This window comes from Cibotium barometz, chromosome 24, assembly GCF_041138505.1.
Source record: "Cibotium barometz isolate CiBa-2024 chromosome 24, ASM4113850v1, whole genome shotgun sequence".
In the NCBI taxonomy this organism is placed as follows: Eukaryota; Viridiplantae; Streptophyta; class Polypodiopsida; order Cyatheales; family Cibotiaceae; genus Cibotium; species Cibotium barometz.
In genome coordinates this window covers 39,746,304-39,890,482 of record NC_141069.1, presented here as the reverse complement: position 1 = coordinate 39,890,482, position 144,179 = coordinate 39,746,304, and the positions used below count along the sequence as shown (strand labels likewise).

General features: G+C 42.6%; 1 protein-coding gene across 4 annotated transcripts; it reads right to left on the bottom strand.

Moving 5' to 3' along the window:
* Nucleotides 1-37,047: 37,047 nt before the first annotated feature.
* ASHH1 (SET domain group 26) lies at nt 37,048-87,804 on the bottom strand. Of its 4 annotated transcripts, none has more exons than XM_086818605.1 (11): nt 87,633-87,804; nt 71,141-71,202; nt 50,794-50,855; nt 50,480-50,636; nt 50,314-50,400; nt 49,709-49,793; nt 49,268-49,361; nt 46,936-47,134; nt 38,648-38,682; nt 37,873-38,425; nt 37,048-37,567 (listed from the first exon to the last, which is right to left on the bottom strand). In XM_086818605.1, the coding sequence occupies exons 1-11, from the start codon at nt 87,706-87,708 to the stop codon at nt 37,343-37,345; spliced, it is 1,635 nt and encodes a 544-aa protein (XP_086674731.1). In that variant the 5' UTR covers nt 87,709-87,804; the 3' UTR covers nt 37,048-37,342. The 4 variants fall into 4 exon arrangements, with proteins under 4 accessions (XP_086674731.1, XP_086674733.1, XP_086674732.1 ...); XM_086818607.1 differs by having other exon boundaries at nt 87,623-87,788; XM_086818606.1 differs by having other exon boundaries at nt 50,480-50,647; nt 87,623-87,762.
* Between the last annotated feature and the right edge of the window lie 56,375 nt (nt 87,805-144,179).

Here is a 144,179-nt window from a genome sequence, read left to right as displayed (position 1 = left end):
CATGTTTCCTACTATATATGCGACCAAGTCTAAGCTTGACCGCAAATAACTAGATTAGGGTACTAAAATGCCTCTAACTCCCATTGCCAATGCTGGAACTCAAGACTCCTTTGACTACGTCTGACTTGCTAATAGTACTAGACTACCATGCATAATCATATTGTGGGCATCAAAAGAAAATTCATGATCATTCATCGTATCTTGGTTGACGATACACTTTGGCCTAGTGCAACTCAACAGACTTTAGCCTAGTGCAACTCAACAAACAATGGCATCCACACACCGAAAAAATCTCCTGACAATCCTCGTATCACATCTTGGGTAGCATGAGGCTGCACTCTCACACAAATGCTGAGAACACCACTCGACCACCTAGCGTGCATCTATAAACCGCTCTGAATCATGTCACAACTGGTGACATAGCAAAGCATGTTTCACACACGCACCTGCACTGTCATGCTCGCCCTTCCAGCCTCAAAGTAGCTCCAAATCATTTGTTTCCTAGACTGCACATGCAACCTGTAAACCCAACTGTCTACCATCTCTAGTCTTGTAAGTAATCCACGTGATAAGCAACTAGTCTCCACTCAAGGGAGATTATGGTAAAGGGCAGCATCCGTGCATTCACATAAGAGAGTGGGTGAACTCATGAGTGTACTACAAGGCAACTCTATATGCCCAGAAAGAGAACAAAACACATCATAAAAAATCCAGATCTCAACATGGTCAGCGACATAAACATGTGTCATGTTCTCATGAGTACCTCAAAAACCAAGGGTTACACACCTCAAATGACCTTTGTCCAATTTTAAGGTCTGGAAATGATGCCACAAATTGGGAATACAACTCAGTTTGGGTCATCTCAAGAAAGCAAGCGCGGTGCTCAATGAACACACCTCTTATGCGAAGCTCTCTTGGAATCTGGTGAGGCACGACAATTCTCCTCCCAAAACCGTTCTATTAAGGCTCTAGTGGTTTCATCAACTAGGCAATCATGCCTAGGTGCACAACCACTACTCACCCACAATGCTCCAACATTGTTGGCATCCAAACTTTGCCTTCTACTAGAGCCAACACTAAGTGTGTGTGGTGCTATGGAAAGCATGTGAGATGTGAGACTCACCTTACCCCCCATTTGGGAGCTAATTATAGCTGTCACAATAGCCCTTCGAGTAGCCAAAGCATCTTCACTATTGCTCTTCTTGATAACAGCATAGGATTGACACTCACTTGTAAGCACTGCCATGCCAGTTCTTCTCTCTCTTCAACCTCCAATAGAAGATAACACCCTACACTCTACCATGTTGGGATGTTTGATCAAAGCATTGAGCATAGATGATTGTGAGGGTGTTATATCTTTGAAATAGGCTTCAAAGATCACATTGGCATGCCAATGCACTGAGGATTTTGATAGCTCTTTCTTATCCACACTTTGGGCACTTTGTGGAAGAGGGGTGCATTCCTATGGAGGGGTGCATTCCTATGGAGGAGAAGGGGGGAGAGGTGCATTCCTATGGAGGAGGAGGGGGGAGAGGTTTTGTGGAGGAGGAGGGGGTGGTTCATGTGGAGGAAAAGGGATGGGCTCATTTGGAGCTAGAAGCAGGAGTTCATGTGGACTATCTAAAATAGCAAATAGGGGAAGAGGAGGGGAGTGCTGAGCTCACCAATAGTAGTTGTTGCGTGTTGGTGTGATCTCCACTCCCTCTTTCTCTCACAAGCTATCCTTTTCCTCTCCTCTTCAAGAGCATGTTGGGCAGAGGGCGGTGTCTAGTCCTAACACGCTTTCAGTTCCTACAACTTTGAGAACCCATTCTTTAAGGAAGCTACTAGATAAAAATATATGAGGGCTCAACCTAAGTTGTGAGTTGATGAGATAATCCTAAAGACGTGTAGTTATATAGGAAAAATGACTTACCCACTTAAGATTTATATGGGTACAAATTCATTTTATCTAAATAGGATTGCTTAAGATAATTGGATAAACATATGGATATTATTAGCCTAATTTTAAAAATATAAAAATTATATTATAAAAAACAAGATATATAAAGCTTCTTATAAAAAGAATAATCCATTATTATAATATCACATCAATTATTTAATTATTTAATTATTTAATTATTTTATATTTATATTAAAAAATATTCATTTATGTTACACAATATTATATCTAAAAATATCTCTATAATGTAAATATATATTGAAAAAGTGATAAGATATTTTTAAAATTATAAAATTTTATATTAATTTAATAAATTAACTTTTTAAATTATTATTTATCAAAATTAATTTTTAGAATTCTTTTATACTTTTAAATTTTATATTATATTTTTTAATTAAAAAATAAAATTTTCCATTTCATTTTTAAAAATTTATATTACTTTTTTCATGCATGAAATAAAATCAACCATTAGGTAGTTAGGTAAATAAAATATCATTTTAATACTATATAAATATTTTTAAAATAAGGATGTATGTATATATGGGGCCATGGAAAAGGGAGGTGATGATGTATATCATGCATGCCACGTGGCAACTTGAGTGGTGCCACGTGACACCATGTGAGCTGACATGGCAATTCCACATGGGAATTCATGGGTTGACATGTAGATCGATGTTCTAGACATGTGTATGACATGCCCTTAGTTGATGTGGCATGTTATGGCATGCAAAGGTGGCATTGATGATGTGGAAAGTCAATTAGGTTGACCAAGCTAACATGGACGATGGAGGTAGCAAGGTGAGGTGGCTTAGTGCTCATGTGGATCCTCTACAAGCTAATGTGGACATAAGTTGGCATGTACATGTAAGATGTGTATCCACCCCAAGACTCACACATGGCATCATCTCTAGGCTTGGTAGATAACCAACCCTAGATTTCCAAAGCTAACTAGGCTTGGTTTTAGACTTAAAAGAGGAGAGCGGACACAAAACTGAGACCTTCACTTATGATGATTGAAAATGGAGCTTTCCTTACTCAAATTGAGTTTTAAAAAAATTCATGGATTCATCATAATAAGTACTTCAATCCCCATATAGTTTTTATCTATCGATATTTAATTTTGTTTTTTTTGTAATTAAATTAAAAACGAGCTACATGGCTTTTAACAGTTAGAACAAATTTTACAAATGAGATCTACAAAAATCCAACCATTGGAATTGACATTATATTAACCTTTTCCCATGCTTTGGCCACATGGTTGTTGAGATTATGGTTGATATGCCACCACAATGGATGATAGGCTATGTGACCACCAGATTTTCTATAATACCATTCTATTGCAGAGTGTACCTACATGTAAATTGTCTCTTGATTCTCTACTTTCCCAAAATTAGCATTCTTGATTCTCTTGGACATTCTTTGTGGAAAAATGCATTTTCAGGCTAAAACGAGGGTGCCCGCCGCCGCTGACACAAAACTAGGCACCCTCATCTTACAACAACCATCCTCACCAACCCTGTCTGTATATTCCATTTTGGATTAACAAACATGATCCTCCAATTGAGGACGTTAATAAGTGTCATGAAACAGCACTATAAAAGTTGTACATGATGAGATATTGGCCACCCAAGGCCTAGTTAAGTAAGTTTTGGGCGCCCAAGTGTGAATAAGGGCCAAATATATATAAGGCATTTTCTCATAATAAACAGACACAATCCCATTAGGGCCAAAAACGGCTAGAAAAGGGCTGTTTGTTAATCTAAGGATTAAGAAATTATCCAATTGTGAATTGACACGTATACAAAAGTATGGCATTCTTGTCTCCTCCAAATGTCTTCTTAACGGTTCTATTTTAGTGGCGAACGGCTAAAACGGCTAAATTTAGACGTTTACGATTGCTAACATTAAAGTTTGGGTCCAAAATAGTGACATCTTGTTCCATTTTTTATTTCAAAAAATCAAGCATGAAGATACGAAATCCTCTTTTCAGGCCTTGAAAACAACGCTATTAATGACAAAACACCAAATTTTTCAGACGTCTACTTTCCACCTTCCCTTCATTTTGGCATATGGTTTATTCTCCTTTCTTTGCACTTTCAAAAGATTCACTATTCAAAAGATTCACTATTCAAAAGATTTACTATTTTTCTCTTATCTGTGAGCTTCTATGGCGTCCTCACGTCGTTCTTCTCATAATATAACTTCTTGTGATTTTCATAACACGAGAGAAGATGGTGTTTGGAAACCCATGTCTTTTCGTGTGAATGATTGGGTAACAATGCTTCCCTCTTGCAAAGGTGCCCACAGGGTGAAAAGAACCAAGCGAAATGAAGTGAAATCCCATTGGAAAGGTCGTGTTCTTGCATTCAAAGTGACCGACAATGGCTGGCTTGCAAAAGTTCAACATGTCTACATGGCCAAAGACATGGTGTTGAACTTGGATGAACATCCAATTCTCCATTCTTACTGTAATTCAACAAACCTTTATCTATTTGATACAACACAATATTTCTCTTTCTGATATATTTGTTGTTTGTTTCATTTCAGTTATCTTTCCGTCAACAGCTGTGGAGTGGCAGCCTGTTGAGAGCTTAAGTGGCACATTCAAAGCAATTCACAAGGGGATTGCAGATGTCATGTACGCAGACAAACCACCTTCATTTTACAAATCAGTGGATTTATTTGTGTATTTTGCAGAATACAGGGTTCCATCAAGAGAAGGTGTTCATGGAGAATTGTATGACATACCTATTCCCACAATAATGTCACTAGAATGGGAAGTTCCTGATCCAAATACCATAACAAGCTTCAAATCCAAAATCAAAGATGATATTCTTAAAGCAATGTCTCCTGGAAGGATTTCAAGAAGGATTAAACTTCAATGGTTCTTGCCTATACATGTCTTTGTGTCATGTTTCAAAACAATGGAATTGGAGAGGACAAGAACGATGTGGCTTAATAGAAGACTATCTCTGACTGATCTGGACACTGTACTTGGAGAAAGAAGGATGGAGTACCAAGGAAACTTTTCATATGGGGGACAATATCAGTTGTAGAGTAAGCCCAAATTCTTTGTCCATCTCATACCAACTGTGTCGCCAATCCCTAGTCTTGGGCTATGACTATAGGAGATGGAAAAGCAAGCTTGGTAGTTGGGTCCCTTTGGATTCTGAAGAGACTTCCTATGTCTCTGGATTCTTTGGAGATTAAGGGTTCTCCCCAGGTATGTGACTCGCATTCATCCAATGGATGGACTCACCCCACGCATTTTCCTTAAACATTCTGGACATTGTGTTTGCTTGGGATCCCTCTTCTATTTCTTTTGGAATTAGAGTAGGTACATCTAATTCCCTTTCCCTGGTTGGTTCGTTTCGTGGATAAATTGTATCCCTGACCCGATTAGCCCTTAGCTTGGCTTCATGAAGCCGTTGGCATTCTTCGACTAAGGCCATGGCATCTTCGAGCTTTCTTATTTCCTCATCGGCATTGGGGGTATTCATTGACTCCCTTAGGAGTTGTTGGTTGCTCCCTTTGCTCCTCTAGGTCCAGCCCTTTGTGGTTGATCCTTTGATCCCCCTCTTCTCTCGATTGGGTGGATCCGGTGTCGATTGTATCTTCTTCGGATCCATCTTGGATTGTGACCCTTGGGTCACCCTTACCCACTTTTTCACTCTTCTCTTGCGGCCAGTTTTGGAAATAGTTGCATTTGCTTGGTTCTTTCCCTTGTCTCCTAATTGAGCTTGGTCTCTTGTCAAGACATTGAGTGGTGTGATATTTCCAGGTTACACACTAATGGTTCGGATGGCGGCCTAATTGGTAGTAGAAGTCAAACCACTTGCGCGGTATGGACAATCCTTGATCAAATGATCAATACCACATTTAGTTCAAGTGAGTACTGGCATGTCCTTGGGTGTTGCAGTCACTTGTTGGGGTTGGTGTGTATGAACCATATTCTTTTTTGGGCACTCGGCAATATGCGGCCCTCTACAGCCAAAACATTGTAGCAGTCCTCTTCTCAAGTTTGAGTTCATGTCCTTGCCCTTCCACTATATTGTGGTTTGAAACACAGGTACTGGCGTGTTATTCTGTAGGACGTAGAAGTCAAGCGTGACCTCCGTTGTTTCCTCATAGTACTCAATGTAGCTTCATCTGGGAGGGTTGGGATTCTACAGCAGTGCCTAGTTCTCTAACCATTCCTCGGCTCATATTCGTCGCGCCATATTTAGCAGATCTGTCCTTGTGGCTGCATTAAGGTCAATGGTTGGATCCATCCTTGGTCTTTGAGGAATTTCTCCCCCCCTTCCTAGACCTTGTCCTCTTCCTATATTGGCTCTTCTAGGTATCTCTGGTCCATGGGATGGTCCTGCCACCACTGTACCTTGGAGTGGCTCATCATTAGTAGGAATGTAGGATGATTGATCATCTGCTCAATATCTTTTTTGGTGTACAGATGGTCCTCCACTTTGCTCGCCACTCTTGCTAGGTCATCCTCTTCTTCTATGGTTGTACACCCTTCCTCAGCTTTGGGCACCTCCTCATTTATGGGTTCCAAGTTTGGAATTTCTCCCTCACTTCTTCCCATGACCAATTCCGGTTCCTTTTATTACAACGTGATTGGAGTAGGTTTAAACTTCCCATTTCCTTTTTCTCAGCTCTACCCCTTCGAGTATCAAGCTCTTGTTTCCTTAAGCTTAACTCTTGTTTCCTTAAGCTCAACTCTTGTAGCTGTCATTCTACCTCGCTCCTTCTCAGATCTAACTCTACTTCCTCTAAGGTGGGGAAGAATACTTGATCTGTCTTGGCCGCACTTTCCATGTCCTGGCTTATTGGGGGGGTGCCAGTGTTCGACAGCCTAGAATTTGACGTTTAAATGGGCACTTCTTGTCGTGGACCGAGTCCAGCATTGGTTAACGGACCCATGCCCATAGATTGTGCTTCTTCATCACATGACTAGTTTGGAGACCAAAAAATCCCCGGGCGATATCAATGATACCACTGTCCTCTTCCCCAAACCCAGAGTACCTCAGCGCTTCTTCCATGGATTCTTCACTACTAGTTTCAACTGTGGTTAGGGTCACTCAGGTCTGTGCTTGTTAAATGACGTGAACCCACACTTTTTGATAGGAAGATCTTGGGTTATTCGATGCACTATCGTCACGTGTAAGATCGTCTCTGATGAGCTTTCCAGATCTTAAGTGGATGTATACATGATTTGATAAGCTACTTTGTTGACCCTGTTTAATTTTGATCCGATTTTATCGCTCTGTTTTTTAGGCTATGAGATTGCTGAGAATAGTTTACGGCATGAAGTGTTAGAAAAAACGGTTCACGTCGTGAACATTTTTCTGCACTCACATGTTCAAAATGTTTTGCTTTTAGGGTCAGAACCCCTCGTCCTTGTTATAGGCGTCCCTCCCTTATCGACATTTGTGGCCTAGCCTTATTGTTTGTTAGATTGGACTAAACCATAAGTTTGGAGGAAAAGTTCACGTCGTGAACAAAAAAGGGTTTACGTCGTGAAGGTTTTCTAATTAGCTCATGTCGTGAACAAAATGGTTCACGCCGTGAAGAGTTCTGAAAATGTTCACGATGTGAACATTTTTCTGAGCTTTCACGATTCTAAATCTTGTCAAACTTTGTGGTGTCATAGGTGTCAGGATAAAGTTACCTATTTTTGGCAAGGCAATCCCGTGATTTGCAGCGTTAATTGGCAGCGCTGATGTCGAGAGTGATTCACAGCATGAACATTTTCCTACAGTTTCACATGGAAGCTTCCCGTGTCGAATGTTATGATTTTGGGTGTAAAATACTTATCCAATGGATCCCAAAATGATTGTGCTATGCTTAAGGAGTGGAATACAAGTTCACTGTACAATCAATGGCTCCTTATGTTTTTTATTTTTATGAATTTTTGGAAAAGAAGAAAACAGAACACCGACCTGTTCATTCATGTTGATGCTTCCAATGATACAAATATCAAAATTAACAAGAAAAAATAGTGAAGCTCTATTCTAAGACCACTCCACCACACACATACACAACAACACAACCGATTTCACACGATTTCTTACTTCCACACAAATCTTATCCATTCATTTTCTACACAATGCACTACCAGAATGCAAGGGCAATCATGAATCTCATGCAATGGGAGCTAAAACTCCAAGAGGAAGGAAGAAACAAAGGTGTTTCCTCGGTAGCGGTGCCAAAAATGTTATGGGCTACCACAGCTCCAAGAGGGAACTCAATGCATTCACCTAAAGGATGAGCAATAGATCACAACTATCGTAGGGAACTTACCAATGCTTCGAACTTGAGTCCCTTGAGGCCTCCAAGCTCACTTGTTCAGCTCCACCTCCACGCTGTCACCGTAGATTCGCTCGCATCGTCACACAAGGCAATCACTCTCTCTCACTCTCCCACATAAGCATGAATCATATAAGAATAGAAGAGGAACAATGCTAGAATGCTCTCTCTCTCTTAATCTCTCTCAAAAGACACAAGGAAGAGCTCTCTATAGCGCAAAGGGCATTAGGGCCAAAAACGTCTCAAAATGGGATGTGTAAGGAATTTCGCTAACTTGCTAATTAGTAGAATGTTGACGGTCAAAACGGCTCCAAATTTAGCCGTTTTGGGTATTTAAAGCATATCTATCTAATTGAATACGTATCTAAGTGCATATTTTAAAATCTAAAAAAAAAAGATCGTTTTCATGCTACTCTTTAATGGCTCGTCTCGAAATTTGTCCTCTTTTAGTGACTACGCGGCAAAATGACCATTCTCTCCAAACACGCTCTTATCCATTCTCCAAAAAAATTTCACTCCTTTGCTTCTCTAAAAATTTCACAAGCTACATCTCATTCTCATTCTTCTGTGTCTCTCATGATCTAATAGCTCTGCTTATATTTTTTGCTCGGTTAGTAATGAGTGATACATCTAATCGTAAGTTTCATTTGAACATCAAGCTCAACCAAGAGTATGCAACTACACGAAGTGTCTACCAAAGATCCCTTTCATGTGCAAATGAAGCTCAACATCTTCGCAACGAAGGAAAGAAGCATATTGACCTATGGACAGATGGAAGTCTATATCTTTCGGATCCCAAAACAGGAAGGTATCCTTCTTTTCACACACCACATGATTTGATTAGATTTGTTGGTGATGGGGAGGATGGCTTACTTGGTTATAGTTCAAGACTATCTCAATCACATATTAATTATGCAGAATATACTACATATCTTCAAAATACTTCATCTTTGAATGCAACAAAAATTTTAGAACTTGAAAACAAAATAGTGTCTTTGAAACAAGAAAATGATCAATTGAAAACCTTAAAAGAAACTCCAATAGGATTAAGACCACGAGTAAAACGAATGCGGGATGTAGTTAACTTAACAGAGAGATCTGGACAAAGAAACTCCAATAGGATTAAGAGCACGAGTAAAACGAATGCGGAGAGAGATCTGGACAAAGAAAAAAAAGGTTAAAACTTGTAAGAGATCATGTTACTAACCTTCTAGGATTTGACATGTCTAATGCTCAGGAAAGGGTAAGATTTTTGAATGAGCTTATGAATAGGTCGGATATCTTGAAACTTTTAGAACTTCCTGAAAATCAAACTCAAAAAAATCTGGTCTTTCAACATCTATTAAAAGATATGGACTTATTAGTCCAGTCTTCCCAAATGCAAGAAGTTTGTGACACAGTGGGAGTGAGTAGAAAGGGATACAGAGCCATCTCTAAAACCTGGTTCAAGGTCCTTAAGTATTACAAAATCAAAGCTTTTGGGTTGCCTAGACCTCACAATGTTGGAAAATATAGAACTCTGTTAAATGAGGAAATTTCTAAACATTTCGGAGAGTATTTCCATATTGAGGGAACAATGCCATATGAGAGACAAAAAAAAAATCATCTTTTGAATACAACGTTTATAATAATATTTGGATGAACATTAGAAAAGTCCAATCTTTTATGGTGAGATATTACAACATAAGAGAAATAGATTGTGAAGGAAAACTTGTATTTATTTTAAAATTAGATGAAGCTCAAATCCAAAAATGTCAAAAAATGGAAAGAATATCTATATCCCTAATGAATAAAGCATTGGACTATAGTCAAGGTAAGCTTGATTCTCCATACCACAAAACTCAATCAAAAATGGAGCTATGGTGGATTGGATCAGCTCAGGTACCAGTAGAGAGTCATGAAACATTAAAGTGGCTCTTCTCAAAAACAGACATTCCTTCAGTTATTCAGAGCCAAAATACAGGTGAACACCTTCATGTTGACGACATAGGTGATTTCATTGTGGAATGGCATTTGAGTGCCGACCTCAAGGTGTTGAAGTGTATGTTTGGTGTATGTGGAGGAGCAAATACCAAATATCCATGTCTTTATTGCATGGCAAGCACAGGGACAAAAGAATGGCTTGCAGAAAATGAGATTGGAAAACCACCATCCAGAAATAATGTGAATGTTGTCGATTATCCAACTTCTATTAAAATATGGGATCCAATTCTACCAATACATTTGAAAAATGTGCATATATGTACACTGCATGCAGAGATAAGAATCTTGGACAAATTGCTCAGACTTCATCTGGACTATGCATATTCTATTAAGCCGACTAAACTTGCAGATGAGTGCATAGAAAAGTGCGAAGCCTTGCTCTCTCAAATGGGTTTTCATGGTGGGGAAGTGCATCTTAAAAAAGATCCTGTTCTTTCTGGAGGTACAGGTGATGTTCTGCAAGATGTTTCAATGGGAGGAGCAAAAGCGAGAAGATTTTTGAGCAACCATGACACCAAACAAGTCAACGCAATGTGGAACTGTTGGAAACAGCTATGTGTCATCACCACAAATGTCAAAAGTAGACCAGATGTAGCCAACAAACGTATGGAAGTTTGGAAAAAACTCGACAATTTTTTCAAAGTCCTTAGACGACAAGTTGGTTCAAATACTTATGCAGATGATTTCAAAAACGCAATAAAGCTTTTGATCAAAGCTATCATGGGGAGAAAAAGACATAACTTATTACTTGGTGAGTATTCAGACTTATCAAAACAGTTATAAATTGGTGTGTCCAGACTTATTACTTGTAATTTCTTAAATGTACTAACAAAAATTATATTTGTAGCATATTCTTTACTTGCATGGACCATATTTTGCTACAGAAGGACCACTTGCAACATGGAATACACAAGGAATGGAAAAGTCTCATTATCAAGCGAGAACTTCCTTTTTTAGATGTACCCGAAGTGGAGGAGGTGGACAAAGAAGAAGCAATGCACTAAACGAATTATTCAATTGGTTCTACAGGAGGCAATTACAAAGGATGAGATCAAAGACCCAGCAATCTGAAACTACACCAACACCTCAAGAAAGAGACTAATGATTACTAACACATTTGTACCTCTAACAAAAAATTTTGCTGAAATAAAATCGGTCCTTGCAAAATATTGTGTACATTAGTATTTGATTCTCTTGGGACTACTTGGCATGTCACCTCTGTATCTCAAAAATTTTCTCCTTCTATAACCTCCAAGAAGATTGATATCTGACACCTCAGCTGCAGCTGCATAGCTAGAGTAGCAAAGAAAGTATCCTGCTCTTGAGGCATTGAAACCTGCAGCATATCCAAAGATTCTAAGAGCAGCAGCTCTCTCCAGAAGCAAAACCTTGTTAGCATTTATTTGAAGGGGAGTATATCCCATGAACCTTGACAACACCTTCAAGGCAAATATTGGCAACTCAGCATCTTCAGAGAAGTTCATGTGGAATGCACAGAACACAGCCTTATCCAATGTAGGCAAGTAGTGCATGAGAGCAGATGAAGGCCTTCTTGACCTAGTTTCTGTAGATTTCACTCTGCTGCCTCTAGCTCTTCCCAGAAAATCATCCTTATCAAGCAATTCAATCTGCAAGACAAAAACCTCAATTAAAAAAAATTACAATCACAATAACATTTAACAAAAGATTAAATGGAAGCTACCTTCTGCAACTCATCCTCAATTACTACTTTGTCTTTCATCAAGTTGCATGAGCCAACCCTTTCCACTTTATCAGAATCTGCCTGAAGCTTGAAATCTCTGCCAAAAGACTCAATACCTAACTCAATAAGCCTGTTCTCAAAATCCTCATCACTCAAGGAAGGTTTCCCCTCTTCCATTTTTTTAAGGCACAAGGCAAGTGCATCATTAGCAGGGATAAATGAGTTGTCAGATGTTTGCAAATCAAGTGCCAAAAACTCTTCCTTTGGCTCTACTTCTGTATCAATAAAGTCCTTGGCCACTTCACAAGCTTCTGAAATTGCTGCAATACAGTAGTCTTCTTTGATATTGAAGAGACATTGAAGATAGGAAAGAGGAATAAAATCTTTCTCATTGATATAAAAGAAAGGAAGGTTTGGAAGAGTAACAGAGGATTCAGATATGCTTGCTTCCTCTGAAGGCTCTTCAGTAATAGTGGAAGCTCTAAATTCTGCAACATCAAGATTGGCACTTTCTCTCTCCTCAGCTTGAACATCAATTTCTTCCTCTTCTAAAACTTCACATTTCTCTAACTTTGAAACTGTGGTGACATTTAAGTTTTCTTCCTCATTCTCTGCATCAATTTCTGGTTGTTGCTCTTTATCCTGTATTTCTGCTTTCAAAAATAGGAAGAAAAGAAAGGAGACATCCTTGGGGACAAGGTTGCAATGCTTTTTATGGATTGGACAAGAAATAAATGAAGGGCATGTGAAAGAGGTTCTATTTGAAAATCTACTGAACCTCTTTGTTACTTTAGCTTTCTCCACAGATAGCTGTGTAAAATCTGTAAGGTGACAAAAATCATGGTCTCCGATACGAAAACAATGAGCTTGAATTGACATTTCAAATTGCTTGTACTCATCTTCAAGAATGTCCTTTAGCTTCAACAAAACATCTGAAAGAGAAAACCTTGGATTGAAAATCTCCACTGCATCAACGTATATCTTCATATCATGACCATCTTGCAAAATAGCATTCAAGAGTTTCTCACTTGGGCTTTCTTCAACAAGTTCATGTCGACCCGCAACACCTTTACTCATTGAGATATTTGAGAAAAATACCTGAAAAATTCTGATGAGCCAGACTGAAGTGAAAATGAAAGGTCCAAAAAAATTGGAATGCCTCTATCGCTTGGTGCGGGCTTTGACAATTCCAAGGTCTCGAAATAAATTTCGAGTTTTGCAAAATAGGGCTAGGAAGAGAATACGGTGCACAGCTTGATCTGACGCAAATAAGTGGTCCAAAACTGGGGAAAAAAATTGAAAGTGAGTTTTGAAAAATATATGTTGCGTGATTAAAAGACATTAAATAGTGACCGTTTATGCCACGTGGCAATAATGATTACATGCCACGTGTACCCAACGGTACTTTGTACGACATATCCAAGGTATAAAAAGTTAATATCGTTGAAAATATTCATATTTTTCTCCGACACTGTATCAAGCGAAAGCAGGCTACCTTTCATTTCCCAAACCTACTTTTCCCATATCAAGCGATTTCAAAATTCCCTGCCCGAATCAAGCGATTACGCTCATCCGAGATCCTTGGATTCTCCTCATCGCTTCGTTCGGGACTTCTAGTTTTCTTTATTTCCTGCCCGAATCAAGCGATTACACTGATCCGATTCTCTTGGATTCTCCTCATCGCTTCGTTCGGGACTTCTACTTTTTTTTAATTTCGTGCCCGAATCAAGCGATTATCACTTTCCATAATCTTTGGATTCGCTCTATCGCTTCGTTCGGGCTACCTCATTTCTTTGTCCTATTATACAAATCGCTTCATCTGGTCTCTTTTTTAAGCTTCAATGGCAAGGACAAAGCAGACTGCAAGGAAAGTCTACCCACCATTGGAGACTGAAAAAGCTGAAGACAAGCCAGGACCTTCCGAACAAGAAAAGCCTCTTCCAAAGCCTCGTGCAAGGGCGACAGCAAGAAAGAGATTGAATTATCAGGTGAAGTCCTTAAGAGAGGTAAGAGCAGCACAGAAATCTACAAGTCTTCTCATCTCTCGACTGCCATTTACTCGGGTTGTCAGGGACATATTAGAAAGGTTAGTTGGCAAAATGAGAAACACATATCTTCAGAAAGTTCGATGGGAGACCCAGGCCCTCATGTGTCTTCAAGAGGTTGCTGAAGATTTTTTAATCGACTTTATGAATGATGGCTACATTGCTGCTGCATTTGCTCATAGGATCACTCTTATGAGCAAAGATTTTGTGCTGGTGTCCAGACTTAGATATAAGTTTGACAAAGCTTTGGAGCCTATTCCAAGTCAAGATATGAGAGCTTTTGAAATTCTTAATATCCCTCCAGCAAGGCAACCCAAGCAATCTATTGTTATTGAAGATATTTCTCATCCTTATGATACAAGAAAAGCTCAGGATATCAAAGAAGAAGTTGAAAAAGAGAGAGAGCAGGAGAAAATTTCAGAGGATGCCATTCTTTCTCAGCAAGCTGAAATTCTCCATTCATCCAATTCAGAGCTTTATCAGAATGTGACAGGTCAAATGATAGTAGATGTGTCCATGCCTGGAGAGGATGAGGTGTATTGTGACATTGCCCCTGAGGACACAAGCATGCTTGTGAATCCTAATATTGAGATATCTGACACAGTCCTCTTCATCTGTCTGAGGTTTGTGTGGATTTGCTTTTGTTTTCTTGATGAATTTCTCAGAAACCATATTTTGTTGACATGTTTTGTTTGTGTCTCCAGATGTCTTATGAGGGATCTTCATGAATCAATGGCTGTGCAAGTGACAATTCTTGATCCCCTTGTTACACAGTGCCTTTTCAATAGGCAAGGGGATCTTGCAAGTTTTCTCAAAAACTTTGATATGCTTACCTGCAATTACATTGTGTACCCTTATGTTGAAGTGTAAGACTCATACTCAATTACCTTTTGCCTATTATAGACATGACAGTATTCATAACTAATTTCAGTACTCATATTATCACAGAGGCCATTGGAGTCTTATTATCATCAATCTATTGGATAGAGATGTGATCTTTATGAACTCTTTGGCATCCATCCATGGGAGAAGTAAAATGTAAGAATCAACTTTTCCATGTGTTGACCCTCAAATTTCTTGCATGATTTCAATTATTTGGTTGACCCTCAAAATTTTATGTTTGCAGTGCTGCCAAACTTATCTTGAGTTTTCTAGCTTCTACCTATGTAGACTACAAACTTGAAGATTTTAAGTACTTCAATCAGGAAGTTCCCTTGCAGAAAGACTCAACATCTTGTGGATGGATGGTTCTTGCTAATGCTTGGAGATTTCTTGAGTCAAGATTTAGAATGACAACACTTCCTGTAAGTTCATGAATGAAAACAATTGATTGATTTAGTGAATACATTTAGTGACCTGTTTTCTTACTTTCTTATTTTCTTTTGTCTTAGTTGCATGAGTATCCAGATTCTTGGGTAAGTTGGGTAAGGGAGAAGGCAGTGTCCATGGTTTTGAGCAGATCCATCAATCCATATGATCCTGATTCTCCCTTTCCACCTAATAAAGGAGCCAAGGATACAACTTCAAAGAAAAGGAAAAGGGAGAAGAAGGAAAGCAAAGACAAGGATGACTCATTCAAGAAGGAAAAGACCTCTGCCAAAGAGAAGAAGAAGAGAAAGAAGAGCCCTTCCAAGAGCAGATCTTCCAAGGGGAAAAAGAGCCATTCTAAAGAGAAGAGCCATTCTAAAGTAAAGATCCCTCAGGCTACAGAGAAGATCCCTACCCCTCCTGTTAAAGAGAAGAGCCCTAGCCCACTTGCTAAAGAGAAGACCCCTAGCCCTCCTGCCAAAGAGACGAGCTCTTCACCAGCTCAAGGGAAGACACCTATCAAAGAGAAGATCCCTAGTCCTCCTACCAAAGAGAAGAGCTCTTCTCCAGCTCAAGAGAAGACACCTATCAAAGAGAAGACCCCTGTCAAAGAGAGGAGTGCTGCTAAAGGTCTTCCTTTTCACTCACCAGTGAAATTTAAAATTCAGAAGCGTCGTTTGTCCAACAAAGGTAGTAAGAGGGCAAATGTTGGCTCTCCATTAAATTTCTTGTTCATGTTCCCCAAGAAGACTGCCAAGTCTCCAAGGCCAACCTCCAAAGAACCTTCTCCAAAACCAGACCCCACTGCCAAATCTCCCTCGCCAACACGTGAAGGTCTCAAAGAGGAGCCCAACTTACCACCATTAGGGGAATTCACTCTAAAGTCTTCCTCTCCAACACCTCAAGTGCTGAAAACTCCAGAACTTGAACCTCAATCAGCAAAATTTGATCGAAGCAAACAGAAGAGAGAAAGATTCTCTAAAGATGCAGGGTCATCTCATGCCAAAAGGAAAGTTGATTTTGTAGAGTGATTCCACATATTGGATTTTGTTTTGTTCATTTTGTCCATATGAACACACCCTTTTTGGGACAATTTTCTGTACTTAAATTCAGTATCAATAATTTGATATTCAACTGTTAAACCTTGTTTTGTGTCGCGAACAATTTGTTAACCAATTTTGTGAAGAAGTCAAGACGAAATCTAGCAGAATATATTGATTACATTATTGGAGATATCCTTTTCAACTATACAAACTTGCCCTTGCAAGTGGCTCAAATACAACTTTTTTTGGGGGGAGACATGTGATGCATGAGGTTACACTCTCCATCCTTGTACGGATAACAATATCATCTACTTTGAATCTATATTCACGTGATATTTCATCCAGAAACTCAAGCGACTCTCTAACATGTTGTAGTCGCCAGTTTGATGTTACTATGAGTTTCCTGGGATCTATGAATGGATGGACTATGATGTTAAATTCAAACTCTGGACAAGTACTGGCCACGCCTGTAAAAAAATACCGTTAGGGTAACTGTTATGCAATTCACCAACCTTATGGACAGACATAAAAGAATGGGTAGAAGGCGGACTAAAGCCAGCCGATACTATAGATGAGGTTCTGCCACCTTTGGCAGAAAGAACCTTAAGACACACAAGGAAAAGCCAAGTCGTTTAAGATACCAGTTAATCAACTGGGGCATTATTACGAAAGTGGCAATACAAATGCTACAATCCTGATTCATCATCATAACGGGTACCAGGCAGCACTGGCTATCCTCGGGGCGGGGGTTAGCATCATCACAAAACGTTGCTAGGAGAACTGGGGAAAACCCTATCTAAAAAAAGCAAATGGCTGATGGAACATCTTCAAGGCCCATTGGACTTCTAGAGAATGTGAAACTCAAACTATTTACGTTTCGCTACCATCATACATTTGTGGTCATGGAATTCTTGCACCAACCTGATTCATATGACATAATATTGGGGAGACTCTTCATGAGGAAATGTAAATTGGTACATGATTGGGCATTAGATCACGTGTATGTACGTAGGGATTCACAAATTTTAAAGATAGATATGAGAACATGGAATGATTGGGCATTAGATCACATGTATGTACGTAGGGATTCACAAATTTTAAAGATAGATCTGAGAACATGGAAAGCACGCCCCATGGAAGGGCAATTGTTTGGTAATGATTTGGTCACAACAGAATGGACCACATCTGTACAAATATGCCAGCCCTCTCGGTGGGAAATTCCAAGGAAGAAGAGGAAACAGAAATGTATGTGTCACTTCCTTCTTCGGACTTTAGTGAAAACTGGATGCATGTGTTAGCTGCCATAGATGTGATGCAACCTAGGGGGACCCAGTATGTGGAATAATCTAGAGCTGTCCTCATGACCTTTGTCTGTATGATTAATTGGCAGACCATTGATGAAGCATCAGAAGAGAAGACATCGAGTATAGAAGGAACCATAGCACAAGGCCATACCAATGCTCAACGCCTCAGAAGGTGGCGAAAACAGAAACGATAAATTGCCCGACAAAATGCCCTATTACCAAAGAAAACCCATGGATGCCTAGTGGCTGAGATACCTTGAAACCACTAAGGTACACGATGAGTTTTCTAAGGATTGGGGTGAGGCATTGAGTAAGATATCACTAGAGGGAAGACACAAGGAAAAAGTCACCCTTCAAGAGCTCGAAACACCTAAGCTTACAAAAGCTAGGCATAAAAAATGCAATAAAGCCTTGGCGCAAAAGTGGAATGTGAGGCTAGAAAGATGATGACTAAATCCAAAAGTGAAAACTAAGACAAACCAGACTTGCTCTTAGTACCCGACCACTTCAAAACCTATACTGTTGATGACGAGCGGAAAGTGGTCCGATTGACAGCAACAAGGGAGGGTTAAGGAGGATGGGTTGTCCACATCATACGATGGCCCAGTAGAAGTCAAGGAAGTTGATATTAGGGAACCAAGGGAGAAAGCTTGACCCATATACATTGCTAAGGACTTGACTTCGGGTGAAGAAGATGAGCTCATTGCTCTCCTTAAGGAATTTAAGGACTGTTTTCCTAGAATTACAAGCAGATGAAGGGGGTACCACCTTTCCAATCATGGAAGGAGCAAGGCCAACCAAGCAGAAACCATACCAGATGAATCCTAAGTATGCGGCAATTGTAATGGAGGAAATAAACAAGCTCATTGTTGCTGTGGATTTCATCTATGAAATCGAACATACGGATTGGTGGTCATCACCAATCATAATAGTGCCCAAAAAAAATAGAAAACTTAGGGTATGTGTTGATCTTAAAAAGGTCAACGCAGCTATTAGGAAAGACCATTATCCACTATCCTATACGGAACATGTTTTGGAAAGAGTGGCTGGTGAAGAAGCTTACAGCTTCTTGGATGGATTCTATGGTTACAATCAAGTGTCCATAGCACCAGAGGACCAGCATAAGATAGCTTTCAATTCAATGTGGGGGACATGCATACAAGGTTATGCCCTTCGGTCTCACCAATGCCCCAGCAACATTTCAACGGTTGATGTGCACAACCTTCAAGGACTACTTATAGAAGTGGTTGAAGGTATTCATTGATGATCTGTGTGCACACTTTCGATGGGCAGACCATCTAGCCTGCTTAAGGAAAGTGTTCGAGCGATGTCGATTATATCGTATATCCCTGAACCCTTTAAAGTGTTAGTTTTAGGTTAAACATGGTGTGATATTGGGACACATTGTCTCAAAGAATGGTATATCCAACACGGATGATAGCAAGGTCAAGTTGATATTGGAGCTGCCACCGCCTACCAATTACAAAGGTGTGCAAAGATTTATGGACCATGTGGGGTATAACCGCCGCTTCATAATTTTCTATGCTAAAATAGCCATACCATTGTACAAGCTACTTATTGTCTTCGAATGGACTGAGGAATGCCAGGAAGCATATGATCGACTAAAGCAAGCATTGGCTAGCGTGCCAATTCTACAACCCCCAAATTGGGATCTCATATTTCACATGCATATTGATGCATCAAATTTTGCTATTGGTGGCGTACTAGCCCAGCCTAGTGACTTCAAATTGTACTATCCAGTTTGCTTTGCTATAGTCGTCAGTCAAATGATGTAGAGGAGAACTACACTACCATAGAGAGGGAAGAATTGGACATGGTTAACACCATCAAGAAGTATCAACATTACCTATTGGCCAACAAATTCATATTCTTCGTGGACCATCAAGCCTTACTATACCTAGTGAATAAGCTAGCCGATCATATGTCAAGAACTCCAAATGGGGAACTAGAAACTGGTGTTGAAGATGATCTCCCTAATGCTTGTTTGTTCAAATTGGACATGGTACCCAAATGGAGCGAGGAAATCTCAGATTATCTAGCTCATGGTTTTCTACAAGAAATACCTTTGAACAAAGATAAAATGCAACGACTTATCAAGCTTGCTGCACCGTATCAACTAATTGCAGGAAAACTATATAAGCTAGGAAAAGATAATGTGCTAAGAAGAGAGAAGGTGAGTTCGTCACAATATTGGATGAAACTCATTCAGGGATAGCAGGTGGACATTTTACTAGAGAGATCACGGCTCGTAAAGTGCTTCAAGCACGACTATGGTGGCCTACGTTATTTGGAGACACCATAGAATTTGTCAAAAGGTGCGAAGAATGTCAGTGTTAAGAAGACGTGTGAGAGAAGGTGAGTTCGTCACAATATTGGATGAAACTCATTCAGGGATAGCTGGTGGACATTTTACTAGAGAGATCACGGCTCGTAAAGTGCTCAAGCACGACTATGGTGGCCTACGTTATTTGGAGACACCATAGAATTTGTCAAAAGGTGCGAAGAATGTCAGTGTTTTGCTATCCCACAACAAACGGATAACATGCCACTCACCCCTATTATTGTAAGACAACCATTCGAAAAATGGGGAGTATATTTTGTTGGGCCTATTATTCTAGCAGCACATCCATCCCAAGCCCGATATATGATCGTGGCCCCACGGAATATTTCACAAAATGGGCAGAAGCCAGAGCCTCAAAGAGAGCTGATGCACGAACAAAAAATTCTTATACGAGCAAACTATCTCGAGGTTCGGCTGCCCATTAGAATTAGTTAGTGATTGTGGCTCACATTTTATTAATGAGATGATTGATCATTTACTTGCGGGATTCATCGAAAATCATCACCTTATTATCCACAGGCCAATGGTCAAGCAGAGAGTACAAACAAAATTTTATGTACTATCTTGGCAAAAACCTTGGAAGCAAGTCGAACATACTGGGAACATAAGATGACAGAGCAGCCCTATGGGCATATCGAATATCATATAAGGTAGTGACATAATACACTCCCTTCCGTCTAGCTTATGGTGTTGAGACAATAATGTCTATGGAATACCTAGTCCCGAGCTTAAGGGTTGCAGTACAAGAACGCCTGATGGAGAATGCATTAGCTGAAAGGCTAATTGACTTAGAGAAGCTTGATGAGACTAGGATAATAGAATCACATGGACTCATAGTCGAGAAACTACGCAGGAAACATTGGTTCAACAAAAATTTAAAAATGGGAAACCTTGTCCTCATGTATAGTGTAGGAAGCACCAGGAAAAATAAACTCAAATACCAAGGCCTGGGACCATTCCGAGTGTCCAAGATCACACCTTAGGGGTCAGTTCAAATTGAGACAATTGATAGCATACAGATGGAGGGTTACATCAATGGAACTCAAAAAATATTTTCGACCACTGACCCAAGAGATGCTCTTGTAAGAACATCTCTTAAAACAACAGAAACAGCTCGCAAAGGAAAAAATCCAGCAAGCTCAAGAAGAAGCTAATGTCAGGGAGGCCAAAGCTAAACAATTACTCCAGAAGAGACTGATACATGTCATCATGGCTCCTTGACTCTCTTGGACAAAGAGGAACTAAACATTGAGAGCTAGCACGACTCAAGGTGGGACTTACTACAGCTAAAGGCCATGCAATGAGCATTGCATTAATAGATACAGGATCAAGTCATAACTTGATCTCGTATGAAACCTAGGTAGCATTAGATAGACCATGCCTTGAACCCACTGATGCGCAAGTACACAATGTGCACTTAATAACTATGAGAGATGAGGGATTTTCAAGTGTTAACATTTCCATTAGAAATAATTCCTTGGTTTGGGAAGGTGTTTGTCATGCCTACAAGTTCCATGGAAGAGGAAATGATTCTAGGATTATTCTAGATCTACGCCAGCAAGTGCAATATACAATGGGAAGATAGGACAGTGTTGTTGAGCGAGGGCGACAAGGTCATGTCCATACCCTTATGGAGCTTGACAAACAGAGGGAAACAAATCATGAATGATGAAAAAACGACACCGAATACAATGACATCACCTTATAAAATAGAACAAGCATCAGTCCCATGAAACTCGCACAAACAATACCCAAAACATGAGGGTACACAACAGAAGTGGGTGCCCAAGATTCAATTTAAAAACCAACCCCACAAGAAAGACATCAGGAATAATATAGGGATAGCAAGAAAAATCTGCAAAAAAATCAAAAGTCAGACTTTGCTTACACAAACAGATTATTAGGACTCCAAGCATCCCAATAGACCTCAAGGGTTCCATAAGAAATGGGTCCGAAAAGACTTACTGCGAGTACAAGGATACTACCAAGGCAATACGAAACTATGGGTACCCAAACCCCACTCAATGGCCAATACCACAAGCAATTCAAGTCATCACACAAAAGAGAGACTAGTAAAAGCATATAGCATCAACTCCGAACCCAAGTGGGAACCTCGCCAACCTTTGTGTGGAGGAAAAAGACAACTCAGCAAAATGGGTTGCGAATTGCCAAAACAATGACAATAGCCACTCCGGTCACAGAACCAAACAGTGAACCTAAAGGTAGAAACAAAGAAGTTCAGCAAAGGGACACAGGTAGAAGCCCTCCACCACAGGACACAATAACAACATTGTTCAGTTGGGTGGAAGGAAGAATTAAAAACTCCCACATAGAACTACGACTGCATCAACAAATACCCAAAAGTGCCCAGGTGTCACCTTGGTTCTCATGGCAGTAAAGGAACCTCACCGGTTCACGAAACCTAACTGTTTCACGGAACCTCACCGGTTCACAAAACCTAACTTCACAAAACCTAGCTTCACAAAACCTAACTTCACGGAACCTCAATAGTTCACGGAACCTCACCGGTTCACGAAACCTAACTGTTTCACGGAACCTCACCAGTTCACGAAACCTAACTTCACAAAACCTAACTGTTTCACGGAACCTCACCAGTTCACAAAACCTAACTTCACGAAACCCACTTCACAGCCTGCATGTTCACAAAACCACTCAGACCCTACACCTTCACGCCGCAGCTTTCACCTGTCTATTAACACACCTTATGATTACTCCTACACTAACACAATTCTCATTTCAACTAACTGGTTACCCATTAACTCCAAAAAAAAAGAGGAAATGTTATCAACTCCACCAGTCGGAAGACTGATGTGCTGTTCATGTACAGATGTCAGCCTCAAAGTCGGAAGCGATCGAGACCCTAGCTACCACTCAAGCCAGCACCATTGGATCCCCATCAAATCAGAAAAAGAAGCCAGTGCAGGTCCCAAAGTTGAATTTTTTGCGCCCTTATGCCCAAGCCTTCCATGGGGCCATCATCAGCCAAAGAAGCCCTCACGGCCCATGGAAAGGTAGTCCTACATTATCATAGCCTAGAATTCCTCCAAATTCTGGAAAAGGGTGAAGTCAAAGCAAAGCTGGAAAAGATAGGCTTGGGGAGAACGGCACAAATACTCCCAAGAAGTATCGACATAGAACTCTGCATACATCAAGACCTACGAAAATGGCACCAAACGGGGGAACTATCACAAAGGCTGACGGCACTACAGAGCAACTCCTAATCACAGAAGAGCTCATACGAGATGCTCCGCATCTCTCGCCAGCAGTCAAGGTCCACGCCCATGCATTTGACAAAATGTCTCTAGACGCAATGCTCAAGAAAAGTTCTTACAAGTCCAAGGGGACCGAGTACGAGAACATCCGTGATGAGACAGAAAAAGCTTGCAAGGCCATGTCATTAATGATGTAGGTCAAGCCCGTGGACTAATATAACAAGGTGCCTTTGAACATAATTGCTAAGGTACATGAGGATAAAGAGGAGTACTGGGCCTACTATGTCCATAGAGAGATGGAGAACTACTTGAAGGCCCACCAATCCAAGATTTGTAACCCATACCTACACACCCAAGTTCTTAACCACGTAGCAAAAAGGCCTCTCCCATAGCCCAAACTAGTGGAGTACTTGCAACTGGCACTACTGCCAAAACAGCCAACACTAGCTGAAGATATGCAAGAGGGGCAAGCTGTCTTGATGGAGACCCAAACAATAATGAAGGAAAACAAGAAGGGGAGAAAGAAGAAGACAGATAAGAAAATGAGGGGGGTAATCCCAGATGTACCTACCGAATTGCAAAGATTAGAGGCAGAAGTGGAATAGGAAATCCGAACATACCAAGAAGCATTGCAAGAGACCACCATCAGCCAAGCCACACAGGAGCCCATGCAGCAAGTTACTCCCCCGACAAGCCCGGCTCAACTGATATTCACGGATCTATCCCCACTCAAAGATTTAGCTCTTCCAAACATGGCAACAGAGACAACGCCCGAACAAGAAGCACCAGTACAGGCTGAGGAAACACAAGGCAATGAGGCAGCAACACGGCTCAAGTACATGCTCCAACCACAATCATAACGCTACCCTTTGGTCCAAGCAGATTAACGATGTATGCACACAAGTGCAAACCTTAAAAGACCACTTGGCAGCACGTGAAGCTACACATAAAGATGTCATCATGAAAAGCTTGAAGGCACAGAGGGGCAAGAGAACATGTATAAAGCCCTGGAAAGCAATAATTGTACAAAGAATCAAGGAAAATGTGGACCTCAAGGCAAGGTTAGAACAAGCTAAGGAGCAGCTTCAGAAGGAGGTCACCCACACCAATGAGCTCACTACACTTCATGCCCACCAAGTACAGGAGCTTCAAACCAATGCCAAGGCCAAAGAAGAAGAATGCAAAGCTATATCCAATAGCTAACCTCACATCTAAAGGTAGCGGAGGAGATGGAAACTCACTTACAGCAAGAGAGAGAACAAACAAACAGGGCCCATGCAGAAAAAATAAGAACACTTAACTACAAGCCAGGTTGAAGTGCAAAGGAAAGAATTGGCCCACCAAGAAGCAATGGCACAACCTACACAGCAACTACAAGACATTCAGAGGCTGGCTGCAAAAGGCTCCAACAAATCACCGAAGCTCAAGAAAGAGAAGCAACAGCCAGGCATGCCCAAGAGGACGCAACCAGAAGATTTGAGGAGTTAGATGTTGCAAGGATGGTTTGGGAAACTACAATTTCAAACCTCCTCAGCAACACTAACTCTCACTTACAAGAGTTAGAACGTCGGTTGGCGATCCAAGACAGAAGTCAGTGACCGGAGCCTAACGATGACCTATGCCTATTCCTTGAGCGTGCCTCAGAGTTGGGTCAGTCCAGTAACTCCTCGGCCCCTCCTCAAACTCTAACTTTGTTTTTGTCTACATTAATCCTCTCTTTACTTCAGTACAATATAAATCTATCTGAAGACATAGGCCTAGGTGAACTAACCCTAATTAAACAAAATACTGAACGAGATGCTAACCCTACAATAATAATGGGAATTTTGCGGAAGGGACATAGTATTAACTAATCTACAAGACATTTTCTTTTACCCTTTACATCCTATAGTGTTAAACCTTCGTAGTTGGTGTCGGGTCCTCCAAAATTTTAAAATTCCCGAGACACCGACCAACTATGAGGTGGTAGCACATAGTTACCAGTGGATTATAAGTCATGGGTGGCTCGAAGTATATAATACTCACCAACATCTAAACTTATGTGAGTCTACTTTGTATCATCCTTTCCGCATTCTAAAGTTATACTCTAATATCTACAAGCACTTAGAAGCCATGTTAACATATGTATATTACAATTTTAATGCTACCCACATTGAATATCCTACTGTCAATCCCGAGGAAATCCCTGACTTACAAGAATTTATAAAGTCTCACAAGCCTAGCCACCCACCCCCTAGCATAGTTCAAGGTCAAGAAGAATCCTCTTCCTCATATTCAAAGTCAACTTACCCTATCTATTCTAATGTCGCTATAGTAAGCTACTTAACCCCTTTCCTAATACGCCACCTACTAACACATCTCAAGCTGACTGCATTTTCTCAACCTTCATTCCTCAACGGTGTGACAATGGTGGCATAGCTGCCTCTTGTGTGTACAGGGTGTGCCTTCCTCCACCCGCGGAAGCAGTGAGCTGATCATGAAGGTGATGATTCTTATTTCCAGCAGGTCAGCTAACTGGGGGTTTGCCAACTTTGTGTGCCTTGCCACATTTGCCCATAATGTGCCTTATCGAGCAGCCAAAGGAATTAATTCTTCTAAATCAAGGCATGGAGCTCGTAGAGGGTATGGTTTATTGTGCTGCTTTGTTGGTGTGATCTCTCGGAGTAGGCTTCTAGCATGATCCGTCAAGTTGGCTCAAATGGAATGATTTGCATGGAGGCGTGAGAGCCGGGAGACATGAGCTTACATATATAAATCTAAAGACATGATTCTATACATAAGCCTAGAGGCATGAGCCTAGATATGAGCCTAGGAAAAAAAAAGGTTCAAAAATTCAAAAAACTCAAACTCTATATTAAAAGACAGTTTTTAGAGCTTGAGCAAAAACAATTATTTTTAATTCATTTTTCGGCCTACTTCAAGAGGAAATAGACATCATTTCACTAAAGTGAAACCCTTTCATGCAAACTCAATGAGGACTTATTGTTGGAAACGACAATACACAATTGATTGTAGTGTATCAAACCATACCTCATCAAACCCACCTAGCCTTTGATCCCAACAAACAACCAGCATTGTAAGACTCCTTTGGATCCACCTTCAGCAGCGAGGAGTTTTGGGACAAGATGAGCTGATTAAACATACATGTGAGTGTGGGAATAGTGGAACCCCTTGAAACAAGAGCCACCACCCCATAGTCCTCCAAACCCTAGTAGATTCACCAACTAGATCTTTAAATAACACCATCAACATCGTGTGAAGAGGGCATTAAATCACCCTATCTTTGGGAAAATCTCTAGTGAAGGAGTAAGAGCATGACCAGGAACCTCAAGGTTCGCTCCCATTGGAAGTGCTTTAACTATGTTGAGACACGCCATAATGTTTCAACCATTTGGTGCCAATCCCAAACTAGGTTTTTCCCAAGCTTCTAGCCACAACCAATTAGCCCAGAAGCTACAGTTATGGCAATAGGGACATGTCTCCTTTTTTTCACCATTAGGGACAAGCATTCCATAGGACACCCTCCCTACAACAAGCACACATAGTGCAAGCATGAGCTCCACCTTCTCAAGGAGCCCATTATAGTAGAAGCAAACATGTGGATTCATAAGAGAAATCACATAATGTGTCATTCAGCCATGATGCCAAGCTTGCAACCTCAAAGCTAGGCTAATGTCGAACAAGTTTCATTGGAAACAGCATAACCTAACCCCATGGGGCAAGAAGATCCAAACCCTTAAATAGAGGGTTTTGGTAGGCAAATAGTAGGCAAGAAAAGTCAATGAAGGGGCCTAGATTCATGGGTTGTGGAAGCTAGAATCATGGGAGCCCATTTAGGAGATGGATTAAGTGAATGATTAATCAAAGCATGGAGCTAATGACATTGCACTTAGGCCTACTTAAGAGACAACTACATCCAATACAAATTCCAACCCCACCTAATCCGTCCATGGAGCTCAAGATCTCATCAATGTAGAGGCCAAAAAAGAGTGTGCGATAGAGGGAAACCCTATTTCACCCCAATAGTGAGGGCAAAATCTCATGTGATGTTCCTCCTACTAGTGCTCTCACTCGTCTCTGTGACAGACTCACAGAGAGCGATGATGCTCCTATGTCAGATGGGACTCCTATCTCCTACAGAGATGGTGGAGGAGGTGGGCTTGAGGTACAGTATCAAAAGCTTTCCAAAAATCCACAAAGCACCAGTAAATCCTCTGATGTCGTTCTCTACCCTCCTCAATGGCACGGAGGGGTGAAGATGTGTTCAAGGGTAGAGTAGCTCCTCAGAAAGCCTGCCTATTTTAAGGCTCTACATCCCTAACTCTCTGTAAATGAACTGAGCTCCTTCTTTAGCAACAATCCATATAATTTTGCCAATGTGTGGCCAATCATGATTGTCCTATAATTATTAGGATCAAGTGGATTGGGGTGATGGTGCCAATGCTGGTGGACCAAGAGGGTGGAAATCCTTGACGAAGGGCTCTATTGAACATGCAGGCTAGTAGAGGCGACTAGGTACCATCGGCATGTGAGATGTACTCATCGACAATGAGTCCCTCATGATCTTGGGCTCACCCATTATGTAGTCTATGAATGTCCTTGAGGACCATGCCCTTTGTGAAGAAGCTGGAGGTGGTGGGGCGAGAATCTAGTGGTGGGGGTAGAGGTGGCTGATAGGGGATATGATAGAGGGAGCATCCATAGAAGCATCATGTGTACGAGCAGGTGATAGGTGTGGGGGGACGATGTTCTCAGAGTTTCCTCCAGGCCTCTTTACAGTTCAGCCCTAAGAAAAGTCAGTATAACTCATCTTATTTCCCAACGTAGGTGAGCTGTTGAGAAATCCATTGCGCTTGGCACTTCGTGATTTGCATAATTCGTACCTCATTCTTAAAACGAGAGCATGTGTCTTGGCATTCGTCATCATACCAACAGTTTTGGGGCATGGAACTACAAGGTGGCTTAGTGGTAGACCGTCATGTGCAAATGAAAGAAGTGGTGGAAGATGTGGATTATGGTGGTGAGTTGTGATATGAGGGTGGGTAGGGGGACATCAGGTTCCACTATCACAGATCTAATTTTCTAGGAAAATAGAATTTAAAGAAGACCTGCAAGAATTGATTTGATTTAAATAATTTGTCAAGACCTGCAAGAATTGATTTGATTTAAAGAAGACCTACAAGAATTGATTTAAATAATTCGTCAAACACCACATGCTCAACATATTCAATAATTGAGAGAAAAACAAATAAAAATACTTAGCTCACAAAGCAATGACTCCAAGATTGGGTGCAATCATCCCCCCTCGTGTGTATTGTGTATGGCCTATTTTTTCCCCCACATGAGTATTTATGAGATACTTTATTCCAATTTAGGCCATAGCCTCCAACAATATAAAAAAGGTGACAGTATCTTATCTTCAAAAATAGAGTGTCCATAAATTGCGGCTTGGGTTTAAATCATATCACGCTTTACAAAAATATTAAAGATCAAGTCTATTCTTGATAAACTAAGGTTTTTCAAATAAATCAAAATGTGCACAAGCTAGCACATGTATATTCAAAGCTTGTTTACAAAAATGGTGTGCCAAGCAATAAATTTGTGCAACTTCTCTTCAATCCTTGGAATCCTCTTCACCTATAAAATAACCAACAATAAATTGGTGAAACAAATATTCCATAAGCATACAAACCATAACCACACACATGTTTGCCAAGCGTAAGTAACCTAGGAAAATCACCCCTACATAATAAGAACCAACTGAAACAAACATTGGAGACCTCAAACATATGTCAATATCCACCAAATGTATTAATATTTATAATGTCATCACCCATGATATTAACATAAGTTGGCTTGACACAAAGATAATCTAAGCATCCCCGAATTATATAAGAGGGTAGAATAATATTTTTAAGAGGGCTTAAAATATATTCCCATAACATTATTAACAAAGCTTTAAGCCATAAAGCTTTATAATCTTTATAGTATAAAGCTTTAAAAATGTCCCTTCTCCTTTGTGGCGCTTCTCGACAATATCCTGAGAAGAGAGGACATATTTATAAGTTAAAAGCTTAAAGCTTTATAAGTTTACAAAAGCTTAAGTAAGCTTTAAAAGCCTATAAAGCCTATCCTCAAAGCATTCAAGAGAACTCACTGCTCTCCCACAAAGGTAACAATTCAAAAAAATTAGAAAAATAAATAAAAATCTGTAAAAAAAATTCGAAGAAGAAGCCCACTTTTCTTTGAAAGCCTCTTACTCTTAAAATTTTCGGCATCAAGAAAATTTTGACTTTCTCAAAATTCTTGGAGGACAGAATCAAGGCCAACCATTATATAACGAATTTAGGAGCTAAATTCTCCGTCTTCATTTATTTGCAATGGCTACTTTACCCATACCACCCATGGTGCAAGAACAAATCTTAGCACTTCAAGAACAAATTGTGAGTGAACAAGAAGTCCGACGTAAATTAGAGCGTCAAGCGAAGCGTTCCAAACGCAAACGTGATTCTTCCAACTCAGATGAGGAGAAAAGTGATCATGTTAGACACATTGTTAAAGCTACCTTGTGTGCTCAAAATTCTCGAAAAGACTCACGAATCAGCCGAAAGACATTCACTTTCCAAAATTATGATGGCAAGAAGAAGGACGCACAAGTTCTTATTGCATGGATTAGCCAACTATAACTATTTCTCTCATGAAAGTTCTCAAAATTTGATAAAATTAAATGTGCTTGTGATCACTTGATCAAAAGTGTTGCCTCTTATGGTGGAACGTGATTAAGCAAGGTAAACATCGACCTTCAGTGTGGAAAGAGCTCTAGAAGCTCTTAAAGAAACATTTTCTACCATCACAGTACAAAGCTAAAAGTACAAAGCTAAAGCACGTCCAACGATGGGACACTTTACGCCAGATTGATACAGAGAATGTCCAAGATTATATTGACAAATTTTGGGATATTCTTTTACAAGTTCAAGTAATTGAAAAAGTCAAGGAAAAGGAACAACGTAGAAAATTCATTTGCTGGACTTAAGTCTACCACCATTAGGGTTGACATCAACATGTTTCATCCACATGACCTTAGCACTATTATGGACCTTACTTTAAATTCAAAACGTAAAACATCTATATCTAGAGATTTCAAGATGTAGGATAAATATTTTACAAAGTTTACTAAATCTTACTTCCCTTCTAGTACTTTTGATAAATCCAAGATGCAAAAGGGTAAAGATATGGCTATAGGAGATACTCGAAAGGACAACAACAACAAACCTTCGAATGGTCAACCAAAGAATCGAATCTTCAGATGTTACAAATGTCACAAGGAAGGACACCTCGCAAAGAACTTCCTTGACAAAAAGAAGAATTCCACACACCGATGGCTCGACTCAACGTTATTACAGAAGACGATGAATTCAAGCAAGAGGGTAACTCTGATCCCGACTATTCAGATAAAGGTAAGTTTTCAATTCATGCTCTATTAAGAATTCAAGGCAAAATTAAAGGAAACTCAATTTTATATTGCATGATGATGGTAGTTCGCATGATTTCATTTCTGAAAAAGCATTGAAAGCACTTAGCCTAGATGCATCGTACTCTAGTTACAAAGTAAAAGCTACATTTCAAGGTACTAAGTACAACTGCACAAAGGAGGTTAAGGATTTAGAATTACAAATAGGTTTACTAAAAGAAAAGAGAACATTCCTAGTGGCACCTTTACAAGGTGTCGATGTCATCTTAGGTATGCCATGGAGACATGAGCATAATCCCCAGATTGACTATGATACCCATACCATGTGGTTAATAAAAGGTGACCAAGAAATTTGTCTTCAATGTCATACCAAAGGTGAATTAGGCCTATTTTTTACTCATACTCAAGCAAAAAGAGCTGTATAAAAAAAGGAGAAGATATTTTTTATTTTTGTCAACCAACTTACTGCTCAGGATGACCCCAAATCAAATGTGTCTCATGACCCTTTCATCTCTAAGTTCCCTAATTGCTTCATAGATGTTTTACCACCTAGCTTACCAAGACCTCGTCCAGAAGACCATAGAATTAAGATAATCCCTGGTAACTCACCACCATGTAAAGCTCCTTATAGAGTCAACATGCTTGAGCAAAAGGAGATCCAAAGGCAAGTCGAAGAACTATTAACTAAAGAATTAATTAGACCCAGTAGTTCCCCATCTGGTGCTCCAACTCTTCTCATTAAAAAGAAGAATGGAACATATCGATTGTGTATCGATTATCATGCACTAAACAAGATTACTGTTAAGAATTGATATCCGATACCTCGAGTGGATGACTTGCTAGATAAGCTTAAAGGAGCCCAAGTCTTTAGCAATATCGACCTAAAGTCCGGTCATCATCAGATTCGTATTTATGGACGAAGGAGATATCTTCAAGACGGCCTTTAGAACCCAAACTGGTCATTATGAGTTTTTAGTTATGTCATTCGGTTTGACTAATGCTCCCACTACTTTTAACAGAATGATTAATGTAATATTTTTGAAATATCAAAATTTTGTTGTAGTGTTTTTCGATGATATCATAGTTTTCAGTAAGAATCGTCAAAAGAGCATGAACAACATTTAGAAAAAGTGTTTTCACTTCTTCAAGAGAATCAACTCTATGTCAATTATAAAAAGAGCAAATTCTTTCACGAAGAAATTGAATATCTAGGATACATAGTTTCTGCTGATGGTATTCGAGTAGATCCCAAAAAGATCGAAAGAAATGCTAATTGGCCTCGACCACGTGATATTCATCATCACGAACTCCAATCTTTTCTTGGACTATGTAGCTACTACTACAGGAAGTTTGTTAGAAATTTTGCATACATTGCACATCCTTTGACTGAACTTCTTAAGAAAGCTAGACATTTCGATTGGACTAGTAGACAGGATCATTTCTTTGCTGAACTTAAGAAAGCATTGACCCATGCACCAATTCTTACACCACCAGATTTTCAATGACCATTCTTTATTATAGTTTACTAATGCAAGTGGGCAAGGCTTTGGTGTTGTTCTTATGCAAGATGAACATCCCATTGCTTATGAAAGTCATGAGCTTAAACGAGCAGAAATAAATTATATTACATATGACAAAGAGTTAGCTGAGGTTGTTCATGCTTTAATACTTTGGAAACATTATTAACTGGGATCTGAATTCTTAATCAAGACAGACCATCAAAGCATTCATCATTTATTGACCCAACCATTGATCTCTAATCGACATATCAAATGGGCTTCATTTATCCAAAGTTTTCAGCCCATGATTCAATATCAACCAAACAAAGAAAATGTTGTGGCAGATGCTTTAAGTAGACATCCTAGTGTACACAACATTTCTGTTATTAAAAGTCATTAAGTCCTATGAGAGAATCCTATGATACAAGCCCAAATTTTTCTCAAGTTTGGATTAAACTTAGAGACAATAATTGAAACCCATTGGTGATTATTCATACCATGATGGTCATATTTTCTTTTAAAAGAGATTGTGTTTTACACAACCTTTCAGATAATTCATACTGGAGAAAATACATCAACCACCATATATAGGTCATCGAGGTGTGTCAACTACTCTATAATTGGTCTCTCTAGAGAATTCTTTTGGCCTTCTATTAAACAAGATGTAGCAAAATTTGTGGCTGAATGTTCTGTTTGTTAAAAAATTAAAAGCTACAAAGGTAAAACCCAAGGACTCCTTACTCCTCTAACAATTTCTAATGATACTTAAGAACAAATATCCATGGACTTCATCACAAGCCTACTACATCGTCATAATGATATGATTTGGACTATAGTTGACTGTTTAAGTAAACAAGCATATTTCTTACCTTGTAAGGAAACTTTGACTTCTCAACAAGCCACGAATATGTTTATCAAACAAATCTTTGTACATCATAGACTGCCAAAAGTCATTGTTTCTGACAGAGACTCAAGATTTTGTAGTACCTTTTGGATCACGCTATTCTCCAACTTAGGTACTAAAGTGGATTTTTTCACAGCTTTCCATCCAAAAATAAATGGACAAACTGAGGTTACTAATAGTACTATCTTGGATCTACTCAGAGCCTATGTTACCCAACAACCTAATTCATGGGATAAGACATTCATCTTCTCCAATTTGCTTACAATAATACTCCTCATTCAGCTATTGGTCAAGCACCTTTTGAAACTGTCTATGGAAAATCTTTGCCTATTCCAGCAACTAGAGTTTCTCACAAAATCGAAGCTGCTGATCAATTCACTATAGATTTTAGTAGCCTTTTAAATGATGTAAAACATTCTATTGCTCATGCTCAAGAAAAATATATTAAGAAAGCAAACCATAAACATAAATCCATATCTTTTGAACTTGGAGATTATGTACTTTTGAAAATTGAAAAGCGTCGACTTAAGAGTGTTGAAAAATTTCCAGCTAATAAGCTTGCTCCAAGATTTTATAGACCTTTTACGGTGATTCACAAAATTAATGATGCTACATATAAACTTGAATTACCTTCTCATTGGCAAATTCATAATTCATTTCATGTTAGCTTGTTAAAACCTTTCAAAGGACCACTTTCCACTCATCCAGTATATAAAGAACCATATTGAAGGTGAGAAAGAAGTTTTACTCCCAGACACTATCATTGATCATCAGATTACATCAACTCAAACTAGTAACCAATATAGCAAAATTTAGTGACTTTTCAAAATCATCCTTGTGAAGATGCAAGATGGGTGCCTGAGAAATATTTTCGTACCTTCCCTAAGATCCTTAATTCTTTTCAACAAACCAGCAATTGAGAGCAATTGCCAACTCAAGCAAGAGAGAATGTTATGAGAATATATTTTAAGCCCTCTTAAAAATATTATTCTACCCTTTTATTAAATAATTCGGGGACGCTTGGATTATCTTTGCATGAAGCCAAATTATGTTAATGTCATGGGTGATGCTATTATAAATATTAATACGTTTGGTGGATATTGACGTATGTTTGGGGTCTCCAATGTTTGTTTCAGTTGGTTCGTATGTAGGGATGATTCCTGGGTTACTTACGCCTCGCAAACGTGCGTGTGGCTATGGTTTGTATGCTTATGGAATATTTATTTCACCAATTTATTGTTGGTTATTTTATAGGTGAAGAGGATTCCGAGGACTGAAGAGAAGTTGCACAAATTTATTACTTAGCACATCATTTTTATAAACAAGCTTTGTATATACATGTGCTAGCTTGTGCACATTTTGATTTATTTGGAAATCCTTAGTTTAGACGTGATCTTTAATATTTTTGTAAAGCATGATATGCTTTAAACCCAAGCCTCAATTTATGGACACTCTATTTTTAAAAATGAGAGAGTGTCGTGCAAGAAAAGCATCTTTTTGAAGATGAGAGTGTCGTGCAAGAAAAGCATCTTTTTGTATTTTTGGAGGCTATGGCCTAAATTGAAATAAAGTATCTCGTAAATACTCGTGTGGAAAAAAATAGGCCATACACACATGAGGGGAGATGATTGCACCCAATCTTGGAGTCGTGCTTTGTGAGCTAAGTATTTTTATTTTTTTTCTCTCAATTATTGAATATGTTGAGCATGTGGTGTTTGATGAATTATTTGAATTAAATCAAGTCTTCTTTAAATTCTATCTTCCTAGAAAATAAGATCTGTGACATCCACATCCTAGAGTTGGCGATAGATGTGGTTGGAGTAAACAAGGTCAAGCTCGTGATCAAAATGGAGCTGGGTGTAATGTGAGATGGGGGGATGGAGACGGAGGGACGAGTGGTGTGCAGGTAAGTCAAAGAGAGGTAGGCATGGTCAGCTTCAAAAGGGAGTGGCGGAATGGAGAAGTCAAGGAGAAGGTGTGCCAAAGCCAGAGATCCCATATGGTAGTCCATGGTGTTAGTACACTTGAGTGAGGGAAGGTGGTGAGGACATTGTAGGGCCATTAGGACATCCTGTTGTAGATAACAAGACTATGTGTAGCTCCCAGCTCTAAGAAATATCTCCCATACACCGTGATCTCCTCACGATCCTATGATGATCTCTACAGCCCCATGTTAGTGATGTCCAGCTGCTATAGTCTCATAGTGACATCTAGATTGAGTAGTGGGACATGTGCTGACTCCCCGTCTTGGCGTTGAAGTCCTCCAGCAAGAGGACTTTACCCCCAGCTATGAGAACTCCATAATATCCCCATATAATATGATGAATGGCCATGTTGTGCACTGTAAGGGGAGTGGCATGATGCAAAATAATACACAGTAATGTGGATGACTCTATCACTACTAATACCCAAAGATACCGTGCATCCTCGTCCTTCTAGATGATGCTGAGAATCTGCCACAAATGGGATCTAAAAAGGACAACTACCCCTCCTGAGCCACATACTCCTCCTCATGTGCGGGTTTTGCCTCGAAAAGCTATACCTAGCTCTGTATGGTAAGCCCCTCTCAAGGCTCTGATGAGTCTCTGTAAGATTGGTAAGGCCATAGACTGCCTAAAGGAGAGGAAAAGCCCAGGTGTTGATATCTTGTTGTCTCTCTTACTATCTGTGTGACAGGAGGCTATCTCTTTTGGGACGTTGCCCCTCTCAATCAATGAGGGTTGGATAAAACTTATCCATAAGAAAGGGGAGAAGAATGATTTGAGCAATTGGAGGCCTATTACCATGTTAAACTCTGCATACAAAATATTTGCCAAGGCCTAAGCTCTGAGGCTATCCATTCAGTTGAAGAATTGGATCAGACAAGAGCAAAAGGGATTTATCAAAGGAAGGTACATTTTGGATGCCATTATCACTCTGTGGGAGGGCATGTGCTCATTATAAAAAGAAAGCAAACAATTTTTAATAAGTGTTTAAACTTTAAAAATTGAGGTGGTGAAAGAATTTTTGCAACTTTGAGGTGAGGACATACTATTAATTAAAGGATCTCGAATAAAAGTATGAGAGGCCAAATCAAAAGGTCTATAATTAAGAAAGGTCTAAAGTTAAGGTAAACCTTTGCGATAGTAAGTGACCTTGATATCATGATCTTTTAAGGTAATGAAATTTTAGAAAAATTGAGAGGTTTTCTTTTTCTTGAGGATTATTTTTTGTTTATTTTATTTTGTATATTAGTGCCGAAATGGACAAACACCATGCCTCATGGCATGCAGGAGGAGGAGGCAAGTATTGAACCCAAGCCCTCGCGGTGTAGGTTAAGAGCCTTCACCGCTGCGCTATCTCCGCCACCTCAAAAAAAAAAAATGAGAAGTTTCCATACAAGCAATAAAAACTATTATAAAGCGAAGCCATTCAAGGCTAAACCTTCAATGCAAATGTTTTTTTTTTTTGAAGGAAAAAGCAAAAGCATGTAAAAACTGAGTTATATCAAGTAGTAAATGTTTAAATCCATAAATTACTTGATTCGACGTAATTAATCACATACACCCTCAAATATTCTTGCATCATACACGCACACATTTAGATTACACGTGTGCGTGTGCACACATGCTCGCACACACAAACGTCTTGCAAATGTTAATTCTAGTCTAGAAAAAACAACATTTTCGTAGCTTTTAGAAGCGAGAAAAACTTATTTTTAAAAACTACAAGATTTCAAACAAACTCTTAAGAAAATCTAATATAAAATATAGAGCCATGACATGTACCTTCCATTAATGGAAAACAACTTTTTTCACTTATCCTCAAACTCAATGGCAGTATAGCATTTTTTAAACCAATTTAAAAATTACAAATTTACTTGCTTATATTATTGTTTATTCCATGGGTAGATAATTCCATGGGTACATAACATGCTAGCCAAGCACACTAAGTAGTTTCACATCCTTAAGATTGTATTTGGTTTTTCCAATTTCTTTGAAGTTACAAGACTCTTGTTAATTAATCTCTCTCGCAGCAATCCACTTTGGCAACAAAACCCACGACACAATTTGTCGACCGATGAGCAAGAATTTGGAAGGATATGATCTTCAAAAGAGAGATTTTCAAATTGTGCCCTATCTGATTGAAAACAAATTTGCAACAAGATGAATGATGCTAATGTTGCTACATTCCAAATGGGAAAAGAATCGATGCCATTCATTGACACAACTGATATTTCTAAAGCACACATCAAAAAGCCTTAACTTGGGAGCTGTTCCCTCCTAGGTGAGATGCAAGATAGGCTTTTTATGGCCGTATAATTGAAGTCGAAAACCGCTGTCAACTGCTTGCATGTCAGGGCAATCCACTCTTCTGCTACTGCAATGGGGAGATTGTCGGGCCCGTCTTTTCCGAGGTCTTCCACAGCTGGTCGCAGTGCATCATGTAGTCTATTTAGTTCTGATGAAGCTGCTGCTTCAGCTTCCTACAAAAATAAATAAAAAATATAAAAAATGCTGAAAATTAGAGAACATGTAGCCTCTTCAAATGTATACATGTATGTACAACACACACACATGCCTACCTGCCCTCAGGCTGCATGTATACATGTATATACAACACACGCACATGCCTACCTGCCCACGCCTGTGGGCGCCCCCCCCCCCAATATATATATATATATATATATATATATATATATATATATATATATAATAAAAAAACAAAAACCCAAAGCCACCCACAGCGCACACATGCATACTACAGCTGGCCCTTTCATAAATTGCATACCTCTGCAGCTAGAAGCTCTTCACAAGCTGTTTTTGATGACAAATATTGACAGACGGTTTGTGCTTTGACACCGCTGGCAACCACATTATTCAAATACTGGCTCGAATACAGCCTGGACCTTTTGTGGGATAGACCGAACTTCTCTGTCACCACATGCTTTCTTGCGTCCAGTGAAGCTGCAGCCTGTTTTCTCTTTCTGTTTTCGTTGTCTTCACCTTTTCCATCCGTATCAATCCACCCATGTTCCTCCTTCTCAACAGGTGTGTCGCCTTGTCTTGCTGTCACTTCTTTCTGTTGCAAAACCAAATGCACAGCAACGTCCTGGCTACTGTCTTCTTCCTTGATGTTCATAGATGAGGTTTCCGCTTTGTATGCATGCTCAAACAATGGGTCTTCTGCATTGTCTTCGAGTCCTGACTGAGAGGGCGGTGTACTTTCAGTGCTTTTTGGGCCTGATTTCTTCAATTTGTTACACACTTGAGCTCGCTTGAAAAAACTAGAGAGAGGTTCGTCATCTTCAGAGTCATACAAAGGAACATTCTCCACAGAAAATCTGAAAAACCACAATCAACCCATTTAAATTTACAACCGTTTAGTACACAATATCTGCTAGTAAGACAACCCTGCATGTGCAAGTGCTGTCCAAATGATGCTTTTTGCTATCATATTCTAAAGGCCTTTCATCCCTCTAAACTTGAGAGCAGCCTTAGTTACAGAAAGATATATGAGACCATGGGAGAAAATTACCAGATATAAACATAATACTGAAGCTTACCTGTCATCATTATCATCCCATACATATGAATCTTCCTGCAAACCACCAAAAACTGAATCAGCAACATGCTCAACTGTCTTAAAATTCCTTTAGAGAAGAAAGGAGACAGTAGTTCAGTACCGTAAAAACATCATAAAAATTTTCATTGCATACCGCGCGCTTGCACGTGCATGTGCATGTACTACATACATAAATAGATACATACATAACAGGCATGCATACATACATGCTTACATCAAATGCATACATACATACATCACATGACATGACAAGCATGCATATATATATATATATATATATTTTTTTTCCGAGAAAAGATCCTTTCATTAGTTATGTAAAAAAAACGCCCGTAGGGCTACAAAAGAGATCTCTCCTGCTCCTAACAGAGAGAAGAGCAGTGAATACATCATGGCAGCCCGGGAGACTCTCCCTAGGTGCTGCAAAATACAAGCATCAGTCTAAAGGACTGAGTGGCTAAATCATACAATGGGGGGGGGGAAGAGCCAAACAGGTGGCCTGTAGTGCCAGCGGGGGGATCCCGTGTGCAGGGTGTAGAACGGGCCGCAGCGCCAAGTGGTATGAAAGGCCTGGCGCCGTAAAATCGCCTCATCCGAGTCTCCCCGGATGCGGTCGTACTGTCCTCGCAGGGTGTGGATCAACTCCTGCCAAATCCCCCGAACAGTCTCTGCTGGTGGCTCTAATCTCCCCTCAAAGGCCGTGAAGCACCGGGCCCTCCAGGTGAACCAGATGGTGAGGCTGCTGAGGAGCTCCCATCGTAAATCCCTCTCCTGTGTCCAGCTGTCGGACGAGAAATCCGGTGCCGGAACCAGGCGAGGCTGGCCCCTAATAAATCTGATGGCCTGACTGCCCTGCTCCATCTCATAGCCCATAGCAGGCCCTGACGAAGTCGACCAAGCAGCGGCACCCCACGTAAACATACCCTCTGGAGAGAGGGGGGCTAGAATACGCAGCATCCGCAGCCAAATCTGCTGTGCCTGAGGGCAGTCCCAAAGGCAATGTCTCTGTGTCTCCATAGGGTGGCCGCATCGGACGCAGGCCGCCGGAAGACCGCTATAAACAAGCCAAGTGCCAACTGCTGAGCCCCTGTGGGCGACCAGCCACTGAAAAGCCGAGATCCTGCAGGCCTGTCGACTAGCCCAGAGTCGAGCCCAGAAATCCTCCAGGAACTCCTGTGATAGTCCCTGCAATCGCCAATGTCCCGCTGCCGCTGGAGAAACCGTCCTCCTCGCCGTCAAAATATGTCGTCCCAGCCGAACAGTATACTGGAAAAATGTGATCTCTGTGGCCTCAAGGGATGCATAAGGATCATGCCACTCGTACTCTCCGGGGTCCCACTGTAGCCGGGCCAAGGGGCGCGCTGCATATGCCCATATACGCCAATCCGGGAGCACGTCAGCAGGGTCGGGGTCAATATGCCACTTCCGAGAAGCGGCAGCCACTACCCGAATCCTCTGAAAGGTACACTCTGCAACCAAAGGCGACTCCACCTCCACTCTCTGGAGTCGGCCCTCATCCTGAATCTCATAATAGAGGCATCTGCCATCCTCAGTGCTAGCTCTGACAGCAATCAGGATCTCCAACTGTGTGAAGGCACCCATCCACCGTGGGGCCACTGGCTCGAGAGGTGTGAACCACTCCTCTGAAAGTGCCTCCTGAATATCATCCCTCATAATCAACCCCCCTCTGAAGTGACTCAGCCTCTCCACCTGGGTCTCCTCTGGTAGACTGCAGAAAGCCTGCCAGTCTCCAAAACTACGAGCTGGGCCTGCCGCTAAAGGTCCCCAGGCTAGACGAGGCCGAGAACCCAGCATATGACCCTGCTCTGTACGAACCGCTGGGCTCCAGATGAGCGGCTGCCTGGCCCGCTCCTCCACACAAGACGGAGGCCGCTGAGAGAGCCCCGGTCTCAGCAGCTCCCAAGCTCTCAGGATACTCAAAGCAAATCTGTCCTCCCATCCTCTACTGAGGCCTGTCCTCCTCATCTCTATGAATATCCAGCGAATCTCTGGTGCCCAAGTACCCCCTGCAGGAGGCGCCCGGGCCTGCAATCGCTGCAAGAGGAGCTCTTTCCAAGGCTCAGCGCCTGGAAGCAACCCCCGAACAATAAGCTTCCCTAATAAGGCTCTACTCTGATCGACTGGATCTATAATGCCCAAACCGCCCTGAGCCAGCGGGAGTGTAATAACTGCCCATGCAACCTTTGCCCGAGCTGGCTGACCGTCCCGCCCAGACCACAGAAAGTTCCTGATCAGCCTCTGTACCTGGCTGATGCAAGAGCTCGAAAAAATCCAGCAAGACGTAATGTACCACATAGTCGCTAACAACACCTGATTTGCCACCACCACCCTCCCAGCCAAGGATAGTCGAGCTGTACTCCAATACAATAGCTTCTTCCGAATGCTCAGAAGAAGCGGGGCAATCTGCTACTCAGGTGACAAATCGAGGCCAATCTGGCATCCCAAATACCGCACTGCTGTGCCGGGAGGAATCCATCTAAAACCGGGGTCCGGACTCCATGCCGGAGTGGGAGCACTACTGATCCAAAAGGCCACTGTCTTGCGCCAATTGATCAATGCTCCCGAAGCTGCACTAAAAACCTGGAGCGACTGCTCTGCCCGAATAAGATTGGCCTCTTGGCCATGCAAAAATAAGCCCGTGTCGTCTGCAAACTCAGCATCAAGCAAATCCTCCCCCCGGACTGGGAGCTGAAGTCCTCTCAAACCAACCTCCTCTGCCGTCAAATACATACTCATAGCCTCCGCAAAGAAGAGAAAAAGGAAAGGGGCGAGAGGACACCCCTGACGGACTGATCTGGTCAGCTCAAAACTCGGCCCCCGACCTCCTGCAATCAGCACCTGGCTGCGAGCTGTGGAATACAAAGCTGCCACCCCTCTGATCCATCCTGGCTCAAAGCCCAAGCGTAGCATAGTGCCCTCTAAGAATCCCCAATCAACTCTATCGTATGCCTTCTCAAAATCGAGAAGCATCACAACCAAGTCCTCGCCAAGAAACCTAGCTCGGGCCGTCGCCTCCCAGAAAGTAAAGATGTTGTCAAGGATACTGCGCTCCTTGACAAATCCTGTCTGAGTAGCATGAATCAACTCCCCCAGGAAGGGCTGGATCCTCAAACTCAAGGCCTTTGCCAAGACCTTGTATACAGTATTGAGGATCGTAATAGGCCTCCAATGCCGAATGTCATCCGATACTCCCTCCCCCTTGGGGATAAGATAGATCAAGCCCTCTGAAAAGCTCTGCGGCATCACCCCAATGTCCAATACATGCTGAAAGCCCCTGCGGAGGCCTGGCCCCAAAAGGTCCCAATAGCGCATAAAAAAGGCCGGCGTCAGTCCGTCCTCCCCTGGGCAACTATGTCGCGGCAGGACCCTCAAGGCCTCGGCAAGCTCAATCTCTGACAGAGGCGCACCTAGAACTGTGCGCATATGGTCTGTGACCCTCCTCTGCACATGGGCCCACACAGTCTGTCTGCATACATCTCGATCCTCAGTGGCTGGCTCCGCTGAAAGCAAGTCACGATAAAAAGCTGTGGCAATGGCTCTGATCTCCCCGAGCTCAGTAGCTATCGATCCATCCGGTCTAGCAAGCTGGCGAACCCCTGCTCGCGCATGACGGGGTCCAGTGATCTCAAAAAACTCCCCAGTCACTCTATCACCAAGCTGCGTCCACTGAGAGGCCTGACGACGATAGTAAAACTCATGTCTCTGCTCCTCTGCCTCTCTAACCTCCTGGCGTGCCTGGCTCAGCTGGGACGCCACCCACTCACATGCAGGCTGCTGCTCCTGAAGGCGCTGTAGCGAAGCAAGGCTGCGTCTCAGCCGTTGCTCCCGCTCGCGAATCTCTCCCAGTCGTGTCAAAGCTGCAGCGTGTAGAAAAGAGCTAAGATCAATGAGTCCCTGGGCACACTGGCCCGCTGCATCGTGGTCAGAGCACTGACTATCATGCCAGATCCTCTCAATGTCCTCAGCGAGACTGGGGTCTGCAAGTACCCTCTCTGGGATCCTCAACTGCAAGCTGGGCTCCCGTGTCCCCTCCTCCAAAGTCAGTATAACTGGCGCATGATCTGAGAATGAGGTGCCAGCAAGAATGCCGACGGAGCCCCCTCGCTCCCCCAACCAATCGCCCACATAAAAGCGATCAATCCGAGATAGATTAGTCCCTCCCTGCCGGCGATCCGACCGAGAGAAACTAAGACTGTCCTGAGACCGGGAGAAAGCCCCATGCTGCCATGCATCAGTGATCCTCAGCGTCATACAAAACCGGTCCCAAGCTGCAAGCTCCGTGCCGTGCACTGTAACATGACTGCCTCCCACCCTATCTGCCGGGTCCTCAAGCATGTTGAAGTCTCCCCCAACACACCAATGTGCGGCCTCTGGCAATGCATCTGTAACCTGAGTCCAGAACTCTGCTCTGGCACTAGCATGATTGGGCGCATAGATGTTGAGCACACCCAATAGCTCATCATGCATCCTCAGAATGACATACTGTGCTCTACCAGGCACAATGATCCCTCGGTCCACAATGGCCTGCCGCCATGCATCTGCAATAACCATGCATACTCCTCCCTGTCCACCCAACGGACCAAACCCTGCAGACCAGAAAGTGTCCCATCTACCAGGCATCACTGAACCATATCTCCGGATCCTGCTCTCACCCAAGTGGTGCTCCTGCATCATCAGAATGTCAATGCTGCCACCAACCAGACATCTCTGTAGCTCCTGCCTCAAGCAGCCTCGATAGCGTATAAAGTGTGCTCCGCCAAGGCCCTGTACATTCCATGAGATGATCCTCATGGATGTCCTACTGAGGTGGATGCTGTCTCAGCCGTACGGCGGGCCTTCGCAAGCGGCTTGGATGGAGAGTAGTCCCCATCCGAACGGCTGCGAGTCTGCCCACCCGGTGTACTGCAAGAATCCCGGATCAGGCGCCAGTGGCTGTGACCCATGGCGACTGCCTCCTGCTCTGACATAGTAACCTCGTGAATGCTCACATATCCTGGGTCGCGCGCCAAATCTGCAACTATGCGCACGACCAAATGCCGAATCCCGGATGTATCCACACCCCCGGGATCCAAGACAAAATGAGCCAACTCCCAAAGTCGGCCTAGCACATCTGTAACCTCCAAATCGCTCATGTGGTGAGAAAACTCAACTGCCTGAGTCTTCAACGTGCTGAGAGCGAGCTCTAGAGTCCACTCCCGGTCACAAGGTCCACATAGAGGAAACGAGAAGGCCACTGCTGAGTCTAGTGCCTCCTCCCCGCGGGCCGGAGGTATCACTACATGCACTCGGATGGGTGCTGGCTCATGGGGGCCCTCTGCTCCAAAAAGCCGTGTGAAGGTATAATCAAACGCCGCCGAGCGCTGTCGAATGCCGAGGCGACTCAGCCGACTACGAATAGATGAAATCCGTGAGGCCCTAATCGGCATAGGTCTCCTCTGTGATGCTCGAGCGAGGTCAGTGCTCAGCGCCCTCCGGACTGCAGGTGAGCGCCAGGGAGCTGCCAGGACCTCCCGGGAAGGCGAGGCGGGAGGAGGGGGAGGAGGGGGAGGCGAAGGAGGCGGAGAGGGAGTCGCTGCCGAGACCGGAGCGGAGGCGGGAGGAGGCGATGGTGGAAGCGAGGCGGTGGGAGGGGATGGGTGTGGGGGAGGTGAAGGAGGGGGAGCTGGCATCTCCTGGTCCTCGGTCGCTGCATGGGTCTCCTCCTGAAGGGGAGTAAATCTGTTCCTCACGGGAACCCAGTGAGGCTGAGACTGTGGCTGCTGCTGCAGCGGTACCTGAGCGTGCTGCTGTGGCTGTCTCCCTCGACGGCGCCCCTGTCCAGGCTGCCACTCCGAGGTCTCTGTGGCCTGAGCAGGTGTCCCTGAGGCATCCTGCCGAGCCGAATCTGTGGGCGGGCCATCCGTGGCCTGCTGCTGTGGTGAGGGCCGAGGTCTCCTGCGAGGGCAGGCCTTGGCCAAATGACCGACCTGTCTGCAAATGAAGCACTGGTTCGGGAGCCCCGAAAACTCCACTCTCTGATCTATCCACCCCCCCCCTATCCTAGGTAGCTGAATGACCTTAGGAAGGGAGGAGATGTCAGATACTAACACTCTGACCGAAGGTAGCCCAGCTGCTCTGGCCACCACTGAAGCTGCTGAGGGGCCCGTCTCAAGAACCGAGCCCACCAGTGCTCCAAGCCTGGAGAGGAGCGGAAGATACTCCCGGCGGAGACCAGGGAAACAAACTGTAATATGGAAGAGGCGCTCTCCCTGCTCCGCCGCAGCTGGGTCAAATCCATGCTGCCAAGGCCTGAAGAAAGCCCGAGCGCCCCTGATATCCAGAGGACTCATGGCAAGGACCTTGGCAACGCTCTGGGCGGCCTCGAACTCGATCTGATAATGTCCCCGGCCCAAGAGCTGTACATCAAGGATCTTGCCCACATCTGCAAGAAGGCGAGCCTGAAGTAGATCCCTGATCTCCCCTCTGCTGGGGCGAGTGCCGACTATACGGCAGATGGTGGAGTGAGCCTGAAGGCGTTCCACCTCTGCGGTGAGGCTCGCTTCCTCTTCCGGCGAAAGAGAAAGCCTGATGGGGAGGACCTCGGTGGCGGGCGAGGGGGCTGCGGAAGAGTCCCTCTGAGACGAGGCGGGAGGAGTCTCCATCAGAGTCTGAAGCTCAAGCGAAGGCGAGGCGAAAGCGAAAAACCTGCAAGAAGCGGGATGCACACCAAGAGGCGGAAGGACTGAAGACAAAGAGGGAAAAAAAACAAAAACCCCCAAGGGATGGGAAGCAACACGACAATGGAGGGAAGGGGGGGGCGGCGAAAAGAGGAGAGGCCCAGTGGGGGGGGGCGGCGAAAAACGCGAGAAGGTGGGAGGCGGGGCGCTGCTGAAAGGAGGCGGCGAGAGCAGGCGAAGAGGGGGGGGGGCGACCAGGCGGCAGCGGGGGGGGGGGAATGGCGAACAGGCGGCAGCGGGGGGGTGAAGGCGGCAGCGGGGGGGTGAAGGCGAACAGGCGGCAGCGGGGGGGGGTGGCGAAATGGCGAAGAGGGGGCGCAGCGGTGAGGAAGGAGGGGGGGGCGGCGCAGCAGCGAGGAAAGAGAGGGGGGGCGCAGCGGCGAGCAGAGGGAAGCAAGCGGGGGGCGGAAGGAAAACAAGCGCGAGGAGGGGGGGGAGCGAGGGTGCGCAGCGCAGAGCAGGGTGAGGCGGGGAGCTTCAGCGAGCAAGCGAATCGTCTTCCTTTGACCAGCATGCATATATATTATACAACACAACATGCATATATAGCCGAGCATGCATACATAGTATACACACATGCATGTATATTAGTATATATGCATGAATACATACAAACAAACATAAAAATATGCCTTAAGATAATATGGTAGGACAAAACCTTCCAACTCTACAAACATACATACATGCTTACATCAAATGCATACATACATACATCACATGACATGACAAGCATGCATATATATTATACAACACAACATGCATATATAGCAAAGCATGCATACATAGTATACACACATGCATGTATATTAGTATATATGCATGAATACATACAAACAAACATAAAAATATGCCTTAAGATAATATGGTAGGACAAAACCTTCCAACTCTACAAACGGCATTAGCGAACGACCAATTAGTGAGAGCAGATGGTGATGACTACAAATCTTCATGTAGTGAAAGCATGGAGGACAGCGTAAGAAAATATATAGGAGAGTTGATGCAGGTTTATGCTTGTCTAAAAGAAAAGATGCTTTTATTTCTCGCACTTTAAAGTGAGTGTTTTGTTGATCCTCTGATAAAACGGAGAAGAAGGCAGACAAAAACATCGTGGCAAAAACACACTTGCTCAACACCATGCTTTGGGCTTTGCAAATTAAGTGAACGTGGTATGAAATAGTACAGCTGACTAATGATGGGAGATTTCATAGTCCAGAACCTGCCCGTCTGTTGATGTGCAGGGGATAGACTGTAAAAAGCCTAAGCCACATGCCTCATCAGCGTTCTACCTGAATGATATCGCAACTAGCAGGAGCCCGAGTACTTGTTCAGGGTGGCACATACCAATTCTAGCTGTTTCTCATGTATAGTTAAGCTGAGAAACTTTACATAAATGCACACAACCCCTTGGTGTTCTAGATATAAGCACACAAACCCCTCCACACACATTGTGGTTGAGTACACTGAGAGTTCGCACACAATGAAGCTGATACTAATTGTGCATTCAGATACCTTGCAAAGGCCGAAATGAGAATACCTGAAAACCTCTTGACTTTGCTCCCAAAAAGCCTACACAGGACCCAGCTCCACAGCGGCATCGGACCTTTGCACCCCCATACCACTCGAAATTGTAATTGTATGTTAATTCTGTCCCAGCTTTGATGCCCTCTTTTGCAAAGATTCCCACTCTTACTTCTCCAAGCACCGTCCACTTTCGAGTTTCACAATTCGGCTCACTACAAAGTCAAAACAGAAGAAACATGTAAGAATGAACATGGTCCAAAACAGAGCGCTGCCCTGACAGAGAGAGACAGAGAGACAGAGAGAGAATCTTTTTGACAATGCAAGGTGGAGCACTGGAGACCCTCAATTTGGTTATATATACCGTCATAAGGCCCTCAATTTGGTTAGTTGGGAACCATTCGGATGTATTTGTATGCTCTCTCCTCTTATATTTTTCTTAGAAGTTAATTGCACCAAAGTAAATGATTAGCAAGCCTTAATCAGAGGACTTCTGCCACATGTGCAACATTGGTATTAGAGCTTAGACTTTGATAAGGCTATGCAAGATAGGTTTAGAAATTTGTTTTCTAGTGGATGTTTTGTTAGAAGCTCTGGGAGAATCTGTTCGGAACGGGAGCATCAATGCTTTTATGAGATTGAGGACATGAGATCGGAGTTGGAAGCTGACCAGCAGCAGTGGTGATGCAAAGCCGGGAGAGAGAAAAGGAAGGAAGAAAGAAAGAATGTTATATTAATGTCTTCAAAACACCCAATGAGGCTATGAGAACAAAAGTGGTACAAGCGTTCCACGTGGTACTGGGCCATGGAAAAGACTAACAAAACTGAAACAAGTTGTATGTCTATCTCCTCATCATCATCAGCATGAGAATGGTGTGCACTGTGGTGAGCATGTGAGTACATGTGAAGGATACATCTCCAAGGCACAAGAAAAGGAGGGCTCATGTGGGTGTGATATCATCATCCTCATCCATCCACAATATCTAGCACAGGTGAGTCTGAATACCAAAAGACTCGCCCTGTCCACCCTCAGTGGTGGATTATCTCGATACCGCTGGAAATCTCCCCAATCTCAAGCTGCCATGTGGAGAGCTGTGGTGGACCTGAGGCCCTTCTCTGGATCACCAGCCAGTGTTGCTATCCTGTGTCTGGAAGAAGCTAATGATGGCCTGCCGTGAGGTGTCTTGCTCGCTCTGCAGAGTGACTCTCAATGTCTACTGAGCTCCATGGGGTAAAGTCCTAGGCAGTGCTGATCAGGAAAGTCAATGATCCACCAGGGGATGTATGGACGTTGAGTAAAGTGATTTTTTTCTAATTTCAAGATAACTGATTTTCGTTGAGTGTAACATGGGTGCTTGTGGAAGCCTGTTTGATTGCGATTAGCGCCTAATCAAAGACTTAAACCCACGCACAAGAAACTGCTTCTTCATGCTCAATACATAGTAGAGAGAGAGCACCTAATCTACCCCTCCACTGATCGTGTTTCTCAAGAGCTCCTCCTGTCTTGGAAGGTCTCCTGTTTTTTGCCAACACTCTCGTCTTGGGCTGCTTCACTACCCTAGGTGTTTCCACTTGGCCTTTGCCGATGCTGCCATGATCTTTCTCCATTCTGCCATCAGTTTTCCGCGCGTTGCCAACGGTCGTCTTCCTTCGCCTCTCGTATGTGTTTAATTAGGGCTATACTCTCCTCCAACTGACAGATCTCCTCTCGGAGTTGTTCGCTCTCTTCTTGCCTTTGCTGGGACCCCTCCTTGCAAATCTCCTCCTAGCACCAATGCCTTTCCTTCATGTCTTCAAAGCTCTCCATCGGTGTTGACACCCTCCTCGTAACACTCTCGTCTTGGGCTGCTTCACTACCCTAGGCGTTTCCACTTGGCCTTTGCCGATGCTGCCATGATCTTTCTCCATTCTGCCATCAGTTTTCCGCGCGTTGCCAACGGTCGTCTTCCTTCGCCTCTCGTATGTGTTTAATTAGGGCTATACTCTCCTCCAACTGACAGATCTCCTCTCGTAGTTGTTCGCTCTCTTCTTGCCTTTGCTAAGACCCCTCCTTGCAAATCTCCTCCTAGCACCAATGCCTTCCCTTCATGTCTTCAAAGCTCTCCATCGGTGTTGACACCCGCCAAAACTACATGTTCTACACGAGCGAGGAGGGCATGGTCATCTGGCCTCCAGTTTGGCTCTTTCCTCCCCCACCCCTATCATGTAGCCTCCCTCCGAAAGCGGCCAGCCATGGAGGGAGCCCTCCCCTTCATTTCTGCAGTTTTTTTTTTGTCATGGACAGAGTTGTATCATGCCTTTCAACGGACTTTTTAACTATTAGAAGGATCTTTCTTACGAAGGCTCACCAAGAGTGGTTGATGAATCGTCCCAAACTCCCCTTCCTGGTTGCATCAATGAACTCCGACCCACTTAAAGAAATGATGTAAGCATCTTGCAACCCTGGGCAAATTGAAAACATTAACATGTGAGGCACGCATGTGCACACGTGCATGCGACAGACAGACACACACACACAGTAATACATATAAATGTATGCATGTGCACACACACACATACATGTGTACGTACGACACACGAAAATACATACGTGGGTGCACATGCACACACACACACACTGCATAGTGAAAAAACATTGTAACAAAATTGAAACTTGATGTTTGCATCATTCAAAAAACACTGTTTGGTTGACTATAATCACATTAATAATGAGAATGTACTGTGAAAGGTGGCCTTTCATCATGCCAGCCCTCCTGGATTTTACCACCTGAAAAAAGAGTTAAAGTTACCTTCATGCTCATAAGTTTGTGAGCGCATCCTTGCTTCTTCACATGCTATGACCTCACCGCAGTACTCTATTATAAACTCTCCCATCTGTCTCACAGCAAGACACAGGTCATCTCAATAAGAAGTCCAAACACATTTCTGCCTGCATTAGTCAATGTAAACCATGAATACATTTTCTTGTGAATATGAACAGAGCCACACGATTGGGAGGGAATCATTCGGCCCCATAATGCCTGCTTTGCGTACACACATTCTGCATGATTGTTCATGCCTGCCCAGTGTCGGCTGGGCAGGCACACTTTGCTTTGTTAATGTTGATGGGGCAGGCATCAATCCAATTAGTTATAAAATGCAACTGATGACAAATTTAGCAGATAGGTCCAGTAAAAGGCGCAGAGGTGTAGAATCAGCGTGAGTTGTAGAGGTAAGCCAGCTCTTGATTGGAGGAATGGAAACTACCCCCATCAGACATCCCATCAATTTTGGCCAACCATAAGACTGAAGTTCACAGGGGCACAAGGTGACTTCGAGCCAATGATGGCCGTCCCTCCCCAGGTTGTAAGAGCTACCAATCTGTCACTGATGAAATATGAAACAGAAATCCTACCTTTACATCTTGATCTGCTAAAAGACCCCATCCTCTTTCATCAGTCTTCACCAGCTTCGTGTTGATATACTTTCTGCGCTGAAACCGCTGTAAATAATTCCCAGAAAAAAATCAGGCATTGAAGGTGAGTTTCTTAAAGTTGCGTAAAAAGGAGACTCATACACACCTGATTTTTACACATTTCTCCACACGGACAGAATCCGGGGTGGCACTCATTACTGGTAAGAAAATTCAAACAACGATCTCCACAAGCAGATTCCGGGTCACCTTTAACGACTTTACACGAGCAAATAGGCACATCATCCTCCACCAGCTGCTTATGCCTATTATTAAACTAAAAGAAATTGCCTGATGTCAGCTTCAGCTCAATGTGAGGATGCCGGCATGCAAAGAAACTTGGCCGCATGCAGACTCTCCAAACCCAACAGCATTTAAATTATCAAGTGATAATTACGGGGGAAGGTTCAGGAGCTAGCTTACCCACGATGGATGAATTCATTGCATTCAATGTGTGTATATAGTAGTGGAATGTCACTAACGATCTGCAAAAAATATAAAAGAAAGCAAATATGGACTAAAATCAGAAAATGACATGGCAGTTTCTATCAAACAAAAAGCTTGACACTGAAATATTAAATTACTCTTGATTCTATACTTATCAAATGTGAACTATATGATATAATACATAGAAGCAGCATGCACAACTTCTGCTACCAAAGGCCTTCCAAAACTTAGGTGAAGACCTAAACAGGGTTAGGGTTAGGGTTTACAGAAAGAAAACAAGCATAGAAAACCAGCAGGGAGTGAACACGACTGCTGTAGATTTCTCAATGATAGAAAAATGTGAAGTACAAGCCACATGATAGTGACCCCTAAAGGATAAGTGTTCACATGACCGGCCATAAATGTGCCGGGTGGACCAAAACACTTATAAACTGCATATAAGTGAAAATGAACTAAACTGGGGGAAAAAACCTCCACTAACTGAAGTAAAAAGTGCCCCAGTAACCTACTGATGATCACTAGCACTCCTCTGGGTGCATACACAGCATAAAACCCAACAAACCCCCCTGGAGTGATATGTGATCAGTGTACATCATCCACCAAAAGGAAACAAATTCAAAGCATTGCGGAATGCTTCAAATTTCGGACGTGGTAATGCCTTGGTGAAGATGTCTGCCACATTCTGATCTGTAGGACAGTAGATCAGACTGATATCTCCTGCCTGGAGTCTCTCCCGAACAAAATGATAGTGAATCTCAATGTGTTTCGTGCGAGCATGAAACACAGGATTCCTGGCCACAGCAATGGCACTCTGACTATCAGTATAGATAGGTGTAGGCTCCTCCACTGAAATATCCATATCAGTCATAAGACGACGCAGCCAAACACACTCAACAGTAGTAGTGTAGGCTGCTCTGTACTCTGCCTCACAAGATGAAGTGGCCACTGTGGTCTGTTTCTTGCTTAGCCAAGAAATGCATGAAGCGCCAAGAAAGAAACAATTCCCACTAGTGGAATGTCTGGTATCAAAATCACCAGCCCAATCTGAATCACTGTAAGCATGTAACTGCATGTCACCCCCTTCAGGATAAAGCAACCCAAGAGACAAGGTACCCTGCAAATAACGGAATACACGCTTCACAGCTTGCCAATGTGACAACCGTGGGCTGTGCATGAATCTGCTCAACTGAGAGACTGCATACTGAATATCTGGCCTTGTATTACACAAGTATATGAGGCACCCAACAGCCTGAGCATATGTAGTGGCATTAAAGGAAACACTGTCATCTTGTAGTGACAGTTTCATCCCAGGCTCCATAGGAGTACTAATAGGCTTGCAATCCTGAAATTTAAACTTCTCTAGAAGTTTAGCAACATAACGTGATTGCAACAACCCAATGCCTCTGTTATCCTGCACAAACTGTATGCCCAAATAGTAATGTACAAGGCCCAAGTCAGACATGTCAAATGTCTGTTGCAGTATCTCTTTAAATGCTGCAATTTTGTCATCATTTGATCCCATGAGCAAGAGATCATCCACATAAAGACTGATGACCAGCAGATCTGTCTCTTCTTTCTTCACATACAAAGTGGTCTCTGATGGACTGTTCACAAATCCCTGAGTGAGTAGAAAAGCATCAATTTTTGCATACCAAGCTCGTGGAGCTTGTTTCAAACCATACAAGGCCTTTTTCAGCCTGCATACTTTCCCCTCATGACCATGTTCTGCAAATCCCATGGGCTGAAAAACATAAACTTCCTCCTCGAGGTCCCCATGTAGGAATGCAGTCTTTATGTCCAACTGGTGAACAACCCAACCACGATGTGCAGCCAATGCAATGACACACCTAAGTGTCGACATACGGGATGTAGGAGCAAATGTCTCCTCATAATCAATGCCCTTCTTCTGTGCATAGCCCTTTGCAACTAGACGGGCTTTGTACCTGTCAATGGATCCATCTGCATGTCTTTTCAACTTGTAGACCCATTTAGTACCAATGGCTTTCTTGCCTTTGGGCAGATCAACCAAATCCCATGTTTGATTCTTTTTAATAGAATCAATCTCATCCTGCATGGCTTTGTTCCAATGCACATTATCTCGTGCATCCACAAATGAATCAGGCTCATCATCATCCTGTAAACTGGCTGCCATAACCAGATTCAAATCTATGATGTGTGCATGCTCATTGGTCCTTGTCTCCCTACGAGTACGACCAGCAAGAGGACCCTCTAAATGGCTGTCCTGTAATGTCCTCAAATACCATCTAGGTATATGTCTGACCTGTGGTGCCTGCTGTCCCATATTTGGTTCAGCTTCTGGCTCATTTGGCTGCTGAATTTCTGCACCACCTACATCATTTGCTGGCTGTCCATTACCCTCATGAGTTGGATCACCAACTGTGGAATGAAACTCCATGGGTAGAAGACCTTCAAATACATCATTTTCAGCCTGATTTGCCTCATAACCAGCCATGGATAATTCTGATTTTTCATCAAAAATCACATCCCGGCTGATAAATATCTTCCTGGATAGTGGGTCATATAACTTGTAGCCCTTGCTCTCACGGCTATACCCAACAAAAATGCATTTTGTGGCTTTATCATCAAGCTTCCTCCTCAACTCTTTGGGTATGTGTGCATATGCAAGGCACCCAAAGATACGAAAATGCGATACAGAAGGCTTGCGGCCATGCCAAGCCTCAAAAGGAGTAATAGAAACCAATGCCTTTGTGGGACATCGATTTAAAATATGACAAGCACACATTACTGCTTCCACCCAAAAGATATGTGGTAGTCTTTTTGCCTTTAGCATACATCTGGCCATCTCCATGAGTGACCGATTTTTCCTTTCTGCAACCCCATTCTGCTGTGGAGTGTAAGGAGTAGTATACTGATGTTTTATACCTCTACTCCCAAGAAAAGAATTCAGCACATGTGACATATATTCCCCCCCTCGGTCAGAACGGAGAGTCTTCACCTTGCATCCAGACTTTGTCTCAGCAAGTGCTATAAAGGCCAAAAATGCATCATATACCTGTGATTTCTGTGTCAAAGGATAGACCCAGCATATACGAGAGAAGTCATCAATAAATGTTGCAAAATAAAAGCAACCACCTAATGACTTCGTCTGCATGGGACCACAAAGATCACTGTGTATAAGTTGCAACTTTGCAGTTGCTCTTAGAGCCTGATCACGTGGGAAGGAAAACCTGTGCATTTTTCCCAAAATACATCCTTCACAAATGTGATCTGGAGGCTTCTCCATGAGAGGTAGATCTGTAAACATATTTTTTTTTTTCCGGGAAAAAGATCCTTCTATTAGTTAATGAGAAAACGCCATAAGGCTACAAAGCTCACCTCGCAAGGAGGGATAAAACACCGTGAACTCCTGAGCTCCACCCCCGTGGCTGGCCGCTCTCTGGGGGGGGCTACCTAGTAGTACATGTGGGAGGTGAGAAAAGCCAGACTGGAGGCCTGTAGTGCCAAGTGACATCCTCGCCCCTCGCGGTGAGGAAAGGGCCAGGGTGCCAAGTGCGGAGGAAAGCCTTGCGGCGCCCTCTCATGCGATCCGAGTCGCCCTGGAGTTTCCCCCAGTGTCCTCTCAATGTGTGAATGATGTCCACCCAGAGGGCCTGTATGACCTCCGCCGGTGGAGTCGCCTGGCGGTCAATGGCCTCCCTGCATCGGGCTCTCCATATGTGCCAAGCTGTCATGCTGCTGATCATCTCCCATCTGTGCCCGACCCCCTCCTGAGGGGCTGCCGATGAGAAGTCTGGCGTCGGAACCACCGCCATCACCCTGTCAGAGACCTGGATGGTCGCGCTGCCAGGGACGTCCTCATATCCAAGGGCCGGGCCGCTGTCCGTGGCCCAAGCCACCGCACCCCACGTCACCAGCATCTCACCTGGTGAGCCTGCAAAAACCATCCTGAGAGCGCGCTGCCAGACCTGCTGAGCCTGTGGGCAATCCCATAAGCAGTGCCGCTGCGACTCCTGTGCATGGCCGCACCGAGGGCAGGACGCTGGGTGTCTGCCAAAAGCTAGCCATGCCCCCACAGCCAGTCCTCTATGCGCTGTGAGCCAGAGAAAAAGCGTCACCTTCCGGGGCCGGAAGCTGGCCCAAAGGCGCTGCCAGAAGTCCCTAAGAAAGGCAGGGGAGAGCCCCTGTCGCCGCCAATGCTCGGCCGCCGCCGGGGTGCTCGCTATCCTGTGCCTCTGAATCCGCCGCCCCAGCCTCGCTGTGTACTGAAAAAAGGGGATGCCTGGGCTGGTAGGGGCCAAGTAGGGATCTCGCCAAAACCACTCACCTGGATCCCACTGAAGGCGAATAAGAGGCCTGCTGTCCCAAGCCCATAATCTCCAAGAACAGTCCTCTCCTATCGAGGCCGGTGAGGGGTCTACATGCCAATGTCTCTGATGAAAGCCGACCACCCGCACCCTCTGAAGAATACAACCCTGGAGCCCATCCAAATCTAGTCGTGTCCTCTGAAGCTGGCCACCCTCTCCCACCTCGAAAGTGAGTGGGGCGACTCTCTCCGCTGTGCCGCAGACCGCTAGAAGGATCTCATGCCGAGTAAAGACACCCATCCACTGTGGAGGTGGAGGGTCCTGTACTGGGGTCCGCCACTCCCGGGGGATGGCCGCCTCAATGTCCTGTCTCATCAACTCTCTGCCCCTCATCCCACTGAGTCTCCTCTCCTGGGCCTCTAGAGGCAGCTGCTGAAAACATATCCAGTCGTCCAGGGACTGGGCTGGGCCGGAGCTGAAAGGGCCCCACGACACGTGAGACCGCGATCCAACCATATGGCCACTGGGAAGTCGAATCAAGGGGTTCCAGATCAATGGCTGCCTCAGGCGCTCCTCATCGGTGCCCGGAGGAGTCTGGAAGAGTGACGGCCTCAGATGCGACCAGGCCCTCAGAAGGCTAGCTGCAAAACGCTCCTCGAAGCCAAGGCCCACTCCTCTGGATCGCTGCTCTGTAAAGATCCACCTAATGCTGGGGGTCCAGGGGCCGCTAAGAGAGGGGGTGCGGCTGAGCATCCTGGAAACAAGAAACTCCTTCCACGGCTCGGCGCCTGGCAGGAGGCCACGAACTACCAACTTGCCAAGCAATGCTCGGCTTTGGCAAATAGGATCAACAATGCCCAGGCCGCCTCTCTCCCTCGGCTGAGTGATCACCGCCCATGCCACCTTGGCCCTGGCGGGCCGCCCGTCGCCACCGGACCAAAGAAAGTTCCTGATGAGCCGCTGCACCTGGCCAATGCATGCCCGAGAGAAGGCCCAGCAGGAAGTGATGTACCACATAGTAGCAAGCAGAACCTGGTTGGCCACGACTACTCGGCCAGCCAGAGATAAACGAGCGGTACTCCAATACAGAAGCTTCTTCCGAATGCTCAGAAGAAGGGGGGCTATCTGCTGCTCCGGAGATATGTCAATGCCCACATAACATCCCAAATAACGCACTGTAGTGCCAGGGGGCAGCCACTGAAAACCGTCAACTGGCCTCCAAGTCGGGGGGGCATAGAGCTGACCCACAGCCCACACGACTTGTGCCAGTTGATCAAAGCGCCCGAAGCTCTGCAAAACCTGTCCATGGCTAAGGCGAAGCGGCGGAGGTTCTCCTCACCTCCCTGAAGATAGACAGCAGTGTCATCCGCAAACTCCGAGTCTAGGAGCTCCTCCGAGGTACGGATGGGAAGCTGGAGGCCCCGCAAACCTGTATCCTGTGCCGTCAAAAAAGTGCTCATGGCCTCCGCCACAAAAAGAAAAAGAAAGGGCGCTAAGGGGCACCCCTGCCGCACCGAGCGCGAGAGCTGGAACCTCTCTCCGCGCACGCCCTGTATCAGCACCTGGCTATGAGCCGATGAGTAGAGTGCAGAGACCCCACGGATCCACTGAGGGGGGAAGCCCATCCTCTCCATAGTGCCTTCCAAGAAGGCCCAGTCCACCCGATCATATGCCTTCTCGAAGTCGAGAAGGAGCACTGCCAGATCCTCCTGTCGAAATCTAGCCAGAGCCGTAGCCTCCCAGAAGGAGAAAATGTTATCCAGAATGCTCCTATCCTGGATGAAGCCAGTCTGCTTGGAGTGGATGATGTCCGGAAGGTGAGGCTGAAGCCGCCTGCTGATCGCCTTAGCTAGGACCTTGTAGGCCGTGCCTAGCAAGGTGATCGGTCTCCACTGTCTAATCTCCAGTCTGTCTCCTCCCTCTTTGGGGATCAAGTGGATCAAGCCCTCAGCCATGCTGTCCGGCATGACTCCAGACTCCATAATCTCCTGGAATGCCAATCTGAAGCCCCTGTGTAAGAGGCCCCAGTACCTCTGGAAGAAAGCCACCGAAAGACCGTCCTCTCCTGGGCATTTGCCCCGAGGTAATGCCTGAAGAGCCTCCTCCAGTTCCGTATCCGAGAAGGGGGAGAGAAGGGAGTGCTGTAAATGGGCCGGCACAACCGGTCTCGTGAAGCTCCAGACTGCCTCCCGAGCCTCTCTCACCCTGTCATCTGCTGGCTCAGCAGAGAGAAGGTCCCTGTAAAAATCTGTGGCTATAGCCCGAACCCTGGGGGGATCCACCACAACCTGGCCATCAGCCTGCCGGAGACGCCTGAGACCCTCCCGTCTGAAGCGAGGCCCTATCGCCTCAAAAAAGTCTCGAGTCACTCTGTCCCCAGCCTGTGTCCAAAAGGAAGCCCGAGCATGGAATCGGAACTCCACCCTCCTCTCCTCGATGGATCTGATCTCCGTGCGAGCTGACTCCATCTGCTCTGAGATCCAAGGGCTCGTAGGATCCCTCTCCTGGAGTCTCTGGAGGGACGCTAGACTCCTCCGTAGGCTCCTCTCCTGCTCTCTGAAAGCCTCCAGCCGGTCCAAGGCAGCCTGTCTGAGCATCTGGCTAATCTCCTGCAAGCCACTGGCAAGATCGCTGGCTGCCGATCCTCTCCTGAACTGCAGCTCCTGCCAGACCTGCTCAACTCCGATCGCGATCTCGGGCTCCTCTATGAGACAATCTGGAATCCGGACGCTCTGGCTCTGCTCTCCTCTCGTGGGGTCCTCAATCTGGAGAAGCACTGGAAAGTGATCTGAAAACGAGGAGCCTGCAAGTATGCCCACTGTGCCACCTCTAGCACAGGCCCACTCATCAATGTAAAACCTGTCGATGCGGGATAGGTTAACCCCTGTGGCCCGTCTATCCGAGCGCGAGAAAGATAGGCTCCCCTGCAACCTGCCAAACTCCGGGAGAGTCCACGGATCCTGGCCTCTCACCTGAAGCACTAGTTCCTCCCAGGCAGCTAGCTCCGGCCCATGAATGGTCTCCTGGCTGCCCCCCATCCTGTCCTCTGCATCCTCCAGCATGTTGCAATCCCCTCCGAGGCACCAGTGGTCTGCCAAGGGGAGGGACTGCCTAATGGTGCTCCAGAACTCGGCTCTCCCGGTCGCCCCATTGGGGGCGTAGAAGTTGAGGAAGCCAATGCGGTCTTCCCCAACCCGAAGGATGATCCACTGCGCACGACCCTGGACCAGAATGCCAGAGTCCACAACTTCAGATAGAAGCTGCTCGCTGACTGAGATGCATACTCCACCCTGGTTCCCCTGGGAGCCATATGCCGGTGACCAAAAAGTGTGACTCCTGCCTGGCAAGATCTTCCCGCAGGTGCGGGTACGCCCCGCAGAAAGGTGGTGCTCCTGGATGAAAAGGATATCGATGGGTCCTCCAACGAGAGCCCTCTGGATCTCCTGGCGAAGTCTGCCCCGGCCAATGTAGCAGCGATGTCCACCGAGACCCTGGATGTTCCATGAGAGGATCCTCATGGATGAGCTATGGCAAGTGAAGCAGCCTCCACTGGCTCACCCCTCTCAGCCGGCCCGGATGATCTGCCCTCCACTCTGTGAGTCTTGGGCGCCGGCTTGGAGGGAGAATAATCACTGTCTGTCCGGGTGCGGAGTCTCTCCAAAAAGAGGGAGACCTGTCTCTGTGTCCAGCCCCACTCCGCCTTCGCCCTGTCCAGGGCATAGGCGTGAGACCAATCCTCTGCATATATGTATCTAAAGGTAGGCTGCACCCTCGGGGCGGCATGGAGGAGAATCAGAAGCACCGCCTCAACTGAGGTGTGGACCGGATCCGCCCGCCAGTCTCCTATACCAAACAGGCTCATGCGGGCTGAGTGTAATCGGGTCTGCAATAGGTCCGTGAGCCCCAAGTCACTGAAGTGATGAGAAAACTCCAGTATCTGATCACGCAAAACTTCCTCTACAGAGTTGCAATCCCATGCTGTGTCTGGGGCAACACTGAGAGGAAAGGAGAAAGCCACCATGCTGCTCACCACAGAGGGAGAACGAGAGGGATGGCACACCACGCAAACTCGCAAGGGCGCGACCAGTGTCTCGAACGGGCCAGCATCCAGCTGGAGGCACCTGAAAAAACCGTAATCCACTGGTAGCCCCATCACTCGCGGGGGCCCCCCAGGGGAGGCTGGAGAGAACTCTGTGGCGGGCGAGGCGAGGATCGCCATCTCCACCGGCCCGGAGTGGCGGTGGAACAGCCGCTGGACTGTGCTCTGGCCTACCCAGCTGCGCTGCCCCGGGGCAGTGGGTGGTCTGGCGAAGTATCCTGGAGAGGCCGAGGGAGGGATGGGGGCTCGTGGCGAGGAGGGGGGAGAGCGAGGAGAGGATGGAGAGGCATCTGCCAGAGGATAGGTGTCAGGGGGGGCCGCCGGGGGAGGCGGGAGAGGGGGGGCTGGGGGGGGAGAAGGAAGGGTGGAAGGAGTGCTCTCCGGGTGAGGGGAAGGGGAGCCGGGGGTCGAAGAGTGCGGCCCAGGATCCTCAGGAATCTGCTCCAAGGAGGGTGGGGGGCCCCCCGCGCCTGTCCCCGCAAGGGGGCTCATCCTTCACGTTATGCCGCCTCCGGACCCCCTGCAGGAGACCCGAGGGGTGGCCATCCACTTCAGAGACCGGACATCCCTGGCTCGTCACAGCAGGCGCCATCATCTGACGAGCAGGCCCCGGCGGAGGATGCCGCGCAGTCCCAGGAGGCTGGCGGATGGCAGGAGGTTCGCCGGCGGAAACGCCCGGCCCGCAGGGACCGTCGTCGCAGACGCCAGCAGGCAGCACAGGCTGGCGGACAGGCGACTCCGGCTGGCGCACAGGCACCTATCCGCACTTATGCTCCTGTCAGGGATAGGCGGCCAGCAGGTCCCACCCCGATGGACGAGGATTCAGACTCAGTGCCCGTTGAGGCCGCTGGTGGAGCCTCCCACGTGGAGATCTGTAAACATATTATGTCGCTGCATAAGCATAAGACTACCAAAATTTACATGCCCCATGCGAGCATGCCATAACTCCGCATCAACCATAGCTGGAGTAAGAGTGAATGCATGATAAGCAGACTGATCCACTGGCTGAAATGCATCCAACTCATAAAGTCCATGACATAATGTACCAGTAAGCATCAAGGTCAAGGCATTTGCTTTGTCTCTGACCATGCATTTATCATCATCAAAGTGGACTTGCATTCCACAATGTGCTAAAGAAGAAATGGACAACAAATTCTTCTTTATCCCTGGTACATATAAGGCATCTGTAAGGCGGAGAATGGAGCCATCAATGGCTGTAAGCTGAATCTCCCCAATGCCACACACTGGATATGAAGCATTGTTGGCACACTGAACAGTTTTGCCAACAGGGGCAGGGCCAACATGACTAAACAAATCCCTGCGAGATGTGATATGCTTTGAGGCACCACTATCAAAATACCAAGTACATGCATGCTCTGTCAAACTGAGTGCCTGAGTAGACCAAGAGGCATCATAGCTGCATGTAAAAAAACAGTAATCTCTGTCCTCAACAAAAGAAGCAGTCTCTGGAGGAGCTTTAGGAGCATCATTAACAGACATCCCAGCTTCCTTTGCCTTCTCTTTGGCAATCCTCTTCCTACATTCCGTGATGTAGTGACCTGGCTTCTTACAGTAATGACATTTGCCCTTCTTCTTGGGCTGTCCATTACTTTTCTTGGTATCCTGTGAAGAACCACTATCACCTGAATTTTGATTTGCACTTTTTGGCTGAGATTTCCCTTTCCCCTTTTGACCTGTAGTAAATGCTTGTTCAGCATTTGTGTTCATATTCATATTCTTCCTCATTTGCTCCTCTTGTAGTAAGAGAGCAACAAGTTCCTGATACTTGAGGGGTTCAACAGCATTCCTCATGCTGAGGTTCAAAGAGGTATGGAAAGCCAAGTAAGATCTTGGCAAAGAGTGCAAAATGGTGGACACAAGCTGTGTCTCAGGAATAATCTCATCCACATTGATGAGTTGCTCTCTCAAATCCTGCAGCTTGTTTAAGTGGCTCGACATATCATCTCCTTCATTCATTTTCTGATTTTCCAGCTCTCTTTTCAAAAATGAGATCCTAGCCTCATTACGAGCAGCATACATCTGCTCCAAAGTCACCCATGCATTCTGTGAAGAGCCAGCTGACCGAATATGAGGTATAATGGACCTCTGAACTGACAATGCAATGAGTGACAATGCTTGTGCATCCCTGGCATCCCATGTCTTTTGAGCATTTGTTCTCTGAACAGGCAATGGCTGTCCTGGAGCCTGTACCTGTTGTCCTCGTCCACGAGCACCCCCTTGAGGAGGAGTCTCTGGAGCCAATGGACCTGGACGTGGTTCATCACCACTAACAAAATCCCAAAGACCTTTTGCCACAAGCACATTTTTCAGCATAAAACTCCACAAGGAGTAGTTCGTGCCATCCAATTTGTCTTCCTTAGACAAATATGTGAATACATCACTTTGCTGTTGATTTGCCATTATGCTTTACGCACAATGTTGTACCTGTTTACCAAAAAACCCAAAAGCAAAAAAACCCTGATAACAACTGTACTCCACTGAATACAGTTTACCCAAATCTGCCTGCACTCTCAATCCTCTGAATGTGCAGCTTAATGCACCAATGACTGAGTAGGGCAGCAAATGGCGTACACAATGCCAAAATGCCCCAAAAATGCCCAAATTTGCTGCACCCAAACTGTGCTAAAATCTGTATATTTTCTTGCTAGAAAATCTGCCTTTTGTGCCTGTATTTTTCTTGATAGAAAAACTGCTTGGTGTGCCTGTGTATTTTTCACAGAGAAAAATAAGAATGCCCAGTATTCAAAATATGTAATGCTTACCACTTCTGTATTGTGCAGGTACTCAGCAAATCAGTCGAGGTGCTGTTCTGAAGCATGTACGAAAGCAGTAGACTAAGTTTAATGTTGACGTTGCAGGTTCTGTTCGACTGTACTGTGCAGGTACGGAGCAGGTACTGTCCTGCGCAGGTTTGTACAGAGGCGCAGACTTCGAAGCAGGTTTCGACTTCCACAAAAGGTGGCGCACAGTTGTACTATTGGCACTGAAGGCGTAGGCGTACGGTGGCTTGACAGACTGCAGGTACGGAGCAGGAACACCAGATACACAGCAGGTACACGTCAGCTTCAGTCGAGCTGTATGCAGGTACAAGCGTACGTAGCAGGTACAACAGCACTGATGACAGGCGCAGTCTTTCGAATCTGATGCACGTGCGCTGAATTTGTAGGCGTCCGGTGGCTGGTACACGTGCGCTGAAGGCGGCGCACTGTACCCGACTGAAGGACACTTATAGTCGTTGTAGGCGGCGTACTGTAGTACCCGACTGAAGGCGGCTGATTATGGGCAGCAGGCGTAGATGTTAGCTGATGGCGCACAGGTGGTGACTTCGATTGACTGTACGGGCTGGTACAGCTGTACGGGCTGCAGCAACACAGAGCTTCAATGCTCTGCTAAAGGCGGCGCTTGATGTGTACGGGCAGGTAGTGTAGAGCTTCAAAGCTCTGATACCAATTGAAGACCTAAACAGGGTTAGGGTTAGGGTTTACAGAAAGAAAACAAGCATAGAAAACCAGCAGGGAGTGAACACGACTGCTGTAGATTTCTCAATGATAGAAAAATGTGAAGTACAAGCCACATGATAGTGACCCCTAAAGGATAAGTGTTCACATGACCGGCCATAAATGTGCCGGGTGGACCAAAACACTTATAAACTGCATATAAGTGAAAATGAACTAAACTGGGGGAAAAAACCTCCACTAACTGAAGTAAAAAGTGCCCCAGTAACCTACTGATGATCACTAGCACTCCTCTGGGTGCATACACAGCATAAAACCCAACATTAGGCCCAGTCAAAAATGGGTGCCCACCCTTTGTCTTGTATGACCTGGCACCCTCCCATCAGAGAAACAAATACATGCAGAAGCTATGCGGTTCACAATGTCCACCTGCCAGGCTGCATGGGTCCACCAAAAATCCAGCTCACAAACACAAAAGCAGAGAAACATGTCCAGCTAGACCAAGCAGCCTGCAAGGAGGTGGGCGACATTTAATTGATGATCCGGAGAGATTTTGTGTTTGTTTATATTTTACATGTGCCGCCTCACTTTCTCCCATCCTGTGTCTCATCTGCAACCCTCAAATGGAAGTGGGCAAGTGGTGATCCTCATGACCTTTACCCTGTTGCATTATTGGACAGCCCATGTGAGGCCATGATGATAAAGTAATAATCATGTCAGGGGCATGATATTAATGAGTGCAAACACACACAATATACAATGCTGCAGGTAGTTTTTTGACGACAACAAATCCGTTTATTGTGCCTCTCAATATTGTCTGCCTAATGAGGGCTTGATATCTTCAAGCCATTCATGAACCTGTCAACCTGCTCTGCTGGCTTAATGGACTTCTGGAGCATGAGCTGCTTACGACTCTTATCTCTATCATGATCTAGTCACAAAAAGTTGAGATATTGCCCAAATCTGCATTGAAAGAGGGGTCCAATAACTTGAATGCCTGCATATCAGGAACTGCAACATGGGGCAGTCTTTCATACAAGGTAGTGGCTGGGACAGGGCAGGGCGGGGCGGGGCGGGCGGTGAGAAAGGCAAGCTAAGTGTAAGCCCAGCAGGGCGTGCCATGACAGTCTCAACCACGTATCCAAGAGAGAGAGGGAGAGAGAGAAGGAATCTTTGCACAGTACACCACACTGAGCCGGGAACAAGCCCCGCCCCCTTTCAGGAATTTATTCAGGAACAATCCACGGGCACGCTGGCCAAGATCAATACATCAATGAATACAAAAGAAAACAAATATGCCGATGTAGAGTATCCAAGTCAATGACGAAGTTGAGGCACGAGATCTCTAATGCCGAGCACACGACAGGAATGACCCACAAGAATCTCTCACCGGGCTAGTACCAGATCCAAAATCCAAATCCAAGTCTAGATCCAAATCCAAGTCCGAGTCCAAGTCCAAATCCCTTCTCTTGTAGACGAAGTACACTAGAGATATGAGCAAAAGACGAAGCCTATGGTGACCAGTTGTAAAACTCTGTTGCCCAATCTAGAGTAAACACAACCTGTAAGAAGTCATTTGGTGGAGTATGAACCAAGGTAGGTCCTCAAGGTAACACTGGATGCAGGTGTTCAACAAGACTGTGGCACGGGAGTGGTGGTGGAGGCGGCTACAACAGTGGAACTGAGGTGGCTACACAAGGAGACGGGTGCAACACTGCAGCTTGGAGGCACACAAGAGTAACATGTCCATTGAGAGTTTATTGGGGCAAACTTCCCAACATGGCAAACTAAGATCTAACTTGATGAGAGAAAAAGTATGGAACATCGTCAAAGGCATGGAGAAGAATCTTGAAAAGCACATGCCCAAAAAACCCTGACGTGGGAGGACAAGAATGACACAAGCAATGGCACTGATTAGCTTGGGGCTTGAGTGAGCAAGAGCACCACTAATGTGCAGAGAGAGACTAACATCGAATAGCAAGATAATCAACACATTAATAGAGGATTGATGAGGATTAGGGAAGTATACATGAGTCATATTATGAAATTTTTCCTTTTTATAGGAGAGACCCCCCTTTACAAGGTCTCTGCATATGCAACCACCACACATGCCACATGTCAAGGCATGATGCCAAGTGTCCCTAGGAGGTGTCACCTTTACACATCATTGCTTACATAAGATCCTTCTAAGATGTGGTTCCTACACACAAAGGAACCCACACACTAGTGGTTGTTCACACACACTAGTGCTATTTTACACAACCACCTAGCACTAGTTTATTCCCACATTAATCACAATTAATATTTAACATTCCCCCCCATAGTGATAATATGGCTAGAAAGCCTAGTCATCATTGACTAGGTTTGCTTTTTCTTTTGGCTGCTACCTTTTATCATCGGAGGTAGAAGTAGCAAAGTTTGTAGAGTCTTCATCAGCTTTCAGCTCTACAAGTCTCTTCCAACACTCTTCGATGTAACACCCTGGCTTGTGGCAATAATGACACTTTTCTTTCTTCTTCTTGGTGTTAGCCTTGATCTCCTCTTCATGCATCACTACTGGATCTGTTCTTCCTTGTCTGCTCTTCATAGAGAGTAATCCAGCCAGCTCCTCAAAGCATATACAATTGCCTCCTCTCATAGAGAGATTCAAAGAAATATGGAAACTCTAATAAAACTCAGGTAAGGACTTAAGAATGGTGGTGACCAATTTAAAGTTATCAACTAACTCATCTATATTCAGCAGGTCGGTCACTTTTCTTTCTTCTTCTTGGTATTAGGCTTGATCTCCTCTACTTGCATCACCCATGGATAAGTTCTTCCTTGTATGCTCCTCATAGAGAGTAATCCAACCACCACCTCAAAGGATATAGGATTGCCTCCTTTCATAGAGAGATTCAAAGAAGTATGAAAACTCTACTAGGACTCAGGTAAGGAATTCAGAATGGTGGTGACCAATTTAAAGTTATCAACTAACTCATCTATATTCAGCAGGCAAGGAATTAAGATTCAGAGAAGTATGACAACTCTGATAGGACTGAAGTAAAGAATTAAGAATGGTGGTGACCAATTTAAAGTTATCAACTAACTCATCTATATTCAACAACTGTTCTTTTAGACCGATTACCTTGGTAAGGTGATCCGCGATGGAACCTCATTCATGGTCAAGTTGTCCAGCTCCCTCATCGGGTACATGACTCATGCTTCATTATGGGAATGGGACATGGTCTAGAGGACCACCCAAGCAACTCTAGCAAGACTGCAAGATCGAATGTGAAGTATGATGGACCGCTTGACTAAGACAGCGATCACGGACATCACCTGGGCATCACAAGAATCCCATCTACATTGTTCTTCAATAGGAGGACGACCCTCTCGAATTCCAACAACAGCTTGAGAAATTGTTCTAGCCCCACCTATTGTGGATACTGTGCCGAGGGAGGACAGGGTTCATCCCCAGTGACAATCTCCCATAATCCCCTAGCTATCAACAAGCTGTTCATCATAAAGCTCCACAGAAAATAATTAGAGCCTTCAAGTCTATCCTCAGTGGCCATATAGCCAAAAATATCAAATCATCACTGTGCCATCTCCTCTCACAATGCTTGATTTCTCAAAGCCAACTATGTGCACTCAAAACAAGAACGCCACCTTGGAAGAGAACCCTTGATGCACCCTATATGCTTGTAAGAAAATACTGATGAATGATGACTAGGATATGTACACAAGACATGGAGATTTGTCAAAATTTAGGACGCGATCGCCACAGTATACCGAGAACAAAATGTATACTTGAGTGAGAAAAACTAGGCTCTGGGAAGCATGCACAAGAATGGAAGGTCCTAAAGTGTGCACTTGTAATGGAGTGCCTATGGATGCTTCCACTTCATAGGTTTTCAGCCCTTGTAAACAAGAATCCCCAAAATTCTTAGCACAAAATACTTTGATTTTGCCCCAAAACAGATATATGTAAAAAAGCCCAAAATTTTATATACCTTGTATGCAAGATGTTGTGCTGGTTGGAAATGCCTCTACTCCCCCACTTGACGGATGTCATAAAGACCCCCAAAAAGCTCTAAAACACCGGCTCCAAAAAGAGGGTTAAGGTGGGGGGGGGGGGGGGGCGTTGGTTCTCAAAGCCGACGGAGCCAAAACTGACTAAGCCGCTGGAGGTGGTCTTTGTTCCACTAGAGCCGCCCCAAAAGCCGGCGGTGGCAATTTACGCACTACCACCGCCCATCTAGGTGGCGCGAGATGGTGGAGATGGCTCTGAATCGGTGGGGCGAGAAGATCTAGATCAATGGCGATTGGCTCTGTAAGGCAACGACTAGCTTTGATACCACTTCTTGGTCCCAATGGAATGAGCAAGAGTCGGTCCCTCAATTGAGAGAGAGCAAGAGCACGACTCATGTGCAGAGAGAGACTAGTGTTGACTAGCAAGATAATCAACACATTAACAAAGGATTAGGGGAGTACATGAATCGTGGAAAGCATAATTGTATTATAAAATTTTGGTCCTTTTTATAGGAGAGACCCCCCTTTACAAGGTGTGTGCATATGCTACCACCACACATGCCACATGTCAAGGCATGATGCCAAGTGTCCCTAAGAGGTGTCACCTTTACACATCATTGCTTACATAAGATCCTTCTAAGAGATTGTTCCTACACACAAAGGAACCCACACACTAGCGGTTGTTCACACCATAGTCACCAGAAACGTTTTTGAAACGTTTCAAGTTTTGAAGGTATTTTTTCTAAAGGTTTCGTCCGTCACCTACAAAACCACAAGTTTTGGAAATATATATATATATATATATATATATATGAAATTTTAATTTATATATACATACTAGAGAGAAGAGAGAGGAAAGAGAAGATCAAGGTAAGGAGGGCAAAGAGGGAGAGGAAGAGGAGGAGGAGAAGAGGGGGTAACAGTGGAAACTGATCATTGCTTAGAGGGCACAAGGGGCACATGGCGCATATGTGGGGCGTTGGGATCTCCCGCGTGGGCAGATGTGGGGCCTGGGCGCAACAGCATGGAGACTTACAATAGACTCGCACGAAGGTGAGGCAGCGACAAAAGCGCACAACAGGCAAATCGGGGGCAGTCGACAGTCGCACGCGTTTTTTGGGAGGAAAAAAATGAAAAAATTTAACTTTTTAAAAGTGAACAAAACGTTTTGTTAAAGGTTTTGTAGAATTGTTTTGTCACAAAACGTTTCGCAAGTTTCACCAAACCAAAACGGGTTTTTTGGTGACTATGGTTCACACACACTAGAGCCGCTTTATTTAAACCTAAGCTTACACACACTAGAGTGCTAATTTACACAACCACCTACCATTGGTTTATCCCCACATTAATCACTATTCATATTTGACACCTATTTGGCAACAAAATCAACAACTCAAAAGTATTCCTTAAGAAAAAGTTTTTTAACTTAAGGATGAATGAGAATCAAACTTTGGACAAACATTTGAGCAACTTAGGCTCCGTCATTCAACAACTTGCTGACACCAAAGCACAAGTTGGTGAAGATGATATGAAATCCGTCCTATCCACCCAGGGTTGTTTCCGTATGGTGTACGACGGCTTATCGTACGGAATACCGTATGGCGACAATACCGTACGAACTTGTACAGATTTTTCAGAAAAAAGTAAATTTTTTTCCTAATTTTTTTTTCAACAAAAAATATTTTTTCAAAAAAAATAAATTTTTGGGAGGTAATGGTCTTTTTTTTGCTTATCTATGGCTGTTTGAGCTTCCTCTATACTATGATGCTTCCCTCCTTTTTAAAATACTCCATATCTAGAATTGAAAATACCTAAGTTTATAAGTATTTTTTTAAAACACCGTATTTTATCGTACAATAAGAAAAAAAATATATCGTACCGTATTTTCCCGTACGGTATCGTATCGTACAAACCGTACGGTATCGTACCTAACAACTATGTATCCACCAGCATAGAAGGGATTTCAAAGTTCAATGAGATCCTACCAATACTAAGGATGTCTTGTGACATGGAATATGATGAATTGATAACAAAGAATTGTTAATGAAGACTGCCATCTTAGAGAGCTGACTAAAGCAACACTTGAGTCAGAGAAAGCCTTCCTCTTCAAGATGAAAGGCAAACAAGAAAGAAGGACCATCAAGTGCACCTATTACAAAAAGCTTGGACATATAGAAGACAGGTGTTGGCCAAAAAGCAATCAAAGAATCATGCAAACTTGGTGCAAGAGCATGAAGATGAAAATGAACGCCGAAGACAAAGCCCTCACTCTCATGGAAAATCTTCATCTTAACGAGGAAGATATTGATTGGGCTTTTTTAATCCTTTTGTATGAGTCAAGGGTTCTCTGCCTGAGATGTCCCCCAAAATATTTTGTAGTCATGGGTTCTCTACCCAAGAAGTCTCCCAAAATATGAATATTTTGAATGTCTTTTTTGTAAGCCTTGTTTCTATAAAAGGCTCCACTCCTTTTTATCTTACTTTCAGGTGTTGGCATCATCATTGTGTTCTTTTGTATCACATGATTGCCGTTTAGAGCCCAAATCATCACACTGAAGGTGTCTCTTTTAGATGACACTCCTTCACTCCAAAGGGGGTTGGCTGGATATTTCAGAGTCTAGTAAGTGTCCAATGGTGTGTGAACGCCCTCTTATTAAAAGAACATAAGATAGGGCCTTGGTGTAAGGTCTTCACTAGACTGTGCTCATGGATAATCTGACATAGAACCTCTGTGGATCAAGATAGAGGACATACCTGAGAAAACAAAGCAAGGTTTCCACAGACCTGAACGTCAAACTCGTTGCGTGACTACGATAGATTGTGGCTAGCAGATCACCACCCAAGCGAAGGTTGAGTACCTCGAACCACCCCTGAGCCTAAGGCAAGATTGCCACGAGCCTGCCAATTACCGATAACCGCAACCTAGCTTCCCATACCACCAAGCCACCCAATGACAACTCGATGACGACATTGAGATCTTGCACTCTGTAGAAGCCCCAAGCTACCGCATGGCTCCTTGATCTCTTGTGTCTAGTAAGTGACCCTAGGTCCCTTATATAGTAATAACCCCGCTATAAGCAACCTGCTATTATTTATAAAGCTTTATTGCTTTATTTATAAGCTTTTAGCCATTATTATCACGTGGCTATTATTTACAAGCTCTTAGCCAATCTAGACCTCTTCTTGCTAGCGTCCTTAGCCCACATGTGAACCCTTCAAGTCCCCATGTCCTTGGCTAAGCCTCATGGGTTAACCCTAACCCTAATCCTAGGTTAGCACATGCGTCCCTAGCCTTGACCCTAGGCTGGTCGGAATGTAACATACTTCCCCCCCTTAAGCGTCCTCGCAATCGCATAAGGAAAACACCCATAAGCACAAACTTGGATCTGGACATCTGTCCATAGCATGTACTCAAGTCCACTAGCATATACCTTTGCCAAAAACTCAGTCATAGTACTCCATAAGGAACATTGAATTGCAAGCACGATAGTTTCACCAAAACAACAGCAGCACAGACCCATTGCACAACATGCCTGCCATACAAATGGCTCAAGGGTCTCCGAGATAATGCATCTGCTTCCTTGTTGGCTTTGACATTCATCGGCCACAACATGGCCTGATTGGTTCAAGACTGCTCCAATGCAATCCCATCATGTTCAACCACAAAAAAAAGGTCTAGAATATCCAACATTGGTCCTTTGCTAGCATAAAGTCTCAATGCTTCAAAAGGATTCTGTTTCAGGCTTCAGCTTTGGTCCACAAAGACATGTTCAACCACAAAAAAAGGTCTAGAATATCCAACACAAGTCCTTTGCTAGCATAAAGTCTCAATGCTTCAAAAGGATTCTGTTTCAGCTTTGGTCCACAAAGGTCCCATGATCTGTAAATTCAACACTGCACAGGACCCAGGCATCGTATGCAGCTGTGCAGCTGCTCTTAGTAGGACGTGTAAAGGTGTTGTGAAGGCAGACAATGCAGCCACACTAGACACGTACAGCCAGATGATGGGTGAGGGTTAGAAATCTCCACTGTATGGAGAGCAGGTAATGTGCTCCCAAGACTGTCCAAGCCAACCAGCAGACTTCAGGGCAGGCTGGGAATGCTTTTGCACAGCTGGTGTCTGGCAGTTTTAAAAGTTGAAAGCCATTTTTTCAACATGGAGAGCAGGTAATGTGCTCCAAGACTGTCCAAGCCAACCAGCAGGCTTCAGGGCAGGCTGGGAATGCTTTTGCACAGCTGATATCTGGCAGTTTTAAAAGTTGAAAGCCATCTTTTTCAATATGCTTTAAGCATGCACACGTGCCCGCAACGCATTGCATATGCCCATTACTACTCCGAAACCTCCAATCATATTGCCAACTCATCTTAGTGACCCCCCAATGCCTATTACACCTGCATAGACACTACCGACAGTGCATCAACATAAAGGATCTCCAAAAAGACATCAATACCTGCTTTGGTTGCGATTGAATAACGCTTGGCTTTAGCTTCGCCACTCTTTTAGATCGCAATCCTGCACGAACCCAAAAAAAAAAAATGATTTTTGCATAAGTAATCTTAAATGTAATTGGCATCAGTGTTAAACATGCATTCTCTATCAGAAGATTCCAAAGAATTTAACATTCACAGTATGTTCACTTGAAAATTTAAAAAAAGGGGGAGTGACTATGTGCAATCAAGCACTTGCCTTAAGAAGTCAAACCACTACTTGTGGATTGTACTTGACTAAAAATTATGTTCAAGATCACAACAAATGCATTCACTTTCTTATGCATAATAAAATAATTCACAAACTGCATATCTCTTTCAACACTGGCCAATGGTGCTACTTAGGCTGTAAGAATTGGTGAAAGCGCTAACCATGATGCTTAAGGAGTGATTAGGGTGGATCAAAACATAATGTGGGCATCATTAGATGAAGTGATTAGTGCTAATGGTGATGACACTCTTAATGAACACAAGTTTTCTAGATAGCAAGCTTCAACATTTTATTCATGGTTTAGTGCCTTCTTATATAGGCAAAGTACAAAGCACAAGGAACCAAATGATTCCTCCTTAATCATCTTGTAACATGCAGCCAGTATGATCGTGTAACACGCAGCAAGGCCTTTTTTATACCTTTATGTCACTCAGCATGAAGCAATCCACTTTAATCTTTGATACAAGAGATAGTGCTGTAGAGAGAGAATATGTAGAATCAACACTAGAAGGAGAGATGGAGAGATCAAGCCATGGTGACTTGGTTGAAGAATTACACAAGCAATGAGTAGAAGCCGGGGGGATGGAAGATTCCCATGCTGTGTACATAGAAAGAGAGAGAGTAAGAGAAATAGGAGCCAGTGATTGCACAACTCAATGATGATTTTGATTAATGATTGATAGTCAAGCTCACACCAAGTACATGCTTTTATAGGCTTAAAAGCCTTATGGGGCAATGACACATGGCTAGGCCAATGACATCATTGATCATCACATTCACACATAAAACAGCTATAAGAGGTTTTTCACACCCACTTACATAAGTGATCCTTCACAAACACATACAAGGGTTGTTCACAAACAGACACCACGTGTAAAGACTCGGAAACCCAACAAACCCCCTTTCGGAGCGAAGGTGGAGATGTACCGAGATAGATAGCCATGATGATTTGGGCTCAACACTGCACTCTAATGCTCCACGTAAGATATGTTCCTTGCTACAAACTCAGAGGCTAGAAAGCGTGGTTCAGACAGCAATGAGCTTGGAGACTAAGAGGCTCAACAAGCATGGCTTAGAGGCTTAACAAGCATGGACATGCAGAGACACAGAGGTCTAGGGAACATGTGCCAAAAATGATTGAGAACTCATGACTTTCACGGCTTTTCTAGTTCTTCTGTTGCCTTTATCTTTCCCGTAGAAAGCTTTGTCAAAGTTGATAATTGATCCTTATGACACCAATCTTCATCAATAAGGATAGCCACCATCTCATCGTACTTCATCTCTCGGGCCACTCGGAGAATGCTAGCCTCTTCAAGACTAGTAAGCAAAACTGCTTTCATGTTGTCGTCATCTGGCAGAGCTTTTAAAGTGATGAACTACAGGATGATTGAGCCTAATGTGCTTTAATGGTCTTGGAGAGATTCAGATTCTTTCATTTTAGTACTATAAAACTTTTGTTTTAAGAGAAACCTTTGAATTATTGATTTTATTTCCAAAAAGATTTTCTAACTTATCCCATACCCTTTTGCCGGCTTATCCAAGTCAAGATGACGAATGAAGTTGTCAGCAAGACTGAGGCCGATGTGTGCATTTCAATCATTCCAAGCTTGAACTTGAGGAGATGTTTCCGCACCTTATGCCTTCTCATCAATGCCTTTCACCACGTTCCATACTCCATTACGCATCAAGAGCAACCTGATCTTTGTCTGCCACGTGGTGAAGCTATTGCTTGAAAACCTTTCAAAGGTGACACTCATACTCTAGGAATCCATGGCGCGTATGTACATATTCCGAAGAAGCAAAGGGGGAAGCTTGACTCCAAGTCCCGCAAGCTTGTATTTGTGGGGTATAACTCTCTTTCCAAGGGTTACAGGTTGTATAATCTAGACAGAAACGAGATTGTTGTCAGCCGGGATGTGGTCGTTGACGAGCATGTTCTAGTATCCACTGTCGAGGAGCTGCCACTTCTTGGAGATCCAGAGAGTCTGATGATGATTCCCAGACCATCATTCCAGTTGATCAACCTCAGTCAACACAGGACAGCTGGAGTAGAGCCTCCACGACCACAGGAGGCTCCACGATCTGTTCGAGTACCTAGGTGGCCACGATCTGTTCGAGTAAAGCAACCCAGCGGAGATTCTTCAGGTGAACTATGCTTTGATGTCTCGTATCATGCGGGACAAAGAGCCCACTTCCGTAAAGGAAGCCCTTTCACAGGATACTTGGAGGAAAGCCATGCAGGTGGAACTTGATGCCATCGACAAGAACAACACGTGGGAGTTTGTACCGAGGCCGTCGAAGCGGTCAGTCATTGGTGTCAAATGATCTTTAAGACCAAATATGCATCTGATGGGTCGGTGGACAAACACAAAGCCAGACTTGTGGCTAAAGGTTATGCTCAACGGCCAGGCATCGACTACGAGGATACCTTTGCATCGACAACGCGGATGTCCACGATTCGAACCGTTCTTTCCCTTGCTTCTTCTCAGAGGTGGCCCGTGTATCAAATGGATGTAAAATCTGCATTCCTTAATGGTGACCTGCAGGAGGAGGTGTACGTTGAGCAACCTCCAAGCTTTATTGTTCCAGGATCTGAAGGTATGGTTTACAGGCTACGTAAGGCCTTGTATGGTCTTAAGCAGGCTCCCGGGGCTTGGAATCAGAAGATTGATTCCTTCTTTATTCGGATTGGATTTCAGAGATCGGTTGCAGATCCGAACCTGTATCTCTTTCGGGAACGCGGCTTAGTCACACTTATCATCCTTTATGTGGATGATCTCATTCTCACTGGCGGTCATGTGGAGCACATTAGAGTGACGAAGGCTGCCTTGTCAAAGGAGTTTGAGATGACCGACTTAGGCTTACTCCACTTCTTTTTGGGATTGAAGATCTGGCAGACCCAGAGGGGGTTTTTCGTCTCTCAGCAGCGGTATGTTCATGAGTTGCTTGAGGCCTTTGGGATGGAGAATTGCAAGCCTATTACTTCGCCGATGGACCCGAACACAAAGTTAACCGTTACTGATCCTTGTGAGCCAGTTGATGCCTCGCAGTACCGGAAGTTGGTTGGTTCATTGATCTGGTTGCTGAACACCAGATTGGACTTGAGCTTCTCCGTGGGGCTGTTGAGCTCTTTAGACTCCAAGGTTGGAGTGACTCAGATTGGGGAGGAGATCCGGACACGAGGAGATCTACTTCAGGATACAGTTTTACCCTCGGCTCAGGAGCAGTTTCTTGGAGCAGCAAGAGGCAGCCAACTATTGCCCTTTCTTCGACAGAGGCAGAGTACCGGGCTGCTTGTGGTGCTGCTTGTGAGGTTGTGTGGCTGCGGAGGCTGCTAGGCGAGATTGGGTTTCCACAGAAGGAGCCCACAGTCATCCAGTGCGATAACCACAGTTGTATATGAAAAGATGCAGGGGGGAGGAGAGCTTGAGCTCTTGCAAGCACACACACACACTCACAAAACCCTAATAGAGAACACACAAGGTGAGAGACTGAAAATCTTCTTCTTCTCTACTCAACACTCAACACTCCATATACAAAAATAAGAGTACACACAATATGAAAGGTACTCAACCAATACATACACGGGTTCTCTATAGTGTGAACCCGACTAAATGAGCTGGCGCTATAACTATGCCAGTCTCTAGAATGGCTGTCACACAGCCTGTCATCCCACTGGCCGCATATCTCCCATGATCTCACCAACCATGCCAGTGGTGTAAGTGTGGGGCCTATCCCCCACCAGTGGCCACCGCCTCACTAGACGAGCTCGATATCTCAACACTCCCCCTCGAGCTCAACTCCATCTCATGTACACCAAGCGAAGCCCTGAATCTGCGGAGCTTCTCTATACCCAATGCTTTGGTGAAGATGTCAGCTACCTGATCCTCTGTGCTGACATAAACAAGGTCAAGGTCTCCTGCCAAGACCTTCTCTCTGACGAAGTGGTAGTGGACCTCTATGTGCTTCGTACGAGCAGGAAAGACTGGGTTCCTGGCCAACTGTATACTACTAATGTTGTCACAGAAAATGACAACTTGTCTATCCACTGATAGACCCAAATCTGCAAGTAGCTTTCTCAACCAAGCTTCCTCACATGCTGCCATAGCAGCTCCTCTGTACTCGGCCTCCGTACTCGATAGAGCAACCGTAGGCTGCTTCTTGCTGCTCCAAGTCACAGCAGCACTCCCCAAAGAAAACATGAATCCACTGGTAGATCTTCTGTCTGAGATACTACCAGCCCAATCAGCATCTGTGTACCCATGTACACATATCTCTGTCCCAGTCTCATAGAATAGTCCACAATGTAAAGTAGACTTCACATACCTCAGTATGCGTCTCACAGCATCCAAATGCGGTTTCCGTGGAACCTGCATAAACTGACTCACCAACCCAACAGCATAGCTCAAATCTGGTCTGGTGATCGTCATGTAGATCAAACTTCCTACTATGCTCCTGTACATAGTAGGATCCTCCAAGATCTCTCCTGAATCTGCACTCAACTTGCCATTCTGATCCAATGGCACAGAAATAGGCTTACAGCCTGTCATACCATACTTGGACAACATGTCCAAGCCATACTGTCTCTGCAGTAATCCAATACCATGTGGTGACCTAATCACCTCAATGCCCAAGAAATATCTGAGCTCCCCCAGATCCTTCATCTCGAACTTCTGTCTAAGCAGGATCTTTACATCAAAGATCTCTGCATCATGGTCCCCCGTAATGATCAAGTCATCTACATAGATGACAACAAGCACAACTCCTCTATCACCATGTCTCACATACAATGAGAAATCTGCATTGGCTACATGGAAGCCAATAGTGACAAGATATTCAGAAATCTTGTCAGACCATGCTCTTGGTGCTTGCTTTAAGCCATACAAGGCTTTCTTCAACCTGCAAACATGCTCGGGGTGACCCACATCCTCATAACCAGGTGGCTGCAATTATACACCTCATCTTGCAAATCCCCATGCAAGAATGCATTCTTTACATCCATCTGATGTAAAGACCATTGCTTTGACGCAGCCACTCCATTGCTTTGACGCAGCCACTGCTATCACAACTCTCACTGTTGCCATCTTGGCAACTGGGCTGAAAGTTTCCTCATAATCAATCCCATATGTCTGCGCATATCCTTTGGCTACCAATCTAGCCTTGTACCTGTTTATGCTTCCATCACTGTTATGTTTAACTTTGTACACCCACTTGCATCCAATGGCTTTCTTGCCTTCAGGCAATTGCACGACGCAACCTGCCACTCCATGGTCTATCAACAGACCCACTAGATGAGGACTCTCCTGGTCCACTCAAAGACTGTGATTGCTGACCTGCATTCTGTGCAACCACACTTCCACTCACATCAGCCCCAACAGCTTCTTTTTCAGCAGCATACCAGCTGCTCATCTCATCAAAGACAACATCCCTGCTTACTCTCAACTCACGTGTAGCAGGGTTATAACACCTGTATCCCTTTTGCTCAAGGGAGTATCCAATAAACACACATTTTTCAGCTTTCGGATCCAGCTTAGTTCTCAGCTCATCTGGCACATGCACATATGCAATGCATCCAAAGACTTTCAGATGAGACAAATCTGGTTTTCTGCCAGTAAACCTCTCCTCTGGAGTTACATCATGTATGGCTGCAGTTGGAGTCCTGTTCATGATGTATACTGCTGTAGAAACAGCCTCAGCCCAATAGCAATGCGGCATATTTTTCTCTTCCATCAATGCTCGCGCAATCTCAGCAATGTGCCTGTTTTTCCGCTCAGCAACTCCATTTTGCTGCGGAGTATATCTGCATGTGAACTGTCTCCGAATACCATTCTTCTTCAAAAATTCAGAGAACTCATTGGAGAAGTATTCTCCCCCTCCATCTGACCTTAGGCACTTAACATATTTCCCTGTTTGCTTTTCAACCAAAACTCTGAAATTCTGAAAGTGAGTGAACACCTCACTCTTCTCCTTCATGAAATATACCCACACTTTCCTTGTGTGGTCATCAATGAAAGTGACATAGTACCTGCAGCCTCCCATAGATATGGTTTTTGTAGGACCCCATACATCTGAATGCACAAGATCTAGTGCATTTCTGCTCACATATCTGTTACGTGGAAACACATGCTTTGTTTGCTTCCCAAATTGGCATGCTTCACATATTTTCTGCATACCTTCCACTTTAAATTTTGGCAGCCCTGTCACAATTCCTTTTGTCTGCATAGACTTCAATCTCTGCACATTTACATGTCCAATTCTTTTATGCCATATGTCTGTGTCTGCAACAACTCCTGAACCATTTGCAAACATCGCAGCACTCATTTCAGGCATGTCTACATTCAACGTAAACATTCTGCCCACTTTGTTGCCTTTTGCAACCAACCTGCACTTGTCTTTAAAATCTTCAACATAACACCCATCAGGGTTAAACCGAACCTGCAAACCCTGCTCAATCATCTGGCCAACTGAAACCAGATTCTTTGTTATGTTCGGTACATGAAGTACATCTGCAAGGTACTTCACTTTGCCATCCTGCATAGACAATGGCACATCTCCAACGTGGGCAATTGGATGAGCCGTGTCATCCCCTGTTTCCACAAAACCTGGTCTTTCCGGGTTTTTCATCGCCTTGAACCACTCCCCATGACTCGTCATGTGGTTCGAAGCGCCGGAATCCACATACCATACATTATCTTTTTGTGCTGCATCAACATTTTCAGACATGGCATTCACGACATGCTGCATAACAAACAACCTTTCATTATCCTCATTATTTCTGCTTGAGGATGCATAGTTGTTTTGCTGCACTTTCCCATTTTGCATGTCAGCCTGCTTTTTATAACATTCTGCTTGCACACGTCCAGGCTTACCACAATAATAGCATTCACGTGCATCATTGTACTGCCTTTGCCAATTTCCACGGCCTCTTTGACTCCCCCTGCCTCTGAATTTGCCTCTTCCACCTGCGTGTTGTTGTTGTTGTTGTTGTTGATTCTGGGACTGTTGTTGTTGCTGCTGCTGCTGCTGGCCATAATTCTGATTACCTGTTCGGCCACCTCCTTGACCGCGTCCACGGCCTCCTCTACCTCGTCCTCTTCCTGAACTCGTGTAGAAGGCCTGTTGCTCTGAACTGTTTTTGCTTTGTGAAGACTGTTGGTCTTCACCCAAGTTCTTCTCTTCGATAATCAGCATAGACACCAAATCTGTAAAGTTGGGAATGTTTTCCCGAGTCTGAATAGACGTCTTAAACGCCTTGTATTGTGGCCCGAGACCACGTAGACAGACTTCCACCTTGTCATCATCATCTACTGACACACCAATAGATGCAAGGGATTCCACAATACCCTTTATCTTCAGCGCATAGTCATTCACAGACATGCTCTTTTTCTCCACAGTATGAAGTTCATTCTTCAACTGTATCTTGCGTGCCTTGGTATTTGTTTCATAAAGCTTTACCAAGGTGTCCCACGCCTCCTTGGGGGACTTGGCATCCTGAATGTGCCCAATCATGGTGTCCTGTATACTAATGGATAGCCAATACATAACCTTCCTGGCTCCTTGATTCCAGTCTTTAAACTCTTTCACATCTGCAGCAGTAGGATTTATGTCCGGTATTTCCGATGCCTCTTCATGCTCACCTTCTATGTAGTCCCAATAGCCTTTTCCCATCAGGAAATTAGTCAACCTGAACCTCCAAGCATGGAAGTTATTCTTATCCAGCTTCTCAGCCACAATCTGTGTTATGCCATCATTAGACATCTTGCCAAACACACAATTTTACCAGAACCTGCACTCTGGTTTTTCCTGCACAAATGCTGTATTTTCTGCACAGCGGTACTGTAGTACTCTCAAATGTCACAACCAGTGACTTCAATGCACATACATACACCCAATGGTAACTGTAGACCTCTTTGCAGCACCCACAGTGTCTGCACAGTCAATCTGTCTTCCTGCAGTTCTTAAAACAGAGTTCTGCAGAGAAACGATGACTTACCCGCAGTGCTCGAAATCGCCTGCTTTCTGAAAAACGGAGGTCCAGACGCGTCCGAAACGCGTTTTCGGTCCGAAAATTTCAGTCCGAAGGACTATATAGTAGCCCTATAGCTTTACTCCCGCGAAGAAAGCTCCTCAATCAGAGATCGTTTGCCGGTGCCTCTCGTAGAGCTCCCGACAAGGGTGTAGTCACCAACACAATAGAGAAGAGTAGTTGAAGCTCTTACCCTCGTACCGCTTCCTGTGGTTCTCTTGCTTGCAGCTCAGCCCTTCGCACGAACCAAGCTCTGATACCATGAAAAGATGCAGGGGGGAGGAGAGCTTGAGCTCTTGCAAGCACACACACACTCACAAAACCCTAATAGAGAACACACAAGGTGAGAGACTGAAAATCTTCTTCTTCTCTACTCAACACTCAACACTCCATATACAAAAATAAGAGTACACACAATATGAAAGGTACTCAACCAATACATACACGGGTTCTCTATAGTGTGAACCCGACTAAATGAGCTGGCGCTATAACTATGCCAGTCTCTAGAATGGCTGTCACACAGCCTGTCATCCCACTGGCCGCATATCTCCCATGATCTCACCAACCATGCCAGTGGTGTAAGTGTGGGGCCTATCCCCCAAGCGGGTCATCAGTGGCCACCGCCTCACTAGACGAGCTCGATATCTCAACAGTATAGCTATTGCTCGGAGCCCCGTCTTCCATGCCCGGACCAAGCATATAGAGATACAGTATCACTTTGTACGTGAGAAGATCTTGGCTGGTGACATCTTGCTACTTTATTGTTCAACGGAGGACAATGCGGCGGACCTCTTCATGAAGTCTCTACCTCAGGCTACGCTCAGGCGGCACTCCAGCTCCCTTGGGTTGGTTTCACAGCCAGGAGCTGAGAGGAGGTGTTAGAAGTCATCTCCTGTCTATATTTATACACCAGGGCCTCTGTTGTGGGTGTGCCCGCCCTGTATAAGGTGTTTTATCATTTTTCCTCACTCCCCGTATTTTTTCCTATTTTTCCCATTTTTTCCAGTGGTGTGGAGGGATGCCAGAGGTTGGCAGGAGCACTTAGTGGCTGGCCGACTGTCCCATCTGCAGTCCTGTGGTGGCTGGCCGACTGCCCACACATCATTCGTGGGCTTCTGGATTGCTGCCCGACTGGATGTATGCAGTCATGGACCTTTTCATTGCTGGCCGACTGCTCATGCAGTCGTGGAAGCTCTTCAGTGCTGGCCGACTGCTCACATGCGGCATATAAATAGGCCCCATGCCCCCACCACTTCCTCATTCAGTCTTTTGCGGGATCTTGGGTATAGAGAAGAGTTTACACACCTATCTCTCTGTGTTTCTTGTGCTGTCTATTTTCTGCATTCTACTTGCTCTTGTCTACCCAAGTTTGGTTATCATTTCCGCTGCATATTCTGACACCCCCTTCATTGATGTATACCATTTTATACCCCCAGTATGGTACAGGATGGAGCTAGCTAGGTTGCATATCATGATTGTATACTCCATGCATATAGCTTTGCATTCTCCTTGTAGTAGAGCTCCATCCCCTCCCCCACTCATTGTACTTATTGCACACCCAGATTCAGCTTTTTAGTTCAGTACTTTTTCATTTTGTTGGGATGACAAAGGATACCCCACACAGGTACACTGCTTTGTCTCATAGGCCGAGTTCGGTCTTTTGGAAGACGTTAATAAAATCTCTCTCTCTCTCTCTCTCTCTCTCTCTCTCTCTCTCTCTCTCTCTCTCACTTCCGCTACATTGTGCAAATAGTCAAGAACCAAGGGTCTGAATATTCGTTATCCGAAGTATAGTTGTCACAAGGAGGGAAACCTGGAACAATTATAGACCAACAATTCAAATACCAGACAGAGCATGGAAACACAGCAGGAGAACCATATACAATATTAAAAAAAACCACACTGAGCCGGAACAGCTGGACCCCTATAGGCTTTGAAGAGCCTTGAGCATGGGCAGCCATGTGGGGCTTGCCCAAGAGACACCAAGGGCTTATAACCAGTTCGCTAGCCCTAGGGCCATGCATACAGGCCGACAGCATTTAATGGGAGTTTTTGGCATTCAATTGTCCAAGGGACTTGGCCGACAGCAGGAGAAGTGGCCGACTGAAGCAATGGAGAAGTATATATTCAGCCCTTCAGTCCAACCCATCTCATCTCATATTTCTGCAAGTGCCAAGGGTTCAAGGGCCTAGACACTCCAATAGGAGCCAAGGGCAAGGTGGAAGGTGAAGATGAAGGGTCATCTTCAAGTTAAGAGTTACCTCAACCAAGTGAAGGTCTCCAAGGTCAGTTCAGTCTTGGCTATTTACAGCCAACAATCAGTTATTCTATTCATTCAATAAAGCAAATACACCATACGTGGTGGGGGTCCTTCAGAGGGTATTTGGGACCCAACACTGTGTATTGTCTCTCTTCTATCTCTACACTCTTATTCCCATTACATTGTGCCATTCTTTCGAGTGTTCTTCACAGGGGCTCCCACTGGATACTCGGTGGCTTGCAGTATTTCTTCATGGATGGTTGGACCAATGGAAAGTGTTGAATCAGGCGAAAGTTGGTCATTCACAAGGTTCTTTGCAAGTTTTTCTGCTGATGCAACATGGACAGAATGTAAGGCTTCACATTGGACGCAAGGTCGTCTCACAATGTTCGGGATCTTGGGTACCTTGGATGAGCTTTGCTTGTATCTTTTCTTCTGATATGGGCACTTTATATGGACACCATGCAGTTGAGGACGGCTACAATGAAAGCGGGGAGAATGTAAACACACAAGCGTAGCAACCAAGCGCATAAGCTCTGGGCAGTCATATGGACTGGTCAGGCAACATGGGCCAAGGCTGGGGCAGTCGAGCACCACACACAAAGCAGTGGCAGCAGCTAGGTCATAGGTGTGTGTGAGCATTATTGAAAATATTTTGGACACATTTTTTCAAGTCATGGATAACTTTTTGCTAGTTGTGAGCAGCCTACAGGCCGACTTGGTATGCCACCACCATAGTCACAAGAAACGGCCGTTTCTGTCACGTGCACACCCTCTGGATTGTACAAGTGACATGCCATTCATAAGCATTAAGAAGGCATTTATAAGCATTTAGTAGGCATTAATTCATTTATACAGGCATTTAAGCAATCATTCACAGTAGTTACAGCATGTGTATGGGGCTGTTTACAGCACCTACATCAGCACATAAGGTATTCATGCAACATTGCAGGTCGTGAGCATTTATGGCACTCGACAGCAACACCGTTCTTGAGTATCCAGCCGACTGCAGTATGCTAGCAACTTTAGGCATTTATGAGTCGTGAGGATCTTTACAAGGCTGGCCGACTGCAGTATGCTGGCCGACCAGCAACATCATTGCATATAAATAGCAATCGCATCTTTCAGTCCCATCAGATCAGCACGATAGATGTTCCTTCTTCTCAGCATTTCTAGCCCATGTAGCAAGCAGCATTCAGCATCATAAGTAGCATCAGCAAATTCAGCACAGCATTCAGTTCATCTTCCTACCTCCTACATAGAGGAAAGTCGGCATCTAAGGGTGGACCTCAGCATTGGCATGAGAAGCACCAGAAGAAAGCAAAGCGGTCAACTTGTAGAGACCACTATCTTAGAGTCCCTGAGCCAAGATGCTACCAGTCGCCTTATCACGAATGGTAATATCATAAACGAGAAAAGATCACCTCCGCACCCTGAGCCGTAAGAGCACTTACTGACAAAAGGTTAAAAGCCAAATCTAGAATATACAGAACGTCAGAGAAGTACCTCTTGTCCTCGGAAGAGCGGAAGATGGGAATAGTGCCATGTCCATGCACTAGCACAGAAGAAGAATCACCCAAAGTGATCTCGCCTGACCTGGCAGTGAAGTCCTCGAACCAATCTCGATGGGGTGTCATATGAGCAGTAGCACCACTATCCACAATCCAAGACCGTGACTGAGAAGTCAGAAGAGCAAGTATACGCCGAGTACCTGCTAAGAGAAGGATGCCAGCATCCTTCTTGGGTTGAGACATTGCCGTTGTTGTCTTTATCCTTGTCGGAATCCTTGGAGTTCTTGTCAGAACCCCCTTTCCCTTTCTTTTGTTGATTCTTCCCTTTGTCTCGCACTGCCAAAGCTCCATCAGGGCCACCAGGGCCACCAGAGGTGCCAGTCCACTCTTCAAAGCGAGACTCAATCTGCATAACGGAGGGAAGAACTTCCTCCCAAGTAACTCGATCAGGACGAGGAGAAGAAACAAGAGACTGAAAGTATGCATCAAACCTCTCAGGAAGCTTGGAGAGAAGCCGAATAGCCATGTCCTCTGTAGAGATGTCCTTGCCACAAACAACAAGCTCATCCCGGAGATCTTTCATCTTCGAGATGAAAGTAGATAAAGATGGAAAGGCAGAAATTGATAAGTTCATAAGTTGCTTTTCCAACGCCAAAATCCGACCCAGAACTTAATCTCGTAGAGATCCACAAAAGCCTTCCAAACTTCATGTGCAGCATCTGCCGTACGCACATGAGAGAGAACAGAATCATGACAGTTCAACATCAGAAAGGAGAAAACGCGTCGATCATTCGACTGCCAAAGATCAATCTGTGCCTAAGTCGCACCACCAGAAGCAGGGGTGGCATTGGCCGATGTAACAAGCCAATCCCAAAGATCCACGCCACGCAAGGCTGATTTCACCTTCACCTTCCATAGGGTGTGGTTGGAACCATCCAACTTTGCAGACTCAGAGAATACATGAAGAGAAGTCGGTGCAGCCATCACAAAAGCTTGGGCTCAATCTCAAGAAATATGCACAAACTCAGAAGAAGAAGTGTCCTCCGCAAGTACCAAGAGTGCCACCAAAGCCCAAAACACCACAGACCCCCTCTGCAAAGGGGAAAGACCACTGGAGAGGAAAATGCAGCACAAAGAAGGCTGCTGTCCTGAAAAAAACAAGCCGCCTGGTCCACAAACTCCACGTGGAAAAGAAAATGCTGATCAAAGAATACCTGATGGCTGTGTCGGTGAAGCCAATCTATAGGAGATGTGACCGGCATGTGCTGTCCAAAAAACGCAGCAGCAAAGGGGCTGCAAATCTGAGAAAAACGCAAAGGAGAGGGTGCTGAAGACAGGGCTGAATCTGGGGCAGCAAAGAGGTTGCTAAACCCAGAGCGATGATACCATGAAAGAGTGCACAAGGCGGAAGCAAAGGAGCACTAGAGTGTGCTGAATAGAGAGTGCAAGAGAGAGAGAGAGAGAGAGATGGAGCAAACTATGCTGAATATACTGAAGTAAAACAGTCCCAAGCAAGAGTCACTAGAAGTCTCATAAGTGAGGGAGCAAATATGTACAAGACTGAATGAAAAGTGAGAGGCCAGCACCTCCTATTTATAGGTGAGGTATGCTGGCCGACTGGGGATGCTAATGCTGGCCGACTAGAGCATGTATGCAGGCCAACTGGTAAAATACCTAAAAGGCTGGGAAAAATCCCAGAAAAATAGGAGAAAAAGGGGTGGCCAGCCCACAATCAAGGGCCATACAAAAGGGACCAAATGGGCACCAAAAGTGAGCAGAAACTGGGGAAGAATGTGCCAACAAGATGTTCCTTCTTCTCAGCGTTTCTAGCCCATGGAGCAAGAAGCATAAGCAGCATTCAGCATCATAGGTAGCATCAGCACATTCAGTACAGCATTCAGTTCATCTTCCTACCTCCTACATAGAGGAAAGCCGGCATCTAAGGGTGGACCTCAGCATTGGAGAAAGGATCAGTCATTTGTCATCAGCATTCAGCATCTCTCTCATCCCGAAAAGGATATTCTTTAGGACAGCATCATAGATATGTTTAGATCTCATTGTAAACGCATTCATTTAATATAGCTGCATTGCATTGCATTGACACCTTTGTCTATCTCTTAAGTATCATTAAGTGCAGTTTAGTTTAGCCTAAGGTTGTTTTACTACGATCAATCCCTCGCATGTCATAGTTTCGGTCCTAGAAACGCGTTTCTCCATTTCAGGACCCCATCCGTTTCCATGGCCATTTCTCGTTTCCCAAGTGATATTGTCACAAGAAACTGCCATTTCCACACCTTAAAAAACTTGTTTCCCCGTTTCCATTCCTCGAACGTTTCCGTTCCCGTTTCTCATTATGACCACCACCCATAAATACGTGTGATGAAAATTCAACATATTATCTGCAAACTCTCAAGCATTGGAGCCTTCCAGAGTGATTCTCTCAAGCGTGGGCTGGCCAAGGAGAGATAACAGCAGTGTCTTGAGCCAAGTATTGTGTTAAATTTGGACACAAGAATTAAGTTGTAACACCTTTTCTTTGGGCATATACAATACAATAGTTTAGGGCTATTGTGTGAGCTGTGTGTTTTGAGTTCCACTGCTCTCTTCTTTTTCTATAGCATATAGGCACAAGAGCTCTATACTTTTACTGGGCTTTATGCCTATAAATGAGAGTGGAGTGCTCATAATCAAGGGTCTCCAATTGAGAGGATTCCCACGGGATCAAGACTAGGTCATGAGCTAGCCAATAACTCAATGTTGGGCTCTAGTGGTATGGAACACCGGGGTTTGGAGTAGCATTGTGATCTATCAAACGACCATTGACTCTAGCCTCAGACTGTGATTTTTGCATATTGAGAAAGTGCATGAAGGTACACGAACATTCCTAAATTGCAAATTCTTTAAAGAGAGCAACATGTGGATGTTATGGACTTAGGAGTCTAGATGGCTTCTCAAGAGGCAGTTTTCCATTTCTTCTTGCTAGAAACCTTAACATTTGACATCAAGGTCTAGTTTTACGGACGGAATATGATATGAGCCCAAAAAGCCATAATGAGTTGTCTTTATTGATGAGAGTAGGCAGAACATGCTTTGGACTGGCACTGTGAAGGACCTGCTTTAATAATAGGGGCACTTTTACTAGGGCTATATCCGTTTATAAGCGAATGTAGTGCTCATAATCGAGGCTCTCCAATCAGGAGAATTCCTAGTAGATCATTAGTCAAGACCCTATCAAGCCCAAGACATGAGTTGGGCGATCACTCAATGTTGGGCTCTACACCGGGGTTTGGCATAGCACTGTGATATGTCAGTTGACCATTGACTCTAGCCTCAAACTTGGGTGTGTTCCGATCAGAGCTTGCAATGGGTCTATTTCATGCACGCACTTGCATACATATGGATGTACATACGTCGATATACCTAGAAAAGCTACAACCCTTGACCCATAGTAATAAAAATAGCAATTTAAAAGTGGTTATGGTCCTAGTCTTGGTTGGAAGTGATTGTGAAAGATATAAAATCTCTCATGAATTGCTCGATGTTAACTACAGTATGATAAACTACTCCAAAGGATGCACTAAAAAATGGGTGAAGCAAGGCTTCATCCTACACTCCTCATAACAAAACCTAATAAGACACCATGGAATCTCAACACAATTACAAGCGAGAACTTATCTTCACATGACCAAATACTCTTAACCCTAGGGCCTAAGCCCTATACATGGAAACTATTTCAAAGCAAAATATAATTCGAACGATCCATCAGGTTTTCCCATCAGATTTACCATGTGCCCGGCATCAGATTTTTTTGGCAATTGTATGTACAAAGGCCAGGAATAGGCATTAGAAGTTCATTTATGAGGGCTCAGATTCAGGTTCCGTCTTTTTATTTGGTAGCCCTGCTGGGGTGATTCTCTCAATGACATGGCGAGCCTTGTGCTTGAGAAGCCAGTCCAAGGAGCAATTTGAAAGGATTGTGCATGTCTTTCTGGCAGTTATGCATGGCCACTAGCGGCCACATATACTGCAATCTATCTCCTATGGCTAGATGCTAAAGTGGCAACCCTGTCCAGGCGTGCCATCTGGTCGGGCGACCTCAAAAGGCTGCCCTGCTACTAGTCGGGTTGCCATCCACTAGATTGTACTGCAGTTGTGATGGGCCGGCCCCCCGTCAAAAAAGAAATCTAGAGAAAACTTGACAGTGTCTAGCACCAAGGTACATGGTTGTGCTCTCTGTTCATCAATGATAAAGCCTAAACAACACTAATTGCCCAAGTTCACAGTTTAAATTCGCATTAAATACAAAGATTTGCATCTTAAGCGCAGGTATATAGGATTAACTTCACACTAGTTACAGGTATTTCCATCAAAAGAAAGCTTCCAATATCAGAAAGCGGACAAATTCTGCTTCTGTGTTGGGCGATGGGAAGCACTTACGGAAACTGACCTTTCTTCGTCCAGCTGCGCGTCCGAGTTCTGTTCCTCCTCATGGATCGCACCTCACGCGCAGATTTCCTCTTCATTTCTGCGCCTTCCTCTGTCTGCGCCCCCCTCTGCTCATCAGATTTTAAGTGCTTCTGGCGTCTTTTGAATTTCACGATGATTTAGTTTCCCAAGTAACGTAAAAATTTAATAAATATATAATTTCAGAATGCACTTTTTTCTTTTTTTTTATTTGGAGAGTAAAAAAGTAATAAAAAATAAAATTAAAATGCCCGGAATTTGTTATACTAGGGTAGTTATATATCATTTTAGCGTCCTAAATTCGCACATTAATCCACGTGTTATTTTTAACACAAAAAAACCTTTTGAGCATAGCATAGAGTAAGGCCGACTTTTATTCTATAGTTTCTCTCAGGCATTCTCTCTCTCCCCCAACTGTGACCCTTGAGGATTTTGTTAAGGTCCCCACCAGTGAATGTAGACAAGTGTTGGTGGGCGTGTTTTGCCCACTTATGTCATTGGGCACAGAGACAGCTTAGTGACACTACGGCTAAGTGGTGGTCTAGAACCACTGAAGTGTTGAGTCTTGACCGGAGGGCAACACTTTTGATGATCCTGTCAAGGACTATCTCAAGGGGACTACTAGCATAGCTGATAAGATTTTACTTACAGGAAAGTTGCTGGAATTTAGAAGCGCCGAGAAGAGAAACCTACATAAGAAGGCAGAGTTGAGGGAAGTGGTCTAGCCAATTGTGAAAAGAGTGGGATCACTATGTAAAGATAGGAGTTGTGGCAATAATAAGTGATTCCTAGAAGCTATGCACATGGAAGTTGCATGAGGATGATGAACACTCATCCAAAGCAATGCGTTGCAGGCTACCAAGACCAATAAATAGAAATGGTGAGCCACAACATACAAATTAGCTCTGGAGGGAAAATTTCAAGATCAAGAGGAACAAGACCAAGGAATTCAAGAAATTCAAGATAGTCAAGAATTTCAAGAAGAACAAGGCAATGGTGGACAACAACTACTAGAGCAGCAAAACAGAGGGCACGAAGACCAAAGCGATACCAAAGGGACAACCTCAACCAAAGGCAATGTTGAAGAATAACTAGAGCAACAAAACAGAAGGCAGGAAGACCAAAGGGAAGCCAGATAACCTCGACCAATAGCAATGGCACTAAAATACCCAAAGTTCAAGGGAAAGAGTGATGAAGATCTGGATGTTCATGTCTTCTTATTTGAAACCACATTTTTAGCCACAAGAGCTCTAACTGCCCAAAAAATAAAGTGCTTCATAACATTGGGTGGTAAAGCGACTAGTTGGTATGCATAGTATGGTCTATATCACTTCCAAACATTTGATGAGCTCAAGTGTGCCTTTTGGAAGAGATTTTGAAAGGACAAGAGAAGCACGGAAGTGTTGGTGAAGCTGCAGAGAACTCACTCAAAAGAAAAGCCCCACAAAAGACTATGTGACTGAGTTCAAAGCAGATGAGACTAGATCAAGCTGACAAGCCAGCATCAGCTACTATGAGCCAATGGTTCATGGGAGGATTGCAGATGATGCTCTAGACAGTTGTGGCATCATCTGATCTGGAAACTCTCACATTTGAGCAAGTAATAGAGCAAGAGCAATAAGAGCAGAGAGGATCCTTAAAAAAAGCAAGAAAGAATAAAAGAAAAAGAAAAAAAGAAGAAGTCTAAGAAAAGGAAAAGAGAAAGAAGAGTCCTCAGAATCTGAAGAAGATGCTTCTCAGACTTTTTGATTCAAACTCCAATTCAGGTAGGGAGCAAGCAATGGATGTTCATTAAGAATAGAAGGACGCCTTAGCCAATCTTGTCGAAGAGCACACAATCTTGTCAAAGAGCACACAAGGAAAAACAAACCCGGACCAAGGATGGATGTCTAGTGTACAAAGTGTAAAAATCACGGTCACACTAAGGAGAAGTGCCAGCTCTCTCTTGCTCAATCATGTCATCTACCAAACAAGACCAACCACACCGCTAACAACTATACTACTATAACACCATCAATAAGAATCCTAGGGTAGCAACGTCAATAACAACCACCCACCACTAGACATTAATCAAGTAGCCACTGCACCAAACATGAATCTGGTAGCCTTTGCGCCTCAAAATAATCACCCATATGGAAGAGGAGGTGGTGGAAGGTTTGGCCAAAGAGGAGCAATATTAACTTGCTATTATTGCAACATGCCTAGTCATAAACAAGCAGACTATCTTGTGTTTGGAAATAGACATCACTAGGAGTTGCAAGATACGAGAGAACAAAGAAATACAACTCTAGGAGGACCCAATCCAATTGTGAACATGGTACAACAAGTGGATGCTCCACCAAGATGAAAAGCCCATAGGAGTGTTGTAATGACAAGGTCACAAGGTCACAAGGGCCTGGGAAGGAAATGGCAAAGAAAAGATCTAATCCCAAAAACCAACCAAAGCTAGAACAATGGGTGGGCAAGAAGAGGATCCGCAAACAAGTCACCAAGCTTGTGTAGAATGCACAAGGAGTGATCTGGATAATGCTAGAAAACCTACACCTACAAGGGCAAGCCATAGAAAATCCGGACAAGGCCACTTTGGCTAAGAAGAGAGAAGAAATTGCGACAAGGAAGAGGCTAGAAGGCCACATGAGTGCGTTGGATGAAAGGGTGCAAGAGAGAAGAAATTGCTATAGGCAAGAGGCCATAAGGCTACAGGAATGCGTTGGTGGATGAAAGGGTGTTGGCCAAAGCTAAGACACGAATGGAGTCTGGACATGAAATGGGTAAGGAAAAAAAACATGGAGCAAGGTGAGCCAAGCAAGTACAAGAGTAGTGAAATCGGATATAAGCTACAGGAAAACCTGAGCAAAATGAGGATCAACATCACTCTAGACCAAAACCTGTGCCTAACTATAGGCAAAAATTGGTCCATAAAATAGTGTCTATAAAGAAGCTGGTAGAGCTTCCAAGCATTGATAATGAAGCACAAGCCACATTAGGAGTGTGAAAAAAGTTATGACACAGTAGTTCCTAAAGTAACACTCAGCAAAAGAGTATGTTATGGCTCATCCTAACCCCCCTTGAAACACATCCAACAAGAGATTACCTAATGAACCACAATTGTCGTGAGGATCTTTCCAATGGCCGAGCTCGTGACCCTTGAGGTCTCCAAGCTCTATAACTCCTTGAGAAGCAATTCCACCATGTCCCCCGCGAGCATTGTCACACCGTCGTGTTGCACTACGTATACTCGTCCCTCCTCTCACCTCACCTCACTCACACACACTCACTAACATGCAATAGAGAGAGAGATTAGCAAGAGGTTTAGCAAGAGCAAGACTCTATTGCACAATGGGAGAGTCCTTTGTATTATGAGAGAAATTCACTTATATACATGGCCCCCATAAGTGTTCACTCTCACTTAAATTGTGGCCGACCGGGCACTTTAGGCTCATAAGAGGCCCAATGTTGTTATAATGACTACTCTCATAATATATCCATGAAGTACATCACTTGCACCCAAATTAGATTGGTGCCTTCGTAGTGGCCTTGAGCTACAAGTAAATGCTTTTACACCCACATTTTGATACCATTAAGATATCTTGATCTTAGCTGTCTTGGTGGAGTTTTCTCTGTGGATGAAGTGGAAGGTTTTGGGCCCTCCGTCATAACATCATGACAATAGACACGGGTATCATTGGGAGGACAACCTAAAATCATCCCTAAAGACTGTTACCATATTATAGTAGTGATGTGTGTGAACACACTTAGGACCGCCGGGGCACTTTTTCCCTCACTAGGAGGTTTTTTCCCCCGTGCATTGTATATACGCCCATTATCTTCTAGGGCTTGTTATCTTTCATTTTTGGCACTCATAATACACTACTGTGTTGTGCTCAAGCTTCCTCATCTTCTTGAAGTTGTGTGTGCATTCCTGCAACCCTAATTCCAACAATTGGTATCAGAGCAGGCTTCCTCCTCCCGGGCAGCATCACCGGCACCTGCCGCTTCATCTCCTCCGATTGCGACGAGGTTTCACGAGCGTCTGCAGGTTAGTATATGCCGTGGGAAAGCCCATAGGGCTTGTTCGTTTCAGAATTTTGATCTGAAGTCATTTCGCCCTCCGTTTTTGCATTCCAAGTACTGCGCAGGCAAAATCGTCCTACTGTGCAGATTTTCTGTCAAGATTAAAATCTGCAGGACAGGTGCCCATTCGTCTGTTTTGGGCTGTGCTACATAGCACAGGTCGATTTTATACAGGTTTACCTCTTACAGACAGCATTTACATCTAGTAGTACAGTCATTGGCCATGGCTGACAACAATGATGTATTCCGCATGTTGGCTGCTGAGGATAAGTTGGATGGCACCAACTATCCATTGTGGGCATATATGATGCGACATGTATTGGTAGCAAAGGGGTTATGGAACATTGTGCAGGGTATTGATGCACGTCCTATTGTGGCTGGGAATGCTGCAAACACATCAGAAACAGGTACTGTTGATGATGGTGCAGGCACAAGTGCTGTAGCAGCTGTTCGAGAACCACCACTTTCAGCAGAGCAGATTCGTTGGGATGGTAGAGATGCGCAGGCTCATGCCTTGATTGCGCTGTCTGTCAAACGTACCATTATCCCACATATTCGCTCCTGCAGGACTTCTAAGGATGCTTGGGATGTACTTGCCACATTGTATCAGGCAAGAAATGAGGCTCGTGTTGCTTACCTCCGAAAACAGTTGGAGAGTGAGCATATGAACGAAGGTGATTCTATGGATAGCTTTTTGACAAAGATCAAGGATTTCAAAGAGCAGCTCATTTCTGCAGATGAAATCCTGTCAGACAGTTCACTTGTGCAGACTGTTTTGAATGGTCTACCAGATTCTTATCAGGGTTTTGCTTCCACTCTTCGCTTGATGATGAAAGGCAATCCCAATGCCTTATCATTTGAGGAGTTAGTTTCTGTTTTGCTGCAAGAAGACCAGTCAAGGCAAAACAGGAATATTATGCGTGTCGCAGATCAAGCTTTCGTTGCTAGTCAGAGAAGCGGGAAAGGTAAAGCTGGCTTTTCTTCTAGTAAGCAGAAATCTGCAAATGCTGCGTAACCAAAGAAGGAAGACAAAGATGAGAAGAAGGGTGACAAACAGAAGACATTTTGCAAGTACTGTAAGGGAAATGATCATGTCATCAAAGCGTGTCCTAAGCTGGCTGCGAAAGAGGCTAAAAAGAAAGAGGCTGGTATGGCTGTTGCAGATGCCTCTCCTTCTAACAATGAATCTGCTAATGTTGTTCAAGATACAGAATGGGCATTCAATGCGCAGTGCAGTTATGACCCATCTTTGCATGACACATGTATGTCTGCAGTAGATTCAGATGTATGGTACTTTGACAGTGGTGCCACTAAGCATATCACCTCGCAGCGCAGTTTATTCACTTTCCTTGAGTCTGCTCCCACAGGGAATACTGTCACTTGTGCCAATAACTCCTCTTATCCCGTTAAAGGAGTTGGACAGATTGTGCTGAATGTTGCAAATTGCAACACCTTTACACTTTTTGATGCATTGTATGTGCCAGGGATCAAAAAGAATCTGCTGTCAGTCTCCGCATTTGCCAAAACAGGTTTGGTTGTAAAATTTGTGGATGACAGATGTACTGTTCATGATCTCTCTTGTGGTGACATCATTGTAGCATCTGGTTCACTATGTCGAGGGCTGTATAAGCTCAATATGGATGGCAAATGTGTAGAGGATTCAGCATGTGCTATTATGGATACGCAGGCTATTTCAAATGCAAAACTGTGGCATGCACGTTTTGGTCATCTGAATTTTGCAAGTTTGCTGCGCCTGCAGAAATCTGAAATGGTGTCTTCTTTGCCTAAGCTTGAGGCACCTGTCAAGCATGTTTGTGAGGGCTGCATATTGGGTAAAATGCAGCGTGCTTCCTTTCCCAAAGATGGATCAGTGAGAGCTGAACGCAGATTGCAGCTTGTTCACAGTGATGTTTGTGGTCCCATGCAAACTCCATCATTTGGAAACTACCTTTACTTCGTGACTTTCATTGATGATTTTACCAGGCATGCATGGGTATATCCTTTGAAGGCAAAGTCCGAAGTGTTTTTGTGCTTCAAACAGTTTTTGGTTATGGCTGAAAATGTGTCAGAAAGTAAGATGGGCACCCTCCGTTCAGATCGAGGGGGGGAGTATATGTCTTCAGAATTTAATGCATTTCTGGCTGAGCGTGGGATAAAACACCAATGTACAGTGCCGTATACACCACAGCAAAATGGTGTGGCTGAGAGAAAAAACAGGTCTCTCATGGAAATGGCAAGATGTATGGTTAAGAGTCAAAGTCTACCACATGGTTTTTGGCTTGAGGCTGTCATGTGTGCCACTTATGTACTAAACAGGTGTCCCACCAAAGCATTACAGGTTGTCACTCCATATGAGGCTTGGCATAGCCGCAAGCCATCTGTTGGCCATTTACGTGTTTTTGGTTGCCTGGCATATGCATTAGTGCCTGTGCAACATCGCAGAAAATTGGATGACAAAGCTGTCAAATGTATTTTTGTTGGATATAGTGCTGAGAGCAAAGGCTATCGTTTGTATCATCCACAGACAAAGCGCATTTTGGTTAGCCGTGATGTTGTATTTGTGGAAGATGCAGTTCAGCCCTTGGTTTCATGTACTAAGGAGACAGATATCAGCTCACGTGATGTCTATGATACATTGTTGCCTCTTTTCAGTGGTGCACAGTCAAGTGCAATACCTCATGAGGCAGTTTTTCAGCCTATGCAGGTTTTAAATGATGGCACAGATCAGCCTATATCTGATGCAGATGTGCATGATGCACTTGAGGATGAGAGACAAGAGATTGAGGGCTCTAGGAACATGCCTAGATGGCTGGTGCAGACTTTGCGTGACAGCAAGTTGGATGCCCCTTTGTCTAGTCGCACTCGTTCTGGCTCTCATGGTGCCTCTTATGCGTCAGATTGTTATGCATTGGCTGTTTCTAGTATGTGCGATGAAAGTGAGCCTGTTTCATTTGATGAGGCACAAAGTTCAGAAAATTGGATGGCTGCTATGCAAGCAGAATACGATGCTATTATGAAGAATAGTACATGGTCTTTATGTGACTTGCCCCCTGGCAAGAAGGCCATTGGCACTAAGTGGGTATACAAATTGAAGCGTAAGCCTGATGGCACAGTGGATCGCCATAAGGCTAGGCTTGTTGCAAAAGGTTATGCTCAAGAGAAGGGCATTGATTTTGATGAGACTTTTGCTCCCACATGTCGTATGACCACTGTTCGTAGCATCTGTGCATTAGCAGCTCATAATGGTTGGAATGTACATCAGCTGGACATAAAGACTGCGTTCTTAAATGGAGATTTGCATGAGGAGGTGTATGTATCGCAGCCTCGTGGTTTTGTTCAAAGAGGGCAGGAAAACAAAGTGTGCAGGTTAAAAAAGGCTTTATATGGTTTAAAGCAAGCTCCACGAGCTTGGTATGAAAAAATACATGCATATTTGACTGCACATGGGTTTCAGAATAGTCCAACAGAAAGCACTTTGTATGTTAAACGTGTGGATGGTGTACATCTAATCATTGCTCTCTATGTCGATGACATGCTGCTCACAGGACCAAATGAGAGTCATATTGCTGATTTTAAGGCTGATTTGAATGCCTCTTTTGAGATGTCAGATTTGGGGCATTTGCATCATTATTTGGGGATACAATTTAAGCAGTGTGATGGAGGTATTGCTTTGTGTCAGACAAAGTATATTGAAACATTGTTGCGGAGATTTGGCCTTGAAGACTGCAAGCCTATTGCTACTCCAATGGAGACAGGTTTGAAGTTGAGTCTTCATGATGCTGGAGATCACTTTGATGTCACACTCTATCAGACAGCTGTTGGTTGCCTCATTTATGTATGCATTACGAGGCCAGACATTCAGTTTGCAGTCTCACAGGTGAGCAGATTTATGCATAGCCCAGGCATTAAGCATTGGCAGGCAGTGAAGCGTATCTTTCGCTATTTGAGTGGTACTCGGCATCTTGGGTTGTTTTATCCCAAGGGGGGATCATTGCCGCCAGATTTACATGTTTTTTCAGATTCTGACTGGGCTGGTTGTTATGACACACGCGTGTCCACGAGTGGTTTTTGCTTCATGCTTGGAAGCTCATGCATATCATGGTTGAGCAAGAAGCAGCCTACTGTGGCCACTTCTAGTTGTGAAGCTGAGTACAGGGCAGCTTTCACAGCTACGGTTGAGTGTGTGTGGCTCAGATGCCTTATGGCTGATTTGGGTGTTGGGCAGCCATCTGCCACCACCATCTTCACTGACAGTCAGAGCGCATTGGCAGTTGCGCGGAACCCAGTGTTCCATGCTCGTACGAAGCACATTGAGGTGCACTACCATTATGTCAGGGAGAGACTCTCTGCAGGAGAGATCAGTTTGACTTATGTGCCAACACAGGATAACCTTGCAGACCTTTTCACAAAGGCTCTGCCTCGTGAGAAGTTCGAAGCTTTTCGCAAAGCTTTGGGCTTACTCCCTTTTGTGGATTCGTCCACATAGCTAGACACTTCCCTATACATGAGTGCTAGCTCTTGTTCACCGCATCACTCCAGGGGGGATTTGTTACCATATTATAGTAGTGATGTGTGTTAACACACTTAGGACCGCCGGGGCACTTTTTCCCTCACTAGGAGGTTTTTTCCCCCGTGCATTGTATATACGCCCATTATCTTCTAGGGCTTGTTATCTTTCATTTTTGGCACTCATAATACACTACTGTGTTGTGCTCAAGCTTCCTCATCTTCTTGAAGTTGTGTGTGCATTCCTGCAACCCTAATTCCAACAAAGACAATGGTCTTGCAAGAGGTGCCAATGGACAAAACATTGAAGTTCTAGGTTACTTTGCTATGCTACTCAAACAATCAATGGAAATGTGGAATTTAGATTCCATGTTACCCCAGATTTTCTTGAGTATGATGTCATCCTTGGTGGAACTTGGGTAAGTGACTTGTTGTATTTAATTGATGAATCCATGCAAACAGTCACCTTGAACACTCCTACATGCATTGTGCAATTACTATTCTGCGCGAGGAAGAGACCTTAGAGGAGCTGGAACTTCCAACATATCTTACTGAGAATATCCCAAGAATTATGATTGGATTAGAACTTTCCACTGAACTCACAACAATTTAAGCATAGCTTTATCCAACACGAGAGCACAATCTCATAACCCTTGAGTTATAGGATTTGTTAGGTCAACCAACACTCACGGCTCATCTTGAAATAATTCCATTCACACAAGACTTGAATATGCCATGTTTTTTGGGGTAGCTTGAACATACAATGTTATTAAAACTAACCCCCTTAATTGCAAGTTTTTTGTGGTTGAGTATGTGTTGGAAGTAGATTTGATCTTGGGGCATAAATGGACTATTGCTACCTAAGCACCATTGTGCTTTGACAATACCATACTACATGAAAGATAATCCAACCCTAATGGATTTCTATGATGCTGAATGCAAAAAGTTACAAGCCTCTTCCACGAAAGCCCTTCTATACAATGACCTACCATCTGCATCAATCACTGACTCCGATAAAGCATCTTCCCCCTCAACTCCATCCTCACCAACAAAGTCCAATGCCACAACCTCGTACTCAACAACTATTCCTGAAGAAGTTTCCCAAGCGCAACCATCTATCTCTAATAAGGAACTCACAGGAAAAGCCCCCGATCCCACACCTCTTCAACCACCACCCTCACCACAAGAGAAGGCTTCATGCGTAAAGGCATCAACATCATCAGCCACAACACCACTCCATAAGATACTCTAGCTTTATCGTCAACAATGCCCATGAGTCTCAAACCCGTAACCTCAGCGCACCAACCAACTTGGACTAATCAACATGTGTTCATGCTTAACATCATTGCCCATAGGGAAATCCAACCATACCATGATAGAATCTTCAAGAGGAACCATGAATGTTTCAGTTTTAGTTTCAGCTTCAAATCTCATTTTGGTTTCATATTCCCATTCACTTTCATCCTCTCTTGGCTCTCAACTTTTTCAAGAGTACCCAATGTGTACATTGGCACACTCGGTCCTCTGACAACTTTAACTGAGGTCTGTTTGGAAACTTGTGAATCCTCATAGTCATGTTCTATGTAGCTCTTTGTGTCTTGGTATAACTCATGTTTAGCCTTTTAGAGGTGCAAGTGTTGACACTATGTTGGCTTCACTATGAGAGAAGAGCACTCTTCCAAATGAGAATTTGAGACTGCTTTAATTTCGTAAGGGATTCATCAAATTCCTCACGTGCTTTTTCAACCGTATCATTCGTACAATCTACCTCTAATGACTCTTCTTTAGAGAACACGTCTTCCTCTTGAAAGGGGAAGTGATACTCCTATGGTTCTTGTATTTTGGTTCCTTATTTAGGTTTGACATTATGAGGTTCAATCACAACCGGTGATTGAACCTCATAATGAGGTTCTTGTATTTTGGTTCCTTATTTAGGTTTGACATTATGAGGTTCAATCACAACCGGTGATCCTGTATGACACTCAACAATGCTAAGCATGCTCTCCTGAGCTTGCTTTTTGCGTTTCACATATGTCATATGAACCTGATTTTCAAGTCGGGGTGGTTGGGTGGGTTCTAGTTTCTTGATTCGTCTATGAGGTGCACTTAGTGAGACGAACTAGAACTCGGTTCATTCACACTAATTGACGTACTAGAACTTGTATCATATTTTGATTTTCCTTGGTTCATCAATTTTGCATTAGGTTTGCCCATGGGACGAGAACGAACTTTCTTTCGGGCTTTTGTATTCTGTGTGGCACATGTGGGTGTTTGTGGTTTGTGTGGTAGCCCTTGAGGTGGATGCTTCGGTATCATGTGTAGCTTTTGGCTCTTTTGGGTTTATGTCCTCCATAGGCTCTTCTACCTTGTCCTTTATTTCAGCTTTAGTTTCGATAGTTTGTTGCCCCTTGTTTTTCTTGGGTTTAGAAGGTTTTGCTTTCCCTTTTCTGCTTTAAAGCATGCTCTACTACCCATTTTGAAGTATTTTCTTTTTTATTCTTTTTTATTGTATCTCATGCCTTGGCTTGTAAGCATGTAAGCATATTTAAGGGTACCATGGACAATTGCCCGTTTTGCACACTTAAGATATTAAGAGTTGTATTTTGTGAGATAGGTTGCAGTGAAGCCACTCGCCTTGGGCAATCTTGGAATATATAATCAATTCCACATCGTTCACATATGGGTTGCAAAGTGTCATTGACTGTGGGTAGTATGGAAGTATTTCAAACTGTGCAATCTGCTACTTTGTATGGTCCATGACAATAGAAACATTGAAGTGTTTGTTGAACTGTTTCTTGAGCAGTTTTGACCCTTTGGACTGTTGAGTCAAGGATGGTTGAAAAATCGATGCAATTGTAGGTGGATTAGGACATTGAGATGTGTCGTGACCCAAAGCTTTGCAATGATGGCATAATTGAAAGACATGCTTAGGGTACACACATTGGTGATTGGGATGGTAGTGGTGGCAAAGAACACAAGGCATTAGATCCACCACTGTGAGAGGCATTAAGGATGTATTGTCTTGAGGGAGCTCATCCTCTCTTGGGGGTTTTGGTTCAAGGCTTTTAAGCAAGGATTCGTAGAATTCAAGTAGTGATAATTTTGAGATTAATTTTTCTTTAGCCTTTGCTTCAGTTGGTTTAAAGGAGAAACATCCCATATTGTGATCATCCTCCATCATGTTGTCATCTAAACGTATTTCTTCTTTATAACATTAATCAAATGTTTTCGGATTGGATACAATGATAAAATTGTGTAAGGTGCTTTTCTTTAAGCCCATCATGAAACAACTCTTTAATTGAGAATCATTAACTTCTCCCATGGTTCACATCGTGAGTTTATGCTTTTCATCGAAAGGATAAAGTCTCTAATGGTTTTGTTTTATTGATGCTCAATTGAATAGAGTTCTTTTGTTGCACTCCACCAATCACGTTGTCTTGAAAAGCTGTGGATAAAGGTTGTTTTCAGGGTCTTTAAGTTCTTCTTGATTGCCAGCATCAATGTGATGAACTAGCGAGACTAGCCTTTCCCACCAAGCATAGATTCAACGCATGTACCTTGGTAGGGAAGTTTGGATTTCCAAAGGCTTTGCATCGTTGTTCAAACATTTGTATGAATTGAACAAGATCAATCATTCCATCGTATTTGCCTATGATTTTGAAAATTTGTACGGCTCTATTTTTGTATGAGTCACTAAAGCCATGTTTGAGTGCTCTTGTGGGTAGGGACTCACTTAGTCCTTGGGCCACTCCCCTTCCTAGACTAGTTAGCATATTCAAGGTGTGGGCATCTAGGGGTTGCAAAGGGTTGGTACCCAACGCTCCTAAGTGTTGAGAGGACTTGTGACAGTGCTTGGCAAGGGACCAAATCCCTATGGGATTGATGTGCCAGTGGGTGTAAAACCTGATGACATGCTTGTTGTCAGCATGGCAAATGGTATTGGGAGTTGTAGTTGGGGCATGAATCTCAATGGCTCGAAGATATCAGCCATGGGGTTTAGTCTGGGAGCGAGTCCACGTAATCTCTTTATCGTTGCTATATCTTGACGTTATCAATTGCTCCTTTAATGAGTAAGCACTTTTTTTTTGGCTTTTTAGGTTTTCTTACAGTCCATTTACAGCCTCAGGAGGCCTAACGTACTCTTCATTGGGTCGAATGAATGTCCGTTTGCTATAATTAGCTTAGGCACTACACGCATGTGAACGACCTCTTAGATATTTTTTCAGAAAAAGTGCATGCCAGTAGAATCCCAGATGGAAGACGCGGTCTCAATACCTATTTTCCATCACTATCTCAAGATGAATTTTTTTCAGAAAGATTTTCCTTGTTTTCGCTGCTCATTTTTTAATGTGTTCCAAAAGGAATTTGAAAAACCTACATGAGAGAGTTGTAGTATTTTTGGAGTACTACAACTTAGTCTCTCTGAGTTTTTTGTGATTTCGTCGTTTGGGCACTCAAAAAGTCGTCTGAATATGGTTTACAATCGTTTTCGATGCTATTTTTAGTGCTTTAAGAGTTGTTTTTTGCGTTGAATTTTGAGGTTGTTGGTCGGAAGCCAAAATGATGGATTTTTCCCTTGGATGCTCCAAACCAATTTTGAAGAGCTCGATGTTGGCTTTGTGATGAGCACTAGAGCGCGTTCATCCGATTCACGGTTTAGGAGATACGAGCCTCCAAACATGGCTATTTTCTAGACACTGTTTTTTTTGGGTCGACGGACCCCCCTTCACGCGACATGAACTAGCAGGGTGTAGTTCACGGCGTGAAACGGATTTCACGAAAAAAAATAAATTAAATTATTTTTTCACGCAACGTGTTTCACGACGTGAAACAACATGGTACGGTTAATGACGTGAACCGGCGATGAAACCTTAACGTGTGAAACGTCTGTTTTTTTAAATGCAGGGACTATTTCACGACGTAAAACATCAGCACGGTTCATGACGTGAAGTGCTTAAGGTGTGAAACCTTAACACGTGAAACATCTGATTTATTTTTATTTTTATTTTTGGATGTGAGACCTTAAGGCGTGAACCGATTAAGGCATGAAACGATTTTTAAAAATTTTTATTTTTGGATGTAAAACGCTTAAGGTATGAAACGTCCAATTTTTTTTATTTTTTATTTTGGGAGTCTAGTGGGAAATTTGAATTTCCTTGCTTAGGGGGAATATTTTTTGAATTTTAAATTGGGGAGATATGGGCATTTTTCCAAAAAGGCAAGTGGGAAAAAAAAAGTCAACTCTTTTATGACACCCCCTTTTTAAACCCTTCATAAATGACTCCCAAAATGGACAATTTGATAATTCATTGGCATCTTTCATTCAATGCTCATTAGCCTCAATGAGTTATGGAAAAAAGTGCTTAGTAATTAATCAAACATTAATCTTTCCACTAATCTTTTTCTCTTTTAGATTGATCAAGAGCTCTAATTAACCACTAATCACTAATTAATTCACACCATTAAGCACATCATTGGATAAAGGATGAAATTGCTAAGCTATGTGTATCAACTAATGTGTGAATTAATCTATAATTAGATACTAACTCTTAATTCTAATCTCTTCTCTTTACGTAAAATTAAGCAAAAGAGAGCCAAATTCCTCCAATTGATGAAGAAATTAATGCAATTAGATATTTTGATGCATTCAGATGCTTTCAAAACACCTAAAAACACTAATTTCAACCTCTTACATGATCAATTTTGACCCCAAAAAACACATTCTCTAATTTTTTAAGCCTTTTGAACTAGATTAATCACCCTTAATGACAAAAATTGGTCAATTAAGGAAGATTAGTCAATTTCAAGAGTTTGTTGATGGTTTTGAGAAATTTTTTAAAGGATTAAGCTACTCCTTATGCTTGCTAACACTCTAATGCACACAAATCAAACAAAAAACTTACAAATCAACCAAAAATTAATGATTCTAGTTCTATGTTTAACTCAAAAGAGAGCTAAAAATCACTAGAAATTGAATTCCATAGCATTGTTTGATGCAATGGATGCAAACAAAGCCAAATACACTCTATGTGCAAGCCCTAGGAACATTAAAAACCACATTAACAAAACAACAACCAAAACAACAATTTAAGCTAAAAATTAAGCAAAAAAAAACATTCTTTATAAAAACAAAAAAGAGAGCTATTCTACACCAAATCACACACAAATCTCCATCAAAACCACATTCTTTTCATAGGAAACCATTAATAAAGACAATGGGTGATGTGGGTAATGCATATATTAGAGAAAAACGATGAAAAAAGCCAAGGGATTATTCCTTGGTAGGTGGTGCCAAAAATGTTATGGCTCACCCTAACCCCCCTTGAAACACATCCAACAAGAGATTACCTGGTGAACCGTAACCATCGTGAGGATTTTTCCAATGGTCGAGCTTATAACCCTTGAGGCCTCCAAGCTCTACAACTCCTTGAGAAGCAATTCCATTGTGTCTCCCGGAGCGTTGTCACACTGCTGTGTTGCACTACGTGCACTCGTCCCTCCTCTCACCTCAATTCACTCACACACACTCACTAGCATGCATTAGAGAGAGAGATTACCAGAGGTTTAGCAAAAGCAAGACTCTATTGTATAATGGGAGAGTCCTTTATATTATGAGAGATATTCACTTATATACATGGCCATAAGTATTCACAATCACTTAAACTATGGCCGGCCGGGCACTTTAGGCTCATAAGAGGCATAATGCTATTACAATGACTACTCTCATAATATATCTATGAATTACACCACTTGGGACTTCATCCTAACTTACTACCACAACGAAAATCACCATAAGTATTATGGGTGCCCGTCCAAGTTGTAGATTTGGACTTCATTGCTTCATACCTTGAATGTATGACCTTTTGGTGTATCTACCTTGACTCCTTGATATAAGATAATGGTAGTAGCTCTTGTTAACCTTAGGAATGGGTTAACAGAGGATAGGTGGTGTCCCAAGTGATCCTGGATAGAGGGTCTGATGTTAACACATTATCTGATAGCCTAACGAAGAAGATGGCAATTACAACAATGCAACTAGTCCCGTTCCAAGTGAGAAAAGAAGAGCGACCAATTGGCATTGTCCAGGAGGAAGAAATTAAAATCGTGGTTAGAAAATTCAACGTGGTATTCATTTTTCTAAAGATGGCATAAATATCAAGAGCCTATCCCATGCTTTTAGGGAAGGGTGTGGCTCAAGAGAAAGAGAATCAAGCACAAGTGGGAAACTAATCAGATTTGGATTAAGAAGGGCAAAAAGAAGTCAAAGTGTCATGGTAAGTTAAGATAAATATGGCCAGTTGGCCTTTGCATGCAAAAGGGTTGAACTACCTAGAAGGTGTAGAGGATGACGAGGAATAGTAGATTTTGAGGGAAAACCTAGGCTGCTCTCATTATTTGAGGTGGATGTGGAATGGATTATATTGAGATATGATCATGAAATCTTGATAGTTCAACCGGAAGAGCTACCTGCAAAGAAAGCAAGAGGAAGCAAATGAAGAAGAAGCACAAGACTTTGTTAAATACCTAGAAGAGCCAGCAGCAAAGGAGAACAATAGCACTCAAATAACTGAATGATGAGGGAAAGAGGCATATTGTCAAAGTGTAGGAGAATGATCTTACAAAAATAAATTTGGGTAATGAGTGAGAAGAACCCTGCATGGTGAATGTAAGTGAAAGCTTGAGCCAAAATCTGAAGGAGGAATTGCAATAATTTCTAACTTCATATAAAGATATTTGCATGGAGCTACATAGACATGAAAGGCATCGACCAAAGCTTCTACCAACATAAGATTAATCTAAAAGACGTTGCAATACCCGTCAGGCAAGACGTATACAGGATGAACCCAAACTATACAAGGGAGGTCAAGGAGGAAATATACAAGTTGTTGAAGGTTGGATTCATCTAGCTTGTGGATGATGCATAATGGCTATCACCAATAGTCATCATACCAACGAAGAATGGAAAGCTGAGAAGCTACATAGATTATAGGAAGCTCAAGCAACCATAATTGCTAACCCATTTTCTATCCCTAGGACATGAAATATACTCATTTCTGATGACATTTGGGCTTTAAAAAATGCACCAAGAACTTTCTAGAGGATTTGTTTCCAATTTGATGAAAATTGAGCTAAAAATGCACGAGGAACTTTCTAGAGGATGGTTCATGAGATCTTCTATGATGAGTATATGACCACCTTCATGAGAGTCTTTGTGGTGGATGATTTTAGTGTGTTTGGAAAAAAGGCGTCACCTGCATCACCTTACACTATGCCTTGAAAAATGTAAAGAGACAAGGCTAAACCTGAACCCAATAAAATGTTCTTTTGTAGTTACTAGTGGGTCCCATGTTAGGACACATAGTGTGAGAAGATAGATTGGCAATGGATCCATAAGTCAACTATGTATTATTCATAGGCCAATGGTCACAAGTTTTGTGCGATCTCATCATGTTTAGAGAGGTCAAGATGGTCTTTTGTGTCCAATAGCATAGAATTGTGGAAATGTCTTCAAGAAGGCTCTTATCATGGTTTCAATGGAGAGTTAATGTCCTTTGTGTCCAATAGCATAGAATTGTGGAAATGTCTTCAAGAAGGCTCTTATCATGGTTTCAATGGAGAGTTAATGTCCTTTGTGTCCAATAGCATAGAATTGTGGAAATGTCTTCGAGAAGGCTCTTATCATGGATAGATATCTACATTGAATCAACACCAAACCACAGAGTTAATTCACATACAAGAGGTGAACATTGAGAGGGGGGTATAAATGCTCCATGCACTAGCTATGTCATGTATGTATGACCCTCCTCTGAGAAAGAAGAGATGAGAGAAGAGACAATGTACTCAAGAACTCATCAATGAACCACTAGCCAACTTGATTAGAAATGAACTACAATGCCTCATATATATAGGAAAGTTCCTCCACCCTTTCCTCCACCCAAAAATGTGAATAGGAAAAAATGGAAATGAATGCTATAAATCCCAAAAATGCCTAGAGGCTAAAGAGTGTGCCACTAGCGTGACACCATCTGGAGATGACACCTATCCAACACCTCCTCTTCAGGTCCAAATGGGAGGACCAACGCCAACGCGCTGAAGAAGATAATCCAAGGTAGGTCGAGGAAGAGGCTTAGTAAACAAATCAGCAACATTATCTTTGGTAGGACAATACTCAAGTTGAATGCGACCTTCAAAAATCCAATCACGAAACAAAATGAAAATGAACATCAATGTGTTTGGATCGTCCTCGAATAACTGGATTTTTGGCTAAAGCAATAGCACTCTGTGAATCCGAGTAGATGAGTGTCGGAGTAGATGAACATCCAAGGTGATTCAGAATTTGCTGAAGCCAAAGTGCTTCAGAAGTGGCATCAAGATATGACTTGTACTCTGCTTCGGTTGATGAAGAAGAAGTAATTCGCTGCTTTTGACATTTCCAAGAAACAAGTCCTTTACCAAGCATAAAACAATAGCCTGACATGGAACGCCTAGTATCAATACACCACCCTGCCCAATCAGAATCTGAGTAACCAATAAGTGTATCTCCACCTGCATAAGAAATGCCATACTCAAGAGTTCCACATGAAGATATCGAAGAACCCTCAAAGCTGCCTACCAATGAGATCGATGAGGCTGTGAAGAGAATTGGCTGAGAATACTCATAGCATAGGAGAGATCTGGCCGAGTGTTAACCAAATAAAGTAGAGAACCAATAAGTTGGTGATACTCTGTAGAATCAACCTCAGGAGAATCATCATCTTTGGATAATTTGGAATTAGGATCCATGGGACAAGTGAGTGATGCACAATCATGCATGCCATATTTCTCAAGCAACCTTAAAGTATACTTCTTTTGACAAAGAAAGATGCCAGAAGCAAATTGCCACACTTCTAAACCAAGAAAATAGTGGAGTAGTCCAAGATCAATCATGGCAAATGATGTGAGTTGAGTTTGAACCCATTTGAGTAAATCCAAATTAGATCTAGCCAGTGAGTGTATCATCCACATAAAGCACAAGAATGCATATATCATCATCCACAATAAGCACATAAAGATTAGGATCTGCATGAGTCCTCTCAAAATGTAGAGAAAGGAGAAAACTGTCAATCTTCTAATACCAAGCTCGAGGATCTTGCTTAAGACCATAAAGAGCTTTCTGTAATAAATACACATCATGTTCATGACCCTGTGCAATAAAACCTTTAGGTTGTTCCATATAAACTTCCTCCTCTAAATCTCCATTCAAGAAGGTAGATTTAACATCCATTTGATATATAGGCCAGGCATAGTGAGAAGCAAGAGCAAAAATAACACGAATAGTAGAATATCTGGCAGTAGGAGCAAAAGTTTCATCAAAGTCTTCACCTTCTTTTTGAGCATAACCTTTAGCAACAAGGCGTGCCTTGTACTTATCAAGAGTACCATCAGCATCTAAAAGTGATATACCTGAATCCTGAAGTAGAGAGCGAACCCATTTTGGAGGACTAGAAGTCCGTGTAGAATCCAATGAAGTAGTAGGTGTCGCAATCGAAATGGATGAAGGGGATGAAGTAGGAACTGATGGTGTAGATGAGGATGAGACTGTAGGCAATGAGAGAGGACCAAGCTCAAGAGATGGAAATGGATCTGAGAGAGATGTAGAAGGTGGTAACTCATCAAGGCCAAAAACATGCTCATCAAAGATGGCATCACATGAAAGAACAATATCCTCACGAGAAGGATCCCAAAAACGGAACCCTTTGGAGCGAGAAGCATATCCTGTGAATATCATAGGTTTGGACTTAGCATCAAGAGTCCTCCTCTTAGAAGAAGGCACATGCACATGAGCAACACAACCAAAGACATGAAAATGAGAAACAATAGGCTTGTGGCCTATGAAAGCCTCCTCTGGAGTCATGCCGTCCACTGCTTTTGTAAGAGAGCGATTGAGAAGATAAACTGAAGTAGCTATAGTCTCACCCCAAAATGAGGAAGGTAGCTTCGCATGAAGTAAGAGGGAGCGGGCCATTTCCTTCACCGTTCTATTCTTTCTTTCAACCACACCATTCTGCTGAGGAGTGTAGGGTATGGTGGTTTGTCGTTGTATGCCTTTTGAAGCTAGAAAATCCTCAAATGCTATAAACTCACCTCCATTGTCAGTCCTGAGAAAAGATACCTTTTGACTTGCTTGATTCTCCATTTGGGCAAGCCAAACCTTAAAATGAGAAAGAGCATCAGACTTCTTAGGTAAGAAATAAACCCATGATTTGCGAGAGAAGTCATCCACAAGAAGCATATAATACTTGGATCCACCAAGCGATTGTACTTTCATAGGTCCGATTCTGCTGAGGAGTGTAGGGTATGGTGGTTTGTCGTTGTATGCCTTTTGAAGCTAGAAAATCTTCAAATGCTATAAACTCACCTCCATTGTCAGTCCTGAGAAAAGATACCTTTTGACTTGCTCGATTCTCCATTTGGGCAAGCCAAACCTTAAAATGAGAAAGAGCATCAGACTTCTTAGGTAAGAAATAAACCCATGATTTGCGAGAGGTCATCCACAAGAAGCATATAATACTTGGATCCACCAAGCGATCGTACTCTAAGTTGCTCACCATGTGCCCCTTTTCCTATCCACTTTTTCCACATGTCCGATTCTCTCCTTCTCTTGTTTCCCTCCTTTGAGCCCACTCTATGCTCGCCCCTAACCATTTCTTGTGCTACTTATTTGCCTCCTTTCTACCTTCTTAGTTTGCCCTTCTTTTGTATTGTTCTACTTGTTGTCTCCTTGTGGGTGGCCATTCAACATTTGCATTTGCCTTATCTTATTTGCCCTTTCTGACTATTAAGATTTTTCCTCTTTCTTTGTCCCATCTTCTTTTGCACCTCGTCATTCCTCTTATACCCTCTTTCCCTTTCTTGTGTGCATGGAGAGACCTTAATTGAAGATATCGTTTACCTTTATTTTTTTTATTGGCAACATGGCTTCCATGTTAGCCAATCCCTAACCTCCCCTTCAACAACCCCCCTCCCCTTTTGAATTGGGTGAATAGTTATCTTTTACGAGTTTATATTAGCTCAAGAGAGGTGAATTTAGATATTACTAGTCACCACTCTCATTGCTTGTGTCCATAGATGTCATCCCACAAGAAGTCAAGCTAGAGATTAGATGCTCATGGATCTTCCTCTTCACCTTTTTCTCCTTAGATGTCTGACTTTTAGAAAAGGGATCTTGGAATCGCCCAATAGGTTTGATTCACCTCCCTCTCTATCGCAAGTTGACCATCTTGCATTACAAGAATCCTAGTACTTGTGGTGTTAGAGTTTGCTATTGTGTCTTCATTAGTAGCACAATTTGGAGTATCATAAATTATCCTTCTAGCTTTTTTTGCCACACGAGCTCTTGTTGTATAGTTATACTCTGGACAGTGATTGCTATCCTCTTCAATATCAATCACTATTTTAGGGCTCCTTCGTCTTGGGACAATCTCTCTTTCTCCCTCTAGATGACTTCAATGAGTGTACATTGGCATTCCTGTAATTGTTTCTTTCATAGCATGAATCACTTCAGTGTTGTCCTCATTTCTTTGGCTCTCTCTGCCCTTTTAACAAGTTTCTTTAAGCTAGGGCCAGCACCCAAGTGTTTTCCACTTTGATACCCTTGCATTTTCGCACTTTGAAGCAGAGCATTTGCCCCAAGTCACTAACAACAGCATCATACAAGCTGATCTTGCTCTTAAAACCTTCTCCAACAAGCTAACTCCCATGCTTTCTCTCAGCAAGGTTAGTGCGTGGTGTGGTTGCCATATCTGTGCTATCCAAGACCTGTATATAAAATAAATATTAAAATTAAAATTTGATAGATGGAACATACATAGGAGCGATGAATACATAAATTTGATAGATGGAACATACATATGAGTGAGGAATACATAAATTTACTTAGAGCACCCATCATATCACCACCCCAATGTGCTATTCTTATGTGCCACCAACTTAGCCAACTCTCCATGTAATGTATATCTCTCTTATTCACTTTTCCCCCTATGTTCCACCATTTCCTTATCATGGTATACTTCTCTTGAGCTTCTTCTTTTGTTGCTGATGTTTGCCATGACTCACACAATTGTAAGTGCTCCTCTTGAAAGTCCTTTTGTACATATCCCATGGTGTGTTTCTATAGGCTTTGCTCCCAACAATGAAACAAACAGGTTCTTTCACGATAATGCATTCCATTTTTAACTCCACCATTAAACACATGGCATATTGCTCTCTAGTTGGCCTATGACTCATCGGCCATGAATCCAAAGAAGTTTGCATGTGGGTGCCCAGTACGTAACATCACCTCATTCATCATTTCCCAAAACAAAATTTGTGCCTCGGTGTCTTCTTCTTTCATCACATGTTGCTATGGTTAGTAATTCCTGCAAACTACACAATTGACATAGACTTATTTAAACCATGATTGAAATAGACACACATGGGACATATATTTGATCGATCTTGCAATATACCTTGGATCATACACATTACATGCAAGTGTTGACCACCCAACTACTCTTCGTATGTGGTCAAACATAACCCATGCAGTGTTTAAATCACCACTTCCATCCCGATCCATTCGCCTAATCAAGTCAACACCAGATGCAGGTCCTTTTGTAGACATTTTGAAAATGAAGCATTGCTCCTCCTCAAATCTTTGTCCAGGAAAGCGACTACAATGAAAAAAAATCATACATATAATTCTTCTTCAACTCTAAAATAGCATCAAGTCCCGATCCTCTTGGCAATGCAAACTTCCTTGCTTTACTGACGATCCTTTCAAAACTGCAAAATACAACCATTTAATCAATCAAGGGTTTCTTGATATATGGCTCCATAAATATATACAAGATAAGAACTTTTCCAAACCTTTTTGTTTGCACTAAGGGGCATAGCTCATCAAGGAAGTTTGATAATTGTTTCTCTCCAAATAGTTCCTCCTTCTTTCTGCCAGCCTTCATTATAATGTCCTCAATGATATTTTTGGCAATTGACATCTGATTTTTTTGTGGACCTACTCCTCTCTCCGGTTTGACAACATTCTCAACAAGGTTCTTTACTTTATGAATGTCTTTTCTTGATGTGCCGACTTGAACCTCATGTAGATGTGTTCCAACATGAATCATTAGCCTTGTATGTGTATTATCCCGCAAAAATATGTAATATGCCAGACATGAGTAGGTCCCTATGTAGATGACAAGTTTTTGACAAAAATGGCACACCAATGTGCCAACTCGAGCAATGGCTAATGTGCCAAGATCATAATTTTTTTTAATGAGACCTTTGAAGAAAGCCTTGTTTTTGGTCCCACTGTTCTTGAAATGAGGACATAATTGATTATGACACTCAAATATACCTGCACAATATGCCACTCTAACAATTGCATCAATGTTGTGACGAGACGAAATTGGCCTTGTCCATATGTGTCCATCATACCTATGCTCCATGCCTTTCATATTGGGGCAAGCATCCCAAAAGTTGGTGTAAACTCATAGATACAGTCACCATTGTACTCCCTTGCAGCTCATCGACTTCTTCTATCCTTTGAATCTGTCCAATGAGTTTTCCAATGACTGTAGATGAGTTCATCTTTCTAACAATAAGAAGGAAGCTTGAAGGAGGATAATAGTTTCTAGTAGGGCACTCCTGAGGTCTCAAAGGCACCTCTTCATCCACCTTAGTACCATCATCATCTAGGTCAAAGTCAATATTAATTTCATAAGCTTTTGCTTTACCACCTTTCATTACTGTTTGATACTTTAAATCATCTTCTGATGCAGAATCCTCCACAACTATATGCTCAGAACCTTTCTTTGATGTGTTGGGATTGTCCCCATCTTGCAAATGGTAGGAAACAACGTTATATGCCAAGGATATGCTTGAGTCCAAGATGTATTGGATACATGTCTATGTGTTCACTTAAAGGAATCACAAGATGCTCTGAAGAGGCATTATCTATTACAACACTCAAGTTTACAAAAAGAACATAAAGGCTATGGCCAAAGGCATCTCCAAAGGTCACTGTGATGTATCTTATGATGAGCATGACCAAAACTTAAAATGATAACGGGCACATGATAATGAGCACAGGATGAGCCTGATGTATTATTACCGTGTTATTACCACGTTGTCTGGCACAGGATTGAGGGACGGATTGTCTAAAAGAGTTGCTTAATCCCAAGAGGCCTACCTTCACTTATTGAGAGGTCTTTGGACCTGTTGTCGCCTCTGATTTTATATTCACGTGATCACAAAATTTTTTTTGTTAATAACATGTGTGAACATGTTATTAACATGTTCACATGTTAACATGTTCACAAAAAAGCCGGTGGCAAGCGACCTGGTAACCGGGAAAAATCCCGCCGGGCTTTTGCTTTACCCGGCGGGTCCCGGAGGGGTCGTCACATATCCCGGCGGGCTACATTTTTCTATATATATGGGCCCGGGGGGCCCTTTGGGATTTCATTGCTGACAGCATACACAGGTAATGAAAACTTGTGTGTGTGTGTGTGTGTGTGTGTGTATGTGGGTGTTTTCGTGCGGGCAACCGCCCATTGTCGCAATGCGCGGCAGGATGTGGGTGGTCCGCCACATGAGGGATGTGTGTGTGGGTGAGTTCGTGCAGGCAGCCGCCCATTGTCGCAATGCGCGGCAGGATTTGGGTGGCCCGCCACACGACTAGTGTGTGTGTGTAAGGCCATTCTTCGGAATGGTGCTTACCCTGGGGCACTTAGTCGGTAACGCGGCTAGTCTGTGTCCTATGGTAAGTATGGCACGCCGTAGCGGTACTAGTCGGTAACGCGGCAAGCATAGTATCGTTATGGCGATGTCACCTTCCCTTCCCTTCCCTTTGTCAAATGCGGACATATGGTCGGTAACGCGGCCAGTGTATGTTCGTATCCTATTGGTATTCCCATAGAATCGGGCGGCATTTTGTCGTTAACACGGCAAGTTGGTGTCGTCCGCTAGTGCATAAAATGTTTTTTGCATATTGCGGCATTTGATCGTTAACGCGGTCGAAAAAGTGTCGTAAATTTGCTTGCGTATTTCGGCATATGATCGTTAACGCGGTCGAATAAATATCGTAAATTTGTTTGATTTGACTTGTATTGTTTTTATTGTGTTTTTATTCTTCTCTCTATCTGTCACAACTCTCTCTTCCTCTCCTCTCTCTCTCTCTCTCTCTCATGATACACTTCACAATTCTCTCTCTCTCTCTCTCGCAATGATACACTTCACAACTCTTTCTCTCTCTCTCTCTCATGATACACTTCACATCTCTCTCTATCACGATAGGTATGTAGATGAGGAGTGCTTTAGGATTACAAAACATTATTTTTCTCTCTTTAGGAACTCACAAAACTATAAAAAATGTCATTTAATTTTTCCTCTCTCTATCTGTCACACCTCTCTCTCTTCCTCCCCCCCCCTCTCTCTCTCATTCGATAATGTACACACTTCGTAAGTAATAATGCGCTTGTTGCGGTTGTCTCACGTTCGATAATGTATTGCATGATGTTAAGTTCAAGAATGTTGTCTGATACATTCTGTTTTTTTTTTATCATTGATAAGTAATGATACACTTATTGCTGTTTTCTCACGTTTGATGATGTATTGGATGATGTTGAGTTCATTAAAATTATTTGATATTCCGTTTTTGTATGAACATTAACGATATTGATATACTTGTTGCTGTTCTCTCACGTTTGCTTGATGTTTATTTCAGTAATGTTTGATATTCTGTTTTTTTGTGTTTAGTGAGATTTGCTAGATTTACGAAGACGATCAACATGCTTTCTCTTGAAGAGCGCAAAATTGTTCTGCGTGCAATTCGCGTTGAAGCGGTCATCACGGTATCACAATGTACTGATGATGTCGTCAAAAAGATCAACGAGTCCGAGATACTCATGCGAGATCTCATAGACCAAATATGGGAAAATGCACAGCGTCGGCTTCGAAGCGGAGGCAACGCTGAGCTGCTAGATAGACAGAAGATAGCAGATTTCAACCATCAGCACATAACACGAACCATTTTGGGGAGCATGCGAGTAGCATGCAGTGATCTTAGAGATGTTGCCCCGCCTGAAGCCAACATGCAACGTCTACAGTTATGGGACATTGTATGGAGCGAGCAAAGAGCCAAGAGCAAGCGCATGAAGGCGTTGGATGCAGAGTCCCTCCCCAAAAGAGTGCGAATTGCCCAGGACGTCGCTGCAACGTCCAGTCAGGCAGATGCAAGTGGTACAGGTGTCATTAATCGTACCATCTACAATTCTATGTGCACACATCTTATTGGCATCCCGCACGAAGCTCTTCACGAAGGACGAACAATAGGCTCCGGTGTGTTTGGAACAGTAAAAGAGTATGCAATTAAAGGTATATCATTTTTACCGGAGCACATCACTTTTTGCGGAAAGCATTACAAAGGAGAAGGCAGCGCGAAGTTCGAGAGCTTCCAGGCAGAGCAGGGTATGCAAGTGCTACATCCATCGATTGTCCGATGCATTGCCTTTACAAAAGAGGCTCCTTGGATCACAATTTTCCCGTACTATAATGGCGGCGCTCTTGGTGATACTCTTCTGAAGGTTCCCTTCAGATTCAGTGAGTTCACCAGAGCCATTTTTCGTTTGGATCGAGGATGGAGACAACCCCCGCCTGATAATATCCCTTTAGGTCATCTAGAACTTTCAAAAATAAAAGAGGTAGTAATAAACATGCCACATATTATGCATGCCCTGGTGGAAGGTGTAGCGGCAGCGCATATGGCAGGTATTGTACATACCGACCTACATCCTTTTAATGTAGTGTTGGATTATACAAAAGAGCTAAAGCCACGCATAGGCATTATCGATTGGGGGTTGCTGCTGAGAGCGCCCAAAAAACGGGTGTCTCTCAATTTTGTTTTTGAAGCAGACAAGAACCCGGAGAAGGTGGCACAGGCAGTCTCCTACGCAGACAGAGAGCGAAATAAACGGCCGTGGATAGCCCCATAGCTTTATGATCCATTTTTGGCAGATGCATACACTCCTGCATCTGATGTTTTTGCCTTGGGATATTTATTACAAACTTTATATGACTTTTGGAAGAAAGTGCAAGAGTTGTGGATGGATAATAGTTCCCATGACAAAGTTACCATGGAAACTATTATTCATAGAGTCAAAAATTGGATGTTTCTGCCTAATCGCGATGAGCGAAAATCAATTTTGCAAGTAGTAGAATTTTTTAGATCACTAAATACTGACCCTACGAGGGCACAACGTCCTCTTGTAGAGTTATCGGTGGCATTCACCCCAACTTTGTAATGATACAGTATCAAGAGATGAAGTTTCAGGAACTTGAAAATTTGATGTGTCCAATGTTTCAAAATTTTGTTTCTCTTCAAAATTTGATGTGTCCAATGTTTCAAAATTTTGTTTCTCTCTTCATTGAGTCTTTGCAATATCTCTCTCCTCTTGTGGTGTTTAAGTTTATGTTTTCTCTTCAAAATTTGATGTGCGAGCATTGTTTGAAGTGTTTTTGGAGTCAAGTGGATATTTCTCATCGAGTCTTTACAATACATATCTCCTCTCGTTGTGTTTCACTTCAAGATTTTGAGAGTAATGGTCAATTTATCTTACGTTGATCTTTACAGTTCATTAAAATCCTAAAGTCGTTTACGTTCATGCAGATATGGAGCAGGCGCAAGCGAACGAGCATCAGGAGTTAGCCAAGAAGGCATACGAGCGAATGAAGGCCCTTGCACATGGCTTGACAGCCCGCGAAGCTACAAGAACAGCGTGCAGGTTATCGAAATGGACAAATCCAACTTATGCCCAATGGAAAGACATAAACAAACGCGTAACCACAGAGATGATAAAGGAAATATGGCCATGTCCAGATGGCGAGATTAAGAAGGGAAGATGGAAGATTTCTCGTTGCACTCACAATGATATCAAAACTAATGCCGAGCGCATTTTCTTGGAGGTGTACGGTCGTCCTCTCCACAACGCCGACGCTCCACTCTATTTTGCTAAAATGCTATATGCTCACTTTATCCTGGAAACTCCAGTGGACTTCGCCTCCAGAGAGGCCACTGTCAACACCCACGACATACGTGAAGAGACAGTGACATTCACAAGAGAAGAACTTGCTCTCATGGTGGAGGGCGCCGGATTGGAGTTAAACCAGGTCAAAGAAAGCTTAGGGGCACAGCTAGCAGAGAAGGAGAAAGAAGCTGACCGATTAACTCAAGCGTCAACTCCTCCCCCGGCCAATAGAGGGATTCAAGAGCAGCTAACAAAGATCAGCCAAGATGTGCAGCTAACAAAGATCAGCCAATAGAGGGATTCAAGAGCAGCTAACAAAGATCAGCCAAGATGTGCAGAGCATCTCTTCACGTATTGCTCCTGTGCACCAAGGAAACCACATCTCTCATTTTTTGATACATCCTGATCTTGTGGGAGTTTCTGCTGAGGCTACAAGTTCCTCCACCCCCCAATGTCCTGTATGTTACAAAGTATTCGATGGGTGGAGCGGCCAGTATATACTACCATGTGGACACTACTACCACTTAATATGTTTAGTGAGACAAATGCAAAATACTTCCACATGTGCATTGTGCAATGTGGAAATAAATCAAGGTATTTATACAGTGTTCGGCATGGCTAGCGAATATAAACCACCAGGACCTTTAGATGCAACTCCTAGTGCAATTCGCAATTTATTTCAAGATGAGAGCTAAGAAAAACAAATTCTACTTTTGTATTGATAATTTCTCCAAATATGATCATTTGTACAAGTACTTTTTATTAAATTAATGAAGTGACTTCTTCCTCTATGTCAGTATCTTGCTCCAAAATTCTTTCACCGTTTACTCTCTCGTCTCCTAAATTAAGCTCATCTAAGTCAATGTCTAAATTGTCTTCTATCTCAAGGGTGGTGCACAACGTACGTCCAACATCAAAGTTCTCGTCTACTACATCTTCACAATTGTACATCCATCTGGGCATATCTTCTTCATACTCTTCGCTTTCGATGTCTCGCAAGATCTTTTCATTGCAGTACATGTAAACAAGTTTATCTGCTCGATCTGCAAGAAGTCGATTGCGAATAGTACTATGAATATATTTATACATGCTCCAGTTTCTTTCTGAGCCTGAGTTTGAAGAGCACTGGCTTAGAACCTTCATCGCAAGGTTGCGCAATAAAGCATAATGCTCACCACCATTCATCATCCACCACTTCCATGCAGGTTGCTCTTTAGCCATTTGTTGAACAAGGGAGTTGGAAAATAAACCCTCTTTCAACCGAAATGAGGTTATCTCCATTATGCACTGTACACGATCATCATCATCATTATAGAAAGTGTTTACCACTTTATAAAAATCTTGCACCACCTCAACGTTGGACATCAAATCCATATTCCAATATTCAGGATCTAACATGTAAGCAGCACTGTGCAGTGGTGAATGCGCTCCAATCCATCTAGCATGAAAGTACTTCAACAGAACTTTTCTTTGTCTACTGGAGAATGATACACGCCATTGCTTTTCCACCACTGAATGCTCTAATTTCTCAGGACACTCCAAACTCCGTTGGACAGTCCACCATTGCATCCATGCTTTTTCGAGATTAGGCGCTCTTTGATCAAGGCTTCGTACAGCATACATAACAGGCATCATTACATGGTATGCATCCATCACACTGTTCCACCAACTTCTTCTCGTAAGCGCTCCCTTCAAGACTTTGATTTTCTCTTTCACTTTTTCAAGTTGAGTATTCTCCCAGTCATGAAATGCCATGCATGTAAATGTTTCACAAACTGCATCTTTATTTCTAAGAAGAGACTCAAAAGTGTAAAAGTGAGTGCAAAACCTAGTCTCCGCTGGAAGCTTTAACATAACTGACATGCGAGGTCGAAACATATCCAAAACTCTCTGTCTCTTGAGCATGAATTTCACAAGCTGGCGAGCAGTGTCGACGATTGAGGCAAACCATTTGGTATCATCAAATTTATACCAATCTTTTAATACAAGATTCAAACTATGAGTATTACAGCCTACCGGAAAAATATGTGGATATTGTCGCTGTAGGATTCTGGATGCATTTTTACAATTTTTTGCATTGTCCATGACGACTTGGACTACATTTTTGGCACCCACTTCCTCTATCACAGAGCTAATGACTTGAGCAATGTAAGCCCCAGTTTTGATTGAACCAGCTGAATCCACGGCACGGATGAAAGTCTCACCTCTAGGTGAAATAACCATTACATTAATTAATGGTTTTCTTTGCACATTAGACCATCCATCACTTACTATACTACATCCAGAAAGCTCTATATTGCTAAGAATTATTCTTTGTACACGTTCTTTTACCTGCGCATAACATTTCTCTAATAGATCATTTCGCATAGCATGGTACGTAGGCGGTGAAAACCCTGGTCCAAACTCACCAATTTTCTTCCATGCTCTCTTCCAATGCTCACTGTCCACCATCATCATAGCACTCCCAGAAAAGTAAATCGCTTCAGCAAGGACGAGTTGTGCATCATCGAGTCGACCTTGACGTAGGCTTTCTTGCAATGAGGTTTGACGCATGGGTATATTTCCTACGTCAAAGTTTTGCTTCCAAGAAGATGCACTGGGTAGATTACTTTCTGGCTGCATATTGCCGTTCGGGGTACAAGTAGGCGATGTAGCGGGAGTTTGATGATTAGAACAACAGTGTTCTTGCTGCCTTGATACATTAATGGTAGGAGTGTCATGTTTTCTTGAATCTTTCTTTTGAATTTCTTCTCTTATGCGTTTGGCCACTATAGGTGCAGAGGGGTGGGTACATGACTTTTTCTTCGGTCCGCCTAAAAAGTGTTCTCTTAGTCGAGGCGCCCCACCTGATTTTACTGCATGGCATAGCTTACACTCCCAATCTATGAATCGATCACCAACGTTAATTGCATATTGCCACTCTATCCCAGGTGCCTTTTTTTTCCTGCTATTTGAAATTTGGACTCTATTGGAGGTATCACTGGATCCAACATTGTCCTCCATCTCAACAAATAACCTATTCAACCAAGCAGATAACAATGAATACACAAATGAAAAAACAACAAATCACTCACGTATAACAAAACATACATCTGCAGACAAAGTACTTCGAAACTATCTTGACAAATACAAAAGATCATCACATAACACAAAACTATTTCAAACTATCTTGCAAGGTCTTACTACAAAACTACTTCGAAACTATCATGCACATTGCACCCCAATGAAGGATGCCTTTTGTACCCAATTAAGGATACTTTACACAATCAAAGATCTATGCTTGCCCAATACTCTAGTATAGGACAATAGACCTTCTCTAACATTCACAAAAAAAATCAAAGATCTATGCATGCCCAATACTCTAGTATAGGACAATAGACCCTTGTCTACTCTAAACTATATCAAGTATCAAGAACCAATACAAGCCCCTAAGCAGGACTCTTGGCTCCATCAAACCATTCATAAAGCAGAATGAGGTAGATTACGTACGTGGCTCAAATGCAAAGCTGAATGACTCCAAATTTGTCCCTAAATCTCCGCAAGTATTAGCTACGAACCACACCCTGCCCCCAGTTCAAAGAACTAAGGACGAGTGGCCCAATAGCCTTAGGAGTGCCTACAAGGAAAGACGACAGCCCCTAAAATAAGGACGTTCTTCCCAAGAGGACACTTCTAGCAACTCGAGAGCTCTACAAGTACTTTGAGGAGAGATATCACGCCCCCAAAACAAGGACTATCTTCCCAAAAGTTGTACGATGGGTGTCGGGCAGTGTTTATATACAGAATAATACCCCGCCGGTGTTCTTTGTTTTCCCCGACGGGCCCGCCGGGAATGATAGAAGCCCGGAGGTGTTACTGGAATAGTGGGTTCCGGCAGGTCATTTCTCAGGTCATGTGAATATACAATGTGATCACAAGTTTTAATATGTTAAAAATAGGTTTTGTTAACGTGATCACGAAATTGTGAAGACGTTAATGAAATCCCTGGTTGTCGCGTTTGGTCTCTGGAGTCCCTCCAGTGTGGGCGACCAGCAGAAGGTGGTGGTGGGAGTTCAAATCACGCACGGGTCCAGAGATTGCAACGCGTGTGGCGGTTACCGTCCTGTCATCACTGAGATGCTCGAGCCTAGGAGGATTGGTGGGTCCAAGGGTCGTCGTGTGCATTGTTGAAGGAGAAGGAGTCGAGGTCACGGTCTGCACAGCAGGCGGTTCTGGGGCTGGTGGTAGATGTAACCGGCCGTTGCTAGGTGGAGTTGTGAACAAGATGATTTTTTCTCCCCCATGAATTTGAGAAGGTTTTGGAAATTGAAAAGTATTGCTTTCTCGGAACCCTGGGTGCACACAACATTTTGCATGGGCTGCACAGGCTTACAACATTTCATTTACACTTCTTAAATGGTGAATAAGAAGGAGGTACCTTGAGATAGAGATGTGAATCGCCCATCATCAACCACGCGTGCATCAATTCAGCGAATGCAACAAACTTGGAGACGTTAAGATTTGCATCAGGCGCAACTTCTGCAAAAGGTAGCAATCGAGGAGGCGAGCAGCCTTCATGACTGAGCTATGAGGAGGAGGAGAACCAGAGCTCTGCTCATAAGTCATACAGGGCGGCAAGAGAATCCTGCTCTTCTTCTCTCCTTACATATGTTAAATGCACATATATGATATTCCAAGGTCTAGTGCATGGCCATCACCGCCTCCCCAGCATATCATTTTGTAGCATAGCTCTTGAGTGCAGAGAATGAGGGTTTTTGATGATGTTTTATTATGATTAATTATGTGCACTACGGGATTTATCCAAGTTGTTATTTACTAAATCTTACTTGCTATGGGGTAACCATAAACATAGTCAATTGGTTAGAGGTATAGATAGAGGTGGCAAAAAACCAACATGCTTGTAGAATTTATTTGATAAAAGGGAAACCATAAATCACCTGATGGACAGATTTCACAAATTGCATCTCCTTTTTCATTGCTTGTGCCCTTGATTGGTGCTCATGGTCATGCTGCTAATTTTTCACTTACGCCTAGCGCAAGCCATTGATTGTGGGCCATGGCTCATATTAGAGAGTATGAAGTGCAACCATTGAATTTTTGACTTTATTTTCACCATCTCCCGTGATGACTGGCATTTGTAAATCACTTATGTATGTCTAACAACATCTCTATTTTATGTGTTTAATATCTTATGTATGTTTAACAACATATATTTTGATATACAATGTGCATGTCTCCTCCATGTGTGCAGGGAAATGTCAACCTCTAGTAGATATCCACTATGGTCTCATTGTCGGGCTTCAACACATCAAGATGAAAACATTGTAGTTGAAGCAAATGAAGGGCTCGAAGCTCAATCTGTAATGACATGAATTGAGAGTGCGGCTAATGTTCAACAAGGTGAAGTAGTCCTCAATCCTGAAGTCGATGCAAACGAGGATGATGATGTAGCTGCTTTAGGAAAAGATGTGGATCTCACTAGGTATGGCAAAGAGATCAAACTTGACATTTTGCAAGATGTTTTGCAAACTGTGTCAATGAAGAAAAGGAGGGCTCCACCGCCGATCCCTCTTTGTAGGCTTCTTGTCAATGAGGCAATAAGAATCGTCAGTGGTAATATCAATGAGCTTGCCACAAAGTTTGATACTATGGGATATTATGCTTCCATGGGAAACTTCTTGGTATTTATGAGTAGGCTTGGGGAGCCTGATCTTGGAGTGAACGATGATGATCATGCATTGCCATCTAGAGATGTACCTGGAAGGATGTGGCTGGTGGGGCTATGCTATATATAAACTTTATAGTTATTCTGATAGTGAGTGAGTAAATATACTTATGTTTACTCACAAAGCATCAACTAGAGTAGTTAGCAAGTTAATGAGCTTACCTATCGATCCCATTGATATGAATGATTTAGGAGTTTTGTAGATATTATAATGAGGATTTAATTTACTTCTGCTCGAGGGAGGTTCTTGTGGCACTCTACAATTTTAGGTAGATAGTTCTTGTGGCACTCTACCATTTTAGGTAGATAGTTGTTGTGGCTCCCCTCATGTTATTTTTTAACTTGCTTATGAGTAGCAAGTTATTATGTCCACTCTCCTTTTTGAGGTTTTTGTATTAGATTTTTGTAACTTATGGTTCTATGAACATTTTGAGTCATACCATTATGTGCTCAAATGACTTTGTTGAATTAAGGATGTTAAAACTTTAAATGGTAGCACTTCACGTGTTGATGCAATAGAGGTGAGGTTACTTTATTGCTTGCCCTGTTGCTGTGATCGGAGTGTAAGCAATTTCTTGTGGCTCATTTTTAGGAGAGGGTTCTTGTGGTTGTATGATTGTGCTGCTACTTTGGCCTCTACATCACTTATGCCTTTTGCAATCGAAGTTGGTGGTGGCAAGGCTTTGCTCATTTTTAGGCTCCCATATGATAAAATTGCTCATTTTGATGGCTTTAGGCATCAAAATAACCATATGATACCCTTGAACATGGAGTAAGTATGTAGGCACCCGTCTTTGAGGGTTGTGCCTTTTCTATTAAGATTTCTTTCTTTTTTGCGCAAGCTTGGGGGAAAGGAGGTCTTGTCGATTTTCCCTAGAATCCACATTATAATATTACCTTCATAGTATCTCTGAGCTTGTGCTTTGGAGCCCACAATATTTTAGTTAGTTAATATTTTTGTATAGTGTGTGTGGGTTTTCATGTGAAAGAGGTATGGCTATTAAGAAATAGGTTTAATTATGCTCCCTCTTTGCTAATAGGGCCACACACACACACTTGGTGATATGTCAAGCCACATGACATTGGAGAGTGATACAATAATATGCTATCAACTCCTCTACATACATGACATCCTGAAGGTTATAAAGTGATACTACTTTAAGAGTATCACCTCCAAGTCCAATATAATATAGAGGGTAGATGGTGTGTCTCTAGAACTCATACAGATTACTAATAACTCACCATCTATCTCCACAATGATGTCCATAATAGACTTGCGCCCCTCCTCATGCATGAATCCATATGAATCCATACTAGTCCCTAAGACCAACACAAAAGACCAATAATTAGGCTTAAGAAAAATCTAAGCCTGAGGCTAACACGAAATTGTAGTAGGCAAATGTAAAAGACCAATGATTAGGCTTAAGAAAAGAACAATGATTAAGCTTAAGAGAACTTTAAGTTCAAGGATAGCATGAAAGGGCCAATTAATGTAAAAGATCAATGAGTAGGCAAATGTAAAAGACCAATGATTAGGCTTAAGAAAACTTTAAGTTCAAGGATAACACGAAAGGGCCAGTAAATGTATAAGATCAATGTAAACTCTTCAATGATTAGACTTAAGAAAACTTAAGGATGACACAAAAGGGAAGGAAAATGTAAAAGATCAATGTAAACTCCTTAATAATTAGGCTTAATAAAACTCTAATTTGATATTAATAAAGCTCTAAATCACCAATAACAGCTCTTAATCACCACTAATGGTGCTTCAATGCAAAAGAGAAAATGAACGAAAAGTGAAAAAAATGGAAGATTTTGTGGACAGAAAAAAAACTTTCGCCTTTTATAATCTCGATCAAGAGCTATGATGTGGTTGTCCAAGTTATGACTATTTTGATCATTCAAGTGCATGATGTCTTGAGAATTATTTATATAGGAGTACGTGATCTCAAATGTATCAATCGTCAAGCTAGTATTATAAGAAATAATTCCGAGTCATAACATGTGATTCTTAAGATTTGTTACACATACATCAGGGTTAAAATGATGGAGCAAGGAACATATAAAATAAAATTATCAAGAGACATCATAGCCGACAAAAAGCAAGATGCCAATCTCAAGAGGTCTAACTAAATGTTGAGGAAGTAAGTATAGTATCCCTGTGGTGGTTACTACATACCAACAGGGATTTCATTAACGTCTTCACAATTTCGTGATCACGTTAACAAAACCTAGTGTTAACATATTAAAACTTGTGATCACATTGTATATTCACATGACCTGAGAAATGACCTGCCGGAACCCACTAGTCCAGTAACACCTCCGGGCTTCTATCTTTCCCGGCGGGCCCGCCGGGATACAGAGTTTTCCCGGCGGGCCCGCCGGGAAAGACAAAAGCCCGACGGGCCCGCCTGGAAAAACAGAAACACCGGCGGGGTATTATTCTGTATATAAACACTACCCGACACCCATCGTACAACTTTTGGGAAGATAGTCCTTGTTTTGGGGGCGTGATATCTCTCCTCAAAGTACTTGTAGAGCTCTCGAGTTGCTAGAAGTGTCCTCTTGGGAAGAACGTCCTTATTTTAGGGGCTGTCGTCTTTCCTTGTAGGCACTCCTAAGGCTATTGGGCCACTCGTCCTTAGTTCTTTGAACTGGGGGCAGGGTGTGGTTCGTAGCTAATACTTGCAGAGATTTAGGGACAAATTTGGAGTCATTCAGCTTTGCATTTGAGCCACGTACGTAATCTACCTACTTCATTCTACTTTATGAATGGTTTGATGGAGCCAAGAGTCCTGCTTAGGGGCTTGTATTGGTTCTTGATACTTGATATAGTTTAGAGTAGACAAGGGTCTATTGTCCTATACTAGAGTATTGGGCAAGCATAGATCTTTGATTTTTTTTGTGAATGTTAGAGAAGGTCTATTGTCCTATACTAGAGTATTGGGCAAGCATAGATCTTTGATTGTATAAAGTATCCTTAATTGGGTACAAAAGGCATCCTTCATTGGGGGTGCAATGTGCATGATAGTCTCGAAGTAGTTTTGTAGTAAGACCTTGCAAGATAGTTTGAAGTAGTTTTATGTTATGTGATGATCTTTTGTATTTGTCAAGATAGTTTCGAAGTACTTTGTCTACAGATGTATGTTTTGTGAGTGATTTGTTGTTTTTTCATTTGTGTATTCATTGTTATATGCTTGGTTGAATAGGTTATTTGTTGAGATGGAGGACAATGTTGGATCCAGTGATACCTCCAATAGAGTCCAAATTTCAAATAGCAGAAAAAAAAAGGCACCTCGGATAGAGTGGCAATATGCAATTAACGTTGGTGATCGATTCATAGATTGGGAGTGTAAGCTATGCCATGCAGTAAAATCAGGTGGGGCGCCTCGACTAAGAGAACACTTTTTAGGCGGACCGAAGAAAAAGTCATGTACCCACCCCTCTGCACCTATAGTGGCCAAACGCATAAGAGAAGAAATTCAAAAGAAAGATTCAAGAAAACATGACACTCCTACCATTAATGTATCAAGGCAGCAAGAACACTGTTGTTCTAATCATCAAACTCCCGCTACATCGCCTACTTGTACCCCGAACGGCAATATGCAGCCAGAAAGTAATCTACCCAGTGCATCTTCTTGGAAGCAAAACTTTGACGTAGGAAATATACCCATGCGTCAAACCTCATTGCAAGAAAGCCTACGTCAAGGTCGACTCGATGATGCACAACTCGTCCTTGCTGAAGCGATTTACTTTTCTGGGAGTGCTATGATGATGGTGGACAGTGAGCATTGGAAGAGAGCATGGAAGAAAATTGGTGAGTTTGGACCAGGGTTTTCACCGCCTACGTACCATGCTATGCGAAATGATCTATTAGAGAAATGTTATGCGCAGGTAAAAGAACGTGTACAAAGAATAATTCTTAGCAATATAGAGCTTTCTGGATGTAGTATAGTAAGTGATGGATGGTCTAATGTGCAAAGAAAACCATTAATTAATGTAATGGTTATTTCACCTAGAGGTGAGACTTTCATCCGTGCCGTGGATTCAGCTGGTTCAATCAAAACTGGGGCTTACATTGCTCAAGTCATTAGCTCTGTGATAGAGGAAGTGGGTGCCAAAAATGTAGTCCAAGTCGTCATGGACAATGCAAAAAATTGTAAAAATGCATCCAGAATCCTACAGCGACAATATCCACATATTTTTCCGGTAGGCTGTAATACTCATAGTTTGAATCTTGTATTAAAAGATTGGTATAAATCTGATGATACCAAATGGTTTGCCTCAATTGTCGACACTGCTCGCCAGCTTGTGAAATTCATGCTCAAGAGACAGAGAGTTTTAGATATGTTTCGACCTCGCATGTCAGTTATGTTAAAGCTTCCAGCGGAGGCTAGGTTTTGCACTCACTTTTACACTTTTGAGTCTCTTCTTAGAAATAAAGATGCAGTTTGTGAAACATTTACATGCATGGCATTTCATGACTGGGAGAACACTCAACTTGAAAAAGTGAAAGAGAAAATCAAAGTCTTGAAGGGAGCACTTACGAGAAGAAGTTGGTGGAACAGTGTGATGGATGCATACCATGTAATGATGCCTGTTATGTATGCTGTACGAAGTCTTGATCAAAGAGCGCCTAATCTCGGAAAAGCATGGATGCAATGGTGGACTGTCCAGCGGAGTTTGGAGTGTCCTGAGAAATTAGAGCATTCAGTGGTGGAAGAGCAATGGCGTGTACCATTCTCTAGTAGACAAAGAAAAGTTCTGTTGAAGTACTTTCATGCTAGATGGATTGGAGCACATTCACCACTGCACAGTGCTGCTTACATGTTAGATCCTGAATATTGGAATATGGATTTGATGTCCAACGTTGAGGTGGTGCAAGATTTTTATAAAGTGGTAAACACTTTCTATAATAATGATGATGATCGTGTACAGTGCATAAAGGAGATGACCTCATTTCGATTGAAAGAGGGTTTATTTTCCAACTCCCTTGTTCAACAAATGGCTAAAGAGCAACCTGCATGGAAGTGGTGGATGATGAATGGTGGTGAGCATTATGCTTTATTGCGCAACCTTGCGATGAAGGTTCTAAGTTAGTGCTCTTCAAACTCAGGCTCAGAAAGAAACTGGAGCATGTATAAATATATTCATAGTACTATTCGCAATCGACTTCTTGCGGATCAAGCAGATAAACTTGTTTACATGTATTGCAATGAGAAGATCTTGCGAGACATCGAAAGCGAAGAGTATGAAGAAGATATGCCCAGATGGATGTACAATTGTGAAGATGTAGTAGACGAGAACTTTGATGTTGGACGTACGTTGTGCACCACCCTTGAGATAGAAGACAATTTAGACATTGACTTAGATGAGCTTAATTTAGCAGACGAGAGAGTAAACGGTGAAAGAATTTTGGAGTAAGATACTGACATTGAGGAAGAAGTCACTTCATTAATTTAATAAAAAGTACTCGTACAAATGATCATATTTGGAGAAATTATCAATACAAAAGTAGAATTTGTTTTTCTTAGCTCTCATCTTGAAATAAATTGCGAATTGCACTAGGAGTTGCATCTAAAGGTCCTGGTGGTTTATATTCGCGGGATATTCGCTAGCCATGCCGAACACTGTATAAATACCTTGATTTATTGGGACACTGCACAATGCACATGTGGAAGTATTTTGCATTTGTCTCACTAAACATATTAAGTGGTAATAGTGTCCACATGGTAGTATATACTGGCCGCTCCACCCATCGAATACTTTGTAACATACAGGACATTGGGGGGTGGAGGAACTTGTAGCCTCAGCAGAAACTCCCACAAGATCAGGATGTATCAAAAAATGAGAGATGTGGTTTCCTTGGCGCACAGGAGCAATACGTGAGGAGATGCTCTGCACATCTTGGCTGATCTTTGTTAGCTGCTCTTGAATCCCTCTATTGGCCGGGGGAGGAGTTGACGCTTGAGTTAATCGGTCGGCTTCTTTCTCCTTCTCTGCTAGCTGTGCCCCTAAGCTTTCTTTGACCTGGTTTAACTCCAGTCCAGCGCCCTCCACCATGAGAGCAAGTTCTTCTCTTGTGAATGTCACTGTCTCTTCATGTATGTCGTGGGTGTTGACAGTGGCCTCTCTGGAGGCGAAGTCTACTGGAGTTTCTAGGATAAAGTGAGCATATAGCATTTTAGCAAAATAGAGTGGAGCGTCGGCGTTATGGAGAGGACGACCGTACACCTCCAAGAAAATGCGCTCGGCATTAGTTTTGATATCATTGTGAGTGCAACGAGAAATCTTCCATCTTCCCTTCTTAATCTCGCCATCTGGACATGGCCATATTTCCTTTATCATCTCTGTGGTTACGCGTTTGTTTATGTCTTTCCATTGGGCATAAGTTGGATTTGTCCATTTCGATAACCTGCATGCTGTTCTTGTAGCTTCGCGGGCTGTCAGGCCATGTGCAAGGGCCTTCATTCGCTCGTATGCCTTCTTGGCTAACTCCTGATGCTCGTTCGCTTGCGCCTGCTCCATATCTGCATGAACGTAAATGACTTTAGGATTTTAATGAACTGTAAAGATCAACGTAAGATAAATTGACCATTACTCTCAAAATCTTGAAGTCAAACACCACGAGAGGAGATATGCATTGCAAAGACTCGATGAGAAATATCCACTTGACTCCAAAAACACTTCAAACAATGCTCGCACATCAAATTTTGAAGAGAAAACATAAACTTAAACACCACAAGAGGAGAGAGATGTTGCAAAGACTCAATGAAGAGAGAAACAAAATTTTGAAACATTGGACACATCAAATTTTGAAGAGAGAAACAAAATGCCATTCCTGAAACTTAATCTCTTGATACTGTATCATTACAAAGTTAGGGTGAATGCCACCGATAGCTCTACAAGAGGACGTTGTGCCCTCGTAGGGTCAGTATTTAGTGATCTAAAAAATTCAACTACTTGCAAAATTGATTTTCGCTCATCGCGATTAGGCAGAAACATCCAATTTTTGACTTTATGAATAATAGTATCCATGGTAACTTTGTCATGGGAACTATTATCCATCCACAACTCTTGCACTTTCTGCCAAAAGTCATATAAAGTTTGTAATAAATATCCCAAGGCAAAAACACCAGATGCAGGAGTGTATGCATCTGCCAAAAATGGATCATAAAGCTCTGGGGCTATCCACGGCCGTTTATTTCGCTCTCTATCTGCTTGGGAGACTGCCTGGGCCACCTTCTCGGGGTTCTTGTCTGCTTCAAAAACAAAATTGAGAGACACCCGTTTTTTGGGCGCTCTCAGCAGCAACCCCCAATCGATAATACCTATACGTGGCTTTAGCTCTTTTGTATAATCCAACACTACATTGAAAGGATGTAGGTCGGTATGTACAATACCTGCCATATGTGCTGCCGCTACACCTTCCACCAGGGCATGCATAATATGTGGCATGTTTATTACTACCTCTTTTATTTTTGAAAGTTCTAGATGACCTAAAGGGATATTATCAGGCGGGGGTTGTCTCCATCCTCGATCTAAACAAAAAATGGCTCTGGTGAACTCACTGAATCTGAAGGGAACCTTCAGAAGAGTATCACCAAGAGCGCCGCCATTATAGTACGGGAAAATTGTGATCCATGGAGCCTCTTTTGTAAAGGCAATGCATCGGACAATTGATGGATGTAGCACTTGCATACCCTGCTCTGCCTGGAAGCTCTCGAACTTCGCGCTGCCTTCTCCTTTGTAGTGCTTTTCGCAAAAAGTAATGTGCTCCGGTAAAAATGATATACCTTTAATTGCATACTCTTTTACTGTTCCAAACACACCGGAGCCTATTGTTCGTCCTTCGTGAAGAGCTTCGTGCGGGATGCCAATAAGATGTGTGCACATAGAATTGTAGATGGTACGATTAATGACACCTGTACCACTTGCATCTGCCTGACTGGACGTTGCAGCGACGTCCTGGGCAATGCGCACTCTTTTGGGGAGGGACTCTGCATCCAACGCCTTCATACGCTTGCTCTTGGCTCTTTGCTCGCTCCATACAACGTCCCATAACTGTAGACGTTGCATATTGGCTTCAGGCGGGGCAGCATCTCTAAGATCACTGCATGCTACACGCATGCTCCCCATAATGGTTCGTGTTATGTGCTGATGGTTGAAATCTGCTATCTTCTGTCTATCTAGCAGCTCAGCGTTGCCTCCGCTTCGAAGCCGACGCTGTGCATTTTCCCATATTTGGTCTATGAGATCTCGCATAAGTATCTCAGACTCATTGATCTTTTTGACGACATCATCAGTACATTGTGATACTGTGATGACCGCTTCAACGCGAATTGCTCGCAGAACAATTTTGCGCTCTTCGGGAGAAAGCATGTTGATCGTCTTCGTAAATCTAGCAAATAACACTAAACACAAAAAAAACAGAATATCAAACATTACTAAAATAAACATCAAGCAGACGTGAGAGAACAGCAACAAGTATATCAATATCGTCAATGTTCATACAAAAACGGAATATCAAATAATTTTAATTAACTCAATATCATCCAATACATCATCAAACGTGAGAAAACAGCAATAAGTGTATCATTACTTATCAATGATCAAACAAAAACAGAATATATCAAACAACATTACTGAACTCAACATCATGCAATACATTATCGAACGTGAGACAACCGCAACAAGCGCATTATTACTTACGAAGTGTATACATTATCGAATGAGAGAGAGAGAGAGAGGGGGAGGAAGAGAGAGAGGTGTGACAAATAGAGAGAGGAAACATTAAATGACATTTTTTATAGTTTTGTGAGTTCCTAAAGAGAGAAAACTAATGTTTTGTAATCCTAAAGCACTCTTCATCTACATACCTATCGTGATAGAGAGAGATGTGAAGTGTATCATGAGAGAGAGAGAGAAAGAGTTGTGAAGTGTATCATTGCGAGAGAGAGAGAGAGAATTGTGAAGTGTATCATGAGAGAGAGAGAGAGAGGAGAGGAAGAGAGAGTTGTGACAGATAGAGAGAAGAAACATTAAATGACATTTTTAATATTTTTGTGAGTTCCTAAAGAGAAAAATAATGTATTGTTTTAATTTTTAAGTAAATAGAGGGAGAAAAAAGAAATTATTAAGAATTATGTATATTTTAAGAGAAATAAAAAAAATCATTATCTACACATCTATCGTGTTGTGAAGTGAATCATGAGAGAGATAGAGAAAGAGTTGTGAAGTGTATCATGAGAGAGAGGGGGGTAAGAAGAGAGAGATTCATATTTTTCGAGTTACGAATCACGATATTATAAAATAAAACGTTTAGACAATATGATGTAAACTTTGATCCATGAAATACTAATGCCGCGTTAGCAACCAAGTATCGCATGGATCAAACACAATAAAAACAATACAAGTCAAATCAAACAAATTTACGACATTTATTCGACCGCGTTAACGATCATATGCCGAAATACGCAAGCAAATTTACGACACTTTTTCGACCGCGTTAACGATCAAATGCCGCAATATGCAAAAAACATTTTATGCACTATCGGACGACACCAACTTGCCGTGTTAACGACAAAATGCCGCCCGATTCTATGGGAATACCAATAGGATACGAACATACACTGGCCGCGTTACCGACCATATGTCCGCATTTGACAAAAGGAAGGGAAGGGAAGGGAAGGTGACATCGCCATAACGATACTATGCTTGCCGCGTTACCGACTAGTACCGCTACGGCGTGCCATACTTACCATAGGACACAGACTAGCCGCGTTACCGACTAAGTGCCCCAGGGTAAGCACCATTCCGAAGAATGGCCTTACACACACACCAGTCGTGTGGCGGGCCACCCAAATCCTGCCGCGCATTGCGACAATGGGCGGCTGCCCGCACGAACTCACCCACACACACATCCCTCGTGTGGCGGACCACCCACATCCTGCCGCGCATTGCGACAGTGGGCGGCTGCCCGCACGAACACACCCACGTACACACACACACACACAAGTTTTCATTACCTGTGTATGCTGTCAGCAATGAAATCCCAAAGGGCCCCCCGGGCCCATATATATAGGAAAATGTACCCCGCCGGGCTATGTGACGACCCCGCCGGGCTTTGATTTATCCCGGCGGGCCCGCCGGGTATAGCAAAAGCCCGGCGGGATTTTTCCCGGTTACCAGGTCACTTGCCACCGGCTTTTTTGAGAACATGTTAACATGTGAACATGTTAATAACATGTTCACACATGTTATTAACAAAAAAAATCTTGTGATCACGTGAATATAAAATCAGAGTATACCAAAAAGAATTCCTTGTCTTTAGGGAAGTAAAAATTCTATCACACCGAAAGATATTGTGGACCATATGTAATCTCTAGAAAAACATGTTGTGGATTAGGCAAGTACCTCTCCACTTTTGGAAGTTCACGATGTGTTTCATGTTTGGTTTCTCAAAAAGTATGTGCCTAATCCTAGTCATGCCTTAGATGACGAGCAAGACATTTTCTAGTTCGTAGATAGTCGGAGTTAGAGCCTAAAGCTAAGCTAGATGTGCTCTTAGGAATAGGATCTTGAGAGAGTGTTAAACATAAGTTCTATCCAGTCGAAGACACCACTTGGAAAAAAGAGGAAGACCTACTCAAAGATTATCCTTAGTTTACAAGATGAGGACATCTCAATGGGAGAGAATGTAAGATCCCTCCCTAATGACCCTAATTAGTATGATCAAACCGCTTTATTTTCTAAGTCAAAATCTAGAGAGAGAAAGTTACATTTTGAAAATCTATCTAAATAGAAAAAGTCTATTTATTCATAGGAACCCATATATGAAAACATAACTCAATTTAGATTTTGTACGAGCGAGATTTTTAAGAAACAAGTTGGTTATGAGTAACATTAAAAAGTAAGCTCGTACGGTGAAAATTTTAGAAAATGACCATTCAGAGTCAAAGTTGGGTCACATAACCTACCAAAATTCATCATCTAAATATTTTAAGAGTAATGGACACATTGGATTTGGGCAAAAATGCACCCGAGCATATAATGGCACCTTTTAAGAGTAATGGACATAGTGGATTGGGTAAAAATGTACCCAAGCATGTAATGGCACATTTTAGTGTAACAGAGCTAAAAATTCTATATAATAGTCATAAGTAATTGGCTCCAAATACAAAGAGAAATACAAATGGGAAAGTAACCCTAAAATGTGAGTAAGGTTGCTTATATACTAGTACAAAGAGAAAGTAGAAATGAGCAAGTAACCCTAAAATGTAAGGTTGCTGATATACTAGCTAACCCTAAAATTCTCATTTAAACTTGGATGGCCATGGAGAAAAACCCAATGGAACAAAAGTGCCCATGGCATAAGTGGATGACCTCACGGGGTGAAGTACTACTAGATATATAATAAACGCCCTCATACTACGAATGTGAGGTTTATAGAGATTATAGATCAATCTTTGAAAGGGAAGAGGCCCAAAGCTTTACTAAAAGCCTCAAACTTTTCATATGATATAAGGCTTTAGTAAATAGATCTTCCACATTGTCATGTGTACTGCATTGTTGATCTCTCTCTTGTAATCTCTGACATAGTGGTAATGCAATTCAATGTGCTAAGTCTTGGCATAAAAGAGAGGATTCTTAGCAACTGCCATTATGCACTGACTATCAGTGATAATAGGAGTAGGGGTGTTTGAAGAGACACAATCATTCATCAATATTCTCAAGCATACACATTCAACTGTCACAGTGAATGCTGCTTTGTATTCAACTTTATGGGATGAGGTTGCCATAGTTACTTGTTTCTTGATTAGCCAAGATATGCAAGAAAGAAAATTTTTCCAGATGTGGACTATCGTGTATTATAATCAATCAAAATCACTGAAGGCTTATAATTCTAAATCACCTCCCTTGGCATAAAATAACCTAAGATCTTGAGTGCCTTGCAAGTATCTAAAGATAAAATGAACTTCCTGCCAATGCTTAGCATGCGCAATGCATAAACTTTGAAAGTTGTAACACACCATACTAGATTTTTGGTTATGAGTTACACAAATAGATTAGGGATCCAATACCTTGATCGTAAGTCGTTATGTCAAATGGTTCACTGCCATCTTGTAGACTAAGTTTTACACTAGGTTCCATTGGTATAGAAATCGGTTTGCAACTTTCCATGTTGAACCTCTTGAGTTGTACTTGCCTTGATGTACTTTGATGCTTAATGATGATACCATCATCTTGCTATATAAATTGTATACCAAGATAGTAGTGTAAAAGACCAAGATCATACGTCTCAAAATTTGAGGCAAGGTTGACCTTGAAGGGTGTAATGAAACCTCATTAGTGCTTGTCCCACTAGCATATCATCTACATATAGAATAACTATAAGCAAATCTTGCTTGTCCTTTTTCATATATAAAGTGCTCTCCGTAGGACTATTTTAAAATCCCTGTCTAGTCAAATAGGCATGAATCTTTTAGTGCCAAGCTCTAGGAGCTTGTTTCAAAACATTTCAAGCTTATTAAGTTTTTATACCTTTTGTATTTAACCATATTGGGCATAACTAGCTGGTTGACTCACATAAACTACTTCTTGCTCAAGTTACCATTCAAAAACGTTGTTTTGATGTCTAATTAGTGCACGTTCCATCCATGATGGGTTGCCAAAGCAATAATAAATTAGATAGTGGTCATATGGGAAGTGGAAGCAAAATTTTCAATCCCTTTGTATTGGGCATAACCTTTTGCAACAAGCTTGGCCTTGAATCTATCAACCTACAGATACATTTCCTTTTCCTTGATTTTAGAAACCCACTTAGTACCAATAGCTTTCTTGCCAAAGTGGTAGATCCACTTAAGTATCATTTTTCTGAATAGAATGAATTTTGTCTTGCATGGCTTTTACCCAATTTGGATCTTCTTGAGCTTTTTAAAGGACTTAGGTTCATCTACATCATGTAGAGAACTAAGAAATACAAACTCAATAATATTTGATGAAGAAGTGGTTTGAGCACCAGATCTAGTTCTACTTTACAAAGAAGTAGATAATTTGCTATCTTGCAAGGTGCTTCTAATCTATCTATGCATAACCTTAGATTCATTGATTGCTGATCTTTTAACATTTACTGTAAACTAAGAAATACAAACTCAGTAATATCTACTAAAGAAGTGGTTTGTGCATTGAATCTAGTGCTGGAAGAATTCAAGAAGAAAAGATGGTAAAATAAAGCTTAAATTGAAGTTTGCAAGCTACTATTGAACTCACTGTTGTTAGCTAGAGAAATTGAAAAGATGCTAAAATAAAGCTTGAATTAAAGTGAGTAGGTAAAGCTTGAAGAAAAGATGCTAAAATAAAGCTTGAATTAAAGCTCACTAAAAATCTTAGTCAGATCGCTGATTCGAGGCTCCAAACGGATGTTTAGAGATGAAGAATCAAACGATTAGAATGTGGGAGGAATTATTGATTACTCTTGGATTGCCAATTGAAGAAAGTGAAATTAAGTGATTGTAGAAACGGACGATTGGAGAGGGACAATTAGACGATTAGAAAATCTTGGATCAAATGATTAGAGAATGATTGATCAAGTAATTGAAAAAAGTATAATTGAGCAATTGGAGAACTGGAGTCATCTTGATCCCAAAAGTTAGAGTCAAACAATCCTCCCAAAAGTGGAGTCGTTCAATGTAGGATCACCAAAGAGAGTGGAAACGTTTGAAAACTAGAATTGGTCGATCAGAGAAGCAAATAATCCAAGAGTTGAATTGAGCGATCAAAGAAACCCACGGTCCAAGAGTTGAATCGGTTGATTTTAAAACCTGCAAATGATCTAAGAATCAAGAAATTACACCCAAAAATGATTCAAGATAAAAAACTATTCCAGAAAACAAGCGATTCTATCCACCACATGTCGCCTGTAAAAGAAGCGATGGAAAAGTGGGATCGGTCATTTTGATGAAAATTTAAAAACTACAGCTACATTGAATTGCTTGGTTGTAGCTTGAAGCCCTTATATAAATTGACTATATGGGATCTGATTCTTGAAGCAAAAGAGCTCATTCAATTTATAAAGAGTCTCTTTCATAATATAGTGAGAAAGAGAGCTTCAATGGAAAGCTTCAAACTAAGCTACAAACAACTTTATATACCAAATGAAACAAGCTATTGAAAGCTTGAACACAAGATATGAAAGCTTGCACACATTGTAGACATAAACACCAAAAAGCAAGCTATGAAAAATCTGTTCTCTAATACCACTGTTGGATCTCACATAATGAAGAGCTGGACTCAACACACACATAATGCTCAATGACAAGGACACAAGGGTGTAGAGTGTGAGAGAGAATGGCAAGCTCAAATGAGAGGGATAAAAGCTCTTTACAAGTACAAAGCGAAAGTACAAATGAGTAAGAAACCCTAAAATGTAAGTAAGGTTGCTCAAAGGAGTGTGAGAGAGAATGTCAAGCTCAAAGGAGTGTGAGAGAGAATGTCAAGCTCAAAGGAGAGAGATGAATGCTCTCTACAAGTCCAAATGAGCAAGCTAGCCCTAAAATATGAGTAAGGTTGCTTATATAATAGCTAACCCTATGGTACAAACGAGCAAGAAAGTACAAATAAGCAAGCAACCCTAAAATATGAGTAAGTTTGCTTGTATACTAGCTAACCCTATGGTACAAATGAGAAAGAAAGTATAAATAGGCAAGCAACCCTAAAATATGAGTAAGGTTGCTTATATATTAGCTAACCCTATAGTATAAATGAGCAAGAAAGTATAAATAAGTAAGAAACCCTAAAATGTGAGTAAGGTTACTTATATACTAGCTAACCCTAAGGTGCTTGTTCACAGCTGGATGGCCATGGGAAAAAACCCAGTGGGATAAAAGTGCCCATGGCATAAGTGCATAACCTCACAATGAAGTACTACCAGATATCTAACATTAAGCTTAATTATTATTCATGGATTCAAGTTTCTTTCTTGTTCTTAACTTTATTACTAAGATCTTTTGTGGTTTCTTAATCATCATCTCATTGACTAATAGATAATGTCTTATCGTTGATTCATAGATGGTGCATATGGTTGCTTGAAGTGTTGGAAGTAACTTTTAGTATTGGCTTTGCCTTGCTTACATAAGGCATGATTGGAAGTGTTGGAAGTAACTTTTGGTATTGGATTGGCCTTGCTTACATAAGGGATGTTTGGCTTGTATCTAATAAATTTAATGATACTTAAGCCTTGGAATGCTTTTAATAGAGCTATACATAATCAATTGCTTTTAATAGAGCTATACGTAATCAATTGCTTTTAATAGAGCTATACGTAATCAATTGCTTTTATCCTTGCATATTAAGGGTTGGTGGGTTGGTTCACACGATTTAACATCTTGCATATACGTAATCAATTTCTTTTATCCTTGCATATTAAGGGTTGGTGGGTTGGTGGGTTGGTTCACACGATTTAACATCTTTGCTCTTGTTAACTAAAGGCTTTAATATTGCTTAGTTGACTTCTTTTCTCATAATGTATGGTACTTAAAGTAATAATGATCAATCTAGGTTTATAAGTTGAAGCCTTTTCATGTTTTTTATCAAAGAGGAAGGTTTATGTAAGTTTAAGTAGTTGGTTTGGCCTAGGAATGGATTTAATCATAGACTAATAACAAAGTGATGATCGTTAGAAGGGTTTATATGCAATGGTAAAACATAGATTAGGACCATTGCTTGGCTTGATATTATTTTTGCTCCATCTTAAAATGATTTAAGTATTTGGTTTTATGAACAAAGTATGGCAAAGCATGGTAATAACCACTTTGCTATAGGAAAAGGTATGACTTATATGCATAGTTAAAACTTAACAAGAGCCTAGAAATTTTTCCCATTGATGATAGATATTTCTAAGTGATTGAGCCTCTTTCATAAGAAGAGGAGATGTTTTATGGATCATTAAAGTATCATCTAAATATTTGCATGCATCCACTATTGGTTACAAAAATATGTAAACTTGTTCATTGATCATTAAAGTATTAAGATTGTGTTAGATCCATTGTTGTTTAAGAAGATATTTAAGCTTGCTCTAAGTATGATGGGTCTTGGAAGTCTTGCCAACACTCAAATGTAAGCATATCACTTGTCATTACACCTAAATTCTATCTTTTGAGATAAGGGTAGACTTACTAGCACTTGGTTTTTCTCCATAAGGGTAGACTTACTAGCACTTGGTTTTTCTCCATAAGGTTACATGAACACTTAAAGGTATAGCTTAGTCTAGAAGAAGTTGGTTCATTGATTCAAGAGACTTCAAAGCCTCTCTCTTTTGTAAATAGAGATGAGCATGAAGTAAGCTTCTCTCCCATAAGCCTAACTTGGCTTAAAAGGGTGTATGGCTAACCTTAACTTTGATGAAATTAGATGTTTGGGTACTACCATTAGATGTTTAGACATGATGTTTGATGTTTAGATACTTTATTAGATGATTTGATACCCTTTTGATATTGGGTGCCCCATATGATGCTTGTATATGTGTTAAAGCTTCAATGTTGTTAAGTGAAGGGAAGGGACTTGAAATGAAGAGTCTAAAGATAATACGATGTCAGATGGTCTTTAACCTAACCAAGAGATGAATTATAGTCCTTGAAGGGTAATCTCCTAAGACCTTTTGTACTCAAGGTTTAATTTTACATTTCCTTCTCATTTAATGATAAGTATCACCTAATCATGAAAAGGATGATTTCTGTGAGTTCGTAAAATCACAAGGCATAAAGTTAAATGATAAAATGTGAATGATCAAATTCATCTTATCTTGCTTATTTCTAACTAAGTTGCAAGCTTTGGTTAGATCAAGGTTACCTCAAGAGGTTCTAAAGCTGAAGTAGTGGATCTTCACATAGAGATGATAGTTCTTGGGTGAGCAATTCTAGACCACACATGACCCTTCTATCAACCATTTGAAATAACAAGGTTGGCTTGTTATTTTCTATATTAGATAAGTTTAAAGAGAAATAAGCCATATGTTTTTTTCCTGCCAACTTTGGTGCTTAAGGGATGGATCGAGGCTCTTTAAAAAGAGAAGGACTCAATCTAAGTTATTAGAATAAGGTCCATCTAGGGTAAAAGAGAAATCGACTTAGACAATCTTCTTGGGGTATATACTCTTGAAGAATCATAAAAGGGTCCTAGGTCTATTGTGAGCAAGAGACTGTTACAAACATTGGGAAAATGATGATCTATGGTCTCCAAACTCAAGTAGAAAACTAGACCCACTCTAGAATAAAGGAGTTTTTTTTTTCAAAGGGAACCCCTATTAAGGGAACTCCGAGACTAATGGTTGATTATGCAAATGAGATTTTACCTTGATAAAAGAGGAATTGGAAATGTGATTGTGACACTAAGATGAACCCACCACAAATGATACTTGGTAATGTTTTAAGGATGGTCCTTTCTAAAAGGATAATGTCCTTTGAAAGAAATATGCTAAGTTGCTTATATTACAATGGTTAAAAGAGAATGGTTGATGTAGTTGCACGAAAAGGCTATGAAAAATTTGAGAAATCGAGACTATTGGTGGTTGATTATGCAAGTGAGCTTTGACATTGGTAAAACAGAAATAAGAAATGTGATTGTGACACTAGGACGAACGTGCCACAAATGATACTCGGTAATGTTTTAAGGATGATACTTTTTTAAAGGATGATGTCCTCCTTTGAAAGAAATATGTTAGGTTACTTATATTCTAATGGCTGAAAGAGAATGGTTGATGTAGTTGCTATAAAAGGACGGGAAGAAATTGAGAAACCAATGCCAAGAAGGTAAAGTCCTCTAAAAGTAGGAAGAAACCTGGGGACACTAAGGACACTATGGCACGAAGTTCATCATGGGGAAATTGGATTTTCTAAAAGTGGTCCCTGAGTAATTAGGATTTTCTAAGAGGTACCTGAGTAGTTTTACGATTGAAAATCTCTAAAAAAAACTTTGAGATTCACAAGGAATAAGGATATGAAAATTGGTTCTTGAAGGAATTGATTAAGGGACTTAGAAGAGATGAACCATCTAAAAAGTCCCTAAAGGGTATATGCATGAATAGGTGGACCAAAAACTTGTGTCCCAGAAAATGGTTTACAACTGATTGTGAAATGTGTCTACACATAGTTAAAGAATAAAAACATGTTCATTAAAGTTTATTTTAAACATTTGAAATGTCTAAAGAAATTACTAAATATGCCTTATTATTCCATTATATATACTAATAGTGGTCTTCTTTAAGTAGTAGAAATCAGTGAGCAACTTGTTAAATTAGTGAGCTGATTAAACCTGTACCACCTTATCATACTTTCCCCTTGACTATTTTTACTGGTATAATTATTTTTTATAATTTATGCCAATTGTTAATAATTTCTATACAATGCGTGTTGTTAAAAAATAAGAATAATTTTTCAAGCCTCTTGATTTTTTAAAGACATGGTCATTTGCCAGCCACCAAGCCCTCCCCAAGGTCCACGGGGCATTGGGATGAGCTCAGAAGGGCCCAGGCTAGCACGGAGCGACCTTGGCCCAAGGTCGCTCCGTGCTAGAAGCCTGGGCCCTTCTGAGCTCATCCCAATTCCCCTGGCCCAAGGTCGCTTCATGCTAGCCTAGGCCCTTCTGAGCTCATCCCCCCAACGCCCCATGGACCTTGCCACCAAGCCCTCCCCAAGGTCCACGGGGCATTGGGATGAGCTCAGAAGGACCCAAGCTAGCACAGAGTGACCTTGGGCCTCATTTTGTGCTAGTCTGAGCCCTTCTAAGCTCATCCCAACGCCCTGTGGACCTTGGGGAGGGCTTGGTGGGACAAACCCAAGGTCGCTTCATGCTAGCCTAGGCCCTTCTAAGCTCATCCCAATGGCCCGTGGACCTTGGGGAGGGCTTGGTGGCACATGACCAAGGTCACTCCGTGTTAGCCTGGGCCCTTCTGAGCTTATCCCAATGCCTTGTAGACCTTGGGGAGGGCTTGGTGGCCTATCAACGTGTCCCAAAAAAGTTCAAGAGCCTAAAAATTGGATCATTTTTTCCCCTAATTTGTATTCAAAATTATTTTAACCTATTTTTTCTCTTAAGTAAACTTTAGTGCCCAATTTCTCTCTAATAGATACATTGATCAATTTCCACACAAGGCATGTTATCTATCCATCCTTAGTTTTTTTCTTCATTAAACATTTTAGTACCCAATTTCTCTCTTAAAAACAACTGCATTAATGAAGTTCCACAGAAGGCATGATATTTGTAAAGTGTAGTTCTAATTTTCAATTCAAACAGATGTTGTATTGAGTTCTTTAAAGAAAGATCATTCCAAATACAAGGCATGATATCTGTAAAGTGTAGTTCTAATTTTCGATCCAAATAGATGTTGTATTGAGTTCTTTAAAGAAAGATCATTCCAAATATTTTTGTTTATATTGTTCTTCCAATGTCTTAGTCTTGTAATGGTGAAATCAATGTTGTACCCAAAGCCCCCTTTGTCCTAAATTCCCTTCAATTATTTTTAAGGCTTTAAATTTTTTAATTAAGAGAAAAATTAAGATAAAATACTTATTAGGCCTTAAATATATTTTGACATATTAGTGGGCCTCTAAGCCCTCCCCATGGCCTTAAGGGGGTTGGTTGGGTTGAGAAGTGCATACACAACTCCCACCTTGCTTTAGAGCTTCTCCTAGACATATTGTGCAAAAAACACCTAGCCTTCGCTCCACTCATTCATACTTGTTGTGCCACAATATGATTTTCCTTGCACATCTTTTTTTCTTTCACTATTTTGGCATTGCCTTTGTGTACCCCTAGAGAGTTGAGTAGATCATCCACTTTGAAAATTTCTTATGTGGATATTGAGTAGTAGTAGTAGCAGCAATAGCCAACTTCATATTGAATGCAAAGTCAATGTGCAATTTGAGCAACTTATCGAATATTCTTATCATTGCATGTAATGTGCATAAGTGTATTTTTTCACATAGGAATGGAATGATGGGGTTCCATGTAGGATCCTTGGTGTCCATATCTAGTGGTCAGTGAGTCGTACTCTTGCATTTGTGCTTTTATTTATTTATTCATGGAGGGCAAGAAAGCAAGGAGGTAGCACTTGTGTCACAATCAAGCATACATTTGATTGTTTTCAAATCTCCCCCTTATGCTAATCCACAAAGGTATCCACATCTAGAATTTCAAGTTGTTCTTATACCACTTATTTGTTGCTTGATGTGACTGGAGTTATCCGAAGGTATATTTGAAGCATTAAATCTATTATTTCATTACTCTCCTTCAGAATATCAAAATCTCCTAACCGCTAATTATCTTTTTTGGATTAAACACTAAAAGAAGAAACTTGGTCCATTGCATGTGCCATTGCCTCATTTATGAGTGTAACCTGGTCTTCGTCCTTTGCATATGCTATAACCTTGTTTATGAGTGTCACCCCAATACTTTCCAATCTATATCCTTTAACAATTTGGCACTCATCTAGCTTCAATACAAAAGAGACGGCTCCCATAGACTCTACAATTAGCAATACATTATTAGAGATACATGTTATTTAGTTTTTCATGATCAATAGAAAAGTGGAAATCATACTAACCTTCACGAGGCACTTTGTAAAATTTGATCATTTCTTGTTGAAGCCTCTTTAAATCCATGAAAATGTTGTTGAAGGCATTGTATACTACTTTGATTTCACCCTTTGATTTTTCCTTAAAAACTTGTGTTCTCTCTACATGGTAATACTCCCTGTCGAGATAAGGGATCTTATGCCTTAACTATTCATCTTCTTTACTAATGAAAATTTGTATAGAGGTGGAAGAAAGTGGCTTATGATCCCTCGCTTGTGAAGAGCCTCTTTCACGTGATGACATGGATCGGCTCATAGCTCTTATTGTTGTGATTGATACTTGCTTCATCAAAAGAATTTTGAATATTGTTTACACTCAAAAACCCCTTGATTCCCTTCATGAAAACATCACAAATTCGCTTGTAATTAGGATTGCGAACAATTGGCTAACATGTCTTTCTTCCTAATGCAAGATTTCAAAAGACTTTGGGTGCAAGTTTGATCCCTTCATAAACTTATGCCATGGGAACTTTTGTCCCACTAGGTTTTTCCCCATTGGATATCTAGGTATGAACAGGTACCTTAGGGTTAGCTAATATATAAGCAACCTCATACTCACTGTAGGGTTGTTGTTCATTCTTGTACTTGATTGTACCTGAGCTATTTCTCCAAGTGAACTAGCCTTATACACTCTCTCTCCCCCTTGTGTTCTCTTTAATCTGTGAATATTAAGTGAGCCGAGTGTGTACAGCTTTGCTTTCATCAAAGCTAAGAGTGGTATCAGAGCCAAGTTCTCCATTTCTTATTTCTTTAATCATCCGATTGGTGATTTTCTAATCTTACAGTTCGATCGTCAACTCACCTTTTGTCCGATCATCTGATCCAATCATCTAATTGCACATTCTCCAATCGATAATTCTTCATCTCTAATAATCTAATCAGAGACTCCAATTGGCAATCTAATTGAGATTTTTTAACAGCTTCTTAGAGAGCTTGTCAGTAGGATGCTAACTTCAATTCAAGTTTTATTTCAAAATCTTTTCTTCTTCAATTCTCCACTAGTAGTTAGGTATGGCCTCCACCAACAACTTTGTAAATGATTTGTTTGGTATTATTTCTAAAGAGGATAAATTAAATGGGTTAAATTACTCCCTATGGAGTTTTATAGTTAGAAATGTCCTTGTTGTTGCAAGGGCTTATGGGGTCATGTCTCAGTGGGTTGTTAACAATCCTTGCCCTGGGTGATTGCTCGTGCTACTCCTAAAAGGGGTAAGGGACAACAAATCCAATCACAAGTTTCTCAAATTACTGCTGCCAAAGAAGATGGGACACTTTAGAAGTTACGTATCAGGGTAAAATGATACAAGGATTACCTACCTTAGAAGACAATTTGGCAATGAAAATATGCAAGAAAAGGGTTCCATGAATGAACATTTAACAAAACTACAAGACTTAAGATAACAACTTCTCAATATTAATGAAGTTATTCCCAAAAAGAACATGATTAACATCACCCTTAATTATTTGGTTGAATTATCAAGGTTTCGATACTTTCCCAGAAAGGACATGATTAACATCACCCTTAATTATTCTCTTAATTATTCTCAGAAAGGACATGATTAACATTACCCTTAATTATTCTCTTAATTATGAAGTTATTCCCCAGAAAGGACATGATTAACATCACACTTAATTATTTACTTGAATCTTATCAAGGTTTCAATACTTTCCTTTGTCTTTCTCATTGAGAGGCAATGCAACCCCTCTTGCTTATCAAGAGCTTGTAAGCTTACTTTGTTGTAGGAGAAACAGTCCAAAGCTACAATGCTGAAAACAAAGGTTATCATCTCTACAATCCTCTCACTAAGAAGATTATTGTAAGTAGGGATGTTGATTTTGTAGAGGATTTTTCCCATCCATTGATGGAATTCAATAAGCATTGATTTTGTAAAGGATTTTGCCTATCCATTGATGGAATTCAATAAGCATGCCTATACAAATGCTCTAGGCATGTTTGATGGTTTACTGATTCTCAATAGATTTTACCTCTACTAATCCTTGTCTAATGTAAGGGGGGAATGCTCAAGAAATTGATGCACCAACTTCAAATCAACTAGAAGATGTAATGAATGCTAAAGATCAATAAAACCAATGAATTTAGGTTATGCCTAGATAGGTTACAAGCACCTTGTAGAATAGCAAATTGTGAGCTCCTTTTGCAGAGTAGAACCAGATCTGGTGCTCAAAGCAGTTCTTTAGCAGATATTACTGAGTTTAAATTTCTTAGTTCTCTACATGAACCTAAGTATTTTGAAGAGGCTCAATAGATGAACTTGAGTCTTTTGAAGAGGCTTAAGATGATCCAAATCGGGTGAGCGCCATGCAAGATGAAATTCATTCGAGTAAAAAAATGATACTTATTGGGATTTAGTGGATCTACCATGTAGTAAGAAAGCTATTGGTACTAAGTGGGCTTTTAAAGTAAAGAAAAAGGTGGATTTATTGACAGATGCAAAAGGTTATGCTGAGTAGAAAGTAATTGATTATTATGATGAAATTTTTACTCCCACTTCCCATATGATTACTATCCAATTTGTTATTGCTTTGGCAGCCCAT

Excerpts from the sequence above, each read along its gene's own strand:
- ASHH1 (XM_086818605.1), bottom strand. The coding sequence starts at position 87,708 with ATGAAGAGGAAATCTGCGCGTGAGGTGCGATCCATGAGGAGGAACAGA. Across the intron at positions 50,401-50,479 it reads GAGAAATGTGTAAAAATCAG|CGGTTTCAGCGCAGAAAGTA; the intron begins GTGTGTATGAGT and ends AATTATTTACAG. Across the intron at positions 47,135-49,267 it reads CGATTCATCAACCACTCTTG|TGAGCCGAATTGTGAAACTC; the intron begins GTGAGCCTTCGT and ends TTGACTTTGTAG.